This window comes from Aythya marila (assembly GCF_965140915.1).
Source record: "Aythya marila genome assembly, chromosome: 2".
Taxonomy (NCBI): Eukaryota; Metazoa; Chordata; class Aves; order Anseriformes; family Anatidae; genus Aythya; species Aythya marila.
This window is the reverse complement of record NC_139043.1, coordinates 43,488,625-43,613,385: the sequence shown is the minus strand read 5'-3', so window position 1 is coordinate 43,613,385 and position 124,761 is coordinate 43,488,625. Positions and strand designations below refer to the sequence as shown.

At 39.9% G+C, this 124,761-nt stretch overlaps 1 protein-coding gene across 2 annotated transcripts; it reads left to right on the top strand.

Moving 5' to 3' along the window:
• The first annotated feature begins 13,640 nt into the window (after positions 1-13,640).
• On the top strand, positions 13,641-123,194 carry OSBPL10 (oxysterol binding protein like 10). 2 transcript variants are annotated; one of them, XM_082754406.1, is made up of 12 exons: positions 13,641-14,021; positions 44,392-44,567; positions 47,261-47,340; positions 56,900-57,091; positions 75,681-75,891; positions 85,266-85,417; positions 101,732-101,878; positions 107,578-108,061; positions 116,149-116,335; positions 117,436-117,618; positions 119,154-119,307; positions 120,104-123,194. In XM_082754406.1, the coding sequence occupies exons 1-12, from the start codon at positions 13,693-13,695 to the stop codon at positions 120,146-120,148; spliced, it is 2,340 nt and encodes a 779-aa protein (XP_082610532.1). In that variant the 5' UTR covers positions 13,641-13,692; the 3' UTR covers positions 120,149-123,194. The 2 variants fall into 2 exon arrangements, with proteins under 2 accessions (XP_082610532.1, XP_082610531.1); XM_082754405.1 differs by having other exon boundaries at positions 85,263-85,417; positions 120,104-123,190.
• The last annotated feature ends 1,567 nt before the right edge of the window (positions 123,195-124,761 follow it).

Here is a 124,761-nt window from a genome sequence, read left to right as displayed (position 1 = left end):
AAACAAACACCACAAACTTCATACTTCATAACGCTTCCGTGTATTAATGTGGTTTTCAGACTTAAAAAATGTTCTGGAGTCTGAAGTATTCATCCCTACTGCTTGTGCAAATTGTTTGCCTTGGATAGGGTTGTGCAGCCATAAGTGATGGGAATACAAGATGCAATCACAGAATCACCCAGGTTGGAAGAGACCTCCAAGATCACCGAGTCCAACCTCTGACCTAACACCAACCAGTCCTCCACTAACCCACATCACTGAGCTCTACATCTAAATGTTTTTTAAAGATCTCCAGGGATGGTGACTTAACCACTTCCCTGGGCAGCCTGTTCCAATGCCCAACAACCCTTTTGGTAAAGTTCTTCCTAATATCCTACCTAAACCTGGCTCCCCCGGGTCATTTGGCTTGCCAGAGAGAAAGGCTGCCCCTCAGCCACAGGGACTGCCCTGCACTTCCCATCCTGTCCCCTGGGTTTATTTTAAATACTGTTTTTTAGGTAATTTCAGTCTATTCTTTATGGAAAAGAAGAGAAGCAAGGTGCGTCTTCAGGCCTAATTCCCATGTGCGCTTTGTGCTCTGAGTGAAGAATTTCTTCCTCACGTCACATCTGATCTAAATCTCCCCTCCATTTCTTCAAAGCCCTTATTCCTGGTTCCATGGCTACACTCCCTGATTGAGTCCCTCTCCAGCTTTCTTCTAGGCCACTTTTATGGCTAAGGTTAGGTGGCAAAAAAGCCGGACCTAGCAAATTGCAGCCTTATCTACCTTGTTCCACAGGACATAACAATCTGAGTTGTGTGGGATATACCAGTCAGAGCTTTTAGACTGTTTGCAGAGGCCTGCTTTGGCTTGACTGTTTCCAAGCAAAGCCTGCCATTCCTTATCCAGACACAGAAAGCTTTAAACCAATTGCCATTATCAGTAGGAAATACTTGGATGGAAAAAAAAAAACAACTATTTTTTTTTCCAACTATTTTTACATGCTAAATATTTGATACAAATTGCTTTCTCTAGTGGGAGCTTGTATAAGATCAGTGTGAAGGACTGAAACAGCTAAACACCAGGAAACTTCTCCAACCTCCTGAAGTTGAGAAAACAGCCTCTGTGTGCTCAAGCAAACAAACAAAAAACAAAAGCATATCAACGAGACTGTGTTCAACAGTGAATGCATGCCTAGCGATAGTTCCAGGCAAGTCAGCCATCTCCAAAGGAATGTATTTAATAAAACCTAATTGCTATATAAAAAAAAAAACGTAGTACAACAGGAGATCATGGAAAATCGAAGCAACACTATAAAGGACCAGTTGTATTCCATAACTATCATGGATTCAAAAGATAAAACAACATTTGTAGCTTAAAAGAACTGCATGGTGTAGGCAAAATAATGTATTGCTATTACTTTTACTCTCAAGCTCTCTCCTTCACAGTTTAGCAGTAAGTAGCTTTGAAACGTTAGGAATAAAACCCAGTAAATATCAATAGATAGCCATCAGTAAGTATCAGTAAATATTAGCAGATACTGCTTAGTAGGAGAGTTTTAATTTTGAATATGCACAAGGGATAAATCCACTTTTATTTCAATACATCCACTCGGAGGGTCAACAACATGTCACAAACTACCGTCTCTAAAAGCCTATCTGGCTTTTATGTAAAGGAGAGCCTCTCAACTGTTTGATAGCCTAATTTGTATTAATTTGGTTAAAGAGGAAAATTCTTACAATTATTAACGTGAAGAGACAATCCTCCCCCTAATTATCCCCTTCTGTAAACTTGTCTCCTTTGCTCTGATATTCTAGTTTATACCTAATTCATAATAATGGATACCAGGACAGTATAAAACCCGTTTAAATTGAAGAATGGATTAATGCAGTAGAAGACAATGCCTCTTATAATTTTCATTTATTTCCCAACTGCTGTTAAACATGGTGCATCTTCTAGAATAAACATTATCAATTCTCCTGGAGATACAGACTCTCATATTTGCTGCTGCTAGAGATGATGCACTGTCTTTCTTTTTCTGCGCACCCATAAACTCAATTGCATGACTAATTAATCTGCTGCAATAACAGTGAACTTAATAATGTAGTTTATGGCTTTGCTTTCAAGTTTGCAAGAGTATTTGTATAAAAGTTTTTAATTGTTTGGAGTCTTGGCCTTGAAGGCAGCAAAATGTGCATAACTCGTTTATGTTTTGACCATTCAAAATTCATCATCAGTAATCCAATTACAAGTCTTGTGAAGTGTGTAAATCGTCCAAATTATAATGAAATGGAAAATTGACTTTGTAGTCATTAATTAGTACATTAACTGGGCATACTCATCCACCTTTAAACCTTTGAGATTTTATTAGAGTATTGGAATAAATAAAAAGGTGATTTTGCCTTTTCTCAAAGAGGGAAGGGAAATAGATGACCTTTTGAGGATAAGCTATTGCAGATGTATCTGGAAGGTTTTGAGAACGTGTTCAGTGAAGAAAAACCCTTGGCATCAGCCACGTTCCCTGAGCACTACTTCCCTTTGAGGAAATGGAACAGGTTCCCTTTTAAACTATTTGCTGAGCTCTTTGTAACACATGCCTAACTGTGATTTTTCCTATAATGGTTGAATGTATTTGCTTTTTTTGTTCTTCCGTTTCCTCTGTGACTCCCAAAGTAACACACTCAGGCTCTCTTCCCATGCTATATTAGGCCAAGGAGAACTATCCTAGAGGCATGAAATATGAAGTGCTTGAACTTCTCCACCTCTGCCACGACTTCTACATTCTCTGAAATGTCTTCATACTGCCCTGAATTATTTTACTTTGCCTCTGAGTGCAGCCAATTAGTAAGACCACGGATGTTAGTTACTTTTAATTCAGAAGTTGGGCCTTTTTATCCTTTGATACTGCTAGAATTTATGGAAATATAACCTAACTGAGAAATTATGTCAGTGAGAAAAGCTTACCACTGTGAGATCTGGGTTATACTGTTTATCTTCCATTATCAGTGGTGTTTTATTAGAAACTGCAGTTCTGGCAACACATTAGGTTTTAGCTGAGTGCTGATGTACAAAGCAAAACATTTCCCATTTGCTTTCTAGCTGATAGTCCATTCATCTCCTGGTACAACTCCTGCGAGGAATTAATCAGACTTAATGAGGCTCTCATCACCTTCTTTTGATGTTGTGCACTCTGCTAACACAGGAAACCTTTGCAAAATGACACAATGTATTGGAGTTTTTTTGCTTCTCTTTATACGTACATTTTGTGACATGTTTTCCTAGATCATGTTGGCTCTCACAGACTGTAAGGATTCTTGTGTTCTGCTGGACTTCAGTTTTGAGCTTTGTATTCCTCATTACCCTGTGGATGTGAGCTGATAGCCGAGTTGTCCTTTCTACTGGCATTTTGAATTTTCAGTCATGTCTGCAGTATTTAGACTGCCATCAATCTGCCAGAAGACTTCTTCTGGACTGAGTAGATCTTGAACTAACTCTGCATATTGTGCCGAGTCTAAACCTGCCAGTCTTTTCTGAAGCCTTTTAATTTTGTCCTAGATTTCAGTATTCCTTTTTCTTCATGAGAAAACAGAATTGATTCTTCAGTTTTCACTGAGCCACAGACACTTCTAACGTAGCCTAGTTAAAATCATATTTCTGTGTTTCATTTTATGGTGCAGCATTTGCACTTCTTATGTTTCTATACTGCAGTTTTTCTGCCTCCTTTGACTTATATTAACAGGAGATGCCTAAATGTACTATCTATTTCAGCACCAGCCCCCATAAAAAGGCGACCTTCTCAATGTCATTTTTTTCTTCTGATGACACCTATTGCTTTTGCATTCACACTATAACACTGTTTGAACTTTCTTTCATTGTCTGCTGTATTTCTGGAGACTGAGAGCTGTAATTGAGCCTTTAGGATATGTATTTTAATTTTATTTCAAATGTTATGCAACATTAAGTAAACTCTGGGACACAAGATGCGTAGCACAGAGAGACTACGTTAAGTGCTTTGATTCCAGCTGGGCCTGAATTTTGTGATCTTCTCTATTATATTGCAGAAACTTCTCAGAGGCAGGGTTGTTCACAAAGGGTGCCACTAACAGTACACAGAATGCAGGGAAGTTCAGAAACCACTGAAACAGGAAGGTACATCCTTCCTGGTCAGTCCTTCCACGTGTGTATTCCTGGGAAGCCAAGAGCAGCATTAACGAGAGGAAAATAACTTCATTCTCTCAGGGAGAAATACCATTTGTAGTGTGCTATGGATTGTAAATGTGCTACCTTGGTCCTACGTTACAAATGGATTTTCATCCTTTTTATTGTTATTTTTGAAACTGATCCTTTATACTTGCTGTTTCTTTCTGCCTCCCCGGTTCAGGTTGAAGCAAACTGCCCTTGGCCAAGGAAAAAGAAGTCGATAACATGACTTGAACTGAAAAGGAGAATTTTCCTGGGAAAGAGGGTGATGTGAGATTATTTTTCCCACCTATCCTTCACTTTTATTTTGTTCTTTTGGCAAGACCAAAGCCTGAGGACCTGTACTGCACTTAAACAACTTCATAGGATTTCTACTTTTGAGAACTGTGCTAATTATACACTAAGGAAACATTAGGAAAAAAAAAAAAAGTGGAAAGAAATTGCTTTGCGTATTTCTTCCCTTATTTATTAATAAAGAAGGCCATTAGTACCTCTGAATAAATGAACACAGTTCCTATCCTCTGTGAAGAAAATTACTTGAGCAGAAGGAATGCATCAGAAGTGTTATGCATAAAATTTGGGTATGTAGGAGTGGCATTTTCCCTCACAACTACTGAACAGAAGACTAATAACCTCAAAACCTATGGCACCAGTTTACTTTTATACAGAGAAAGCTTTTTGTGTTGTCATTCCTTAACTCCTTCTCTTTTCTTGTATGATGGCTTGGGTCAGCTTGTTAGATCCACTTCCCTTTGTAGAATTTTCCTAAGATTCAGATTACCTCGAAACGCTTGGTTATTGCTGCCTGTGGTTGACAACCTCTGCCTTGTTTCTGGTGCGCTGCATCACCAAGCAACATCCTTTCTCCTTCTATATGAGAGTGAGAAAGCCCTGTGGTTAAGTCAGGGGACTAGTCTGCTATTTCTTCCACATTTCTAAATGTCCTGCCAGTGGAGTGCTAGGATTTTGACACGTGTGGTTTATGTGCAGTTTCTGAAGCCTGTGCCTAACCTAGCCTTTTTTGGCAAACTCCCCATTACACTCTTAGGCTGACACTGGAGCAGCTCCACCTCCGCTGGGAATTCTGAAGTAGACATTTTCTGCTGTTGCTATTAAAGTGTTGTCTAAACTTGGTTAGAACAGATCTAGCTGGCAAAAGAAGGCAGCAGCAACTGCCAAAGACCTTGCTGGTGCTCCAAACGTGGTGTGACAGTACTCACTGTTGGTAGCAGAGAAAAAAGAGCAAAAACTCTTTCAAACCGTTCATTTCTTGTCTTTGTTTCTGCCCACAAACCCCATTTTCCCCTGTCATAACAGAGTTCTATGCCCTTCTCTACTAAAACCAATATGAATTTGATTTCTGACATGAATGAATCTTGGATCAGGCTAAATTCATAATATGAGGGCTATGTTTTCCCATAATAAAACCCTATTCCACTTTATAAAGTGCACACTTTATTTATTTACGGTTTTTGGATAATAATTTATTCTGGCATCTTCTAAAAAGAAAAAGAGCTGCATGATCTTTTGAAGACTCTTCCTGGTCTATTAGATAGTTTAACTAAAAACTCAGATCTTTTCCATTTGCTTTTCATGAGGTGTTTTTAAAAATTATGTGGAGAACTGAGAGAACTATTGAATCTGACATCACATTAAGTGAAGCCTAATTTGGATAGGGCACTCAGTTCTTAAGAGTTCGTGGACTCTTCAGAGCTTTGTTCCATTGTTTGTTCAGATTTTTAACTCCCATGGCAGTTTGAAAAAACTTGTGAGAAGATTTTTTTTTTTAGAGATCCAGTGCCTGTCTTGTCATTTAGGGGCTGACCTCTCCTGACCGGGATTTTAAGATGCCACAGAATCAGTCCCTGTATTTTTCCCTAGTAGGACAGTAAGATTAGACATTTCTTTTTCAATTTCACATGAACAAGGTGTCAGAAAAAAATAAAACAAATTTGTCCGGTCTTTTGTGTTATGTTATAAAGAAGGAAGAAAATCCTCTGTGTGCAAGTCTTTGGTTTCCTCCTCTTTTTGTCATTTCAGGTTGTTAGTGCCTGGAATCTGTTTTATATCAGCTTTCATGACTTTAATGCTGTCACATTTTTTGCAAGCATAGCCCTATTTTTGGGCTGTAAGAGAGTCACTGTAGTACGGGGAAGCTTATGATTGACTGAAGCTGGCAGAGCTGAGGTTAGAACGTCTGGATTTGTGACACTGCAGCTAAGGAGTGCCCATCCTCAGCATCCTCTAGGAGAAATACCAAGGTCAGGAAAAGCTAAACTGAAAAAAACGGCAGCTTCCTGACCTTTCAGTTTGTGTGTTCTAAAAAAAATAACATTTGTTTCTACCTTTGAAATTGAGTCAAATGCTCTCATATCAAGCCACGTATGAATGTACATTCAGTTTTGCAGCGTAAGCTCTCAAAAGTCAAAGATCAAAGCTGACAGCTGGGTTTTAGAAACCAGAGAGACAGAATCATAATTCAGCTCTTTGCATATTTGAGGTTTTCTCCACTGGATACTCCTGTCAAGGCTGTGTGATATGAGAGCAAGCGTTACAAGCAAATTCACGGGAGGAGGGGGAGAAAAAAAGGCTCTCTCTTTCTTTCCAGCAACCAGAAGAGGACTGGATAAATGACCATGTCAGGCTTTTATAAACTTCAGTTTCTAGTAATCAGTGATGATAACAGTCAATTCTATGCTGTGGGCTCCTGCTAATGTTGCCTATCTGTTAAACCAGCGTTGAACCTGCAGACTGCAAAAGATCTAGCTCAGCACTTGCACTAATTAGGTAATATGCAGCATGAGCCTTTTTTAAAAAAAAAATAAAAAAAAAATCTTATTTTTTGTAATATGTAAAAAATGTTTGGTTTTCACAAGCTATTATCATGTGGCTGTTTTCAGATAAATTAAAATCACTCAGTGGTGAACACTGGCAAACAAACTGTTGTCCCTAGCTAGGGATAATTGCAGCCATCATATGTTCCGGAGTTAATCAAAATGTAACCCCAAAGACTATAAATCCCCAAACTGTAAAAAACAAAAACAAAAACAAAACCAGTTTTTACTGCCTTTTTACTGCCTTTTACATTCTTACTCAACTGGTTTTATTCGTGAGAGGTAAAATTTAGAACTAAATGGCTAAATATATTTCAGTAGCTTATTGAATTTATAAGAGATTTATTTTGATGGCAAAAAACTGTTAAAATGTAGGTATGGGAATTCGCTCGAATGTTCTTCCATTTTGTATTAACATTACTCATACAAAGTAGGCCTTAATCTTGACAATCTGCCCAACTTCTAAAACATTGTTATGAAAAAGGGACTGAAACTTATGCTTGTTTTAATACAAAGTTCAGCAGTTTCAGAAAGTGTTTCAAATACATTCTGTCTTTTGGCATGCCTGTGCATTTCCATCACGCGTATTGAACTGCCTACCAGTATTTCTTCTGCAGATTTGTAGGTTAAAAAGGAGACAATCATGTTGCATACAAAACTTGTATTTTTTTTTTCCCAATTAGGTTTCTGTAGAGGAAACTGCTTGCAGAATGGAGTCAGAAATTAGTAATATAAAGTTCTTTCTGTATAAGTAGTTTTAGAAAGTTTTAACTTAAATTTTCTCCCCTTTTCACTGTCAAAAAATCTGAACATTTGTGTTCTTCATCTCTAGTGCATAGTTTGTTCCTGTTTTTTTAATCTGTCATGCCATTGTGAGGTAGATTCTAACACGACCTAGACAACACTTTTAAGGATGTTGTGAGTAAAATACAGCTCTGCTGTGGGTGAATAAGAGGTTTAGAGACTGGTTCAATTCGAATGAGACTGTTCTTCAGCTATAAGATGCTGCATGCTATTATCAAATAATTATATTGTTGTTGGAATATGAGATCAAAGCACAAGCTGCACAAGCTAGCATTGTATTATCCGTCAGTACACACTCTGTAACATGACTGCTCTGTAGAAATACTTTTAAAATTCAAAAAATAGTTTTGCAAATTAGGCGTAGGATTACGGGTTTCATTTAGAAGGTCGATGGACAATAAGCTGGGTGATTTTACAATGATACAGCACCATGCCTTATGAGTAATAAGTGTTGAAGTCTGACAGATTCCACTGGAACCAAAAAAGGGTACAAAAAGAGCTTGAGTACTAGTCGGAGATGTGATAGAGGGAAGCAGCACTGAATAGACTCCATCTGATCTTAAATCTGAATTTGACCCTTAGTGGACCAGTGTATTTTTCAAATCTCTAAATGTTTAACTATACAGCTGAAAAAAGGGCAGATAGAAATGCCTGCACCGTGTTAACATTTCATAAATCAACATTTATCTGTAATTCCGCAGCAAACTGAAAAGGAGTTCATTTATCTAGAAGGTCATACTCAATAATCTCCGTGTTTTCTCCAGAACGTGGTGTATGAAAGAATCTATTTAAAGAACTGTATTTGTCACTACTTAGAACAACTGTTCAAACATTAGTTGGCACAGAATAAGGCTGTTCCCACTAGCTAAAACACACAGTAAATATAGTGTCAGTGATATTTACGCTCACCCTATTTCTCTGTGCCCTAGCTTCCTACTTGTTTCCAGTTGCAGTTCAAAGTGTTGACTCTATGCAGACAATCCCTTATATCATGGTTATAGCACAGGGCACTTCCTTCTGCATGTTTTATGACATCTGATACAAATATACATAATACCAATGGATATTCTCTCCACCTGACCACCCCAAACTTTGTATTCCAGCGGCTCACAGACAGTTCAATCAGGTTTTGCTTCAACTGGTCTAACCTGCAAATTACAGAGCGGTGCACCGTAGGTGAGTAAACAAGCTATCACAAGTCTAGCTGTGGCAGCACGAACCTCAGTCCAAATGAATTTGTGATGTGTTGTGGCAGAGTGAATTACACTGCACTCAGGTCTGTGTTTCCCAGACTAGATTGTTTCTGGCAGCCAAGGCAGTTTGGGTATTTTTGCCATATGCCATGTCCTTTCTGACTGTTTCCCTGTCACCAGCTTGAACCTCAGTGAGAACCGGGGGATGGTTCTGTAGGTGGAGGAGAAACTTGGATGAGAAGCTGCTGACAACAGGACGAAGTGTGGCAAAGAAGCATGTTTAGCACACGCTGCAGGCTTACGGGCACCAGGGAGGGAGGATAAAGTGCATACTGATGCAGTAAAGCTAATGGTAAAGTTGGCAGACTGCAAAGTTAATGCTAGCTTCTCTATGTTCTTGAAATCCTCAGGTCAGAAGCGTTTCACTCGTGGATGGCATGCTGGTTAAATCTCAGTGAAACCATTAGGTAAGGTAGAACACAATAATTGTATTACGACTCCGTCCTGTGCAATGAAAAGGGGCAGACTAGAGGGGTCGCTGCTTCTTGTAGACCTTCAAAAGTCGAGTTATGTGTGGGAATGGATCTGAGGAAGGACGAGAGAACATGCTGCTGCTGCACTCTGTTCCCACCTGCTGCATGCGTGCCAGCTGCACTCACTCTGGGGCAGTTGCTGTGGACAGCTGGGGAAGTTTAAGTGAGAGCAGCCTTGGCACAGCTGTGACTGCTATGAACTAAACTTTAGGGATTGTGTCTGAATGATTCCAGTGCTGACATGCATAGGCAGGGGTGATAGAGGTGCACAGTGGTATGGTTTTGCTGTAAATATTGCTTGCAATTTAGTGACATGTGGCTTGAGTCTCTAAAGCTCGTGGAAAATGATGCAATGTCTCAGGAGAACTCTGTAGGGCAATGAAGGAGGTGGTAAAACTGAGCCAACCTTGTGTCATTTCCATGGAATAGGCTCAATGCTTGAATGTAGACCAGGCAAAACTAGTTTCTGTAGACCCTCTCGTTACAGCAGAACATGTAGATCCCCTGCCCAAGCTGATTATGAGTGTTAGAAGTTGTGTGGAAACCTGGTGGGAAGGACAGGGAAGAGGTAGAAAAGGAATGTGGAAAGTAATTATAGAAAACTATTTGTTAGGGGAGCATTAAAAAGGTATAGAAACCCCAAACATGATGACCAGGAAACAGAAAGCAGCAAATGGGCTGTGAGATGGCCTTGTTCTGCAAGCTAAAACTCTGTGGCTTAGCAAAGGATCGCAGAATGGGGAAACTTCTCTGTTTCCCAATAAGGGAAAACAGAGATGAATGCGTTATCTTAGCAGATGTTTTACTTTCTAAAAGGTGGGATAAATAATGAGTAATGTTGCTTATTTGGGTACTTGAAAGAGGCAAAATTTTGGCTTGGCCACAGAGCGGAAGTAACATCCTAAAGGAGGATGGTACAGTAGTGGATGTGTTACCTTGGAAACAGTGAGAGCCTTCATTAGGCAGGTCGCTGTTAATAAATAGTTAATTAAGAATACTGGTAATGAAGCATACGTCATGCAGACAAAGTCAGCGCATGTTAGTGGGAAGTCTAGCTCTACTGGTACAGACAATTAGCTAGTAAAGAAAAACCAACGAAACAGAACAGGTTCAGTCATTTTGGAGAACATTAATGACTTTTAAAAAAATGAGGATAGGGGTTCACTGGTATCAAGATTGCCATGAAAGGTTGTCCAGCTCCATTAGATCACAACAGTATGGGAAGGAAAAAGAGACATGGAGGTTGGTTGTAATATAGTCCCGTGCTTAAATGCAATGCAAAAGCAGCGTAAAATGCCAACGTTTGAATCAAAAGGACCTTTGATTAACCAAAGGGAAGGAATCCTTAGTATCTGAATTATAGGTCAAACCAAAGCTCTGTCTAGTCCAGTGCCTTATTCCTTCCCCTAGTAGGTGCTTAGAGAAGGATCAAGAGCAGGGCAAGTGTTATTTCATCAATAGAGTAAACACTCCTCAAAACATCAGAAGTTTAGGGGCTTTCTGATCTTCAAATACCTCCAAAACACTTTGGTCAACATTGTTTAAACATACTTCAAAAACGGTTGTCAAATTGCTCTTTTAATTTTTCTAGACTTTCGGCATCCAAAACCATCTTGTAATGAGTTTCACAATTACAAACCATGTGAAAATGTATTTTCTTGTGCCTATTTTAAACCAGCTGCCCTGCAGTTCTTGTTTTGTGGGAAACGGTGAAAAATCATTCCTGTTAACCTGAATACCATTTTGCACACTGGTTGTATCTTTTCCAACTGAAAGCCCTGTTGAGTTAGTTCTCTTGCTGTACAAAAGCTGAGGTTTATACCTTTTCTCTCTTATTATGTCCTTTTTGAAGGAATATTATTAATGCAGAGCATACAGGCACTGGGTGTACTTTTTTTACATTTATATAGCCGCATGCTGATATTTCTGTTTTCCTAATGAGCTCATCACAGCTGTTTGCTTGATTACCCTTGAACATGGAGATGGGTTTTTCAGCGGACTGTTTAAAATGACTCCAAGATGTCTTTCCTGAGAGGCCTTAGCTAATTTATAGATCATCATTATGCATGTGTAGTAAAAGCTTTTTTTTCACCATGTCTGTACTTTGTTTTTTTGGAAACATTGAGTTTCAGTTGCCATTTTATGAGCAAATTAGTCACCACTTTGAGATCCTTCTGCTGTTTTTTTTTTTTTTTTTTTTTTTTTTTTTTTTTTGGAGTTGGCTCTTTTTTTAACTATAAATGAATGCAGGAAATTGTGATTTAGGAAGATGCTGAGTAAAGTACATCCCAACTCAGGGTAGCGTTTTCCCTCCTTTTGAAAAATGGCCATTTAGTCCTCTGTTTTGTTTTCCATCTGTTAACTAGTTGGTAATCTGTAAGAGGACCTTCTATGCTATCACATCACAGTAATGTGATAGCAACAGTGCAGAGTGGTTTGAGATTTTGCAGAAATCTCCTGAGGACACAATGTACTTAGAGCCTGGTGTCCCATCCGTTGCAAAAACTCCCTAATGGCCACACCATTGTTATTTGAGTTTTATTGTATAGAACGATAAAAAGAGGTTTCTCTATAACTTTATGAGGAAGCTTCTTTTCCTGACATAATTCTCGTAGGATAAATCCTATGGAAGGCAGAAAATGATCATTCTTTGTAATATAGAACATAAACACGATGTATTGAGGTGGCTAGTGGGAGACTGTGGTGGTGGCACTGTTATTTCACTAAAGCTTTTGTTCCACTGTTCTGGGCTGTGGCTGTAACTGATTATGAGGGAAAATGAAAGCATCTCATGCTTATCTCCAGAGCAGGGTGTGAATTTTCCAAAGGAGCACACCTTGTTCATTTCAGTGTCTCCTGAAAACTGTGGTCACCAAAGTAATGGAGCTGAGCCTCCTGAGAATGAAGATTTTCAGACTGTGGTCAGGGAGTTTCTGTCCGTAGTCCCTGGTAGTAGTCTTTCCTGACCAGGGAATTTTACACGTACATCTTAAGTAATAGCTCTGACCTGAAAAATTGCTCTCAAGTATTTTCTGTTTTAAAGAATAACTAAGTTCATAATCTTTGTCTGTGCTGCAGGAGATGTACATTAAACGTTCCACCAATGAATACTAAATCAAAATTCATATTTCCAGACGGTAGTGCCTCAGTATTTAGCTACAACATGAGAAGTTTAACTACCCAAAATTCAGGATCCAGTTGCCCAACATTGCAGCTACCCAACCACAACACATATGGTAGGATTTTCTGGGGAGAAAACTGGGAGAATCTTAAGTTAAGCTCTCTCGTCTGTGCTGGTTTATGTGGGGAACTGAGGCCTCTGTGAGGGGACACTGTGTGTGAATTTGGATGGTTTGAGTATCTTCAGAGGTGCAGAGCATAGGAGAGCACCTGATGTTTGGTACACTCCAAAAATCTCTAGTACATGGCAAAACTTTTCAACGGGTTAAAGCGGAGGAGTGAAGCTTGGTTCACATTTGGTGAGACTCGCTGAGTGCCTCTGCATTTCAGGTCTCCAGTTGTAAAATGTCAGCAAGAGTATCTACGCATCTGGCACGCTGTGGTGACAGATGTTTCCCCAGCACCGAGGCACTGGGCTGGTGCAGCATGGCCAGCTGCAGGCTCCATGTGAAGGCACGCAGCCCCACAGCGTGCACCTGCCTCCGCTCCGCTTCTCCGAGCGCCCTTCAACGACAGCGCCTCCATCCACAGGCGAGGTGACTTAACCTTCAACTTTTTATTTAGGTGAAGAGTGGGTGAGGACAGGACTAGGTCGAGCCACGACCCCTCGGCGAACCCCCCCTCAAGGCCGCCTCAGGCCGTGCGAGCGCGGCCATCTCCTGGCCGCCCCCCACCGCCCCCCGCACGAAGATGGCGGCCGGGGGGTGGGGTGGGGAAGGGGGGAGGCCGGGTCCGCGGCCTCCTGGCTCTTCGGTGCGGGGCCAAGCGCCGCCACCACCGCCCAACCGCCTGGGGCACCTCGCGGGGAGGCGGCGCGGCCGTTCCCCCTCGGCCGGCCCTGCCCTGCCCGGCCCTGCCCGGCCCCTTCTCCCTCGGGCGCCGCCCCTCTCCGCGCCGCCCGTGAGTCAGGGCTTTGGCGGGCGGCAGCCGCGGCCGCTCCGGGCTCGGAGGCTCCGCCGCGGGGCTCCATGGAGAAGGCGGCGGCGGTGGTGGGCGAAGGAGGAGGAGGTGGTGGAGGAGGAGGAGGCAGCAACAGCAGCAGCCGCAGCAGCAGCCGCCCCACCTCGGCGGGCTCCTCGCCCTCCTCCTCCTCCGCCAGCCGCGGGCTGCCCGGCCGGGCGGCGGCCGCGGGGAGGCTGGATGGAGCCGGGGGCACCGGCGGGGGAGGCAGCCCCGGCTCGGCAGCGGCCAGCCCGGGGGGAGCGCAGGCGCCCGGCGGCGGAGGGAGGAGACGGGAGCCGGTGCTGGAAGGGACGCTGAGCAAATACACCAACCTCCTGCAGGGCTGGCAGAGCAGGTAAAGCGCCCGCACCGGCCCGACGCCCCTAAGATGGCTCCCCCGTGCCCTCACGGCTCCTCCCTGCCCCTCAGGACGGGCTCCCGGGGGCTCCTCGGTGCCCTCCCAACCCCTCGGTGCTCCCCTTCCCTCCTTTGGCTTCTCCTCCTCGTCCCTGCAGAGCGCCCGGCCGTGAGGAGGGGCCGGGGGGCTGGGGGGGGGCTCGCTGCTTTTCGCCCCTGTCACGGCTCCCGCTGTATTTCTGCCCCACGAAGTTCCCTTTTGGGCAGTTTCCCGGCGTAACCAACGCTTGTGGCTGTTGTTACCGGTGTTTTTTTTTTTTTTTCTTGCTGCAGGGTGGGACGTTGAGGAAGCGGTTACCTGTGTGCTCCAGGTGCGCTCTCCTCTGTCGCGATGCCCTTCCCGTTGGACGGGCCCTCCTTTGCCGTGACCCCGCTGTCCTGCTTTTTGGTGGGTGAGGGCAGGCTGCTGGGCATCCCCGCAAGTCCTGGGGAAGGTCTGGTTGCAAATGTGGTGCCTCAGCACCACGCAGGGACACGGCCAGACCGGAGTTAGTGCTGTGCTGGGGTCTCGTGAGACCGAGAGAGAAGATTTCATATTAGTGCTTTACTTCTTTGTCTTACTGGATGGTTGAGGATGAGGATATAAATCTCAACTTTTTAACATAAGGCATCCCTGTAATGGTTCTGAGCAGAAACAGCTGCTCTAGAGAGAACATTTGCAGGACCAGCCCCAAGCCTTTAAGAAACGAGAAACTTAAAAACCCACTGTTGCTTGTATGAAGTGATTGCCAGCAGTAAGGACATAGGAACGGCACTGTCTGGGCTGTGCTGACAGTGATTTTAAAGCCTGTGTAAGTGACAGAATTAAATTGCCCAGATGCCGAGGATGCTATGATGCTGACTCGCGTGGTGCTAAACCAGGGTAGGAGCTCTGCAGCGAGACTTTGGGAAGTTTCAGGAGCTGATCTAACTCCGTACACTGGAGGCCCTCCACAGGTATGCGTACTACAAGTGATAACGAACGTGTCAGGTATGATATGGACAGGCACTTGCCTCCGTAAAACCAGGCTGCTTCAGTGTAGGCACAGAGAAGGCCCTCGACTGTCCCTTGGTTACTGCTGCGCTGTGGTGGATTCCTGCTGGACTTCCTGCCCTGCGGGTGGACTCCTCACTGTTCATTTATGCAGTCCTCCCGTTGTTCTGTTTGTTTTTTAAGCGCATTTTGATATTAAAATGCGTAACTGAAAATTAAAAGCCCCCTTCATTTTTTTTTCTCCTTAGTACCTCCGTTTCTTTTTGTAGAAACAGTAACTCTATCTAATCACGTGAGTGGTTTTAAAGGTCAGTTTCAGGTAGTCTGATGAAATTGCAAAATAAAGGCCTTTTCTTATAAATTTTTGTGGCTGGAACTGCCTGTCTGCTGTTTTCAGGCATTGTTTACTAATGATTAGGTCTCTGATAAAGCCGAGTTTAAAATAATGTGTGTAATCTATGTCTGTCTGAGAAACTTTTATCTGAAAACATTGTGGAAAAGGGAGAAATGGCATGTAAACAGTTCCACCATAGCACTTGGAAATTAATACTGTTTTGCTCTTAGCAGTCTTCTTATCATGCTGCTGTATAATGCTCTGTTGATTGCCAATTTTATTTTGTGTTACTCTGGCCATTTGAGCAAGTGGTTTATGATGATACAGAGCTCTTGTGCTAAGTAACTTTGCTGGCTTGTTAGGTTGTTGGTCCCTCTGTGTATCTGGTGCTTGGGATGGGGAGTCTGATACAAATTCTAAACAAAACAGTTGCAACTTGGGGGTTATAAAAGTTGGTTTTATTACAAGGTCCAATAAATGAGGAGCCATGCATGGGTTAGTGGGTGATTTTCTCTTTGCCCTTTCTGTGGATCAGGGCTCAGCCTGTAAGATTTGGTCACCGATTTCATGGCTGGCACGTGCAAAGCGATCAAGAGTGCGTGTGTTGCTGAGTGATTGTACAAATTAGTTCTGAGTTTACTTCATCTGGAAAAACACAAGATTGTTTAACCTCGTGATCAATACAGCCAGATGGCGTGGATAGAAACAAAATGGAAAAATAAAGTGGAAACTGTTCATGGATTTGGAATGTTCTTTGAAGGGCCTTAGCCATTAGCCTAAATAATTTAAATGTATTTAATGTTAGTTTCTGCCATGAGGTATTGAAGTAGAAAGGCTTTCCAAATTTATCCAGCACTTACTGTCCAGAGTAAACTTTAAAATGCTAAAGAAATTCTTAGCTTCTCATTTGAGTTGTAATAAATTAGTGTCGCTTTTTTATCAATTGTTTTTTACAGGAGTGTGCAAGATATTCTTATTTTGGATGGTGCGACCAAGTAAGAATGCTGAAGTATTACACTGCATTGATAAGCAGGAACTGAAGTAATTGAAGGCCTCAAATTCAGTCAATCTTGGGAGTTTCATTACTTTTTATTTTAAGAATTTTTGAGGGTTTGATGTCTACTACTAAATACATCTATTTGTTCTGTTGTAGCAGGTTCAGGAACAGCTTGATTTGGAAGTGAGTGAGGTGATTTTTCGCCCTAAAGCAAGCAGAAGGAAAAGATGTTTGTTTGTTTGTTTGTTTTGAGGCAGTTTGTTGCAAAGATATCGAGGGCATTTGAAGTGTCTCCACTAAAGTCTCTTTCTGTGGATTTTCACAGGTGTGAATGTGGGGAGCAAAACCGAACCTAAAACACAGACACTTTGATGTGAGAACATTTGTGTCTGTTCTGAGACACTGGGGCATTTCGGGTCAGGACAGGTCAGTTTGCTGCAGAACTGGTGTTGGCAGCAGGGTTTTGGGTTCCGTGACCGTGGGACCCTGTTTGAGGATCAGTGTCTGCTTGGGAGAGACGGGATGCATTTCCCTGAACAGGGCAAAGGCATTTTTGGTAGTAGGAGGGCTTTAAACTAGGAAGGAGGTGTGGGAGAAGGTAACCAGCAGCCTGGTGGAGGAGTGTTACACACGGCTGCTGAGCAAAGGGCATGGGGTGACGTGACAGGGAGGGATCACAGCGTGGGGATGAAGCAGAATCACCTCCAGCACTCGCAGGTTGGTTACCAAGGAAATGCCTACAAGGCAGCATTATGGAGAAATCCCCCAAACGCTCTGTAGGAACACGACACGCTGGGTTGCCTCTCCTAAGTGCTTGTACGTTAACACACAGCATGGGGAATAAACAAGATGAGTTAGAGACGTGTACATTGCAAGGCTGTGATCTTTTTGGGATCGCTGTGATACAGTGGGATGGCTCCCATGGCTGGAGGGTTGAAATGGAAGGAGACAAGCTCTTTAGGGAGGGCGTCTGGGGGAGGTGAGGAGCTGGTCGAGAGTTTATGGGTTAGGATTCAAGGGAAGACGGGGCTATGTGACATTATAGGGGGGGTCTGCTACAGGCCACGTAATGTGACCATGAAATGGTTGGATTCAAGATCCCCAGGGCAGCAAGCTCACAACCCTGGACTTCAGGAAAGCAGCCTTTGGTCCTTTCAAGGATCTGCTTGGTAGAGTACTGTGGGACAAAGTACTATGGGCCCAAGAAAGCTGGTTTAATGTTCAAGCATCGCCTCCTTCAAGCTCGAGAGCAATGCATCCCAACAAAGAGGAGGTCAGACAGAAACACCAGGAGGCCTGCATGGAAGAACAAGGAGCTCCTGGTCAAACTCAAACACGAAAGGAAAGCCTGTGGAGGGTCAGCTCAGAGGGCAGTGGTCTGTGGTGCCGAGTCTAGTTGGAGGCCAGTAACGAGCAGAGTACCCCAGGGGTCTGCAGTGGGTCCAGTTCTGTCCCAGTACAAGAGAGACCTGGATGTACTGGTGAGAGTCCAGCGGAGGGCTACCAAGGCGATCAAAGGACCAGAGCACCTCTCCTGTGAGGACAGGACTTCGTGCTGGTGAAGAGGAGGCTTGGGAGGTTCTTAGTGCGTAAATACCCAAAGGGAGGGTGCCACGGGGAGCCTGGCTCTTACCAGCGGTGCCCAGTGCCAGGACAAGAGAAAAGGGCCACAAACTGAACACAGGAGGTTCCCTCTGAACACCAGGAAGCCATTTCATACGGTGGGGGTGACAGGGTGGTGGCACAGGCTGCCCAGGGAGGCTGTGGGATCGCCCTCCTCGGAGAGCTTCAAAAATCCTTCCTACCTCAGCCATCCTGTGATTTGCTCTTTTTTTTTTGTATGAAATTATAACCAAATATATTCTCAGAATTGACGTCATGTTACAAACCATTTCTGTTGAGATTTACGTGTTCTGCATCTACGGGTGAGCGGCAGTCGGTGTTACAAATGGGAGTGGTGTGGTTTTAATGGGTGAGCATGTCTCTGTAGGATTGCTGTGTGTTATTTGGAACCTGTTTTGCATGAGTTAATTTGATACTCGTGAAATACTGGCTGCCTGTGGCGTCGTTATCCTGTAATTTACTAGATCAGTAGGGTGTTGTGTGAAATTCACGTGTGGTCTGCTGCCTGCGCCCTGCTTTCTTCTTGGAAGTGTTTTCGGTACTTTTGTAGGGTTTTGTCCTGCAAGTACGTGTAAGCCCCTGGATCATGCGCCTTTGGGTGGGGGCTTAAATTTGGATTTGTAACAACAACAAATGGAGCCCCAGCTGATGGATATTGCTTTTGCTTTTCTGAGTTGAACTGCTCTGTGTAGATGATTCTGTAGGCCAAGTGTTTAAAGCATTACTTTCGCCCATCCCCATTTCCTATCTCAGTTGAGGAACGCATTGTGTTACTGATCCACATGAAACACGCCCCATATGCATTATGTACCTGGCTACTACCACAACTTTTGGGGATTGGCTTCTTTGTAACTCAACAAAAGGTGTTCTTTGGTTAATTTGAGGTTTTGTTGTACTCACACTCTCTTCAGCAGACTCAGCAATGTTGTGGTGTGGTCTCTTTGCTTGTTTGGTGGCAGAGAACGGTTTCAATCCGATTGCCACCACAGAAAGGCCCTTCCTTATTTCCATTGTCCCAAATAGCAGCATGCTGCCAGAAGAACCAGCAGGCTTTGCTCCCTGTGGTATTTTAGGGGCTGACTTCTTGGCTCCCAGAGCTTAACACTTCTCTCTTTGCAGCTCTTATGGGAGGGAGTCATCTAAATATGGCAACAAAAGATGTCAACACTGTTTTATCCTATACTGCCTACAAAAATCTGCCTTTCCTTTGTCTTTAAATTTTTTTATTATTTTTATATATACTATAGAGAAAGAGATTGAAATGTCATCATTAATTCCCCCACCAAAGCGGATAGAAATTCATTAAAATCTTCCTCTCTTCCATTCTGAATTACCTAGCCCATCTTTTTGCAGAGTTTGGGGATTGACACATCTATTTGTGGTGTTTTGGGACAGCTAACACCTTTTGCAGTTTTAATTCCCTGGACAGAAGTGCAGAGCTGGACAGAAAAACAAATGGAAGTAAGGGAGGAAGAGTTTGACTCTCGCAATCTTTTTGTGTCTGCTTTGATAAGGTACTCACTATATAGCTGGTGCTGCAGCCCAGCCTTTATATTTGTTTCTTCTGTGTCACGAGGGAGGTGTATTTTAACAAAACAAGTTGAAAGTCAAAGATTAAAGAGTCTAGGACAGTGAAAGCTGGCCCAGATTCTTACACTGGTACCATTCAAGTTCTTCCAGGAGTGGACTGTGGCCTTTTTCCACTGTAAAAGGTGAGAAGGTGGTTACTGGAGAAACGTTACCGGTGTAGCTGCTGGGATGGAAGTCTGTCTTGAAGAAATAAACCTTTCTTTATATAACGTAAACGACATGAGCACTGTAACAATAGACAATATCTGGGAAGGAGAATATAATTTTGCGCTTATTTAACGTTTGTGAAGTTTGTCGTGTTGGAAATTTTTCTGTGTTCTTACGAGAATTGGATTAATGCCAACCTCTCTGCTGCGTATCTTTTTGAGTTAGTGTATTCCTGGCATATCTATACGTGGCTTTGTGTAGTGTTATAATACCTTTCAGGACTGACCTACAGAGTTTGGGAATGGGGAGACGTTATAAGGAGCAGGAGGTAAACCTCCTCTTTCTTCTGTTTGTAGGAAATCTGTTCCTTACATTTTGAGACCTTATTTTAGTTTAAGTATTGAGGAAACACTCAACATTTTCAAGGTGTTTTACTAGTACTGTGCTAAAATTCTATTTTAGATATTACTTGCAAAATAGATTTTACTATAAAATACCTTTTCCCTTCACATGTAGGTTCTGTTTGTAGTAGGAGGCAATGTGGAAAGGAAGAACAATTAAAAGCAATGTATTTTATTTCTGTTGAACAAATGAGCAGCATATTTGATGTGCTGAACACTCAGGAGCCACATATCTTCTGTTATTAAAAGTTAGTTGTATGTCACTAATTTCAAAGAAACATGAAATTTAAAATGTCAAAAATCAGTTCTATTTTAGATGAAGATGCTAATTACATTGAAATGTAAGCATTCCTTTTTTTTCTCTCTCCACTTTTTTTTCTGTTGAAACGTTTTGCCCTTTATTGCATTTATTGCCCGTTGAAGTATTTATCACTGCTTAGTTTATTTTGAATAGCTTTTGCTGTTGCCTGTAAACCAGGGATGTTAGCAGAGCGGAGAAGGCTGGTTGAACAGAGGAGTGAAATTACAGAGAGGCTTTTAACACGGTAAAAGACAGGCCAAGAAATCCATCATTCTGTCTCTTTGCCCTTCAGTGTTGCTTACAGGAAACACTTTGAAGACTACTTTGAACCTCAGGCTGAAATTTAAAAGGATGGTCTTGTGATGTGGGTTCTGTTTGACATTTCTCTTGTCCCCAGCCAGGTAACCCAAATCCTTTGCTCCTCAGCTGCTTGTGACACATGGGGTCAGTGCTCCTTATGCCTATGCGGAGGATAAATTCACAGAATCATCTAGGTTGGAAGAGACCTCCAAGATCACCTTGTCCAATTCATATAATGCATGATAATTTGCTCCATAAGATGCTTGATGACAGCATAGGACAAATCTGTTTAAAACTAACGAGGCTCAGGCATTTTTGCTCAGCCAGTGGGATTTGCAAGTGCTCTTCAGAGCTGAGCAGCAGTCATGGTACCAGAGGGAACGAAGTGACAGGCAAAATAGAGCGTGGTCTTCCCTTCACCCAGGTGTCACACTCAGCTTTCAGACAGTGAAAAGAAGTGGCAGTTGGCACTAACACTGAAGCACTTACCCTTATCTGGGTTTTGTTACTACCAGCTCATCTCACTGCCATCTTTTTCAAGGGAGATTTCTGTGTTTAGCAACGCAAAGATAAATGTGGTTAGAGGGAGCACGCACGCACTTGCTGGCTCTTAAAAATGCACCAGTTTGGGGATACAGATTGTATTCAAGTAGAAGTGGCAGTGAGTTGTTGAACTGAGTAATGTGCCTGGGGTCTTTTTCCAAGTACATAAGGGAAATATTCAAGAGATTTTTCCCATTATTTTATATTTTAAAACAATTGTTTAATAAGAAGAAAACATCTGGGCTTTAACTTCTCTTTGGCTAAGCAATAATAAAATTCTTACCTTGTTCTTTATGATATATTTAAAAGGCTGAACCTTTCAAGTGAAAAGGATGCTGAAAATCACCATGACTCTTGTCTCTTAATGTAAAATGCTATTTTAAAAATCAATTTTATAACAAATGATAAAAAAGTATTGAATCTGGGCCAACTAAAAATGTTGAATTTCTTTTTTTCAGCCTAATAAACTTCAACAACTTTCTTTACACAAGTCCTGTCGCTTTGCTTTAGCTCTTACAGGCTTTTGGGGTATACTACTGAGATACCTGAGTACAGTTTAGAACCCAGTCCAAGGAGGCAAAGCTTGCTTAGTATTTAACATGTAAAAATGTTGCAGTAGACATTGTCTAAATGCTACTGTACTTTGCTTTCCAAAATGGCATTTAATTAGTAGGTAAATTATAGTTGAGAAATATAGGTCCTTAACTACCCAGCTACATAGCACAAGCCATGGAATTTGTCTTGGTTCCTATTCCACCTAGACTTGTGTTTTGCACTGGTTATCTTTCTGAGAATTTTTCTTCCAGTGGTAGACAATTCTTCATCATTGGAACCATCTTTAACTACTCCCTGCTTAAAAAATTGCCCGTTTTTCTTAATATATGTCAGCCTTGATGTTTCACTGAATCCTTGTTGCACATACTGTGTATGAGACTGAAGATAACCTCTTATCAAATTTAATTTCCTTGTGCAGTCTTTGTGGACCGGCTAGGTTATCTTTTGTGTGTCTCTTGGTATCTAAACCAATGGAGTTTCCTTGCTCCAAGTCAGGCTTCCCTGCAATTTTAATCATTTATGATCATTATGATTATTATTGGATATGCCAGTGTTTTTCTTCAAGGATGGACACAACTTTGTGCGGTTAGCTGTGGCTTACCTTTTCCTCCTGATGTCCAGTAACATACTCTTTTTGGTAGTACTGTGCCAGAAGCACCAAAGTGAAAACTTAGCACTCTCTTTTTTTTTTTTTTTTTTTGCATAGGAAGGTGATGAAGGGATTGCCATGGGAGCTGTATTCCTGCAGTATGCTCTCTCCAGGGTTAGCACTTTTTTTCCCATATCCCTTGTGATAAGTCTTAGCCTCTCTTGTGGCTCGTGCATGCCTTATTTTTGTGGGAGAAAAATGGTAGTTAATTTCTTGTTTACAGAAGGCAATCATTTAAAAAATACAGCTGGTGAAACTGATTATTAGTTGGAAGAATTGCTTGAAAAAACAACAACTCTGTTTTTGAGTCAGTGCAGGTAAATCTAATATCTTGTAATCAAGGCTTTATTATCACTAGATGGAAGATCTTATTTTGACAGTATTGGAATGCGTGTTATTTGCTGAAGATAGCTTTTTTTTTTTTTTTTTTTTTTACATCAACCGCAATCTTTATGGATTTTTTTTCTTCATCTAGGTCATTACTAAACACTTGAAAGCCAAGAACTGATTGGCAAGGAACCCCATTAGAAAGACATTCACTCAAACATCCTCATTCAGCCTCATATTTTGAGGCTGGCTACATCCTTTAACTGTTTTCCAATGCATTTAATGTCTCATGTTCCTTTTTGTATTGTGCTTAGGTTCAGTGCTGCCTGCATTGCTTCAACACTGCTAATATTACGGAGCAAACTTGTGAGATCAAAACCATAGCAGGCTTTCTGAAGGAAATTTGGTTTTGGTAAATGCATAGTGGTGGGTGTTAGTTACCTTGCTGCAGATGTCTTTGCCTGTTAAAAAAGGGACTGTATCTGCTGTTGTGTTACCTTATTGAATGGCTCAAAGGCCTGAACTAACTAGGCTGTCTGTCCCATTTATCCTTCTAAAACTGTTTTGACAGTGTTGTTTCCTTCGGTTTGGGAACTTTCCCACTGTTTTTTGTGGACAGGAGCTGGATGCACCGAGTGTCTGTATCGATGAACCTTCATATTTGTGAATCATTCACGATATGCTTTGGGAAATCTAACATTTTTGCTGGCAGTATCTTTCTTATAAAATTGCAGCTCACAATTTGGAGTGCAGTTCTTCAGAATAAAAGCTGGCACTCCCCTGATACGTGTTACTAACTGCTGTATGCTTGGTGCTTGGTTTCAGGGCCCTCCTACAGGCTAAGTGCAGTTGCTACCGTGCATCTCTTAGTCCAGCACACACACTTGAAGCATTTCATAGCATTTCAAGGTGCCTCAAGGTATTTGACTGAACAGACCTCACAGGCTATCACTTGGATAGCTGTAGGTTGAATCCCTAAGTTAATACTTTTTTTTTTTGAATGGTTTTGAATAAGTTATTACTACCAGTTCGTATAGCAAGTATGTAGTTCTCCCTGACCTGGAGGGTGGCTTTGCTTCAGCTGCACGGCTTTTCAGAGATTACCTGTTGTGGTATTAAGAGCTGAGCCTTATAGTGTGCCTTTCATCAGGTTCCCAAGGAGTTTTTTAAAAGCAAATCAATGCTGTTAATTTGACTTGCTTGAGAAGGGAGTTGTGGCACAGGTAAGACTTGTAATGAGATGAATTGTCTAGAGTATTTTTAAATAGTATAGTTAAAAGTCAAAGGAATTATGTATATAGAAATTGGGGCTCTGTGTTGACAAAGCTTCAGTGTTTATTTTATCTATGCAATTATGACCCACGGTGCCACTTACAAACTCTATCAGTTGCTACATCTTTGAGATAGGAGGCTGCTTTTATGGAAAGGGACACGTGCACTGGGAAAACACCCGGTGGCACCAGGTGGCAGAGTGCTGCTTTTGGCCTTGGTAGGAGAGGGGTGCGTGCCTGTGTTTCTAGCTTGACAGCATGGAGAAAACCTTCCTCATAAGAAGAAACTAGTTTAAGCTAGTGAAGGCAAGGCCAGATATTCTGCTCCTTGTAATCCTGATGTCTGTAACAAAACGTGGGGAGAGGGGAAATGGCCAATGGTCTGTTGCTATTATTTGAAGCCATCAGGGAATTGAGGAGGAGGCGTGTCAGGTCTTATTCTGGTTTTTATACTGCTTTTATTCTGGTCGTAGGAGGAAGAAAATGAACTGGATCATGAATAAGTTACCTAAATGTAGGCAAGGTAGAGAAACAAAAAATGCATTATTCATTCCTGCAAGCATTTGGGTATTCTGCACTGGCACAAAAACCTCTCCTGAAGGTGTTGTTTTTTGGTGCCTTATCAGAGCAAGCTTTTTATAGAAGCTCCTGCTCTCAAAAAGAGGAAAAAGATCTCTCAGCTGGAAGGTTTCCCTTCCACACCATAAGGTGTACTTTTTTTTTTTTTCCCCTTCCTTTCAGTATGTTTTGTCTTACCTGGTTAGTAGGCTTTGATTTTTGACTGTTGGGTTACGTGTCAAACTTTTTATAATTTCATTATGTAAGTGTAAGGAAAGGGTAATTTGGCAATAGAATAGGGGAAGAAAGATGAGGTGTGGAGTGGTGGGAAAAATTTAGAAAAGGAGTAAAAGCTTCTGGAGGAAGATTGATATAGGGTAGGAGAGCCATGGAAGGGGAAGAAAGTGGAGAAAAGGAAATGGATATAGAACTGAAGGCAATACAAAGATAGACCTTTACCACCTTTTTTAAAAATTAAAAAGAAGGTCTAGAAACCATATAATGTGAATTCAGAATGAAGCCTAAGAAACCCGAGATAATTTGCTCTGATTTATTAATTTTAATATTTCCTTTAGGAATGGCACATGAGAAAGAGTAATTATTTTTTTTCTAAGTTGCAGAACATGTAGGACAGTGGGGATTTTTCTGGTTTTGCTTCTTTTCCACCACCGCCTTCTGTAGCAGAGCTCATTTCAGGCTAGTAGTGTGTGAACAGCAGCCAGAGGAAGCTCCTGACAGTGCCCACCTGGATATATATTAATGTGCCAGACTTACCTCTGCCCTTTGAAACACAACGTTGGGTATGTGGGAGTTGGAACATATGTGATGATGCTAACTGCTTTCCCGTTAAAGGTCGTAAGTATTGTTTCTTCATTTTTGATTTAAAAATGAGGATCTGGATTGTTGTGCCTATAACAGAGCGATGTTTTTAGAAATAGATGTAAAGCAGCAACGTAACACATAAAGGTCTTTAGAAGTTATTGTTACTTGCAGATCAAATACGCTATCTCCAGGGGGATCGTGGCTAATACGCTGAATATCTCACAACATATTGGTGAAACCACCCTTGGGTGGACTGTGTGGATCCTATGCATATGTTTCTGTGAAACAGTGTTGACAAGATGCTGGGTTGTGAAGGTGGCTGCTTATCAACTGTCAGGATAAAGACCCAAACAGAAACTTTAACTTCTCATTTTAGTCCTTGAATTGATGGTCCTAAGAGTAAAGGCAAAGCCAGTGCAAGCTCTCGGCCTAGAAAGCTGCAAAGTTCCAGCTCTCCTAAGATGATGCAGTTTGGGAGAAACGTCTGGTTTCTGCAAAGCTTTGTCTGAACTAGTTGGGATGGAGAAGAGATGGAAACGAGCCAGCATGCTGAGAACTTGAAAGCAAGTTCTTTATATGCCTTACTTTAATTCCATATGATGTGTAAAGAAAATGCTGCGTGATCTTGGATATGGTAATTATTTCAAACTGGGGATTTGTAGGCTACAGATTGGGCAGGAAAAAAGAAAAAAAGCTCAAAAGCTAAGAAGAACAAGCGGATGGGAAGAGGAAAGACTGAAAAACTTAAAAATTCCCAAAGCAAGACCTTCTTAAATTGCCTCTAACATTTTTTTTGTTGTTGTTTTATATGAGTATATATATTTAATAAATAAATAACTATATATATATATACATATATATATGCAACTTACAGGAATGGATTTAGTGTATCCTAGTTGAGTTTTCAGCCTCTGGTGTATGAGCATGAAATACATACCACTGCATCAACAGGTTCTGTCAGTGATACAATATTTTAAATGAACCCTGCTGTTGGGAGAAATGCCAGCATTCATGAGGTTCAGTTCAGGGAACCTAGATGATAAATTGTTGTTGTGAAAGTGAAAAATAACACCTGCTATAAACAGTACAGTGATCACACAGACCGAATTTGGTGGAATAAAATACCTGTTTTTAACTTTGACAAAAATTACTGACCAAACAGATGGGTTCGGGAAGCGTTTGCTCAAAAGTATCGGATAGCCCGTGTAATCTTTTGGAAAATGTTGCAATAAATTGTGCCTGGACCAGCGCTGGAGAACAGACCCTTGGTGAGTTGTGTGAGTGCTGTGTGCAACGAGGGAGGGATGAAGAAGTGGTAGGAGGACTGCTGCCTCCTGGCATCGTGTGCGTGCCTTTCTGCACCTGGAAATTACCTCTGAAATTTTGGTGTTTATTGCTTCCGTAGGTGGTGATTAGCTCTCATTATGTGTTCCGGGGTTTGTTTTTAACTGTCTTTCAAACTGTTTCTCCCGTGTAAATTACGTGAGTAATGTGGGTAGGTCCGCAAGCCAAAAATAGCTGGATGAGCATGAGAGAGTTATCAGAAAAAACGAGGGAGCCACATCCTTGTAAACGCCAGTGTTACATGGGCATTGTAACTCTGATCTAGACAAAGACAAGCACATTTCAGATTAAAAAAAAAGTGTTTAAAACTGTTTTAATTGCCTGTTTTGTTGGCAATATTAAAGTTATTAATAATTTTAACACACAGTAATAGATTAAATTAAGTCAGCTTGTATCCTTCTCAGTATTGCAATATGTTGCTCAGTAAAAATAAGCCAAGTTGTAGCACAACTGTTATTAAAAAAAACACACAAAAAACAACCTTTATCACACTATTTTATAGGGTGATTAATCGAATATTGTGTTCTTTATCTGAGAATAGCCTAAGTTCCTTATAGAGTTGTACAAGACTCAAATGTGGCACTTAATCCACTGAGGTTTGAGGAAGAGGTGCTTGATCCCTAATTAACACATTTTTCCTCATTAAAAACATTGCCAGGTGTAAAATACAGGTTTTCCTTCTTTCTTCTTTTTTTTTTTTTTTTTTTTCCCCCTGTAACACTGAGATCCACAAATGGCTCTCATTGATTATAAGATGCTGTGGTCTTCAAATTGAAACATTAATTTTCAGTTTACAGGAAGTTTAGTACATCTGGAGGTCTCTTCCTCCTTGATGTTTTTACTCCGTACCAGGGAATAACACCGAAAGTTGCTGTCTCCTGGCAGTGATTCCTGCCGAGGACAAGGCGTTGCAAAACAAGGGTGAACTATGAAAGTCTGGCAGAGGAGTCAGTGAACTGCGGTACAACCTCCATAAAAGTTTGCTGACTCAAGGCAGCTAATTGAAGATGTGTGCTGTGCTATCCAGCGATGGGACGTGGTTAGGCTTTGAACCCTGCCGGGCTGCGTTACTGTGACACGGTACAGTCGGTATCTTTCTCTTGACAGGCTCTTTTTTCTTGAAAAGATGGCTTCAACAAAATATTGGAAATATGTCAACTTGAAATCTAGTCCATCTAAAAATAAACTAGGAATAGGCTTGGAGGTACTTGGAAGTTTCTTCTGCTGTTGAAAAAATAAAATATTGTTCAGATGAATTGCTTACACTTGGCAGTCTTTAAAACAAAGTGTACTGAGAAGAAAATCACAAGAAAAGCACAAGCAAAGACGGGAATAGCAGAAACTTTTAATTCCTCAGTTCTTCTCTTGGTTAAATAACTTGCTCTCAGGGCTGCTAGTTCCAAACCCCTCTGGCTTCCCTAGTTTTATGTTTTGATAGTAAAAATGTAATGAAAATAGCACGTTACTGCTATTCTTACCTTTCTTTTTTTAGTTAAGGTGCTAAGTGAGGCTTGGAGCCGTAAGGAGCTAAGGGACCAGCAACTCTCTGGAAGCAAAGCTCTAAGAGGTGAACCCATTGTGGCAGGCAGCTGGGGGTTTCGACAGCCTCCTTCAGCTGCCCTGTCCTTCCCAGGGGTTGAAGGCTCAAATCACAAGCTTCATTCTGTGACTTTCTGCTCATCAGGTGCTTTTTCAACCTTTACAGCCTCGCGTGTGCCTGGGAGCTCAGACAGGTGTCAGTTGTTGAGCTAAATAGAAGTAATTCACAGCCCCCAGGCCCAGCGGTGAAGGAATAGGGTGCAGGTTTGGCATAGCTTAATCAATTCAGTGCGGCACTTCAAATGTTATCAGCCAAAAGAAAGCCAGAAATGCAGCCTGGCTCTTCGCAATGCTTTGGGCTAGCAGCTGGCAGATGGCTCAAACCCAGAGCCGAGCGTTCCCCTTAGCACACCGTGCTCCTGTCAGTGTAGGAGGGCTGTTGGCACTGTCCCCACCATGTGTCCCCTCTCGTCGAGGGATCAGATGGCAGCCGCAGTTGGTGGGGGCTCAGGTGGGCGCTTCCTGGGCACAGAGCTTCTGCTGGGAGTTCCTGAGGCGAGGGATGAGCCACAGGAAATATTCAGACCTTCTGAGCAAGCTCTAGCAGCTTACAGCTGTTTGCCTGATGGTTTAGGTTCTGATCTTTTCTCTATGCTGGCTTTTTAATGGAAGAATTAAAGCCTTGAGGAAAAGGGCTGAGCGGATGCCAAGTACAGCCTTGCTCTTTCTTGCGTTGAACGAAGAGGTTGGCAGCTCAACGCGAAGATTTTCTGTGGGACCGGATAAATGGTATGAATCCACCTCCCCTCCTTCCTCTCCCAATTCTTCCCTCTTTATCTGATCCCGCATTTGATGTGGTGAGGAGTGTAGGGGAGCAGGAGCTCCAGCAGATGAACCGCAGAGAACAAAAAACATCTGCAAGTGAAGAGAACAGCCATGAAAACGTCGCATTTTCTAAAAATTAGAAATGGTTCAGGGATGAGGCTAATGACACGAAGGCTTTTTGGATTTTGTTCCCCTTCAGCTGAAAAATTGATTTTTCATGAGTGACATTTGAACAGATTGAACGCAAGGGATGTGGGATAGGTATCTCAACCAAGGGAGTTGGAAAGCTTAATGGAACTGTCAGGAGTAATAGAGAAAGCAGCTGGTACAGGAAAAATACAGTGCAGTTTCTCACAGATTGCTTATCTGAGATGGTGTCAGGACATCGAGAACAGATGTCTGAGAGGCTGAAAATACCTACTCTACTCATATGTTGAGTTTTGATTTCCATTACTCCCCTCAGCTGGATTTAATTACTGGAATACTGAATTGCACACTTTTTAAAAGGAAACTACGAGAATTGGGAAACTTAGCTCTGGAATCTGAAAGCTATTGGAGCCCTGCTTTTGCAGTTTGTTTATGACCATCTACTTGTTCCGGTGTATTTACATTTAGGAGATGGTATTTTTCTCCCCTTTCTGCACACATTTGCCACCAGCGGATTCAGAGGTTGAGTTAGGTTGTGGCATGTTTATATTGCTCAAGGAAAAAACAAACACCTTATGTCTTTCTTTCTCTTCCAGGAAAAGAAGTTCTGTTTCTTGAAACTCCTGCTCTTGACTTTCTTCCTGATGTTTGTTTTCTGCATTGTTCCCTGCTACGTCACAGTTTCATGGGCTGCATAGGAGGCAAGCTTGCTATTGCCATTCACACAGCAAGCACGGGTTACTAGAGCAGTCTAGGAATCCCTTAAGATTATTTGCTAGGCTGTTATTAAGGACTTTTTCTCCAAGTGTATTTAGTTGTTTGATTTCTTGATGACATTTTATCATGCAGTCTGCTTGTCTCTGCTGGGAATGAAATGAAAAGCAGAGAGGGAGCCATGTCCAATGCTGCAGTGCAGGGACTGGTGTGAACACGGAGAAGGGTGGTGCAGGCAGCTTGTAAGGTACCAAAGAGCACTGCAGAACAGGAATGACCTTCAAATATCAAATTGCTGTTAGAAAAGCAGGCCTTGCAGTTTGTGTCCTCTAAATTGAGGAGCAATCCTTCTTTACAGTGGTTTCTTGTGAGAAATAATAAGTGTGCAACGTAATGGTTTTTAGAAGTGGCTGTCAAATGCATCTCTTTTTATAGTTCCAGTTTTCAACTGGGACATGTGCTCCATTAGGGAATCTTCCCTTTCTTTTCTTTGCTTGAGCATTTCTGATGATAATATGGCTGTTTCAGATACGAGGAGTTATTTTGTTGAGTAGAGGGGGAATAATAGTATATGTTCTGAAGCTCCCCAATGATATCTTTTCTGTTTGAGCTGCAGACAAGGGAAACTAGCAGCTAAGGAGCAACATCTGCCAAGGGTGTTTGCAAATAGTTGATAACATTTGGGAAGAAGCTAGAAGAAAACTACAAAGAAGCGGCTCAATCGAGAAGTACTTACCACAGCATTAATTTTTGTCATAATTAGGGATGAAATAAAAAGCTGGGAGGATGAGTTTTTTGAGCAGTGCTTGAAGGAAAGAAAATAAATCCTAAGTCTTTGCTTAGAGCTTTAGTGTAATAGAGTAGTTTTGCTTGCTCTGGATTTTTAAGGTTGAAGATTTCTGGTAATTGAAGGAAAACCAACTGCTTATAACCGCTAGCTGGGGAAGTGGTTAAGCTGTAGTGACTTGATTTTCCTTCTTCCAAATCTCCCTGTACTGTTTCTGTATTACAACTATGGAGGTTTTGGAGATGTTCAGAATGTAGCCTAAATGTTCAAGCACGAAAAACAAGACTTGGGCTTCTGGCTGGTGCAGCTAGCATACTGCAAGTGCACTGGAAATCTGCAGAGTTAAAGTTGCTTCCCATCACGTGGAGGGAAAAAAACACAACCCTGCTCTTTTGGTATAATATCTAATACTGGTTTTACCAAAAAGAGCATAAACCTGACCCGAGGAAATGTATTAAAAACTGAAGTTGTAGTAGAAGCAACTCTAAGTGATCATTTGTGTGTCTCATTAGGTTAATTTACTGTTCCACGGTGTGATCTGCTACAGGCAGGTAATTCAGCTCGATACCATTGATAAGCCATGAAATTGTCAGCATGTTTAAAAGAAAGTGGATTTACTGTTAAGTTTTCATTATTGACAATACAGCGTTGAAATGTCTTCCTATTTTTTTTTTCTTCAATGACTTTTAAGAAAAGCACTTTTATGTTGCCAGGAGTAGAGTTATAAAATAATAAGTGATGAATGTGAAAAGGTTTAAAAAAAAATAAATTGTGTATAGTCTCCAAAGGAATTCAGCAATAGATATGCAGAATACAAAGGTGGTGGTAAAAAAAAAAAATAAATTGGAGTTTCTCATTTTTTCATTCCTCTTCTGCCCCTTGCTGCACTCCACTGTTGCAACTGCTGTAAAGTTTCTGTTGTCTCCAACAATCCGGATAAGATTTGTAGAGTTAGGAGTTTCACCCTGAAACCCAAATGGTTTGCCAGAATCCATGCATTGACTAAGGCGTATACAAGGAGGTAGAACTTGAAGTGCTGGTTTAAGCATTTAATTCTCTCAAGCACTCCAATCCTTTCAAAAGCTGAAAAAGAAAAACAACATTTTTTAAGAAATACAACTGAAAACAAAAGAAAAAACTCAACACAAAAATACAAAAAGGCAGGGCAGGAATGGGAGAGTTGGAGTTGACAAATCAAATGGAACCACTCTGACCCATCGATTATCTTTGCAGGTTTTGGCTATTTGCTTCTGGAGCATATATTGCCAACATGTAAGGTAAGGAGGGTATCTGATATCAGGAGCAGGTTCTCATCTCCTGTTTCCACAAGTTACAAGACGAGGCTCTTAAATACTCTAATTCCTGTGACTGTAGTCAGCAACCAATTGCCAAGTCTTGGGAATTGTGATTTCTACATGATTTCTTTTGAAAGTGAGGGTGCATGCTGCTGGGTGCTCGGGGGAAAAAGGAAGCGTGTGGCTTTTTTTGTCAAATTAAGGTTAATGGAAAACAGATCTCTGATCTTTACAATAGTTTTGGTGAAACATGCAAGCTATAAGCTGTGTTATTCTCTAGCTAACAACTCTTATTATTGTTTAGGGTCTCACGGAATGTGCTGCTGCTGTTGGCCAGTGATGGGAGCAAAGAAATTTAGGTGACAGACTGGTAGCTCTGACGTAACCCTGAATAGAGGAAGGCTTCTTCATCAGAGCTAGGTTTTTAAGGTGCTAAGCAGCAATTCTTCTTGAGGAGGAAGTGTGAGAAACTCCCAGGATTTTTCACTCATGCTTTCGAAGTTCAGCTCACTTCACTTCACCCAATTACGTTGATGTAACAACCATCTGAGATTTTGGGGGTGGATTGTTGTTTATTTCTGCTGTATTGTTGTGGAGTGTGGTATAAACGAGCAAGATGTATTTGTTTAAAAATAAGTAATTCAGATCTTAAAGGGCTAACACTGGATGTTTAACACTTTTCATTTAATTTACTGGTCCTAGAGGAATTGTATGTGTTAAGAAACACTGGAGCTACCTTTTTTCTTCCCTTCAGCGAGGCAGTGTTGGAATGGAGCTTTCACACAGAACATGAACAATGCTAAAAGGATGTCGGTGCTGATTTCTGAAGTCTTCATGCATGGAAATGCATCAAATGTAAATGAGACGAAGTGTAATTTTTAGAAGGGTTTTGGCTTCCAGTAGAATGTCATGTTCTTTGCGGTCTCATACCAGTTAGCTTGCACTGACTGAGATAGCTCTGACTTTCCTCCAAATAACAGCGTTGGAAAAGCAGATGGGTATGAGATGCACTGGCATTCCCCGTCAGTCCATCGATTTCGGTTTCACTGAGCTCAGGGCTGAGGAAGGGGTGGTTTGCTGCTGCCTGGAGGTGATGATCTCCGGCAGTGAAGTGGAAGGGAGCAAGCAATGGGAAGCCATAACAGCTTCTCCTGCCACAGCATGCATTAGTGGCACCTGTGATTTGGAGCCTGCAGCTATTCAGTGACAGAGGTGACTCGTAGTATTGTCAAGCGGTGCCTGTCGGAAACCTATCAAAATTTGTAATACAATTTGGAAATTCCTTTATGGAGTCCTTTAGCTTCCTGTCTACCTTTTGAGTATTCCCCTGCTTGCTCTACATGCCTGAATTTTTGTGTTTATTTATCTGTTGTCTTCTGGTGATGTCTTCCACATTATTCTTTCAGAAAAACTGGAGAAAGATGGAACTAAATCTTCAGGCTGATGTGACAGGAAGATAGCATCCTAGGTGTCTCTCATACATCACAAATAAACTAAAGGGATGCTTTTTCCACTTGCAGGTCACCTTTAAGCTGAGCAGGAGTGACATAAGCAGATCTTTACACAGCGTGCCTGAGGGTGTTGAACGTACAGAATACACACGATTTGCATTTTCACTTGTAGGTTTACTTTTTCTGTATATTTAGGTTTTTAGATTAGCAGATGGTAAGACAGATTTCGAGGAGATAGTGTAAGATATAAATGAATGAGGGAAAAACAGTACCGTGTTTATTCCTGTAACTGAAAAATAAACCCCCAAACTTCAGACCATACACCATCACTTATGATTCTTAGTAGTGCTGGAAATGGGATAGACTAAACGAGAAAAACAAAAGCACCAGAATTGTTTTGTGTAGTTCTACTCATGCTGATAATTACAGCAAAACAGGATGTCATTAAAACAGCCCTCAGATGCTATGGCTTCATGAGTTTAAAAAAAAAAAAAAAAAGTAATAGTGTTTTTTCTTGACTGTAGTGTTAATAGGATTCTTCAGTACTCTTTTTACTTAGTTTTAGGTAAATCTACTGAACACCTTTTGACACATCCCATGGCCAAACTGTTCTACTTGTCCATTCCTTCATTTCTTGCCTTCCTCTCCTCTGTAAATTACCCCTTGTTGGCAGCACAGCGGTCATGATAAAACTGAGGTTCTAGCTCCACAAACCATGACACGAGTGACTGCTTTAATTTTCAGCAATTTCTATTGAAAATTTCTAGGTTGGTGTCATCTTTTATTATTTTTTTTTTTTCGAATCCCCTCTAACATTTTGTATGTTGTTTAAAAGTGAGGGAAGAACTAAGTAAGACTTAAGAGAATTCTGTTATTCAGATACTTTTCAATAATTCCTATATATAAAATAGTGCAGACTTTACAGCATACAATTTATAATTCAGTTGCATGATTTAAGATACCTTTACTGTGAGTTCAGAGTTTTTACACTCTCTTAAAGCAACCTCCATTTCCAGCAAGCTGCAAAAATGGGTTGGAAAGACCTCCACTGACCAATTTGCTTGCATTGATATTTACTCCACATTCTTTATATGCAGGTCAACTTACAACTGTGCTGGCCCTGCTGTCCACAGGAGCATATTCACCTGGGAGGAGCCGACCCCTTAGGGTTCACCTGCATTGAGAATTTCGCTGGCGTTTAACTCCGAGACCTTGGAGCCCAAATGACTTCTGGGCTGAGACAACGGATGCCTTTTCTTTGTGTAATTGGCTCAAGCCAAGACTGAATGTTATTCCTAATTTCCGTTCTCTCGCTGTTAAATCGAGCAAAAAGCAGCACTTAAAGTAGCCCAAACTATTCTACAGCTGCTCTAATTGAAGCCTGAATCTTCTTGTTATTTGAGCTACTTCTACTTGCAGTCCATTTTGTGGTCTTGATTACCTGAATAATTTCCCCAAATTTCTACCTGGAGGTGTTTGGGCTATCAATTGCCTCAGCCAGCAATTGTCTCTTCCTCAGCTTCAGCGTTCGTGCTGGTGTTTGGGGTCATTCGCTGTGCCTTAGTTATTTGATTTGTTAATAGTTAATATAAATAGAAGTTGAGGATGGGGTGAGTGGAAAGTATTGTGCAGGAGGCACCTGTGATGAAGACTTTCTGCTTCCTTCCTTCGTACTTTTTCTGTCCTAGGAGTAGCATCTGTCTCTCTGAATGTAGTTCAGTGACAGGCTTTAGTTGCCAAGGATGAAGAAGGAGTGGGGTGTGTGGGTATTTCAAGTTGATAGATGGTATTTTCTGTTCAGCAGCCTTTTTCTGCTGTGCATATGTTTGGCATTGCCAAAATTTAGTAGCCACAAATAGTGGAGAATTTGGATTATGGACGACAGTGAGTATTTTGAGATAAAATTGTGATTTAGACCCGGTTGTCAGACACACATTCAGTGGGATGTGGTTTTCTTTAAACTTTGCTGCATGGCAGGACTTAGAGTTGCTTTCCAACCTGCATGTTTCTGTGATTGTGCTGACACAAACCCAGCAATTCCAGACCCCCTTGGTGTGTGTGTTGTGGGGACAAGACAGATGAATTTCCTACTCTGCCACTGTGTACAGGAGAACCAGGCTGTCAGATGGATACATTTGATCGATTTATGGATGTTATAAAAGATCGTGCGTTGTATTTCTTTGCATCCTCTTGGGATGGCTAGGTAAAACCTAAATGTAAAACCCACTTTAGATGGATTTTGGGAAAACAGAGAAAGCGGAGAGCTTGATTTCTGGTGGCTACCAGTACTGCATAAAGACTTGAAGCAGGGGAGCTGTTGTCCATATGTAGGATGTGGAGTTTGTGTGTAACTCATTCTCTCTTGTACAGGGTTTCTGTGTGTTTTAGCCTTGTGTCTTTTAAAGCTTAACTTCCTTTCCTTCCAGTCAGGTTAATCAGAGTGACACGGAGGTACTCTGTTCTTGTTTTACTTTATCATGGTTGTTTTCCTTATAAATGAAGAACGCACTTTCCTAGCTGCAAACTCTATTTTTAATCTGTGATCAGAATCGAGCTGGGTGATAATATTGTAATTAAGATCGTCCTGGCCCATTTATTCCCCCAATTATGTCACTGTTAGTCTTTTCTCTCTGATCTGGGATACAGAATCGGAGCCTGCTTAATTATTAAATAGTAGTAAATTTAGAAGAAATAAAAAAGGAAGGTGGGAAGGGTTGCTAAATGACACGAAATAGCATGGGGCAGCCAGCCAGTTTGGTGGGGTGTGAGCTCTAAGTGCTGTTTATGGTGCCAGCCTCAGCTGTATACCTTTTGTTTGTGTGCTTGCCACTAACTTGCTGTCCTTCAACATGCCAGTGTTGTGCAGAAGCACAGATTCATACAATTAATGCACTTTCCCACAAATCCGCATGAATTCTGAATCTGATTAGTGAAACTAGATGCATGATGTTTAAGCCTATTATTTTCCCTAAAACGCAACCCCTCAGTAACTCCACTGGAAATTCAGAAAACTAGTATTAATATATTTATACCTACTGCTATCTCTTCTTACTTAAATAAAATTTGGGCACCGTACTTGCCCACACGTTTGCTGACGGTGTAGGATTTCAGACTGCTGAACCGGGGGAGGTAATTGGCAGGAGAAAACCAACCTTGAGGAACCGATGAGCTGCCTAGTAGCAACTCCAGCTCCTGCAGATGGCAAGGGACATTTTGGTTCATCAAGTGGGCTTACCTGGTGGTTTAGAAATTGAGTAGGACTTGACAAAGCAATAAGGACTTATTTAAGACAGAACAACCTCTCCTTCCATCGGCTGTGGATAATGCTTCCTCTATTTCTCATCTCCGCTTTAGATGTAAAACACTTCTAAAAGTATCGAGCAAATTGCAGTTGAGCTTGATTAGTATGCAATTACAGTAATGCAGAGAAATGACTTTTAAAAATTGAGTTTTATTCAAATGTTCAAAATATTCAGACGTTCAAAGTCAGTAAGCTTTTTAATGAACACTGCAATTTTTACATTTTCTGTTAGGAAACTATAAATGGAATAACCTCAGTGAATAAAGGATGCTCAACAGTTACTGAAACGTAAGTGAGCTCTCCCAACCGCTGGACTTTGAGTGATATCTTCAGAGGTGATTTTTAATAGTAAATCCCTTGAGTATGAAAAGTGTATGCCAGGCGTTATATTCATTGGCATCAATAATTCAATCAGTCTTAGGGCATAAAAGGGTGAAAAAAAAAGAGTTAAGTAGTTGCATAAATGTCTCCAAGATGGCCCGATGAGGTACAGCTTCCTAAAAATGAAATATTTCTATATGACATTTCTTTCAGTCATTAGAACCATAAACTTTGCCTTTCTTTGACACAGTCATTTACTTTCTATCGTATAATTCTTATTACATATATTTTTTTAACAGCCATATTTTTTAGACAAGTAACAATGCTAGAGGAGGTGATGTTGCATGTCAGGGTTTTAAATCACTTAAGCACATAAAAACTTTGTGCTGCTTCAAATCAAGTTATTTCATCTGAACAATCTGCAAAATAAAAAGTAGGTTGTAAAGTCTGTATTATGAGACTTCAGGAGAAGGTGTGTCTGGGGAAGAGCTAAAGTAGAACTTAGAGAGAAAAGTTCATTCCTCTGAAACCAGCTATCCTGCTGTAGATACCAAGGGTGCTTCTCCATCCAGAAGTAGCTGCTGGGTTAGGTCACTTCATTATGAAGAAACATGCCAGTGTTTGGAGATTATGGAAGGTTTTGTCTTTAGTTAAAGGGTTTGTCTATGGTACTGTGCGGTAGCTGTATGAGTTTTAAACAGATTACCCCTGGGATTAGACACAGTCTTGCTATGAAGCATAGATTCCAGTGCAGACTAGATTATGATCCCAGGGAAGTAATTAATCCAAGGTGGCTTTCCAAAGGCGGGCTGAGGCTTTATCAGACTGAGAAACATCCATAAATAAAGCTCTGACTGGGATTGCAGTTGTCCAATTGCAAAAGTCTTTTATATATTTAAAAACAAGCAGACAAACCCCAAATCTTTATCATGGTAGAAATTCAAACTAAAAGTTATACAAAATCTGGACCTGAAAACTGATTTAGCTGGGGAGGATGGGTGTTGGGAGAATTCAAATCACTAGAAATACACTGCACAATGGAAAGAACAAGTAGCATTACCTTGAAAACTTCCTGCGATTACGGAGTGTTGAAAATATATTTCCAGATAGTTTGTTAGTTACTGGCATGTGCTCAGAATAAGAGGAGAAAAGAATGCTGCTATTTTAAGGGATGTTTTTCTGCTAGGAGCATACCTCTGCATGCTGCAGTCATGTATCTGAAAGCTCCAGTGGGCAGTGCACCATGTTACGGACGTACACCTGAACGTTGAAATCCCTAAAATGTTGGAACTTTTAACTTTTTTTAAGGTGTGCATTTCCATATGAGAATACTGAAATGCCTCATTTAACTGGAAATGTGAAACTGGTATTTCCTAAAACCAGTGAGGTGAGTAAATTTTATGGGAAACGTCCGTATCATGAGCTCCTGATAGTTTGGGGTATTTTTGGATTACCTCAAACTGGGACAGTTTTGGGAATGTAAGAATTTTCTCAGCAAAAACTGTACAGCTCTTGTCCTCTGACAGTCTTGATGGGAGACCATTTTTGTTTCCTAATACACCACAAGCATTTTATCAGTATTAAACCACAGTTACTGCTTTTTGTTAATTTTTTTTTGAATGGGGAACTGAAAGGTAAACTTCCCTCTGTTCACTATATAGATATTTAAAAACAACAACAACAAAAATAGCAGTAAATGCAAAAATCTAGTTGAAGTAGTTAATTTGTACAGTGTTTGAGTCTTTTTTTTTTTTTCCCCTCCAGGAATTTAGAAAGCAACGTAGCTGTGTTTCTTAATGCATCGTCCTTGTTCTGCTTGACCTTGTTTTTATTTTTATTTCTTTTCTAAAGAAATGGCTGTCAAGGTGAATGGACAAAAGGGGTAGGAATGCAATTTAGGAGGGTTAAAATTAAGACAGGTAGTTACAGAATTCATAAGACCTGGCTTTTAATCTGAGAGCAATGGTTTTGAAATATGGTAAGTAAAATAGAAATAAAGCATCAAGCATCATCATCAGGAGTAACTTAAAAAAAAAATCTAGCAGTGTCAGGCTTGTACTTGCTAGAACAGCAATAAAATTCCCATTTGCTGAGTGTGGCTGAATATTTGGTCTGGTAATTGATATCTGTTGGTAAAGCATCTGCATCTGGTTGATGTACTCAGCTGTGAGGCATTTGTGGATAATGAGAAGTTAAATGTGTGAAAATACCCTGTCATATCTAGGGGACGGTAATGCAAGCTACCTCCTCCATTCGTTTATTACGTGGTGTACCTCTAGATGGTGGGCATGCTTCCATCAATCAGTTGAATTTAAGGTAATTCAGGAGCAAAATGCAGAAATGCCGTCAATCCGTTTTGCGATGTTGCATGCTGGGGATGAGGGGGACATCTCAGGGTTAATCCCGTGATAGGAGATTAACAGCAGATTGGGTTTCTCTGCTGCTAACATGGCCGGGAGGAGAACAGAAGGGCTGCAGCGAGGGCTGTGGCAGGCACCCTGCAGGAACGGGATTGGGGGAATAGCCGCGGAGCATCCCAGGAGCTTGAGGGGAACTGGTGAGCTGGAGGCTGGGCCAGAGGAGCAGGGAGCTGCCATTTTCTGAACGGGTTTGAGGTTAAAGCAAGAAATCCGTTCTTCAAGACTTCTCTTCTGTGAAATGGTCTGCCTTTGCTTGCTTACGGGTTTATATATCTGCTTTGAGCAGTGCTTAAGTAGCGTTGATTTGTTGGAGCAATAAATCGATAGTGCTCCAGCTCATCTCTAGGTGGCCTCTTGTAATGAATCTCAATAATAAAAATCAGTGATTTTTGTCTGGTTTCGGTATCAGAACAAAACTAAGTGATATTTGGGCAGTGTGTGCCAGTAGCAGTTATTTCCTGGTCTCTCTGTGGCTCGTTGTTCCTATGTCAGCTCTCAGATAACTCAGCTCTGCTCCCCCCTGCCTGCCTGTTCCCTTAACAGTGCAGTAAAGTTTTTGTCAATGTTAATCTGGAAGTTAATTACAGAAATCCAGTGTCCTGGGTAAATGTGTGCTCCGTGAGCAAGCTCAGTGAAGTAATAGAGGATAAGGTGGCAAGATTAATCGGTTCTGGAGACGTTCCTGCTGTTATTTCCCTGGTGTGCGGGACAAACGGCTTCGGGAACTCCAGTTAAAAGATAGCCCCGTTCTTTTCACACAGTTCAATCAGGCTCCTAAAATGGGGCATGCACCACTCTTTCTTTGCCGCCCCGCTTTATATATAGCTTTTCCACCTTCAGCTAATGAAAGAACCTGCTCTCCAGTTCTCCTGTGTTTTTGTGATGGTCTTAACTGGATCATCATTTGTTCTCTGACAGGAGAAAATGTTTTTGGAAGCTCTTTCTGTTTCTTTTATCTTTTTCAGATTTTTTTTTCTTCCTGTGGAAGTCTCACACTGCTTGATTCAAACGTTTAATTCCTCATTCCTTCTCTTGGCTCCTTTCTATCCTGTTAAAGTTTTTCAAAGTGCATCACCCCCCTGCTTCTCTTTGAGTCTGTAGTTGCCTGTGCAGTTTCCTATCTTTTTTTTTTTTTTTTTTTTCTTTTGAGATACGGCTGCCCGAAAGGTGAAGAGGGGCGTTGTGCATCCACCCATAACTCTTGCAAAGCAAACACTTGTTTCCTTGTGACATGAGCAAGGTCACGGTCAGGATGGATGACTCTGAAGAAAGAGTTCCTGAGCTGTTGGCCTCTCGAAAATCACAGGAAAGCTATTTTGTTGACACAGCCAGTTTTTGTTGAGCAGTTAGGACTTCTGTTTCTGTAGCTGGTTCTGTTTTTCTCTTCTGGCTTTCAGAGTTGGCAGGCGTAGAACCTGATTCATCTGGGACAACGCAGTAGGCAGGGTGGGTACTTGGAGAGGGCAGCGTGGAGGCTTGTGAAAACTGGTTCCTTTTTCCCCCCTTTAGGAGTATTGCTGGGGTTGTATTGCAAATGTGCTGCATACTTACAGGCAGCTGAGACATCGTTGCAGGCACTAAAAAATTGAAGGTAGAAGGCCAATGGTAATGTCCTGTTTTTTTTTCTGAGACTATACGTAAAATAGGCTATGGTTGGCTAGGAGGTCAAATTAACGCTTCTGCTGTAGCTGTGATGACAAGGGTGTGGCAGGATGCCATCTCTGCATATGAGGAATTGCAAAAGTCACCAGTGTAGGATGTCACTATACGGGTAAAGGTGTATTCTGTGCCTGCATGGCTGCTTTCCTTCTCAGGGGAAGCTTTATGGCAATGCAAAGCACGTTTTTGTGGAGCTTATGTTCATTTTGGGAGTGCTTTGCTGGTCTAGTGCGAAAAGATTTCTGAGCTGAAGTGCTCGTAGTGTGGATGTAGCTTAATAGACTCTATTCTAATAGACTCAAAGGATCTTTTTTCCTTGGATTTGATAGGAAAGATGTTTAATTTTTCAATTTTTTAATTTTATTTTTTCCTTTTCTGTTGTTGCTTTTCCTAATTGTGGAGCTGTACTGCAGTAAGCAGAACGATGACTTACAGCATAGGAATTGATAAAACATGGCCTGATAACAAGGCTGAAAGAAGTGGAACAATAAAGGACAACACAATTATCGTGAGGGTTTCCACAGGCTCAGAGTGGACGTGACGATGTATGAAGCCTGGGGTTGTTTGCTACACCCAAAGGAACTGAAAACTGGAAACTTGTCAGTTGGATGGAAAGAAACACTTGCTCTAGGGTCAAGCAAAGGCATTTTCAGGGGCATAGCATCCCTTCTGTCTATTCCTAAAACAGGCAAGGTAAAACTGAGGGTAAGTGAAAAGAAAATGTATTATGAAATGTACAGTCAGACTTTTTGATTGTGTTTTCCAATTCTGCTGTTTTCCCCCACAGTTAAGTGCATCATCTCTCCCTACAGAGCGATCAGAAGAGGGAAAAATGCTTTGTAAGTGGGAAAGCAGTATTGTAAAATCACTTAAAAGCCAACCAAAACATGAAGATTGTGGACTGATGTAATAAAAGGCAGTAAGATAATCTCCTGAAATTTTGGCAATTCCTGTTTAGGGCCTCCTTGTGTTTAAAGCTGCTGTTGAAAACATGGTGCTGGTTGGCACTCAGCTTGCTATTAGCTGTGGTCCTTTTTTTATGTTGTGAAGGTAAACTCTGGAAAGAGAAGGCGAAAAGATGTTTCATGGTTACAAAAGAGAGGGTTGCCATTCGTTAAGTAAGGGAAGGGATGCAGAGGGCACTTATGGGAGATTTGTGAGATGGAGTCAGGGCAGAAGTGAGGGTTAATGGTGCAGTAGCTTAAAATTATTTGGGACGGGTTGTTAATGTGTGAATAATTTATGGTGAAAGTGATCTTTGTTCTGTTGTGGAGGCAGTAGAGAGTTCTGAGTAAAGGTTGGTAAAGGAAGATTGCCCAGCCAAAATGTCTGAAGCTCTGTAAGTCTTGGGCAACGATTGCTTGCATCAGGCCCAGGCTCATTTAAGGTGAAAAAAGAGAAGCAGCAAAGAACACCAAGAACCTCAGTAGGTTGTGAAGAGAGTCCTGGAAATATTCTGTGAGGGAAACCTTAGAGGTGTTCTTCATATGGGGATATTGAAAAAGGGCTGAGAGGAAATGACGCTTTCAAGATAACGTAGTGACCTGGGCAGCTCTGGGGTATGCGGCATTACAGAAGTCTGATCAGTCACGGTTTCTGTACACAAATTCACATGAACTGTCCCATCTACAGGATCAATAGTATGTAATGTGTCCCGAATGCCCACGTTAGGGATATTAGTCAATTCATTAGGGCTGTTCTTTTTAGCAGGAACGAAGGGGGTAGGTCATCTTTGTGTCATATTCACTCTAGTGTGTGGAGAACCACAAATGATGCTGCGATCCCAGCAGCTGGCTTACTGTGGAGTTGCTTTTGTTTGTCAAAATGGGGTGAGGGAAGCCTGGAGCAGGGTGAGGCTGCTTGTTTGCTCCTCAGCGAGAGGAGACCATTGCCCCTTCCTAACAGAGCAGGGTTGGAGCAAAACGTCAGCGCCTTACAAACGGTGTTCGTCTTAGTTTAAAGATGACTCAGGACTCTGATATTTGTGTACAGTTGTTTCTAAATGTATTCTCTTTATATTATATGAAGCATTTGCTTTCATTGTTTCAATCTCCCAAGGTTTTGCTTGGAACCCTACAAAAAATGTTCCAAGAACAACCAGTTTAAAAATTAGATGATCTTCCAGCTCAGTATCTTCCACGTATGCTTTATTTGCTTAGTCCATCGCTTGTCTCTGTCAGTACAGAACAACGAACTGCAAAAGTTTTTAGGCACTTTCTACTCCTGAACTTCCTGTGCTCTCCATCCATCAGTGCTTCCCTTTCTCCTCAACGTACTGTGATTCTGAATGGCTACTCTTATTTTTTATTTTTTTAGATCTTCTGTTTATTATTTTATTCCTATTATTATTTTTTAAAAAATAAATGCTTATTAAAGTATAAATTTTATTCTTTATTCTTTATTTATCTTTGTGGCTACTGCTTTTTAACTGGCTGAATGTTTCCTGCTCCTAAATACGTGATCAGCAATGATTTTTTTTTTCTTTGTTAGAACTTGTTAGCAGAGTGGCCACGTGGAATTTAGCCTTCTGTTTCTCTTTCCTCCTAGTTGTTTTCTTGTAGGTGGTCATTTGTGCTTCCTACCTGGTGTTGAATGGGATCTGAATGTTCATTTCCCTTCGTCAGTTTTCCAAATTACAATGATGACATCTGCATGTGAAGTATGGTCACAGAAGTGAAAATACCGTGCCTTTAATTGTGCTCATCCTTCTGCAAAGGCAGCGTTGCCTTTTCAAAAGCTTGGTTGTGGAAAATTAGCATATATATCAAGGTTATAAATGCAATAAAGAAAACATCAAAAAAGAAACTGTCTCATACATCTTCTGTGCAATCTCTTCAGTGAACACCTCCCTTCCTTATTTTTATGTCTTGTGTGTGAACCTCGCCATTAATCTGAAAGAAACACGCGTTCCTTTCAGAAACATGCCCTTAAAAAAAAAAAAAAAGCAACTAATCAAAATAGCAGTACCTTATTAAATTGAGTTATTACCAAAAATGACTTTAACCTAATTTGTTTGTTTGTGATCTTGATTTAAGATTGATTTGTGCTCATCTAAGTAAATGCATGAAAAGCCCTGTAACAGAAATATTACATGGTTGCAATTTCTTTGAACAGGTACTTTGTGCTGGACTTTGAGACGGGGATTCTGCAGTATTTTGTGAATGAACAAAGTAAAAACCAGAAGCCTCGAGGAACTTTGTCTTTAGCTGGAGCTATAATATCACCCAGTGACGAAGTGCCGCACATGCTGGTGGTCTACTCTGCTAACGGAGAGATATTTAAGTTGAGAGGTACAGTGCTGCTTAAAGTACCAGCTGAGTTGTTCTCCCTTTTCTTGCTTGTGTCTCTTCTCTCATTTCTCTCTTACTTCCCTATACTGTCATAAAGTAGGGGCTTTATGGCTGTCGTGGTTTAACCTGACCGGCAGCTAAACACCACGCAGCCGTTCGCTCACCCTCCCCCCTCCCTCTCTGGGACGGGGGAGAGAAATGGAAAGTGAAGCCCGTGAGTTGAGATAAAGACAGTTTAATAAGACAGGAAAAAAAATAACAAAAATAATAATAACAATAATAATAATGATGATACAATGGTGATAATACGAAAGTAATAATAGTATGTACAAACAAGTGATGCACAATGCAATTGCTCACCACCTGCTGACCGATGCCCAGCCTAACCCCGAGCAGTCCGGCCCCCTCCCCCCGGCTAGCCACCCCTATATATTGTTTAGCATGACGTCAGATGGTATGGAATACCCCTTTGGCTACTTTGGGTCACCTGTCCTGGGTCTGTCCCCTCCCAGCTCTTACTGCACCCCCCAGCCTGCCTGTTGGCAGGACAGAGCAAAGGCTGAGATGTCCTTGGCTTAGTATAAGCACTGCTCTGCAACAATTAAAGCATCGGGGTGTTATCAGCACTCTTCTCATTCTAAGCCAAAACACAGCATTCCACCAGCTACTAGGAAGAAAATTAATTCTGTGCTAACTGAAACCAGGACATCTATCCACCCCTTATTCCATACCATTTATGTCATGCTCAGGTTACACTCTTTTCCATACATTCTAATTAGTCACCTATAGTAATCATGGTAGTGATAACATACAGTATAATATACTATTTAACATGGTGCAATTCAGTTCATGGGCTATTCTCACCCAGTATTAAATCTCCTTGAGGTACACACCGGACCTCTCCGTTCTTTTGCATCACCCACCAAGTATATCCAGGTCCCTGAGCGAAAACAATTCCACGAATAGGTTTGCCTTTTCCTGAGGCAGGAGTAGCCCAGACTGTTTTACCCAGCATATTTTTTACATGCACTACAGGAACTTTATCCCCATCTACAGTACGTAACAGGTTTGATTGGGCAGGTCCAGCTCGGTTGGTAGATCCCCTAGTATTGACTAACCAGGTGGCCTTTGCCAAATGCGTATCCCAGTTTTTGAACGTCCCAGCGCCCATTGCTTTCAAGGTAGTCTTTAACAGGCCATTGTATCGTTCAACTTTCCCGGAGGCTGGTGCATGATAGGGGATGTGATACACCCATTCAATACCATGTTCTTTGGCCCAAGTGTCTATAAGGTTGTTTCGGAAGTGAGTCCCATTGTCTGATTCTACAATGGCTATGTTGTTCCATACGACACTATAAAACAGAATGTAACAGTAATCTGGAATTAAGTACATGTGAATTTACAACATACAAGCTTTCAGGGCTGGAAGATACCTCAAGATACATTCAATAAGCTCTTAGCATGCTGATTGTACAGTGTGTCTGCTTTGCTCCTGAAGGAAGGAGGAGCTGTTTTCATTGCTGTCCACGTCATAGCATTTCAGTTCTACATTGTTCTCTTGTGCCACCATCCTCCTGATCAAGTGCAGTGATGAATCTGCTGTTGGGTTCGAGAAGGGAAGATACCAGTGGAAAGCTGTTAAGATACTCTGTTCTTGGAGTAATTTAACATACCTTTGATAGGTATTATACCTATCATACCTTTAATAGGTATTAAATTTTGCCTTCCTTTGTTCCCAAATACTGTAAAGACTATAGGGTGTGTAAAAGTTATGTTTGAAGAAAAAAAAAAATATTAAAAAAAAAAAATTCTCAAGCATTTTTCAGTATGGTTGATTGATTTAGATACATTCATATTAAACTAGTTCATAGACAAATTAAAAAAAAAAAAAAAAAGGTGGTGTGTAATACAGCGTTACAAAAGTTCAAAATTGCATTAGTTTATTCTGACCAGTTTCAGTTGGCTAAGCAGGACTCCCTGTGGTAGAGCTATAGAAATGTGAATGAAGAGATGTTATTGTTTTATATGCAAAACCAAAACACAAAAGCAAGCAAGGAGACTGTCTGTAAATATATTTTGGGATTTGCACAGTTAGAAATCATAAACGCTTTTTGTTTGTTGTCATGCTTTTCCACCCACTTGAGATTGTTAAACACTTACAATTTGCTGTTTTTAATTTAGTCAGATATATGAAGTTGATTAAATTCAATAAATATTTTTTATGATGAGTCAAAAACTATCAAGATATTTAATAGCAGAGGAAGTAGAAGAAAATACTGAAATTATCCACTTCTGTACTGATATTGTTAATTAGGACTACTGCATTAGTGCTTTTTTTTTTTTTTTTCTTTAAAAAAAGACACTTCTGAGTATATTTAGTAAAGTTATAAAGGAACCACTTGATACAGAGTGCAGAAAATATTATCACTGCTTTTTAAACCTGTTTCTCAAAGATGTTTTGGGGGATGTGGTTTTCATTCTTGTACCTTTCAGTGGCATGTGAGTGACATACAGGTTTAAAGAGAGATTTACTTGAACTGTGTTAGAAAAGAAGGACTGAAGTATCTGGGGAACTGGTAGCTTGTCTGGTAGCTGATTGACAGCTTGAGTTTTCACAGATCTAAATGCATTTAAAAAAAAAAAAAAGCATCAGTTCACTTGTGAACACCTGCATTCTCTTGGTTTTGTTCTAGCTGCTGATGCAAAGGAGAAACAATACTGGATCACTCAGCTTCGATCCTGTGCCAAACATCACAAGGAAGGTAATTCTAAGGTAAATAATTCAGAGGGAGAAGTAAGTACTGTGTTTGAGGTGGTGTAGGTGTAGAACAGCGTAATCTGGGTGATAGAGTGGCTGCCATACTCTGTGAGTTCGTGGTTCGAGATTCATGAATAAAAGCAGCAAGTTGTAATTCCTTGTTAGCTAGAACAGACTTCTTCAAGTCAATTGAGCTTTCTCAATAAATAAACATTGTCCAATTCATGGGAAATTTATGAAGTTCGTTAGGTGACTATGAAGTCGATAGGTGGTTATTGAAAGGTTGGGTCAGCTGTTCCATAATAAATACCTGTGTAGTGCCCTATTAGTACTTAAAGCGCTCGCTGATACTAGTTTTATTCAATTCTGTAAGATTTAATGGCTCTTACTATAGAAACTTCAGGTAGGTATTAGCAATAGTCAGTTTTACAATATCTTTACCAAATCTGAAAGAGGCCATCAAATGAAGATTAATATTATCTCTTTACAAGTGATGTCTGAATTCTTGTTGTCAAACAGACAAGTATATTTGACAAGTACTTTAAAAATAGCAGAATGATGAGTGGAGGGTGTTCCCTGCCTCCAAGTAGAAATGACATGAGTCTGTTCAAATTAGAATGCACTTTGAAGGTGGAAGGGATGACAATACACATTGAGGAACAGGTCGTTACTGTATTTATGTTGTGTGTATTTTTAGCGTTAATACTAAAAATCACTTAAAAAAAACCAAACACCTCCTCTTCTCATCTTCAGTCTTTTAAACACTTCTAATGACATCTTTACAATAAGGAAGAAAGATAAATTGTTTGCTATATAAATAAAGAAATAAATGCATATAACTGCAGGTAGAAAGGACTCCTGCTTGCTCTGCCCCCAAGATCTAGAGAATATTGATTATATGTTAACTGAACAACTGGATGGTGTTTTTAAGAGAACAACATTCACTGAAGTGTCTGAAGTAAAATAAAAGCTTTTTCTTCTTCTTCTTGAGTGATGATAACTTGTCAGGAAGCAATTCTGATTACATAAAAGCCTTTTCTGAGGAGAATAAATAACTTCAATGCTTTAGTAGACTTTCCATTCTTAAAATGGGTAGTTAAATATTACTTTTATATAACTGTAGCCCAGTACTATTCACAATGTATTTTGTTTATATTTACACTGTGCAATGCCATCAATGTTCCCTAATAACAATATCGTTCAATAATTTTCATAATCTATTTGCAAAACTTATGTATTCTTTTACTGAAGTTCCTCTGAACTCCTGCAGGTGCAAGCAGCCATGTAGTGAAATCTGAATCTGACTTTTATCCCCTTCTTGTGTAGTTATATGTTCTGGTTTTTATTTCACAAATTAGCTTTTATAGTACACTAATAACGGTGGCATTCTGTAAATAGAAATGCTGTAATGTTTATACTTCAAATAAACTTGTTTGTGATTTCTTTGTATGCTTATATCTGAGTCAAATAAAGCAAAATACTGTTCAGGGAGAGTTTTCAAGAAAAAAAGTTTACACCATTCCTGTTTTTTTAATTTCTTACAATGTTATTGTACGACTTTCAGTCTTTAAAACTTCTGTCGGGGACTGGAATGGTAGAGGACATTAAGCAGAGCAGTGAAAAAAAAAAGCTGTATGAAAATGTTGCTTGCATACTAATGTCTAAATATGGTCCAAAGGTGAGCTATACAACTGACAAGCATATATAAGACAGGCTAAGTCTCTCACTTTATTTTAATTAAATTTTACATCTTAATGATTAAAAAAAAAAAAGTAGTAAAAGGATAATGTGCTCTGGCAAATAATACCCATGCTGTAGGATAGTTTTAATGTTCTCAGTATTCCTATACAAATTTCATTTTGCTTAATTACAGAGCTCTCAACCTCTATAGAGTGCCAAATCATGCCGTACTGGAAGAAGTCATCTGTGTCTGGATAAGAATTGCTGTTTCTTGTTTGTGTGTGTTTTTAAGACTATGTTAAGTCAATTTGATTGTCTGAGTCTTAATTAAAAATGTTAGTCAAATTGGAATTCAGAGAGAGAGAATGAATTCAAGAAGTAGTAGCCCTATACATGATTTTTCCAGTAACTCTCAAGAATAATCTTATATCCATGCGTTTTCAAAAGCTCACTTGTTTTTCTGTTTCATATCCCTCCTTCTTCACTGTTTTATGATGGTGGCTGTAAAAAACACTTCTAAATACACAGAGAGAGCTTTTTATACCAGCTCTTAATTTCAATATACATGAATGTATTAGTTGCTGGATTGGCATGTAACCCTTGTATTTCTCAGTGTGTATCAGGAACATAGTAGGGAACAGAAATCTTTATCTTGTGACGTAGCTTGTGTCTTAAATTGTGATGAGGTGGAAACTTTCAGCTTCAGTTTGTGCTAGAATAAAGAGGCAGATGACTCCTTGTTCCAGCTTCTGGCTTGGAGCTGGCCAGTGAGCTGCTAAAACTGGATGGTACGATTTCACGTCTCACTTCAACCCATCTGCTGATTCCCTGCAGCTATACAAGGCAGTCCAATTCCCTTCCGTCTGCTGCCACCTCTGGTGCAGGCTATGTTGTGTTTCTGGCCTGTAGCAGCTTGGGCATCAAACAGCAAGAGCCCCATCCTGCTAAAAAGTACTTGGTTCCCCAACTGGCTCACTGAGGAATCTGCTGAGTGTTGATCTAAGGGAAGCTGGAGATGTGACTCTGCTTCCAGCAGCACCACAGAGTAAAGCCCTCCTGGATGGAGAATGGCAAGAATGGATCTGGCCAGAAACTATCTTTACTCTGGTTTAGTTTCAGGCTTTATGTTTAAAACTGAGCCAACATGGTTACTGCTCCTCTCTATGAGGGACTGTCAAGGGTCTGCTGACAGTTATAACTTTGGAGAGGCAGTTTGGTGAGCTAAAGGAGTAGAGAAATTTCTATATCATAGGATCATTTAGGTTGGAAAAGACCTTTAAGATCATCTAGTCCAACCTTTAAGCTAACACTGCCAAGTCCACCATTAGACCATGTCACTAAGCTCTGTATCTACATGTTTTTTGGAGACCTCAAGGGATGGTGACTCAACTGCTTCCCTGGGCAGCCTGTTCCAATACTTCACAACCCTTGCAGTGAAGAAGATTTTCCTAATATCCAACCTAAACCTCCCCTGGCACAACTTACAGCTGTTTCCTCTTGTCACTTGGTGCTTGAGAGAAGATGCTGATCCCCACCTTGCTTTATCTCCTTTAAGGTAATTGTAGAGAGTGATAAGGTTTCATCTGAGCCTCCTTTTGTAAGGCTAAACAACACCAGCTCCCTCAGCTACTCCTCATAAGACTTGTTCTCTAGACCCTTCACCAGCTTTGCTGCCTTTCTTTGTGTCTGTGTTTCTGTCTCTCTTCTGATTTAACGCCCTGAACTCATTGTCAATAGGCTCAAATGGGCCTCAGAGCCAGTGTGGAGAGATGGTGGAGAATGAAGGCCGCAACTGCAGTAGCATATTCTCAGTAATTGTGAAACAGCACCCGTAGTAATACCTGGAAGTCAGCACTTTTCTCAAATCATTGAGGCAGATGAGTACTTTTTTCTCCACAGCTGAAAAAAATGGCCCTCATGGATCTTTGGAGACCCCTCTTCAGTTTCTTGAGTTTCTTCTTGCCTTTAGTAATGCACGGACATGGAGTTGTCTTTCACTTTCCAAATAGATTATTCACTGAGTTTTTTTTTTTTAACGTGCACAAGATAACTTTCCAGAAAGCCAGACTAGTGAAAGTTTCAAGCTTTGATTCTTAACATTGAACATTTTGCCTTTTTTGAGAAAGTTTACTCTTCCTTCAGTGTGCTTTTCCACTTCCTCCCCTATTTCTTGACCTGTAGAAGCCAAATAAAGTATGGTACTTCTGATTAAAACATGCTTTGGAAATCCTCACAGTGGTGAGGCTGAGAAGGGCGTATTGCTTGGCTGGGGATGTGTGTTTGACACTTTTTTTTTTTTTTCCTCTCTTTGGAAGCTGCATGAAGATAGTTGCTCACATCTCTGGTTTCAAAATCTTTCTACAAAAAAGGGGAGAAAAGCGAAGTGAGTTTAGGGTTGAACATGAATACGCTCAAATGATTCTTGACAAGACTTTTATGAGCATTTGTAGTCTCTTGCTTAAAAGGAGACAAATGTATCGCCTTACCTAAAGAAGATAAAGCACACTAATAATCTGTCAGAGAAGCTAGTGCTGTAGATGGAGCTTTACACAAATGGGCAAAGCATATCATAAGCTGGTCCCTTTGCAACGCTCCAGTTTGCATGTTATGTAGATTCAGTTGTTTGAGCTTTAATATTTCTGAATGATCTAAATGTAAATGAAACAGATCTGTGCATATTTATCTTCCTCAGTATTTGCTTGCTTAGGATGCATTGGAAAAGATGTAGATAGGAATTAAACTACCGAATGGTGGTGTCTCAGCTGTAATTACTTTCTGACAGAGAGTGACTTCTCGTTGCTCTAAAGCTGTATGCAGGGATCGGTGCTGTGCTATATAGATATGCAGAGGAGTAAAGGAATGTCATTTCAGTATTTATTATTCCTGTATAAACTATCTGTGGCACAGTGCCTGTGAAGGAGATGACGATTATCATCCATAAACAGATATGACAAATCACTTCAGAAATTAGTTTATTGGTCTCTGGAACATTGCATTTACTTCTGAAAATAAACAAAACTGTTTGCTTCTGGTAAATGGCGAAAAACACTTCAGCTTCTCTGTGAACAGAAAGAACAGTCTCCAGGGAAAATGAGTCACGAAACATTAGTAGAGTTTGGGCTTACTGTACTACAGTTGCGTTATTTTAATTGTTGGGATTTTGGGTATCCAAATGAAAGCACTCCATATGTCATTTGTTTTTAAATCTTGGAGATGGACAATGAATTAAAAAAAAAAAAGATCTTAAACCAAGTCTGTTAGCCAGGCATATTTTAGATAGTTTTAGTTCATAAAGCAAGGACGAATTCAAGTTACAAATTACTCTTTTATTGTCTCCTTTATTTTTCTTTTATTGGCTTCATTTTATTAGCAGGCAAGCTGTTGGAGCTATGGTAAAGTGTAGCCTTAGGAAAGAGTATTTCTAATCCCTCTTGGACGCTTCAGCTTCTGGGCTTCTTGACTCATTATTGGCACCATGAATTACTAATTGTTGAAGAGCGAATGTCTTCCTTTCATTAGTCTTTTCATTATTTTCTTTTTCTATGTGCAAACCAGAAAGCAGTAGGACCAAAGGAGACCAGATAGGACAATAGAGGTCCAGATCAATCATACCAGCAGTGCTAGGGGGAAGAGCAGGAAATTAGGAGTAAAGCTCTGTCAGTTACTGTCTTTGCTTTGATTTTCTGGGAGAGTGACTTTGGGAAAACGGCTGTTGTAGTATGGTGTGTAATTAGATTGCTTTTAACTATGGAAAACATCATGTTAGCTTTAACATTTTTAACAAAAAAAAAAAAAAAAGATTTTATTTTTATTTTTACACAGCTATGTGTCTGAATGCAGAAGAGATGCTTTCCATTCCCAGTTTTTAATTTGGAGTTCTGCAAAAGAAGAGTCAAGTATTTGGCCGGAGTAGAGGTGTTGACAACGTGTTGTAAAATTTGAAAGTACGTAAAGGGCTGAGTATGTCAGTCCAGGAGAGGTCTCTTCTGGAAGTGACGGGAGGAATCTGGCAGAAGGAATTAGCTGCCAACCCTACATCCTTGGGATGAACAGCCACAGCTCTGCTGCTGGTCCAGTTGTCTGTGCCAGGCCTGGTGCTTCCAGCACTGAGGAGTGGAGCCCCACTTCAAAAGGCTTTTTGAGTGGTTGTAGAAACTGTCTCCTGCAAGCATTTGTCCACATTTTGTATGCTACTAGTTTTTGCATCTCCATGTGCTTCCTCCTCACTAGCATCAATTCCTTGCAGTTTTGTGTCATTTCAGTCAGGGTTTGGGTTTTGCGCTGATCTCACTATCTTGGGGACTTGCCTAGGGCTAGCTTTATGGGTAGCCAGAGGTCCTAGTGTAGAGTTCATCTGAGTTTTGTATTTCATGGACATCCTCTAAAGAATAATGCCAAATCAGATGCAAGAGGATTTGTGTAGTGGGCTGGTGGAGTTTTATGGCACGCTGCTTGGAAAAGCAGCCTTACTAACTGGAAGTAAGGGGTAAAGGGACAGGAAATGAAGGGGTGAGGAAAACTTACAGACCTGTAGGAGCCATTCAAACCAACGTATTTGGCTCTGATATTTTGCACAAGCTGTGGCTGGTTCTAGATGGCTAACCTTTCTGACTCGGTGTGCTGCATAGGACTGATAACTACCTTGAGCTGGGGAGAGGTCTCTAGGACAGGCTCACTGGCAGAGGTGAGCTCTTTCCATAGATCCCATCACACTGTTGTAGGGCAAGGCATTCAGCTGGCAGTGCAACATGTTCAGCCCTTGCTGGGTCATGAAACGTAGAGATTTTATACGTAGAGATTTGGGGTTACCTGTTGTTGCTGTAGCAGGACAGCCTTCCTCAGTACCACTCGCTGCTGAAACTCTAGATGGGCTGGTCTTCCTGATTCTCTCTTCTGCTCCACTGCTTCCCAAACTCCATGCCCTAAATGAATGTCCACCACCAACAGCTGCTGCAAGCTGCCGCATGCCTTTACAAAATGTAATGAAAAGCTGCCATAACAGCACTCTGGTCCCACAGACTGTTCGGTCTCCTTCAGGTCACAGCTTAAGAGTGTAGTTGCTGTAGACCATTGACTTGGTATGCACTACAACAAGTCTTGCAGTAAAAACCTTAACCCAGATTGAGAGAGTTTTAAAGTGATGTGTGTATCTGCTTCTTGGAAATGTGTTCATTACTTATTTGTGATACAAAGATAATTAAAAAAATGCAGCTAGCTGGTGGCTTTTGTCCTAATAGTGCAGTATCAAATGTGTGACTCCCAAAGGTGTAAGTATGGTTTTGTGCCATTTGTCAGTGTGTCAACATAGTGTGTTAGGTGACACTGGCAGAGAAAATGGGAGGTGTGAGCTACAGTCGGGCAGGCTGGGAGCATTTTGAGTCTGTTGTGATCTGTAGGTGAGCTGCAAGCAGCTCTTTGCAGTTTGAAACAATGTCTTGAAGCAAATAACATTGAATTGCAAAATAACATAACTGTTACAGATATTAACTTCAAATACACATACAGGTCAATTCATGAATGTCTCTCAAAACGTGCAGGTTCCATGAGATAGCTCTGACAGCTATTTTTTTTCTAAAAGCCATTTTTCTCCTAGCATTCCTTCCTGATTCTGTGTTTAAAGAGAAACAGTGCATGGGTTTTTCTGTATTTGTTTTATATTACTTTTATTATTTGCAGATCTGTAACTTATTTTTTCCCCAAAAGAAAATCACAGTGGAATAAAACTCAACTTCTCCGAGCATGTTGTTTTCCTTAAAGTGAAACTAATGGATGGGCTTGCTGTTTCAAATTGCTGCTGTTTATCTATGTTTTATGATCAGTTCAGCTACGTGAAGGTAGCAGTCATGGTTTTTTAATATTGTGATTGCATGACACTAGAACCTCAGCGATCCTCAGAAGATTTCATTCTAAAAATAACTTTTATTAAACTGGAGGATAAGTGTGTCTTATGCTGAAAAATGAAATTATTCTATTCTTTCTCTGCACCCAAAATGTAATTTAGGAGTATTCTCATGCTAGTCAATTTAGAAAAGAAAAACCAGTAAATATATTCTGCTATCATACTAGGGGTAACCTTTTTCTGTGAAACTTATTTAAAAAGGAAATTGAGTCACATCCAGTTTCCCTCAACCTCTTCTCCCAAACCTTTTCCTCTGTTATTTTAAACTGTAGTTCAGTCTAAACAACGCTATTTCACATGGAAGATGAATTAAAAAAAACAGCAAACTTCTGTGCCCTTAACAAATTCTACCCCCATGCCATATAGGTATCTTTTGCCTTAGAGTCAAATCCAGTCTCAATGCAGTTGTAAATTATCAGACAGAACGGATTGTTTTATAAATGCCTGGTTCTGTGGATGCCTGTTATTGTAATCTTAATAGTTATGGTAGCAAAGAATGCAAAAAGAGAGTCAGATCATCACTCTTGGAAGTGTTTGTAAATGTAAATCCAGGCCACTGGAATAATGCCTTTTGCTACGAGGACTCAGTATGTCTGCAGTAGCAGCCCTTCACATACTGACACTTTGATATCTCCCCCCACCCCCCTCTTTTTTTTTCTTTTCTTTTTTTTTTTTTTAACACTTCCAATACCTCAAAAAGCCTAATGTCTAATTTGGGGGTGGGTGGCAGGGGGCAACATACAACATATTTCACTTCTCCATCTTGTTAGTGCTAGATACTCTGCCTAATTGTCTACAGGCAGCGTACTGGTGTAACATAATGCGTGACTTCAATTCCAGTGCTAGCTGGAGCTTGTCCACCTTGCATTTAAATTTTTAAAAAAATGAAATAACTACAAAATTGCAAAGCTCGAGAGTGACTTGTAAGGGATAGGCAGAGAGGTTGTACTCAAATAATGCTTTTGTGCTTTTGCCATTAGACTTAAGAATAGTCCCCCACGTTCACAGTAACTCTCAGAAATATTGAAAGCTGCCATCATTACTTGTGCAGAGTTTGTAGGAGGGATGAAATGGTTTTTCACCCGCAGCGCTGTGTATTTACCTCACTTTCTTAAAGTGCCTACTAAATGTCACTCTCTGAATTGGTTTGTGTTTTATGAGGTAGGAATTATTCTGTTTCAATTTTAAACTTGCAGGTGCAATTGGCAGTTTAAATAGAAGAGAAAAGCCTTTTTATATTGCTTTTATATGTGATATGTCACAGGGTTCTAATGCGTGTTGGAGCTTGGCTGCGGAAAACAAACTGAGGTAGTAACACCGATAAATGATTGAAGAGCTTTCTTCATTCCTATCTAATGTTCAGACTAAATTTATAGATTGTGTGAAAATAGTATTTAAGTTGCAGACACTGCTGGAGATTTATTTTTAGCCTTTTTTTGTATTTACTGTACATCCCAAGATTACTCCAAAACCTGTTTGCAGTTTAAGCCACGCTTTGGTTCAGCCTGTAATGTTAAATTGGTGTGTGGATTGGCCTTTCCAAAACTGCAGCTCTGTTCATGATGAAAAGACAGCAACATTTTTTTTTTTTTTTTCTTGCTTTTCACACTAAACCATTTGACAAATTATAGGTCAGTGAGTTCATTGAAGATATTCGTGGTAGTATTGTTTTAATCTGTCCTAAAAATCAGTCATATCTTTCCTAAAAAGTATGGTTGTAGGAATTTTAACAGCGTGTTAAGATTCAGGAGTTTGTGGAGATTTTTGAGGACGCCAGTTTCAGACAATTCAAGAAACAAAGGCAGTTGCCTCATGTCTCTGAGAAGATCCCAGCTGAGCAATGTAGATGCTTCAGAAGGAATCAATCAGTCCTGAGCACTTAGATCTCCAGGTTGAGGTTTGTGAGGAAAGCAGAACAATGCAAACCTGTAGCCTGATCTGCAGATTATTTTTGTGTGAACGTTGCTAATACCAACATTCTGTTGCTTCTTCTAGAGCGTTTCATCCTCACGAAGTAGAAGCTCATCTCTGCTGCCACCTGGGACAGCTAATTCTGCATCTCCTAGTGGCCAGAAATATATGAATCAAAGCGGGCCAACTGTTGTTACCATCACCCATCACAAATCACCTGCAGCTGCCAGAAGAGCCAAGAGCCAGCGTTCCGGTCAACTCCATGAAGTCAGAGAGGTAAGAGATACAAATCTGCTGTAACTTTTTATTTTGCTTTAGAATAAGCAATGCAGTGTGACAAGTCAATAGTTCTCTTTGTTTCCTAATCTGTTTGACTGCTTTGTTTTGATCCCTTTGCTGAGCAAAAGGCTCTCTTCAGTTCTGGTTCAGCTTGAGGTCTGGTGTGTGCAGGCTTTTTATGCTGATGTTCAGATGGCTGTGTGCAAATGCATTGAAAGATGAAGTAGGTTGGCCAAGGCTCCCAGGCTTCGCAATGGTGCTTCAATGCTGGAGAAACATCTCTTTGAAGCTGCATGCAGCAAAACCAAGTGCCGGGTCCTGCACCTGGGGCGCAATAACCCCAAGCAGAGCTACAGGCTGGGAGAGGAATGGTTGGAGAGCTGCCAGGCAGAGAAGGACCTGGGAGTGATGGTGGATAGTCGGCTGAATATGAGCCAGCAGTGTGCTCAGGTGGCCAAGAAGGCCAACGGCATCCTGGCTTGTATCAGGAACAGTGTGGCCAGCAGGGCTAGGGAGGTGATCGTCCCCCTGTACTCAGCTCTGGTGAGGCTGCACCTCGAGTACTGTGTTCAGTTTTGGGCCCCTCGCTACAAGAAGGACATCGAGGTGCTTGAGCGGGTCCAGAGAAGGGCGACGAAGCTGGTGAGGGGCCTGGAGAACAAGTCCTACGAGGAGCGGCTGAGGGAGCTGGGCTTGTTCAGCCTGGAGAAGAGGAGGCTCAGGGGTGACCTTATCGCTCTCTATGGGTACCTCAAGGGAGGCTGTAGCGAGGTGGGGGTTGGCCTGTTCTCCCACGTGCCTGGTGACAGGACGAGGGGGAATGGGCTTAAGTTGAGCCAGGGGAGTTTTAGGCTAGATGTTAGGAAGAACTTCTTTACTGAAAGGGTTGTGAGGCACTGGAACAGGCTGCCCAGGGAAGTGGTGGAGTCACCATCCCTGGAAGTCTTCAAAAGACGTTTAGACGTAGAGCTTAGGGATATGGTTTAGTGGAGGGCTGTTAGCGTTAGGTTGGAGGTTGGACTCGATGACCTTGAGGTCTCTTCCAACCTAGAAAATTCTGTGATTCTGTGATTCTGTGATTCTGTGAAAACCTTTCCAATCGGAAAGAAGACTGTAGAGGATTTAAATGTAGAAAGAAAAAAAAACGAACAACTTGAATGAGTCTGATGAATGAGTGTGAAAGAAGGCACAGCTCCTCCCACTCAGCTGTTTGTTTCTATATGGCTGTGGTCTTGACTTCGTTGTCAATTTTCTATTGTTGGCCCTGTAACGGAAGAATGCTTTGTTTGTGTTAAACACATGAAAAGCAAAGAAGAAAGTATATTTCTTTCAATGTATGGTTTACCAGAGTTTAAAAAGTGCAACTCTTATCTTGATTTAGGTCTGTCTTCTGGAAAACAAAAATAGTACATGAGTTTTAAGCTTAAATGGTAGGACACACTTTCACAGAGTTCACTTTCATCTTTCTTTCATCTCTTGTAATTTTTGTTTTGTCTGAACTTCTTGCTATTCTCTAATAGTGTCTTTTTAATCCCCCTCCCACCCTTTTCACCAAAGAAACTGTTGGCAGCCTAACTGCTTTAAAGCATTCTTTTAACACATTGGTTTAAAATGTCTGCCTCAATCCTTTAATTTACAGCCTGAAGAATGTCCTTTTAAGTCCTTGGATGTTTTATAAATCGAGAACTTTTAATAAGAATTTGAATAAATTATCTTAGTATGTCCTCACATTGAGGATTCAGATTACACATCCTGATGAAGAATGGCTGTTTTTTATTCTAGTAACATTAAAAGTGAGAACTTCCCTTGTATTCTGTATCGTATTAACAATGCTCATTCCCTGCTCTGGAGAGCGCGCTGATTGTCACCCGCGTTAACTATATTACAGAAAACACACGTCTGTTTGTTTTTCATGAGCATATCTTGCCTTTGCCTGCCAGGCATCTCCCCCAAGTTGTTTCTACCTTACTAAATGTATTTGCTCGCATAGGTTGAATCCAGCGAGTGCCTTACTTCTATTAATAAAATAAACAGTGGGAGTTGGAGCAGCTTGGTTGAATGAAGCTGGTTGAGGCTGAAAGGAATTGAAAACAGAATTAGTATGTGGTTCATAATAAGTTGAAAAGAGACAAAATCAACAAATGCGAAGAACTGCATTTGGGAAGGCAGAAACAAATACTGGTCTACAGTAAACCACAGAATAAGCAGATAGGTGTAATCTTTACAGAAGAGGCCTGGTGGTTGCTGACTCATTTGTTTGCAGACTATTGCAATGTGAAGTCATTGCTAAAAGGTAAATATGACAGGATTTTAATCTGTAATCATAGCAGATGATAATTTTCCTATATTTAATGTGAGTCACACCTCAGCTGGAGCACTGCCTCTGTGAGAACAGGTTAGAGGGCAACAATATACATTTCAGATAAAAAAAACATGTGGTGATGTTTGTAAGCTAAAATAAATTAGTATTTTTCAGAGAAAGAAAATGAAACTAAGTTAAACATAAGATTTTATTAGGAGGTATGTGAAGTTTACCTTCTGTGCACTGAATGTTGTATTCTTTATTTATTTTTTCCTGCTTTTTAAAGAAGAATGTGTTGAGTCAAAAATCAGTCTCTCTGCCTTCTTTCCCAGTCTGTAAGAAATGGCTGTGACTGATTCTCTTTCTGTCTTGTGAAAAGATAAGAATCTCTTTGTCTGATTCCTTAGTCTGGAAATATTTCATTTCAATGACACATTCTTTGTATTTCCTTCTCACCTGTTTTCAAGAGCAGATGTGACAGACTTGGGTTTATTTTGCCTGCTTTTTCAGGGCATGTTCTTGTTCCTTATGACTTGATGGTGACTGTTAGGCTTAGCCTCCTTTGTTAAATTCATGAATAAAGAGATGGAGCCAGAGGCGTTCACAAAACTGCACTTAAATCCCTATTAGTCCTTTTTTTATCAGAGGAGAAATAAGAACTAAAAGCCCCAAAACAAAACCCCCTTTTCAACACCCAAATCTTTGAATTTTATTTGGAATTTGGTATAATTTGCATGAAGGGACAGGACTGCAAAAGGTTTATATATCTTTGTCAGTGCTCTTCTTACAGAATGAAGCAATGAAGCTTTGACATCCAAATAAGCATTTTTTTTAATGTACTACAAGTAGGACTATGTCAACAAATCTTAGATCTTATACGTGCAGTAAATGAATCAATGGAAAGAGCAGATGTACTTCTGGTAAATGGGAAGAAGCTTTTTTGTTGGTGGTGGTTTTTTTTTGAGTAATGTTTTAAACAATGTTATGGTAATACTACAACTTCATATATGAGACCTGTGAAAAACAGGAATGCTGCAAAAGGGTAATTCTTCACGTGGGTCATGTGGTCTTCATTACCTTGTGTAACATCCCTGGGAAGTGCTGAAATTGAAATTGCTGCTCAGTTCTGGACCAACTTGTCTTGATTTGACTATGTTATTTGCAAACAGTGAAGTGCATCTTTGCGTTTCAAATTGGACAAATGTACTCCTATATTAGACGTATTGCAGTGATATTTACTAATACTTGATTTTCTTTTCCCATTTATGTTCATAGTAAGAATTAACAATAGGTTATTTGCTGCTGTTGTTGGTTACAATTGACTTGACTTTTTTTTTTTTAAGACAGTGTAGAAAACTGTAGTGTAAACAAGCATCATAGCAAAGCGTCTAATTAGAGCTGAACTGATGTGCAAAATTTCATAGGAGTTGTAAAAGTGGCCTTATAGGTCCCCAAAATGACACATGCAGCGTTTCTGTTCTGAAATTAGAATTTTTCAACATGAAAAATTTGAGCCTTTTTTCAGAATTGTGGTGAGTTTAAATTAAGCATGGGTATGGAGCTTTTGGCTGCTATAAAAGCTTTAATATTCAGAATACTTCTTCATAGCATTGAGTTGAAAAGGAGCTAAGGAACATTATTTTTTATTATGATTTTTTTTTTTAGATTTAAAATAATGTTCTCTTAAATGAGATTTTTGCTTCTATTAACTCAATGTTAATAGTTCACTCCGTACTGATTTATGAAATGCTTTATCAAAAATATAACTTGCCATATGTTAATTTGGAAGAACGGATGCACTAAGTGTTGCGCTTTATGCAGAATTATTCGAGATCCTACCTCTTTATTTGGGCCATAATTTATCAGTAAAAGAGCGCTTCCAACTGATTTTTAGTAAGTGATTTTATGGTAAACTAATTGTGTGTGGTCTTGAAATTACATTCTGTTTTTTAAATTATGCATATTATTTTCCTCATGGCAATTTGTGGTGGAGGATTTATACTTGCAGAATTCTTTACTGTAGGCAGTCCAAGTTAGCTCAGAAAGCCAAGTGGCTGCATCACACCTCGTACTACATTCTAGCTGCCATTGAAGTAGGTAATAGCAGCACACTTCATCTTGGAATGGTGTTTATTTTGGCTGAGAGGGATTAGAGTATAACCTCTGCCAGTGTTACCACTGTTGTTAAAGAACCAAGAATTGCAGCTTGTGAACATTTTGTAGCAACGTATGTTATTTACAGAAATTTAGAGAAGTTAATTAGGATTAACCAAGAAAAATCTAGAGAAATATTTTTTTCCATCATTTATAAAAGTTGGAAGAGACATTTCTGACCCCTCTGAAATGCGGTATAAGCTACAACTTGTGGTACTCTCCAGTGGACTAGCCATTGGCATACGTTCTGAACATCTGGTGCAGTGAGATCTAGATTTCACGGGGCCTGCACCAGTGTGACATCCATTTTATGTGCCAACAGGCAGTTCCAGAATTTGGAAAGGACAGCTTTTTGGCACAACGACAGTCCTGCTGCTTCTTGCAAGTCCTTTGCTGCATATTTAAAATTGTTATCTTTTGATTCCTGCAGGAATTATGCAACTAACTGATAAGTTTTTTGTTTCCTCTAGAAACGTGTGTTCCTTATAATGTATGAAAATACCACTGCAAGCTTGCTGAAATTTCCTTCTAGCTGTTCAACAGCGTTGGTGTGATTAGTTGTTATCCTTGTAGACAGAAGGTTAATTTAGACCATACAGGAACAGATGAAATTAATTGATATCTACTGTGGCAGTTTCTTTGGGGGCTATTTCATTTGTCTATAGAAGTAGTGTCATCTCCTAAAGCTGTTTGTTCTACCTTAAGTTAGTATTGCAAAGATCAATAAAAACATGTCTCCTTAAGGGATAAATGGGTTTCTTAAATCTGCGATCAGGCTAGTACCTTCCTAAGGAGCAAATGTGGATGTCCTTATAAAAATTACAGTACTATAAACCAATAATTATTAAATTGCATAGAGTAAAGGTGAATACTTTTTGTGTTAACATGAATAACACAAAAGTACATTTGTGGTCATTAAGAATGCACACAGGTTGCACCTTTCTAAACCGCACCTTGTTCTGTGAGTTTGATTTTGTATTCAAGCAAAGGTTGAGTCATCCTGGATACCAGATACACAGTCAGGGAGAATTAAGGTTGCTATGGGAATCACAGAACAAATGTTCTTCTAAATTACACCATTTGTCCATGTGAGTTATTTCAAGAGTGAACCTGGTTTGTTGTTTCTGGGTGTTTTTTTTGTTGTTGTTCCAAATTTGAAAAATATTAATGATGTACACCGGGCCTCTTTTTATTAACGTTTTCTCAGACTGTAGTTTAGTAGTAATTGAAAATGTGCAAAGATGATCATTTTCAATAACTTAATAAATGGCACTTTCTAAGTTCAGGATAATACATGTATGATAGCTACATAAATAGCAGCATTCATTTTCTTAAGCAATTGCAGAGAAACTAGGATTACCATTTGTGGTTATTAGAGCATTTCATTAAATGTTAACTAAATGGTAAGCTTCCAAAGGAGCTTGAGAAATAAAACTTGAAGGAAATTCAATCTCCAACTTCTGCATGCCTTCAAAACTCTCAATTAATTTTGTAAATAAAAACAGAATTCACCTGTTCTGTGTGAAATAGAGCAGAGCATATATTTGCCTACATTTTGAAAAGCTACCAGGCGGTTCTCTTGCTCAGATAATGCATTAGTTTCAATTTCAGGTTGTCAGTTTGAAAATGAAGCTTTGAAGAAAACATGCTTCTGCAAACCTTATTTTTCAGATTAGAGGATCACGTTTCATGGCTGCTTGTTTAGTGGCCTTACTTTCGGTGCAGGTTTCTGGCTGGCTGGTGCAGTGATGATCTTCACAGCAAACCCTTAACACAACAAGGTGCACTTAACTTCTGCAGCTGTGTTTATAATGGGTAGGACTGCTTCCAAAATACATGGGCTATTTCGTTAACCCACATTCAAGCACTGTTTTTATTAAATTAAATAGAAGACATTTTTGATTGTTGTTAATGGTAACACATGACAGCGTAATATTAAAGTGGCTACCCAAGTTTCAAATATTAAGTATAGAAAGCACTTAAGTAATTGCTGTCCAAGAGAAAGAAACTATAGAAATGGCTTGTATTTTATGTGTACTATTCCGTTTACGTTATTATATACATTTATAGAGGGACTTATTATAATCTTCAAATCCTTGTACAACACCCAGAGTGCTGTATGCTACACTTAGAAATACTAAAAACATTTTGATTTTACAACAAATAGAAAATAGTAAACACTATAGGTTCATGCGTTACTTAACAAAGACCTGATCAGCAGCTTTTGCAACACGTCCTTATAATTTCCCTCACTAACGCTTGGCTTTGAGGTTTTGAATGGTTTTAAAGCCTTGTGTATGTTACACTGAGGCTTTTAAGGAGCTGCTTGCCTGCTTCTTGGTTGCAATCCTGATTTCTGACAATTTTAAAATATAGTTCATATCCCTCATGGCTAATAACAGTTAATCCAGCGGGGTAAATTAAACTTTGTCTGCCTGAATTTGATACACGCTCCTTTGTAGCTTTGTGTTTCAGCTACTAGATGTATACATGTAACTGACAGAGGATATATAATATAAAAATGGTTTGCATACTTGTCTCTGGCTGAGGAAACGTTGTCTTACATCCTTGTACCTATTGCTCAGTGTGTTCTGATGATGATGTCTACTCTCTTCTGGGCTGAGTGCTTGCAGTTTTTCCTCGCAGAGATCCCCAGTTATCCAATTGCAGTTTTATTGGTAAGTCTATGCTGGCAGACACAAAGCACGTGAATTTGTGTAAAAGTTGCTGTATAAATGCGATTTGCCCATACTACAGTACATCACAAACTGCCTCAAAAGCATGGCAATGTGCGTTGAATCACCTCAGTGCTGTGAAGTTATTGATGTCAACTTCAAACCAGCTGACAGCCTGCTTTGGGATGGTGGGAAAAGTCAAAGGGTGGATTTGCAGCTCTTTGTATTAGTAATTTAGGTGGATTTGCAGCATCACAAGCCAAAGGAGTATGCTTTATCCCAAGGCTTCCCCTATGGCCCAGGAACAGCACGAGCAGATAGCGTTGATAGTAACGGTTCACTTGCTTTTCAGAAAACATGAGCTGAACTGATTGTAAGATGGGGAATTAATACCTACTTTGATTAAAACTGAAGGTCATTCCACTGTATACTGTGCGTGTGAGAGTTGTTTAAAGCATACTTCATGGTAGTTATAAGCAAATCTAGTTATTTTCTGGCACAGTGGCTCCCCAGATTATGAAAGTGAGGTGGGATGTGACAGAAATAAAATTTTATTTTACACCTACTACAAGCTAGGTAGCTAACTGGGAGCGGAGTGAAAGGAAGGTAAATTAAGGATAGATGAGAAAGGGAAGAGCTTGGCGCTCTTAATCCCAGGGTCATGAGCTTGGTCCCCACGTTGGGCACCAACGGGATGCAGTCCTTCCTGAACTGATCCAACATGGGCTTCCCATAGACTGCTGAAGGACGGTAGTTCTTCAAGAATTGCTCCAACATGGGTCTATACCGTGGAGTCTGTCTGTCAGGAGCAAGCTGCTCCACCACGGGTACCCCACGGGCTGCAGCTCCGGCCTGGGGCCTGCTCCTGTGGGGGCTCTCCATGGGCCGCAGCCTCCTCCAGGCCACATCCACCTGCTCCATGGGGGCTCCTCCACCCACGGGGGGCTGCAGCGTGGAGATCTGCTCCATGTGGGACCCATGGGCTGCAGGGGGACAGCCTGCTCCACCAGGGGCCTCTCCCTGCACAGGCCAGCTGGCTTTGGTCTGATATGGGGTGGCTCCGGGACTCTTCTCACAGAAGCCACCCCCCTAAAGTCCCCATGCTATCAAACTCTTGCCAAATAAGCCCAACACAGACACACTGGAAATCTCCATCAGAAGTTTGGAGAATTGCTTATATGGCACACTGGGCTACTCTGTATGGCCATAGGTGAGTTTATATATTCTGTGGTAGAATAAGATACATTTTTTTTTTATTTTTATTTTTTAAATCCAGTGATACATTTGGTAGTGATGTATTCTGAAACAAAGTTTCCCACAGAAATCGATGTGTTGAAATGTAAAATTTATAATCCAGTGAAATGTGACCTTTTATCTCCTGAAGACTAATCTTACTCAAAGTACAAAAAAATTACTTTTATCAATAATACGCTATACAGTGGTGAACTAATAGCATTTTTCTGTGGTTGCTGATGTTGACTTAATGACTAGCAGCAACCTTTTAGGTATTCTTTTGAATGCTTAATACTCACAAATGTACCTTAATTGTCAATAATCAAAATATGCTTTCCAGTTCTGTGCTGTAGCTATTAACTGAACTGAAGTAATCCTTCTGAAATGTAAGAAAAGCTGCTGTTCAGAAGAGCTCATGGAGTAATGTACTTGTGAGTAACATTTTAATCGCTAAAACTAATGACTTTACTTGCAGATATTGAAGTAATCCTTATATTAAAATTAAACAATCTAATTTTCTACAAGAAGCTTTTCAGAAGCTGTGTTCTCAGTGCTGCATTCTGTGGTTTAAAATACAACAATGTGCTTCCTGCTTGGCTGGATGGCAGCCAGTTGCTGTCCAAGATTTACTTGAAATTGCAGGCTCTTTCCTTTTGCTTTTCAATTTTTGGTTCTTGATCCCTGGGAGCAACTCAGAGGGAAAATATCCCATCAACCTTGGCAGCCACTGTGTGCTTCTACTCTTCTCTGTGCCTTTACCACAAGATCCCTACACCCTGCTCCCCTTGAGTCATCTTTAATAGCAAACAGTAAGTCTAAATAAGTGACTATTAAGAAGCAAATACTCAAGGAAAGAGCTTGAGAGATGTGGGGGGGAAACATAGCAGTTACTAGTTGTGCTTTGGTACAAACCTTTTGCAGGCAGCAAATGGCATGCATTACCTGCACATGCATGGAGTATCCCTAGGGAGCTCTAGTACAACAGGCAAATAAGAAAACCAGCTCAATCTCCTGCAAAAAATAGGCACCGATTCCCAGACTGCTCCCTCCAGTGGCAAAATGACCAGTGTTAGACTGATACTCAGCCTGCGGAGGGGGAGAGAAGCACAGCCTGCTCACCCTGATTTGTGGAGATAGACTCTGTCAATGAGCAGTGCTTGTCTGCATCAGGCTTTTTTCCTTGGATTTTATTACAGAAGCTGGATCTTAAATCTTAGTTTAGTAAATAAATAAATAAAAACCTTCTCATTTGAAGACTTGCTGATTGGCTCTGTGAAACAGCCTGAAGATAGCTGACCATCAGAGGAATTGTTTTCTTCCAGTGTTTCAGTGCTGTTACAGATTTCATACGCTCTTTGGTGTTAGATCTGTTAAGAATATCCTGGCTTTTGTTCTGAACAGAGATGTTTTTGTGAGACAGGTGGCTAGGTCAGCTTCTTTTCTTGCTGATCTGCTGCCTGTTTTAAAGTACTGAAGGAAAGGAAGTGGTTCCTCATGCATTCCTGAATTGCACAAGTTTGAGAATTTCTCAGGACAGTGGATTACTTTTGTTACTAATATTTAAAGCTTCCAGATACATCTCCAAAAAAAGACCCTTTGTCCCACCTTTCCTCTCTCCCTCCATATCCAACAGCCATCACGGGCTAAAAAAAAAAAAAAGGCAAAAACAAACTATGAAGATCTGCAAAATACAGTCTGATTATTGTAGCTGTGCAACTAACAGCAAGGGAGCTTGAAAGTGTGGCTAGTGATAGTGACCAGTGGAACAGCATCAGCATCAATGGAAACAGCAGACTGGAAGCAGTAGCTAAGGAAAAGAAACAGCCAAGCCAAGCTCTGCTTTTAGAATCAGTCCTAATGACATTTGTTCCTCTGTTTCCTCACAAGGAACCACCCTGTGGAGTGCACTATGAGAAGACTGAGCAAAAAAGACGAAATAAAACCCCAAAGGAAATTATGTTTTGTCAGCTGAGACAATGAAGATATGTAGCAACTGGCTTTTCAGTTGTTCCCTTAACAGAGATTATGTGGATTTCTGGTTAGGGAAAAGAGAACAGAATAGCACATGGTGGTAGGGAGGCTTTTTTCCTTTTTTTTTTTTTTTTCTTTTTCTTTCTCCTTCTCCAAGGGAAGAAATAGAATTGTGAAAGAAGAGGCAAGAATTGAAAAGAAAATGTGCCCTGGTGCTTAGCTGCCACCCTGATTGTCAGAGGTAGAGTTCTGTTTGTTCTGTCACTTTTTGTGGCTCTGTCTGCAAATTGCATGCCAAGTGAAAATTAACTTGCTCCTTTGAAGCTTCATTGGTAGGATGTGTGTGTCTAAGCCTTAATAACTATTACATAACAGAGTCATTCCAATTTCACTGTTCATTGTTTGCATCTTTAAAATAATTGAGGTCAAGCCGGTTGCTACCCTGAGGTGACAATAATAGAGAATTACGTGCTTTTTCTTTGTAACGGGAGGGAAGGAGTAATCAAGAAAGGACAATTGATATGGACGTCATTATCTGGTTCCATCTTTCCAAGAGGCTTTCAGAGTATCTCACTTAGTATTCCAGGATCCTTTCATAAAATAGTTTTTCTCATTAGCATAGTGATGTTCACAGAGGCTACTGTGGGTCTTCATCCAGACTGAAGCTTTTTGGATAGACTTCCCTTCAGCTCACAGCTCAAGGAGGCCGTTTTTGGTTAAAACTTCAGGTTTTACTGTAAGCAAAGTATGCAAATCTCTTATTTCTAGTTTAAGCACATTTGTGGTCAGCTGGTCTTGTACGTGTTTCCACACTAGACATTTTCAGAGCTAAAATGCAAAATACTCCTTATAAGAGATCAGTGTTATAGATTGCAGTGCCTTTAGCAACAACTGCTGTGTAAATCTCTTTCACTTTAGTTATATATTAAGCTCTAATTTGCCTTCCTAGTTTGCGTGCTATTGATGGAATCCTATTAAAATATTTATGGGTGTGACTTTACTGAAGAAAAGGGGGAAGCCTATAAATCCCTATCAGGAAATCTCTTTTGCCAAGCAGTAAGATGCATATATTGAGTGACCTTGAGGGAGTCAGAACACTTTACAGAAATTAAGCCCAAGCAAAAATTATCTTGCTTTGCTGTGGTTAGGTATTAATGCTTAACTCAAAATAAAAATGCATTAAATTGGGGGGGAAAAAACCCACATTTTACTGCAGCTGTAGAAGTTATCTTAATTTAAGAGACTTTTCAATAGGAGAGGTAGACCTTCTGAGCTGGTGATTGACAGCACTGAATTCTGTAGATGTGGTTGGAAGCAAGCTAAAAAAAGCAAGTGATTTTTATTAGTCATTTTTTTGCATGTATGTTTATGCTCTTTCCCTTTTCAGAATAAATAGTTGAAAGTAGGAAAGATTCAAGGAAATCCTGTGTGGGAATTGTGAAATTGTGCTGTATTGTTGGATGATATGTGAGATTAATGGCTTGTACAGTTACTGTGGTGACATTGGAGTTCCATGTGTTTGTCTTACTTGTCCCAAGTATGTATCAAATGAATCTATTATGCTTTGGTATGTATATATTAGGTGTCTGTTTTAGCCTTTAATTTTTATATGATGCCAGTTCATATTGTTGTTGGCGATATCTGGATCAAGATTGTTGATATCTAGGTCAAGCAAGAAATCTTTCTCAAGGTCAGAATCAATGACTGTTAGGCTTTCATGGCAACCCAATGAATTGGGTTTGCAATGATTTAGAAGGTTTTCATTTTTTCTCTGTGGACTTGGTTCTCTTTCTTTACACGTCTGCTTCCTTTTTTTAAGAAAAGCAGCGTTTTATATTAAACAAAAGAGGAAAAAAAAAAAGAAAAACACAACTCTGTGATATTTGCTTTTTTAAAAATGAGAACCAAGGTCTGCACTCCTATCACTTATGACCTAATTAAGGATGGTTTCAAAAGCTGGCTTCTACTTGTGTCCTTTCCTGATGGCTTTCATAATGTTTTTCTTGTGTTATGATTCTCTAAAAGCAAGAAACTAATATACCAGAAAGTGTTTGTGTGTGTGTGAGAGAGAGAGAGAGAAAGGGAGAGCAAGAAATCATGTTTTCATATAACAGAAAGAAAACAATGAAGAAGCATTTTGGCGCCTTCCTTGCCTTTGAAGGCAGTAAACCTCTCAAAAATGCAACTTGACTTAGGGTTGGTAAGAAAGTGATTTGCGTTGAATTCCTGCATTACTATTTAAATGTCCAAAGCTTTTCCCACAACATTTTTTTTTTTTTTTAACAGATGCTCTCTTTTTCATATTAGCATTGTGTTTATTTTCCGAGTTTTCTTTATGATTGTTTTCAACTTGCCTACTGTCAGCAATGGAAAGGTTTTAAAAATAAAAATTACTGCATTAAATCTTCCAGAGGAAATGCCCAGAGGTGACTAGGCAGCCAACGTGCTGCTAGTGGTGGTATTACTGACAGCCCACGCAGAGAACAGTAAGTTGAGAAAGAGTGGTATTAACTGATAGAGCTAAATGTGTCCTTGATGAATGATTTCTAGCATGTCACAACTTGACAACATAGAATTTCTGTGGGTTCTTAGTGCTGCTAAAAGAATATTTTCCTTCTCTGGAGTGTTTTGGATTTTTTTTTGCTGTACACATGGGTAGGAGTATTGTAATACCTACTATAAAATGATTCAATATGTGTGAAGATCAATTGCAAAAAGGAAAATTGCACATGCTAAAATATAAATTGCTTGTGTCAGATGAATTATTCAGTCCTGGGAAGGTCTGAATAATCTTCCTCAAGTTATATATTCCAAAGAGAGGTAGGATGGTCTCTAGTATTTAAATCTTCATAAATGAGAACAGGATTGATGACACTGTTTTCTTGCTATGCTCTGTATGGCCTGTGTGAGGAAGGGGGAGAATGTTTGCTTACCCTTTGATGTAATATGGCTGATGTCATTCTTCTTTGGCTTCAGGGAGCTTGAAATCACTGTGTCTTAGGATGCCCCTGAGAATCCTGTGAATTGGGCAGTTTGGTAAATGATGTAAAGTTGTTTTTTGCTTTAGGTTGTTGTGATGTGCTGCTAGTTTGGTGAAGTCCTGTAAGGTCAGTAATTGTAGAAATAAAGATGTTCCGATTATCGTAATACCCATCTGGGCCAGACAAACAGACTTAGGTCTGTTAGTCCTGGAGATAACGAGCATTTCCAATGTAGATGAAACCATGTCAGAGGCAGTCATATGCTCTTCATTTGTGTGTGGCTGTTCAGTTTTCATCCTTTTGAAGTTCCAGTTTATCTTTGTTCTAGGATAGGAGGACAAAAATCTTTAAAAGAGTTTATTATTAGGCTTCATAATTGGGATTTTCTCTCTCTGTAGTTTCAGAAACAAATTGAAACCTTAAATCAAAATTGCTGTTCAGGTTTCTAATATGATTTCTCTGTTTGGGAAAGATTAATATATCGTCTAGTACGTTAACAAAATATTGAATTACTGTAATTTTTCTTCTAGCACAGAAATAACACCTCAATTTTTCTTGATTATTTCTTAAATTAATTTTTAGTTGCTAATTTTAGCTAATTTACAGTATGAAAGACTCTTCATTCTTCTTAATGTGTCTGAAATGTTCTGGATTCGCAAAAAAATACGTCTCAAAGCCTATACTGTCCGGGCGACCCTGAGAACAGAGTCATTTCTAGTTACTGATTTGTTTGGGATCTCGTTACGTAATGATATGGTGCCATATAACGTTGGCAGCGTGTTCACAAGAGGAAGATCCAGGAGGTGGAATACCAGCTGCAATGAGTAGTTGGCAGTCGCTGTGACTGAGTAAGTAGGGAAAGCAACCACACGAATCACACAGGGTGTAGGATGGTTTGGGGAGGGGAGGAAGCAGGCAGCAAAAGCAGCTGGGAAGGGGCTGTTTTGGAGCAAGCAGTAGAGGGTGGATGACCTACTGAGGCAAATGTCAGAGGTAATTGCTGTTGTTTGGTTTTCTGTGAAGGTGTTGTCAAGTGGCAGCTTTCTTCGTGGGTGGTGTTACCCAGAGGAATGCTGACAGTATCGGAGAATTTCTGGCTGGCTAAAAGGTCTGCATCTCCTTCCAGCTTCAGGAATAACTGTTAATAGGAAACATACAATGTGGTCTACTTGTGCTCTCCTACTGCAAGCTGAAGATGGCTAAAAGAGTAAGCCATGCACATGAGCAGTAAATGCTTGTCAACTTCTAATGCTTTGAATCCTACAGAGGAGCTGCTGTTCTTGGTGTCTTCTGCTGCTTCAGGCACCTTGAACAGTTGCTTTTACCACAGCTCTAATGTTGCATAGAAACATTGCCAGCAGGTAGCATGGAAAGGATGAATTAAAAAGGCCTCTTTCAAGCTAACTTTAGGTCAGGTAGAGAATATTAAGACCCACAACGATACTTCATTTTTGATAAAGGGAGAGTAAACAATTGTTTTTATTTACTTTTTATTGTAAACTGGGAAGAATTTAACTCTAGGCTGTAGAGCTTGGGGCTAGGTGCTAACTGCAAACATTCAGTCACTTTTTCCAAACATTTCCTAAGCTCTGCGATCAGTTTATCTTACGTTCTTCTCTTAGATGTATAAGAATATATTTGCCCTTTAAGCAAGGAAGGGGAAAATGGAAATGTTATTTTGGATTTTTATTTTCCTGTGGAAGCAGATCCTTGGAAATGTATGCTATTTCTAACAAAGAAAATAGAAAGTATGAAAAGTGATTGCACAGAGATGAAAACAAAATATTTCAGTTGCTTCAAAGTATCAGAAAGGGTTTCAACTTCACAGTCTTGTTCAGGATGGGAAAGGGAGGGAAGCAATTTTCCATTCAATTTTATTGCACAGTCTTCAGGGAGAATGTGATCCATCGACTCCCAGCCATACCTTCAATTTGTTTTCCTGAGCTCTTTTTATAGGGGAGTGTGGCTCACTTACGTGAGTGTGTGTGTCTGTGCTGGTCTGGTTTTTGTTTTGGCTTTGAAGGGACCCTCTGTGCTCTGGAGCTCAGGTACGTGGTGTGTGACTTCTCAAAACTGGAGCACAACCTGAGGTTCGGGCAGTTCCTAAAGGTGCTTATCCTGGCTGCCTTTGTCGTACTCTGTCTAATTCTCTTTTCTGACAAATGGAATTAAAATTGACTGTGCACATCTTACTGTAAAAATCTGCATAAGATTGATTCTTTTTTTGGCAATAACCTGAGAGCACAGCTCCTTCCAGTCTTTCTGGATTTTGCAGTTACTTCACAAATAAAACTCACCAAACCTATAACACTTCGGCTTCTTCTAAAGCTTTGGCCGCTGTTTTTAAATGCTAACTGTTAAGATCTCAGCATTTTAATTTTCAGCAGGGAATTAAACTAAGTTTCTTATGTAGCTTCCTTCAACAGCCTTTCACTTAATTCTGTTATAATTTGTTTGCAAGGATGAGTATTTAATCTTTGAGTTGAGTTTCCATTCTTCCTTTTCAAGTGTACTCAATATGAACTTATTAATTGGTATACTTAGCGCAGTGTAGGGAGGCTATGGGAAGCAAACCATGCTTCAAAAAGACAATAATAATAATGAAAAATCATGATGTTCATCATACACTTTTCACATTACAGTAGGTTGGACAAATGGAGCTTGAATTTGTTGTTTACAGTGTTTAGACTTTTTTTGAAAGCTTTTGAGAAACTCGAGTGTAAACCTGTAAGTTTTTTTTTTTTTTCTTTTTCAGTGAAATTATTCTTTTTAGGAAGACGTTATGTTTAAAATAGTTTTCTTAAGAAGGAGCATCTCAAGATCCTGAATTTTCCAGACTGCATCTAGCTCACTGTTATCGCACATTTTAGCAAAATAAACCGCCTTTTATCACTCTGTGACTTTATAATGCGATACCTTTCATATACGTAACCAGGTTATAAATTTATTTTGACCTTATAGTGTCCCACCAGCCTCCTCGTGTGCTCTGAGCTGGCTGGGTTATTGGTTGCCTGTATTAGAGAAGAGATGATGACTGTTGTGTTACGTGCAGCATAGGTGCCCCAATCCAAAGTGCCTTCCTTGAAATGCTTTCTTCAGGGATTTAATCTAGAAATTGTTGCATTAGAGAAAAATCCACTCTGTTACATGAACCTTGTAATAATTAAGCCAACATATTTTGGGGGTCAGTGAGCTGGTACAGGAACTCTGCAGTTAATGTGATGGATCGCGTGGTGACTGCCAGCAGCATTGACGTTCTGTGATCACGGCCACGTATGAGATTCATTTGAATCGCTGAAGGAGTTGGACTTTGATTTATCTCTCGCCATGATTAGAGCTTGAACTTTAGCTGTGAGATTGAATTTGCATGCTTCATAAACCTATTAAAATTGATCTTTTTTTTTTTTTTTCAAAGCATGTAATCTTCAAATAGCAGTTTCTTAGATTATGTAAAAACATCAGATTTAGCAAAAGAGAAGGGGAGGAAGAGAAGTAATAAGAAGACAATCATGGAATAACCTTCATGTTTAGCTTAAAAGTCCCACTCTAGAAACACACATAAAAATTTCTGCCCTCCAGCCCTTTCTTCACATTGGTTGGAGTTTGGGTGGAATAGCTGGCACATGATATCATCTTTCTGTATTTTCTAGGAAGCTGTTTTTTAGGGTGCTGCAAGCTTTTGAGAATGTAAAAGGACTTTTCTCTTGTATCAGTCTGGCAAGAGGATTGGTAGGTTATTTCTACTATTTCATCCGCCTTTTAGGATCGTGAGCCTGCGGTTATACTGAAAATAGAAAGATTGGAAAATGAGATTTTTAAGAGAGTTCAACACATGGCAACCGTTATTCAGCATGGACTCCCACGGGTAATTGAACCTTGGGTTTATATTGATAGATCTTGCACCTGCAGCAGAAAAAGATACTAAGCAACTCTGTTCTTGTTAACTGAGTTTTCTGTCTGGTAGTATATATCCTTTCTGCTATATCTTGCCAAAGGGTGTGGAAGGGAAGAAGTGTGATGCTGCATTATTGAAGAAAGATTGCAATGTCTTAAGCGAAGTCATTACTTAGATGGTGTGGATCTTCTCTGTAATTGAGTGAGAGCTTGATATTTGGGAGTTGGATGTAAGTACTTTACATCGTTTGGCAATAAGAGATTTGCAATCTTATGTTTAAAATCAGCTTTATGTGTGCCCATAACTTGTCTTTGTTAGGGTATCTGATCAGTAGACAAACTTGTGGGGATAAAACACCACCACTTCGAGATGTCCGGAAGGCTGACGCAATCCTCAAATTATTTTTGAGATGAGATACATAACTCTGGCTCTTTAGACATAAGCTGTATATATACATAAGTCAGTACGTTAAAGAAAAGGTCCAGAATGAATTTGAGTTTTGTCTCAAATGTGTATGATTGTAGTTACAGGCATGATTATTTCAAAGATACTCCCAAGTGTGGTGTGGTACATGAAGGTGTTTTCTTATCTTAAGGAACGGTAAGTATGAGAGAGTCCCATCGTATGCATGTATAATTTATGAAAAGCTGTAAAAACAGATTTTTTAAACATCTTTTTCTTTTAGTTATAGGAAGGATTTTTGGAAGCTTGCCAGTTTATTTAAAGAACAGCCTGCTCATGCAATGTTTTTATCTGCTCTACAAGCGTGCATTTTATCTTTGTCTGGTTGGTTCAAATCTAGAAACAGATTAACTTTCTTCCCGACAGCTGGTATTCATATCTGATAGTAAATAAGTATTCTAAGTTGCATCCTATGGCAATGCCTGTAAACTTCCAAGTCACCTTATTTTTTCAAAATAATTCCTTACCAATGCTTGAGAAATGAAAAATGTTTGTTCTTAAACTGTGGCTAGATGTTTCATGTAGGAAAGGAAGAAGATGAATGCTGTATTTTCTGTGGGTGTCTCAGGTCATGGACCTAGGAAAGAAAATTCAAGTCTAAATTGGTAACAGAGAAGGAAGTAGAATTTTCGTATGTTTCCTTAAATACTTCCAGAAAGTATGAGTTGCTATTACACCTACCAGGAACCTACTACTTTAAGAGACTATTTTCTCTAACATAGTCTTGACATTTTCACAGGTCTTTGGTAGTCTTAAGCCCTTTGTTTTTGTAGGTAAATTTATGGTATATTTGCATCATAACATGAACATTCATTTGTTGTTCTTTACATTTAGTTACTACATCAACCTGTAGGAATTTAACAGCTACGTTGTGATATTTCCTATGGCATCAGATGTTTTTGCACCTTTACAGATGATGAGTCAAGTTGAGGGACAACAGAAGAATCTCGTACAAGCCATCGAAGCTCTCCCAAGTTCTGGACCCCTTTCTGCCTTGGATCAGGACTTGCTGCTTTTAAAAGCTACCTCTGCTGCCACCCTGAGCTGCCTTGGAGAATGCCTGACTCTATTACAGCAAAGCATGCATCAAGTGGGCCAGCACCATAACAGGTCACTGTCATCAGGTGAGCACAAGCGCTCTTGGGTATTTTTTTTACATGCCTTAGGGTTTTTTGTTATGCTACTGAAGAAGGCAAAATGAACCCTTCCTCAAAGAGCAGTTGGATTGAGCAGCTTGTAAGCTTCTGCAGCATCAAGTATTAGCATTTTTCTCTTAGCCTAAAAAAAAGCTGCAAAATGTTGAAATTGGAAAAGAGGGAAAAAAGATGTTGTCCTAAATCTTCATAGGGAAATTAGGTTTTGAAGACAGCAAGACAGGGAGGGGGAAAAAAGTGGCATGGAGAACAGATAGATAAGCCTCTGCTCTTAAAGACAGTGCAGAACCTGCTTGGTATTTTTATGTAGAGATTGAAATCACAATACAGTTGTGTTTGATAAAAATGCAGTGTTACAGTGAAAAATCATATTTCTAGTTTTTTACATAAAAAGATTAATCCTGCTGAGGTAGATTTATTCCAATTAGTGGTTTTATAAGTGGTTTTATTTAAGTCTGGGAAGAGATCTCCATGTTTCTATTAAAAAAAAATATATATATATATATAAAAATAAAATGCTGTCAAATTTTTATGAACCTAAAAAGTCAAAACTGTGTCATTCTGCATTGCAGGCATGAACCTCCCAAGTCCTCATGCAGCTCAATTTTTTTAATTCACACAGTTGTAGGACTCTATCAATAATATAGGAAGTCAGACCTTTCTGAAAGGATGGTCATTGTTTTCTCAGGGGTATACTGCCTAGTGTAAGCACAGGAGCAGGACATGATATAAATGGAGGAGGAGGAGCAGCAGCAAAAATGGGGTGGCTTTTCTGGAAATGGGGTGGCTTTTTATGTTTTTTTTGTAGGTAAATCAACAACATAATCCAACGTCAAGTAGGCCCTTAAAGAACAAAACATGAAGAAAAACACACAAAAGTACTGAAAATCAAAAAGACAAAACATTCTTATTTGCAGAAAGTTTATTACAGGGCAGGATATGCCCTCAGGGCTGCTGAGACAACTGAGTAAGAAGAATCCTTCTGATGAATTCCCACTGTGGGGAAAATAGAAATGTGAAAGGGTCAGTTGAGAAGTAGGGAAATGACATTAAAAGGGCCCTTAGGAAGACAAAACAAAACAACTACCAACCAACCAACAAACAAACCCACTACTACCACTAACAAAAACAAACAAACAAAAAAAACCAACAACAACAACCAAAAGACAGTTAAAAACTTTGATGCCTATACTATGGCATATTGTGACTTCCCTAATCCAGATTCTGATATATTTCAGAGAGTAAAGTAAATGAACAACAACAACACAATTCTGTATTCTGGTTTTAACTTAAAAAATGCAGAAAACTTGCACATATCTTAATAGTAATGATAAAGTGCCTTTAATTGAATTCTTTGATATAATGTCATTTCAAAAGAGAATGGGTTGGATCAAAGATGAAAAGCATCCTTCAAAGAAAAGTCACTTTCCAGTTTCAAAGTCCCTGGGGGTTGTTTTTCATGTCCGTGTGATCTAAGTGAACTGTCAGAGATAGATGACTTGAGTCGTACATGCCCTTGAATCTCTGTCCAAGTAATCTTCTGTTAAATCAGTGCTGTGTTTTGACTTGATAATGATTTTTGCAGATCTGTGCACAATAGCAGGGAAAAACAAATATAACACTAGTACTCGCTTAAAGGGGTTCCCTTTTTTAATCCCTTCTCCCTCCCCTAAAAATGTTGAAAGCTGCTATTATAAAGGACTTAACAAAATTTAATAAGTATTCTTATTTGTTTGTTTTCCCTTTAGACTTTAAAGTTGTACGAGAATTCTTTCAGGAACTGAAATTCTGTAGCACTTGTTCATATCAGCATCTTCAGTGTAACTGTGAGAACCCGAATGCAAACAGTTAATCCTTCAGTGTGTAGGTGTGCTTATTTGGTATGTAATTTAGAGAGAGGGAGACAGAGGGAGAGAGGGGGGAACTAAAAGCTGCTGAAATATTTAGACTATTCTCCCTCAAAAATCTGTGAAATTACTACTTTTTCTTCCTTTTCTTTTCCCCAGGACTTGTTATGCAACACAGTTGCCTGAAAGAACCTGGCATGAAAGTCTTGATTACTGATTTTCCTACCCAGTTAATCTTGCTCAGGCGTACTTTGGTGGACTTAACGTTTCTGCTGAGTCGGTAGAGTTTCAGAGTCATCAAAGCTGAATAAACTCGTACCTAATCAGACTAATGCCTTTAAGTAATCTAGCAAACTCTAACTCTGAGAGATGATATATTTCATTTTGATTCTGTGTCCTCCAGGTGAATTTTTTTTAATTGCATATCCAGAAGGAGCAACCAAACGGTGACCTTTATTATCACCTCCTGATACGGTCAGGTGAAAATGGCTTGTTAGGTTAAAAGCCATATGTTCATCTGATAGAAAGTCTAAAACATCTTTCCAGGATGATGTGATGGCCTTGTTCAATATATTGCCAAACGTTTCCATCCAAGTGCCATCATTACCTGCTACATAGCATCCAAAGATTCTAGTTGAATAAATCCTGTGGAAAGGCAATGGGGACAAGATCCTCAGGCTGTTGCACAGACAGACAAGGTAGGAATTCTAGCCTACAGTTCATGAAGGTGGTCCAACAAAGCAGAGCAGCACTCCCTTGTAGAGTGTGAGAAATAAGCAATGACTTAACTTTCTTAAATTAAACTTACCTTTGACTTCACCTTCCTTCAGAATGAAATGCTCATGCTATTATGTCCTAAATACAAAGAACTGCCAGAAGAGTAGATAGTATCTACTTTCTCTGTACCTTTACCCTGCTTCTGTTCTTGAAGTCATTATGGCCAGTTGTGCATGGATTGTTAACTTTCTCTCTGTGCACCGTAGGCCTTGCCATCTGAATGCTTCTACAGCAAGGACTTAAAGTAGCTGAGAGTTTCTCACATAATACTTAGAGAATGCACTCGCAAAGATAGTTATTAAATAGCTACTATTTTAAACAGATTTGTAGACTGTAACTTTTTAAAAATTAAAAAAAATGCTACTTTTGAGGTAACTTTTTTATTGTTTTGTTTTCCAGTCGTGTGATTAGATAGATCTGATCCAGTATCTAGGATTGTGTGGGTCTTGACTTTAAATATTTTATGACATGTTTTGGCGTGAAATAGTTTAAGAAAGATGTGATTTTGAGCTCTTCGTGTTTCTTTCAAGTTGTCAGTCTTATACCTCAAGTCTGCAAGCAGTTATGAAGATTAAACTGAAATCTTCAATCTTTTTTTGAAGGGTAGTCAACACATGTTTCATTCCCACAGTAAAGATTCAAGGAAAGGTTTTTTGTGATTCTCTTTTTGTTAGTGCTCGATTTTGGACGTGCATCAACAAGAACAGCCAGTGAAGCAAAAATTCTGTCTGTGTTTCTACTTTGGGGTAAAACAATGTCATATTCATATCTAGCTGTCTCCATTAAAAGTATATGCATTGATCTCTGGCTAAATGCTTTGTAATTTTTTTTCTTTAATTGTAAATGTGCTGGAGAAGGGTATTATTAGATGAAAGTATTGGTTACATACAGTGTAAGGTGAAAATGAGGGATTGCACCTATTCTTAGGAGTTTCATTGGGGTTTGGGATTTTTTTTTTTTTTTTTTTTTTTGTAGGAGGAAGAAGCATTTCAAGGATTTTCCAATTGGCCAAGGATGTCACCTAGTAGTGTAGTGTATAGCATTTGCTAATCAGCATTAGCAAATGCTCATGTGCCTTGTGAGAAGGTCAGGTTTATTTGGCATGCAGAAAGGAAGCAGGTGGCTTTTTAAATAAAAATGCAGCAGAGAAACGTTGTCTCTATGTAAACTTCAAAACTTTTGGTGTTACTTTTCTCCTTGTGTATCCTTTGGCAGAAGAATGTCTCTAAAGCTTGTTGACTGCTATGGTTAACATCCTTCCTCCTGTCCCAAACTGAGAATGCAGCAAACTTAAGTAATTTGTTTTAAAGCTGATTTATCACCTTATGCTGTGTTTTAGGTCTGCTTTTTATTTTAATACCTTGGCAAATAGAATCCTGTCTTGCAGTCAGCAGCCTGTGCAGATAAATCCCTTATTTAAATCGTTTCACATCAGACACTCATTTATTGAATAAACGATGTCCCAGACAGGAATTCCCTCATATATTTTTAATTTTCACTTACCACTTTTCTGAAGTGCGTCATAGAATATATTTTTTTTCCTTTGAGGAGTTATTTTTAGTTTACCTTTAAAAGACAACAACAACAAAAACACACGATCGTCCTCACCATGTATTTTCTGATGTTCATTTGGGTGTGTAAATGCTGCTTAAAAATTTTTTTTTCTTCCATGGCAAGAAATGGATTGAAGATGATTCTGGAGTCTGGGAGGGGGAAGTATTTGAACTTTATTTAACCGGGTTCTCTGGTGCCTCCTTTTGAGCAAATAAATGTACAGGAAAGAAAATCTAGATGCTTTTAATTTGGAGACAAATGACAAACAGGGATTCTTCTGTAGTACAGATGGCAAGAGGAGAGAAAATTGTGCAGGGGAATCCTCTTCCTTGCTCAATTCCTGCCACCACCAACTCCCCCCTGAATGCCTGGGGGGCAGGAAAGGATGAGGAAAGATGGGAGAAAAAAGTAGTTATTACCTGTGTAAATTACTGAGTTCCACGTAGTCAGGTTCCCCTTAAATATATCAGCTCTAGATTTGCTTCTGTTGAGACCAACCAAAACAGTTTGCTGTTTTGTGTATACTAATACGTGATTCCTTATATGGTCTTCTTTTTTTTTTGAAAGATAGCATTATTTTCTAGTCCTTGCGCAGCATTTGCAAATACAACATTGTTCTTCTAATCCGAAAAACAGATGTGCAGCTTGCTGTTGCTCGTTGAGCGTCCTGTAGGATTCAGTAAAACTGTTGTGTCTGTCCCTGGCCATGGAAGGAATACACATCTAATTTTGGTCTCTCCTGGAGGGCTAGTGTTGAATTGTTAAGGGAATATTTGTTACAGTGTAGTTACAGTATGTTGTAAGAGTTGTAGCAATCAATGTTAGGTTACGATTGTGCTGGGTTAAAAATGGTTTTTTTTTTTTTTTTTTTTTTTTTTTTTTTTAGTCTGTAAGCCAAGACCAGAGAACTTAAAAATAGAAAAGTTTTGTTGTAGAATTGAGGTAGGTGTTAAGCATGTTTCATGCATCAGTTATAGGAAAACGTAGTGTGAAGGTACACTGCATACCTAGGAAACTGGAATCAAAGAAAGAAAATGATCCATGATGCTTAACTGGAAAAATCTACTCCAAACCTCCTCTTTGGGGATAATTTCCCTCCCTTCTGCTGTGTGCAACTGTGAAGGGGAAACCCATTTCTCCTGAGGGCACTCGGGGAGGATGCTCTCTGTCGTGCCATCTGAAATGGATGGTTTTTGTGAGCTGTAGCATTGCCATAGGCAAAGGAGAGCAGGCTGTGGCTGTGTGCTGTGCTTGTGTAGATATGTTCCCTGTCTTGTTGGGGTTTATCTGCTGCCTGTTCATTGTAGTGGAAATTGGTGTCGAGGGGCTGGAAGAAAGCTCTTTTTGGGGTACTTTCTATGAGAACTGCAGGTTTGTGTATACATATACACTGAACTTCCAGGGAAATTAGGCTGTTTTTCTCCCCTGGAAGCATATAACCAGCACCATGCAGGTGGCAGAGATCTGGTTGATTTTACTAATAGTGTATTTGGTACATCCTTTCCAATTTCTGCAAGGTTTACTACAGAAACAGATGTTTTGTTTTAATTGGTGTGGTGCCTTTTATAGTTGTAAAGCAAATAATAAAGTAGCATTTGTGAATGTCTTCCTGGAGAACTTCTTTAGAATGATGAAATGCATCAAATAAGAATTGAATTTACCTTTCTGTCTGCTGTCTTAGGCAAGGACTGAGAACAGAACAACAATCTTTCTTAAAAACAGTCAGTGACAGCAGTTTCTTCCCGTTCTTAATGAACATTGAAGATTAAACTTTTTCTCATACTATTTTGTTTATTTGTTTCATGAAGTCTTTAGAAGAATGGTAATGAACTCGTGATAGAAAATCTAGTACACCATAAGGCAGTGAAGATGGCAGTTCTGCTGGGGTGGATCATGTTGTTCACAGATATCTGCTTAGTCTGGGGAAAGGAGGATAAATTCCAATAAAATAATTTGATTCAATAAATAGATAACAACTACTTATACTGTTTGTGGCAAATGTAATTTCTACTAGCACACATGAGACTGTTTCTGGCGTACAACTGATATGTGAGTAGAGTAGGAGTTATGTTTTTGTGTCCTCTTTCTCTGTATAGGGGTTTTATTCTGATCTTAACTTGATTTGAAGATTATTTCTAATGAATTCTCTCTTCACACTTTGCTTTTGTCTGGGAAGTAGGGGACTATATTGAGTATATGGCAACTCCCTTGGGATGAAACAAGAATGCTGCCGCCTCAGAGCAGATTTGCAGATTAAAGATTGTCAGATACTCCCTGATGGCACTTAAGAACTGGGCTTGGAATTTTTTCAACTTGCTCAGAGAGCTGACTTTTAATTTAGGTTTCTGTGGTATATGGCTGCTTTTTACTGCATACGTCTGCTCTGCAGAGTAGTCTGGTTCCAGGCAGGCAGACTCGAACACAATGATTTTTCTTACGTGAAGAGGTGTTTGAGAAGCAGATGTGCTTTATCCTTTGGACCTTACATCTTAGCATCCTTTTGGTGTTGGCTAGTTCCTAAGGTATAGTTAAGATCTGCTTAAAAAAACTGATTAAGCTGACAAGGTATACTCTTCTGCAAGAGATAGCGCTGCCCCTGGGACAGATAGAAAAACACGCTTGCATACTTCTAACAGATTCTAGTTCTGTGAGAGGGTTTAAAACGTGGGGAGAAAGATGAAGGAGTAAATCGCCTTTTTACTAGGTGTGTTTGTACTGAAGAGCAAAACTGATAGAGTGTTTTTAAAAAAATATGTAAATGATGGCTAAGTAAATGTTCACGCTTGCAAATTTCCCCTGAAGCAAGGTGTTTATTCAAATGGCTTTCACTTGTGGCTATTTACAGAAATGAATTTATTAAAAAAATATATTAATTAAAAGTAAAGGCCAAACAGATTGTGTATGAAGAGAGAAAACAGATAGCCCAAGAAAATGAGTGGATGATGTATTTTCAAAGAGTTGCATAAAGAGCAGTCAGTCCAATTTTTTTTAGTTTTTCTGTAATGGGAAAATAACGATAATAATTCACTTTTCAGCTGTTTGACAGGGAGAAACAGAAAAATAGACCAAGATTACTTACTGCAAAGTAATGAAGAATGAGAAGCATAGGTATGCTCCATAAAACTCTTTGCTGAAGTGAAACAAGTTTATTTTCTTGATTTTATTTTATTTTTCTGTTCCCTCTCTGAAATCTGTATGAATTAACACCAGAAAGACAGAAATAAAAGAAACAAGTTTAGCAATGTACAGCCTTGTGAATTCCCTCCAAGGAACAAACTTCTTTATTTGAAGTTTTCTAACTTAGTTTTATCCCTAAATGCTGAAGGTATGCTTCCTTCTTCCCATGCAGAGTGATGGTCCATTTTGGATCTGCCAGAAGTATCTTCAGATTATCCTCTGAATCAGACCTTGTTTTGAGGGATCTGTGGTTATCCTTTTTTTTTTTTTTTTTTTTTTTTTCAATTTTTATAGTTGTTCAAGACCTAAAGAGAAACTATGAGTAGTCACAGAACTCTTCATGTCTTGCCACGTATGCTGTTACCATGTGTAGATTTAATTCTGTTTTTGGAATGGGATAAGATGTTGGCTTCATGATCTGTAAGAGCAATGTGTAGGGCAAGTCAAACAAAGAGACTATTTTTTCTCTCGTGGTTTGCACAACTCAGTCTGGACTTAAAAACATCTACTGCCATAGTCCTCAAAGTTACTATAACCCAAAAGCCTTTGCAGTATATAAAATAAAGGCCTAATATGAGAGACACAAAGATGTTCTTTTGTCAGTGGGAAATTTAAGTCATTATGTGCAATAAATATTATAAAAAAGATGTTTTTCTCCATTTTCTCCAGTCTTTGAAAATCATTTTACATTATTTGCTTAAAGTTTATTCACAAGTTGGTGCCACACAATCACGCTAAGCAAGTAGACCTGAAGCTTTATCATGCCATCAAAATTTAGTGCCATTTTAGCTGAGAGGAATGTCCTGTAATTATTTTATCTTTGGAATTTAGTAAGATTTCAGCTATAGGATTTGTGACCTATTTTTAATAATACAAATGTTAAGAGAATATAACAGTACACAGCATCATCTCACCGGATCAAACCATTTATCTTAATTAGAGGCGACCTCTAGGATCTTACAATTAACCACTGGTGATAAAGAAGGAGAAATTGCATGTTCTTTAATGTAAATAGTGTTCATTGGGATCATCTCAAAACGTTGGCAGTGATGAGAGAAAGAGATTCTCCTGGTGGCACTAATTGTGTTTTCATACACATATCATGGTAATGACTGAAAAGCTGCAATTTTCTTATCCATATCTCTGTATTTTATAACAGCATGTAATTAATAGCTGAAATTTAAGCCCTATGCTGAGGGCTACTGATTTGAAGGGTGATACTGTGTTTAGAGCAGTGAGGGAGGAACTGAGCCTTCCTAGCTGATCGTTTTTTTTCTGTGTTATCTTCCCTAAATACTGGCCTGTCCTGGGAATCAGGTGTCCCCAGCAATAGAGGTTTTTCTGATATCTAGTTCTGTTTGATTCATATTTAGTGTGTATCTTCCTAATGAGAACTCTTCTGAATTATGATCTTAGTAGAGATTAAACATTTGAGCACTTAATCTAGGAAGAGCTTTAGTTCTAGTAAACTCACTTAGCAGCTGTACTTTATTTCTGAAACTCTGGTTTCAGGCAGAATAAATGGGAGGAGTGGACAGGATATTACCTGAACTAGTCCTTGGACTGGAGTCTGATGCAAAAACTAAATGGTTAGGCACTTTTCTTCTGGTACCAATCTATGTTTATAAGATATGGTAAATATCTTCACTGTATTAGGTGCAGGAATATTGACTTGGATAGCTTCTTAACTATTCTAACACTGGGTAGAGTATACTTGCTTGTTTTAATCAACAGGGTGTGTCAGTTTGTATAACCTTTATGTATAATTCTGTCTGGTAGGAATAATGTAAAATCTTCCTTCGTTGACTTAAAAAAAAAAAAAAAAAAAAAAAATTGGCATAGGAGGTGCTGGAGTATTTTTGTTACTGAAGTAAAGCTGAACATAGGAACAGAAAACAGGTTCATTAATATGAACAAATGATGAGAGGAATGGAAAAAAAATCTTTAATCTGCTTCTTGTAAGTTAACATCTGTTTTCTGCTTCAGAAGGTATCCTGGGATGGCCTGGGCCCAAGTCACATTCCACAGAGCAACTGAAAAATGGTGCCCTCAGCTCCTTATCATCTGCTAGTGCCAACATTACGTGGGCAATAGTACCATCTGCAAGCCAAGATGGACAGTCACTACAGCCAAATACTGAGGTAAGCAGGCCATTTCTGTTGTATCTGAGACTTGACATAGATTAGATGCAAACCACGTGGGACAGTGGATGCTTGTATTAATAACTCACTGTGCTTTCTCTTTATGGTACCCTATTTGCTTGAAATAGTTGTTTAAATGCTGGCTTGTGCAAAAGCGCACGCTGAAAACTAGAAAATGTTTACATATTGCTCTGTGCTTTTGCTTCTCTGAGGTACTTTGGAGACAGACAGTGGACTGTGGCAAGCATGTAATCTCCTTCTCAGTTGTAAAACCCATTAACAGTCTGTCAGCATACATACCTATCTTCTTGGTGGTAGGAAGAGCTGCTTGTTTTTTATGCTGGTTTGAGACAGATAGGAGACATTATGACCACAAGATTTGCTTGCTACTTGTTCTTCCATGTTGCTGAGTGCTCTTGTACGCCTCTGGGCACAGCTGATTATTCTCTGAGTGGAAGAGCTCTGTATTGCTTTCTGCCACCTTTTTCTGTTAAGTGATTATGGGCAAAACTTGCCCACGTCATCCTGCACCAGCCTGTTGATTTGTGCTTTTGTGGCATTTACTTGGTAAAGGGCAGTTCTGAAGCATCGACTCTTTGAGGAGGCTCATAGCTACGTATCAGGCATCTGATGCACTGACAGTCTCTCACCATGCCAAACGTCTCCAGCTTCTGCTGTCTGCTTCTGGATACCAGTGCTGCCCACCAGGAAAACACTGCACACTGAGACTTCACAGACTGTTGGGCACCTGGAGCACATGAGACCTGGAGAACTGGAAAGACGTTTTTGAGAGAGCTGAAGAAACCCTTTACGACAAGTGAATGCTCTTTGGCAATTGGAATGGCTTAAATTAAAATATATTGCCTTTAACAAAATGTGTAATGGCTGGGGAGATCAATAAAGCTGTATGGTTTTGCAGTTCTTTCGTAGTATCTTGAGTTGACTATAGTTCAAAAGATCCTGGGCTAAACTAGATTTCTTATAATATTACTTGTTACTTTGGTATTCTTCCAGGTTTGTCCTTAGACAGTGATTTCAAATTCTGTTACAATGTCCAGTCCTCTCAATGTTTAAATTAGTTATATTTGTTTCTTACTAGGAGGTTGTGTCATTTCTTTTTCATATAAGTCAACTGCAATTCTTCATGTCTTCTTAAGACAAGTGACATATAAGAATATTGTTTTGAAAGTTACTTCTTTACTCACTGATAAATCTAATGAAACAAATTGCAGCTTCTTTTTTTTTTTTTTTAGAGGATCATTTTGCAGTTGAGCTGAGCCATTTATGACTTGTTTTCAATTACTGTCTATCTATATTTTCAGTCTCAGCTCCTCCCCTTCTTCTGCTGATGGGAGATACTGAGTTACGCATGCTTTGCTCGTGGAACTCATAATTTATTGAGAAGGGAGTACCCTTGGAGAGATGAATATTAAAAGCAAGGGAGCATAACACTGTTTTTAGTACAGAATACTCAGTACTTTGTGGGACATCTTCCTGAAATCAGCAGCTTGCATTTGGACCCTCTGGGGCATTAGCCCTTAAAAAAAGGAAAGATTTTTAGGTTATATAAAGCTCACCTGAGGATTGTGTTTTTGGCATAAGCAGTAGGTAGCATCTGGATTTGCACATGTAGTTTTTGTTATAGTAGTACAATTTGTCAAGCAGAAATCTGGGTTTGCACCAGAAAATGGCTTGAATGGGGATTCATTACTGAAAGCTCTGTCCAAAGCTGTATCCCTTCCACAGTGTCTTTGTGTGCTTCATGCCACCCAAGACCGATACTGTTGACTCAGAAATTGAAGTGTTCTTTCAAAAGTACCTGATAGATTTTCAATTTTGATCAAGTCACCAGTGTGCTATTGGAAGACTGAAGCACAAAACCGGAGTTGTGGAAGAGGTGAACAGTTGCATCTAACGTAAGTTAGGGCTTTTGTTGTTTTCATGTTCAGCTTCAGATCTAGCAATTTATCATGCCCTGTTATGGTTATAACTCTTTGGATTGCTGGGGTCAGATGTTTGGGAGAAGAGATCAAGTTTTTCTAGAACGCTGCAGGTTTTCTACCCAGCTGTATAACCTGAGCAAAGTGTCAAACGGGGCTGGAGCTTCCTGGTGCTGTGACTAGAGAATGGAGGATTGGAGAAGAACAGCCTTTGTAGAAGAGAAAAATCTTTTGAGCAATTGTTATCTTGCTAAGGATGCTACCTGACCCAGGCAGTCACCCACGAGGTGGTGTCTGACTTTTTTTTAAATATAATTTTCCAAGCTATCAAAAGTGTTCTACTTAACGCTTTTTTAAAAATTCCACATGTCCATTTCAGCATATTTTCAAATATGTTCTGTCCTGTCGTGTCTGAGTAAGAGTGGCACTGAGTACCCGGTTTACATTCAAAAGTATAAAAAGCAGTGATTGTGCTACTTACTTAGTATGTGAGATTATATATAAAAGCAACTGCAAATCACCATATTCCACTTATTTCCTGGTCCAGATGCATCCTTGTTAGTAATGGCAGTGACATCAGCAGGGAATGAGATAATGCATCTAGATGTCATTGTTAAGAAACTCGTGATGTTGAAGACCCTGACTTTTTTTTTGTTTATCTGGTAGTTGCTTTTAGGTGTGGAAAGAAAAAAAGAGGAATCCACAAGTGTCATTCAAACAATGCCCAGTTCTCTCAATGATTTTCTTCAAAAAGAAAGGAAAAAGCCACCACCAACAAAAAAAAAACCAACACCCCACACCAAAAACAAACAAACACGAAAGAACAACAATTTAATCCCTGGCTGGTCCTCATCTCTGTATAAGTTGATAGTGTGTAAATGAGGCTAGCTTTCAAAGTATCCCTGTCAGAAGTGATCCTTAATTTTAAAGAAGTCATGGCAAGAGAGTGCTGGTTTGTCTTTCAGTGCTGTCAAAACTAATTCTGGTTTCTTAAAACTAATTCTGGTTTCTTCTTTGACCATGCCTTGACTTTTTTTAAAGAAAGGATTTTATATTTTTACGCTATTTCCTCTGTCCCTTAGAAGCTAAACCCCAAAGAAATGGGAGAGAGCTTTTTGGCTGACATTCAGCGTAATGTATTAGATGCACCAACTAAACAAATTGTGAATTGACCTGCAGTCTGAAATAGAAAACACCATTAAGCTGCTGCCCTTGATGAACAACCGACTTGTCTACTTCTCTTCTAGAACGTTACTTACAAGGAAATGATCATTTTAGGTATGTGGATCAGCAGTGATCTTAAGAGGAAAAAAAAGATATTTTCTGATGGGGGGACTATCGGGAATCTTCCCTGATCTAGGAGGCTGCTGCTGGCAGCAGTTTCCTGGCAACATGGCCAAGTTGCTGAATGTATTTAGTGATAGTTATGTTAATTCTCAGCACAGCATGTAGAGGCTTTGTAGCACTGCATTAAGAAACATCATTAAAAAACCAATGACTTGTTTTTTTTCTGCATTTTTTAATATGTTTATGAAGAAAGCATGGATCTTTAGAATATCCCTCTAGAAAAAAAACAAGGCACACCTGATGCAATTTCACTTTAATACATAAGCATTCTTTAGGGGTATAAGTTCTTTAGAGGTATAAGTTCAAGAGTTGAAGTTTGATACCATATATAACCGAAGGAAAACATTTCTTTTTAGTTGGTCACACAATTAGGGTTTCAGGTTGGAATTTCTCCCCTGGTGAAATAATGTAGTAGCTAAAGAGTCTTATTTTTTTAAACAATGCGTTGGTGTTTACTTGCTTTTGTTATTAAGGGTGTTTCTTGTGCCTAAGTATAGGGATATAATTTGAGATATTGCTTAAACTAACTGAAAAAATAAAAGATCTTGTAGCAGAAATGATTTTCATGTGTATTTCCTCTTTTATCATCTCCTTTGTTGTTACTGTTGGTGTTACTGGTTTTTCTTCCCAAATGAGAATTGCATTTTAGGGTTGTGATATGGGACGGCATGAGGTTAAATCCTGACATCTTAACTGGAGGAAGTAACCACTGATCGTAAAGTGCAGATATCTTTCATTTTTCATACTTTCATACTTTCATACTTCAAATCTTTAAGTTTTTATTTAATTCACACTTCTGGATGTTTTTGGTCAGTCTACCTGAAACATCAGGCACAAGTAGGAATAAGGGCTGATCTGAACGGAGCTATTCTATGTCGGGTGTGAGATGACTTAAAATACATTTAGCGCATACCCTAATGAACGTGGTTGAACTTTTTGGTTTAAGCTATAATTTCAAGGTATTGTATAGGATTTTTCCTGTAAAGCAGAACAGGCCAACTAGGCCTGTGGACGAGATTCAGAATGGTGATGTGAACTTGATCCCTATTCAGTCTGCAGCAAACAATGACCTGCTTGCTTCATGTAATGGTTGACAATTCTACAATTTCTTTCTAAAAGCCTTGACATTGATTAGTTTTGAAATACTGAGTCTCATAATAAATTCAATTGTAATAACTTTGTGCTTTAGCAGAATAAAGTTGTGAATCACTTCCATGTGAGCACTGCTCTTCCAGTTCAACTAATTGTCATTTTGGGTGTCAGAATTCCCCTCCTGAGCAAACAAAATATGACTGCAGGCCCAAATACTTCCCCTGGCAGCCAAACACAAATGGGAAACAGGCTGTTCGTATGGGAGACCGGAGAGGGAAGGAGTAATTTTCTTTAGATCTATCAGTTTGGTTAAGAATTATTACAAAAATCATGCCGTAGCTACATCTGCAATTTAGCTCTCTTGATGTGATTTTTATGCCTTAACTTGCCGTGCCAGCTGATTCCTACCATCCTGGGGATCTGGTATCTCTGCAGTCTCTCTGCCTTCCTGTCACAAACTTTCTCTTGCTTGTGTGCGTGAGAACTGCACACATGTTCCATACCGAGGTGTCTTTTTAATAGGATTGAAGTTTTAGCTCTCTAGGATCGAGGCTTAGCTCTGATTATCTAACCAGGTTTTAATTGTGATAGTGACTGTCAGTCCGGCACAAGTGCAGTCAACTCCAGATCATCAAGGGTGTTTCTGTCCCCTGTATGATCTGAACTTTAATATTTTCAGCTGTAGGAAGGAACTGTGCTATTCTCAGCTGAGGCACTGAACTGTTTTGTTCTTCGTTTTAAAAGACTGTTTTTGTCTAATCTCTTCATGTAATAGGTTCTTTCTGGCTAAAGTTGTTTTCTATCTTTAAATTAGTATGGATCCTAATACAATGATATTTCATCCTCTGCAGAGCCCTTTAGCCTTTGGAGCCATTTCAGACTGTGTGCTAAGAAATAATTTCAAGTGTTTCTGTAATTTTAGAAACTAAGCGAGATACAAGAAGTGATCTCTAATTCAATATTATCTTTTCTGTAGGTATCTGACTCTTGGCAGACCTGTCCAAGACGCTGTTTCCTACTGTAATTTTTTCCTAGTGTTTCCTAGTTCCTTTTTGTCCTTGACATAAATGTAATTAATGTTGGGAGATCAGCTTAGCAATGAGCATACAGTGTTAGCCACAAGTAATGGAAAGTAACGCAGTAATGGAAAGAAAACAGATCAGGGTGGGAAAGTAATATTTGCAGTATCACAAAGTCCCTTTTCGTTGTTTGATACTGACATTACAGGATTTCTGAGCATGTTCTGCTTTTTGCTTTCTGCGTGATTAAGTACTTTTTGGGCTGAAGAGCACGGTAAACGGCCTGTAATGACTTGAATAGATAAATTTAACCTCTGGGCAAAGATGTTACCAGTTAATCCATTCACTATCAGACCATCTGAAAAATGAACTCTGAGATAATCAATTGAAAATTTCCAGGGAAGATATATTTAGGGATTAAATGTACAATTATACTAAAAGTAGAATTAAATGACCGTAAGCCTGCTACAGCAGCACTGATAGACAATGACTAAGATAATCTAACTAATCTTGATTTTTTTTTTTTATTGGTTAGGCTTCTGGAATAGTTACTGTGTCAGCAAACAATCTCTAGCAAAACCTTTTATGTAAATGGTAGGTGCAAATTAATCTCCTGCAGAAGCCCTTGCATTTCTGTTGAATCAGTCCAACACCCAAAATGCATGTACTCCATCTAATATCTGTAAGATATGTTTAAGAGTAATATTCTACTTAAAATAAAAAGAAACTAATACAAAATTTACATCTAATTTGATTAAACATGAGGCTCTGATTCATTTGGCATTCCACAATAACCAGTGAATTTCAATGAAAATTAATCATTGGAATATAAAGAATTCAGGTTTCCTTGCAGTAAAGTTTAAAAACTGAGTTAAAATGGATTGATTGCTTATTCTGCTCATTATAAAACTTGTGCCCTCTGCAAAACTAGCTCCAAAGCCAATATTAATTTTATTTCAAGAAGGTGCACTAATTGATTTGTCGTGTGCTAATTGATTTGCTTTGTGCTGTCAGTTTTATTTCTTAGCATGTTTATAGAGGCGTGCTTGGCCACACTGTCTATTAGTAAGCTTACCCAGCTCATTAAGGCTATCAGTAACTTAATTAGACTTCAGTAAGTTGGGTTGAACTCTTTTACAAAGACTATTTGTCTCAGGTTGGAATTGCTTTATGTTGCTAAGTGAAGCATCATCCAAACTGGCCTCAGCTGTTTCATCTATAGCCTCTCTGCATGGCCTGTTGCAGTATTTGACCATCCTTGTGGTAATTTTTTCTTTCCAATATCTATCTGGAATTTCCTGTGCTTGTCTGTTTCCTGTCGTCCTATTGCTGTGCACCTCTGAGAAGAGTCATGCTCTGTCTTGGGACCTCCCGGCATTTTCTAAGTTTATAAATTGATGTAGTGTGAAAACATTCTAGAAAGAATATGAATCCTCCTTTGACTTGTGACTTTTTTTTTTTTTAATTTTTATGGTATTGTTTATAGGACATAAGCTGTAAAGGCAGTGATTTCCAACTATCAGATATGAGACCTGCATTCTGATAACCAGTGACTGCTTGCTCTGGAGTCTGAACAAGTACCTGAGCCTTTCTCTGGTCAAAGCAGAACATTAAAGCGCTAGGGATTCTGTTGATGTGAATGAAGGCTCATTTAAGTGTGATGCCTTTCCTTACTAGCGTGCTGCACGGGATGGTGGGTGACTAACACTACCTGCTGAGTACCTCACCAAAAAAGTGTTTGTCTTTCCCTTCTTTGTTGGGGATGAGAGGCACGTTGCTCCCAGTTCTTCAGGTTTCTCCCCAAGGATCTCAGTCTAGAGAGGATACCTTCTAATACAGAAGGAAGTCTACAGAGTAAAATCTTCTGCCATGCTTTCCGTGTTCCTTCCTTACCAGCCTGCACCTCAGTGCAGTCTTTTGTCCCTAGTTCCCCAAAATTATAGGTGTATGTGACTTTCAGACCCCTCACAGTCTCTTAAAGTTTTGTCTGGCTGGTGTTGGGAGTCTGTCCTGCCACACTGTAGTCTGCAAGCCTGTAAATAGTAAGTAATTTATTTTGAGGAGTGTTCGATGCTGTATTTATAGTCATCATGCTTCTAAAAATCTGATTCTCAAACCAAATCTGAGTATCTTTTGGGAAGTTTTGCTTCACTAATGACTTCCTAGCATTAGAAATAGGTTTTGCTGGAATTCTTTATTTTGTGATGCTGTACTATTTTTCTTGTGTTTTTAGATTAGCATAAAATTCACAATCGAGGTTTACACTAGCCTTCACATTTCTTTGCCTCTATTTAGGACAAGTCAGTGGGGCTTTTCTCTTTGAACATTTTTCTTTCTTTGTTCTTCATGTTGCTGTTACTTTTTTCCTCTTTTTTTGATGATACCAGTGATGAAAAATATTTATTTGCAGTTCTTACAGAATTTATGCAATACTATAAAGTCCTCTGGTGTTCTAGGATTCACATTAAACAGTGTTGTAATTCAGTAGCTCTCATTTAATGAGAGATGCTCACAAGATGCATGGACTGGTACCGATACTTAATCTTTTCTGTGGAGTCTGTGTTTAGAAATGAGCTGCTTTTCAGTACTGACTGCTTTTGGTTTATGGAAGTGAAGCTAAGCAAGAGGAATTTTCCATATGAAGAAGATATGAACATATAGGGGAAAAAAGGTGTCCAACAAACATGATTTAGTGCATGACAGGATTACAGTGCTGTAGGTAACCCAACTGAGGATCTCTGTGTTTAAAAAGATGTTGACTGATGATGATTACTTTATTCTAAAGAAAATGTAATCACTTCCATAGTTTGTTTCTAGTATATTTTTCTGAAGACTTACACGGGCTATAATGCAACATGGATGTAGATTCCTTGTGTTTCACGTGACACGCATTTTTTCATAACAACAAACCAAAGCTTTTTATTCTTAAATCTCTTTGTTATCTGCTCCTCTCTACTGTTATATCATTATATTTACCACCCAAATATGGTCACAGGTCAGAGTTGAAGCAGTTCTCCAGAGCAGAGGTTTTCTGAGTTTGTTCTTTTTGTATAAAAGCTCCCAAAGATTTGTATCTCTGCTCCCAGAGATTCTGAAAAAATAACAGGTGTGTGTTAGTGAAGCTGTCATAATAGTGAATATCCAGATAATGTTCTTGTCTTCAGATGCCTGGCAGATTGCTTTTGCTGGGAAGGAAAAGATTACAGACCTTTTTGTCACCTAAGATACAGGTTTTGTGATTATTCCCACTGCTTGCATCATCTGTATGTCAGCTTGTCTACATTTACTAGGTATTAGTATCAAGATGCATTTCTGCACAATGGACTTCGCCTACTTCTTTCGTAGTGAAGGATCTCCTGAAATGAGCAAGGTATTACTGGAGTCAGTAAATGACTGAATGACTGCTCTTAGTTGATGCATCTAAAATCCTGTGTGACAGAGAGGTTGTCCACATTGCCACACTGCCATCCTTGCGCTTGTCCTTAGCCAGAGAGATATTCAGAACATCCAATGTTTGTAGCCTATTCTAATGAAAACAAACAAAACCAAAAGAAAACAACTTACAAAATACATTAAAAAAAATCCATACACAAAAAACTGAGATATTTTAATTGATAGTCCTGTTTTGAAGAATGCTATTTTTTCTGGATATCTGAATTACCATTCGCAAATAACAGCTTTGGTAAGAAATTAGTTTCTGGGCCCTTTGTAGGCATTATTAACTGATGCAAACTTTTTCTGCCAAATATTCTGTGGTTTTACTTACCAGTGATGAGCTATATATCCAGGATTATACAAATTTTCAGCCCTCTCATGCTCCAAAACCAAATGCAGCAGTTACCTATCCAGACAGGTACATGTGGATTATTTTTCTTGGTATCTGTAGTTTAGGTAAGTAGAAAATATGCCTATTATGTCATTTTTCCTTCATGCAGTTGGAAGGAGGAGAAATCAGCTGTCTTGCTGATGGGATCTGTATGTAGATGACTCGCAAAGCAAAAAGAAAGATATTTTTTCTTGCCATACTGTTAGGTATAAGTTATAACATGCTTACTTTTTAGTAGTAAAATCCTCATTTGGTTATCATTCTCTGGTATTTGTATTCATATTTTAGACAATGTCTTAACCCTAATTTCCATTCATTGGTATTAAATCTAGGAAAAGTGGTTAAAGTGGTTTGTCTCCCCCCTCCTGAGGTGGTAGACTTCTTGTATATTAATAGTGTGGAAAAATTTTCCCAGCAATTAAAGCCAAAGCTGGTGATAAATGTAGCAGATGGGACAGCTCCTATGAAATACTCAGAATAGATGGAGAAAATCAGCTGAGCCTCACCTAATTTTGCTGCTTTTCAGGGAACTTTGTGAGGATGAAATTAAAGTGTATGAGCTGCAGTAAGTTCTGCTTTCTAAAGTCCCCATTTAAGATCCGCTTGTACGTATGATATGGAGGCTGAGGCTGAAGCAATGAATAACCTGAGTTCACCCTAGCCCTGCTTTTCCAGCCCTCTTCTTTCCCCTCCTGTGCATTTAGGTTGTGTAACGGCGTGGTGGTAACTGTTGCGACAAGTCTTTTCTGTTTTGTTTTATTCGGAGTGTTCTTGAAGGGGAGAAAAGCCTATTTAAGGAGATGCAGGAGCTTGCTGGATATATTTAAAAAAAAGAAAAAAAAAAGTGTTGGTACCTTATGGATAAGCTTAAACGTGTTAATCTGTGAATTACGATGCATTTGGAAGTTAGAGAAGTGCTTAGATGATAGTGATTTCTGTCTTTATCGTGTGTTTGAACTAAATGCATTGTTTGTTTCAATATTTAGGTTAACGTCAACTGAAATTTTCTATTTGATACCTGTTCATTTCAGTGTTTTATATGGGAATTACTCTTTTCACAGCACATTAATATGCTAGTCTGTATATAAAATAGTTTAATAAATGCAACTTACTGGACAAGCTAAATCGAACTCAAATCACTGCCAGTAATGGATGGGGTGCAGTAAGCTCACGTTTTTCTATCAGGTGCATGCCACAGCTGGTAGAAAATGCAATTAAATATTTCAAAGGTGTACGTGCTGGAAAAAGACGTGTGACACATGCAGTTTTGTACAGTTGTGTCAATTCTGATACAGCGACAAGCTCTGCAAGAAGCCGACAGCTCATTATTTATTATCACTTTTGGGGGATTGTTAATGTATTTACTGTACAAAGAGAACTCTAATTCTGGGGTTGAGATGAGCGAACGTTGTCTGGAGCCAATTTGTCACATTAGTGTAAATATTCTAAAACTCTCTGGCCTTACACTGAGTTATATTTAATCTTACACCCACAGAAAACCTGTTTGCAATCTCGCAAGTTACACAAATGCAAATGTAAATGATGCTTGTAAACCTATATCATTATGAAGGGAGTCTGGAAATTAAAATGAAGCCTTTGACTTTTATGTGCACCAGTAGAACTAATTGTAATCGGATGACTCTACAGAAAATACAGCATTACTTGCCTAGTCTGAGAATGCTAATTCTGTTTAATGTTGATTCTGAACAAGCCCTGCAACTGATTTATTCCACCTTTCTCTCAGTGCAGAAGTGTTTTGTACGGTGTTACTCTGTAGTATCATTTGGCAATTCTTTTGAATATAGAAAGACTTAAGGGCTAATTCTGTTGCAATATAATGAAATTGTGCCTTTTTATGCAAATGTTTTAAGCTTATGAGAGTTATCCTCTTGCTCCTGACTACGGTTCTTGTACTATTGAAAGCTTTTCTATGTCTTAATAAAAATTCTTAAAATACTTTGGTCCAGTTACACACAGAATTGCCTTATGAGTCTTGTGCAAGTCCTCAGTGTGTCCGTGTCAGGATGCGTATGGTCTCTGCTTATTATGATTGTGGAGTGCTTACTACTATGATGGAGTTCTGAGTTCTGCCACATCTTCTTTGCCTTATTCCTTACTCTAAGATCAGCCTTCAGGAATCTCAAGCCTCTGAGAAGGTACCAAGGAAGGAAGATGCACCCTTGGTGAGAAGGACCAGGAGCACTTAAACTGAAAGGACATAAATCTGGGGGGCCTCACAGGGCACATCTATATGAGCGTGGAGGGAGCTGGGCAATGTAATTGCAGGGTCACTGTCTGTTATCTTTGAAGGGTCGTGGTGATTGGGAGGAGTTCATGAAGATTGGAAGAAAGTAAATGTCCCGCTTTCTTTGAGAAGGGCAAGAAGGAACATGTGGGGAACTGCAGGTTGGACAGTCTCACCTCAGTCCCTGGGAAGATGGTGGAATAACTAACCCTGGAAGCCATTTCCAAACAGAAAAACATGACCAGGAGTAGGCAGGATGGATTTACAAATTTGCATGCTCTATCAATATGGTAACCTACAACAAGGTGACTGGCTTGGAGGATGTGGGGAGAGCAGAGAGGACTGACAGCCTTCTGGGCTGCGTTAGGAGGAGTGTCGCCAGCAGGTCAAAGAAGTGACCCCTTTCCCTCTGCTCAGCACCGACGAGGCCACATCTGCAGCGCTGTGTCCAGTTTTGGGCTCCCCACTACAAGAAAGACATGGCTTTTCTGGAGCAAGTCCAGTGCTGGGCCACTACGGTGGTTAAGGGACTGGAGCATTCACGTCATGAGGAGCTGAGATAGCTGGGACTGCTCAGCCTGGAGAAGAGAAGGGTCAGGGGATCTCATCAACAGCTGTAAGTACCTGATGGGCTCGTGTGAAGAGCAGGGAGCTGGACTCTCCTCCAGTGATGTGACAAGAGGCAACGGGCATGAGAAAGACAGCGTGAACATCAGAAAACACTTCTTTAATGTCATTCAAACAGTGGCACAGGTTGCTCAGAGGTGTGGAGTCTCTCCATCTCTACTCAAAACCCAACTGGACACAGTCCTGGGCAACCATCTCTAGCTGGTTTGGACTAGTAGGCATCTCTTCTAACCTAAATGATGCAATGATTCTGCATTTTTTTGTTTTCTACAACCTCCTCCCTCACTCCCCAAATACACTAGATAAGATCTATGCCATGCTCTGTTGCATGGTATGACGTGTGAAGCATGTTGGAAATTGAGCCCCGAGCCTTAGCACTGAACTAATTATCTAAAATCGATTTGCAGCACAACAGATAACATTTGAAAAAATTGAAATGTGTGGAAGAGGCTTTGGAAGAAGAGAGGGAGTTTTGCCCTTTGATAGAAACAAACTCTTAACTCCGTGATTCTACCCCAGGGTCGTGCAAATGTCTTTTTCCTGAGGAATTTTTAAAAATGCAGCGTTTCCTTCAGCAGCTGTTACTTTCCCGTACAGATTTCATCTTAACAAAGAATCATCATGTCGTCTGATGAAGACCGCTGACAAGAACATCAGTTTCTTATCCCAGCAGATGACCTTTCTAAATTAATTGAGCCCAGTTCTAATGAAGCGACTTGTTTATAACGGATCACTTCGAGAGCGTGTTTTCATGTCTTCTGCTTTTAAACTCTGAAGCAGGAAGCTTAAAACCTTAAGAGGTATTTCTAGAAGTGGCCTGCTGTTTTCATTCAGGTTTTTCTGAAGAACTGTGGTACTTCAGCCCACTGTTGATTAAAATGAGTTTAAATGTAGGCTGCCCTTTGGTGCTTGCTCGTCAAAGGTTCAGTATTTGATTCCTAGGGTTGGCCCCCAAGCCCAGCTCTGTTGTTTGTTCCCAGCCTGGGCTGCACGGCTCAATAGCTTTTACTTTAGGCACTGACCGCACGGGAATGGAGCAGCTCACTGCTTTCCTAGTTCAGCTTTGCAATTTTATGTTACAAGGGGGAAAAAAATCAGTCGTATGTGTAATAATTCAGAAAAGCTGCCATTAAAGGATAATCAGTGTAATCTTCTGCATTCTGCTGGGTGCTTACGTGTAGGTTTATATTGAAGTGCATACTATTTTCTGTTCAAAGAAGAAGAAATAAAAGCCTGGTTGCACTTTCGTGGCATTTTAAAGATTCAGAAGCTTTGTATTTTGTGGCTGCATGTCCTAACACCCTATGTTGTGCTTATGTGGTGGTGTGTGTTTTTGTTGTTGGTTTGTTTGCTTGAAGAAAGTTTGCATTTGTTGAAAACCAAATTTCTGTTTTCTGTACCTTAGAACAGCAAATGAAAAGAAGAAAATATGTGAAGGATATTGCTTACTGAAGGTGACTGCCATTCAGTTACGGTGACGACAATTTTAACCTGCCACTTAAATTCTTATTTCCTTGGAAAATGAGGAAGGCTGCAGACAACTGATGTCATTCTGCACGCACTGGAGCTCACCAGTGTGTTGAAAGCTCTCGTGGTAATGAGTAGAGCAATGGGATTTTCAGTGCCCTTGCACATCTTAAAATAGCTAAGATAATTAAAACTACAGTCTTTATTGCAGAATGGTCATTAAACACGCTTGATCCCAATGTTACGTTGTACTGATTACCCTCCCTGATGAGCAGCAAGTCATTTAAAACAATGCAAAAACCTCTTTCCTGAACAGCCAGACTGCTTCTAGAGCTGCTCCCTCCTGCTGTGTTCGTTTTGTCCAGGAGCAACCAGGGGCAGTTGTTTTGTCAGGAGCACTTTGAAAGGCACAGAAAGGTAATACCTGCTTTAGCAGGCAGGAAGGAACGGTTTCTGTCCCTGGCTGAATGTGCAGTCTTCAGAAGCAAAAGAAAATTCTCTGTATTTTTCGTTCTGTAACCTAGTTGATGTGTAGATTGTTGATTTTCTGATGCTGTTAATATTAGAAGTTACAGAGCTGTTACATGTTAACTTTAAAGCTTGTTACCTGTTAGCACTTTGTCTCTGTCTCTCTGTCTCTCTTTCTCCATCATTCTGCCCCCAGTCCACCCCTGGAGCGCAGCCCACCGGGATATCCTCTGGGAAACAGCAGCAAGGTTTTCCCCGTTGGAGCTGTTTGCAGCTAAGCTCCCTGAGCTCAATGCCATGTGACTAGAAACGCAAGGAGCAGATTGACATCCGGCACACACTCTCAAACTCGTTGGATATCAAGGATAAAAAAAAAAAAAAAAAAAAGGGGGTGGGAGTGAGGAAGGGAGGTTCCCTTGCTTTTCCCTCGCACTATTAATTCCTGCTGGAGCTTGTTTGCCGCGAGCTCGGTTCATGGCAGTAGCAGAAGAAGCAGTGCTTATTCAGCTCGGTGCTCTCAATGAGGTCAAGCTGGATCAAAGGGAAACCTCCTGTGGAAACGCCTGCTGTAAGTTCTGCTTTTTCCACAGTCCCTCCAGATGAATTACAGCCCCGACAACGGGGCCGGGCTCTGCTATTTTGTGTCTCCCCGACTGATGATTTTGGATGAGGTTGTCAGGCTTTCTGTTGATTGAACCTGTCAATAAGGCATCAGCTTCTGTGTGTTTTGGGAGGAAAGTGCTTACCGTTCTGTTCTTTTATTTGCTGAGGGAGTGGGAAGAGGAAAGTGGGGTTTTGTCCTTTTGAAAAGCACCAAGCTGTGGAGGTTACAGCTCTCCAGATTCTGTTTTATGTAAGCTACATATTCTACTTTCTAAAAAAAAAGTAATTGCAAAGTGTCTTTTAAATGGCCTTGGATTTCACCAAATAGATATGCTTTTGTGAATAGCCACCTGAACATGTATTTAATTAAAAAAAAAAAAAAAGTTTTTTTGTTTTCAAAAGGAAATAAAAATGTAATTAAAATCTTGGAAATGTACAGTAAATAAATTTCTGAAGCACTCTCATTACACAAGCTGTTGTTCACCTGAGGGATCTCTAATGTGATTGTTCAGAAATACTTTCTCTGAGACCTCATTTTGACTATCAGCTATTTTTAATGAAACTTTTCAGTTGCCAAGACTTTTAGTGAGCTGAAAACCTTCCCCTTTAACGCAGCAAGCTGGCTGTTTCTGCAGGAATGTGTTGCTTAGCACGAAGGAATTCCCACTTCTGCAGGTAGTTACAGCACGGACTCCTTGGGGAATAACGAAATTCTGGGCTGTACGTGTTTCAGATGAATAACCCAACTTTTTTTTTATTTTAAAGACAAAGTTACCTGAAGATACATCTGGAAGGCTTGCAGAGCGGTTTCAGTGGATTGAACAAAAAAAAACCCCACCACCTGTTTGGGCTGTTACTGTTAATATATTGGAAACTCTGAAGGGAAATAAAGTGTCACAAATCATTAGCCCTTTCTCTTGTCAAGTTCCTCTTGAAGGGAGACATCATGATGCCTCTCTCTTGATCTTCAGCTGTGGGCAGCATCGCTATTGTGCTGTGATATTGTGCATAACGTTGCAAATGGCATAAAGACCCATGGCATTGCTTTACCCCCAGTAATCTAATTGTCTCATTTCTTTATTTTACTTATTTATTTATTTATTTTTTCTCTCCAAAAGTTGTGTACTTTATAGTCTCTGTCTTCTTCTGTTGATGGTCTTTGCTGTAGTGGTCAATGAGCGCTGATTAATGTTTTATTTGAGGCTTACCTAAGTATCTAACTTCAGAACTTGGATAGAGGAAAGGAGGGGAAAAAAAGTGAAATCAGGTCGTGCAATACCTGGGTGAGAATTATGAATATTTCCAGAGAGGTTTATGAAAAACTCTTGAAGACTCATTTTCAATTGTATGCCTCTATTTAATAAAAAGAAAAGCTGTTACTTTAATGTGCTATGACTTCTTTATTTTATTTTTTGGCTGACATCGCTGCAATATGTATATGGGAAGACAATGTGTAAATTAGCATCCGATGATACTTGCCACAGTTGTTCTGAGGATAAGATCAAAATACTCTGTACATCACTGGCTTTTTTTTTTTTAATTTTGTACTTTTATTTATTTATTTTTTTTAACAGAGGCTGTCTTTTGTTCCCTTGAGCCAGCTCCATTTTATACATATATAGTGGGGAAAAAACATATTGCATCTTTTAGTCCAGATGGTGATGTTTCTTTTCGTTTCAGCATTCAGCTTCTGAGTTGATCCTAGTTGAAGATGAAATGACAGATACTGAAGATAATGAAGAGGAGGATTTAGGAGTCATGGAAGATCAGCGTAGTGTAATTCTCCATCTCATCTCTCAGCTTAAACTTGGCATGGACCTTACCAGGGTATGGACACTATCTCTTTTTATAATATTTGTGTGTGTGTGTGTGTGTCTGTGTGTTTTCCCATATAGGTAAGGTAGTTCATCTGTTTATAAGGGTGTGGTTTCAGAGAGCTATGGATTCCTCTTGTCTGCTAGGCAGGATTTCACATGAAGTGGCCACAGCAGACACTGTAACAAAAACAACCAAACAAGATTTAGAAACTTTTCTCTTTTTTCTTTTTTATTTTTTCCAAGTCTTTCAAATCAACCATGTGTTGTATACGCATCCCATGTGTACACTAAATCAGGGGGCACCAAGTGTGTGAGGAACCATAATGTCAGTTTTATGGATGAAGGAGATTTGTGTTCAAGTTACCACTTGGTGGAATGAATTCAATTTAATTACTTGGTAGCTTAAAAAAAAAAAAAAAAAAAAAAAAAGGTAAAGAAGCTAGTCTTCAATGTGTCACAGTCCTTGTTTGTGCTAAGCAGGTCATCAGCATCCTTCTGGTCTTGGAACCAGTATTGTTATGAGCTTATCCATACAGATATGAACAGAGAGATTTTAGTGACTGAGAAGTTTCCTATAAGCCCTTGGCTTTTTGAAAATCATGCAGATGTTCTGGAAGCAGGAAATGCATCTTTCTGAATAGTTATATATTCAAGTGGCATTAATAAATAATCAAGATATGGAGTACCCATTCCTTCCACAAAGGTTTTCTACTTATAAAACAAAAAAAAAGTCTTTAAACTACTTCCCTACTTCCTACAAATAAGAGCTTATTCTGCCTTGTTCCTTCCACAAATTAGAAAACAAATAAACAACGGAGTTTGGGATGACCAGAGAATTACACTTGCGTGCGAAATTGCTAAATAGCAGGTTCTTCTCACGGGTGTGTTAATATTTGGAGGAGTTACATCAGCTTTCACCTTGATCTCATATATTAATCAAAATCTATTTTTACTATTACTTTTGTAAAAAGGCCTTCTGACCATAGTCTTCTCTGCTTCCTCTGGAACAATCGACAGTATTTAAAAATACTTACATTTCTAAGACCAAGCAATGCCATGTTCCAGTGCTAAGTATAGCTTTTGAATAGCTACACGGAAATTAATGTTTTGTTCTGAATAGGACAAACATTCCGTCATTTAATTTGTGAATAATTTATACCTGTCACTTGTTAGTATGTCTGGCATTGTGTACAGTTCATTTTTGGTGTTTTTCTCATGTTCCTCAATCATTAGTAGCTTTTGCTATTTTCTGTTTTGGTTCGCTAAGGCTGTCTGAGTCCATAATATTTAAAGTGGACTAAGATTCCTTATCTGCTATTCTTGTGTGTCTTTGAAACACTTTGTCTTCAGTAACGAACAAGATTTTTTTTTCATGATTTCCAGTGTCGTGTTTTTGTCACAGCAGAGGAGACAAAAACCCCAAAGACATACAATTAATGTAAATAAAAATAATTCCTGTAAATAATAGAAATGTAGACATTTACATGAAAAATGAGGAGGTAAATATCTATCATAACATTTCCTATACAGTTTTTGAGGATAGTGGTGAGTATTTTCAGCTCTGTACCATGGTGAAACATTAGTATGCATGGATGTGTCTATATAATACCCACAACCTGAAAAGAGGAACAGGCATATGGCAGTTAGATCTCTCTCTAGTGTGTGTGATGCACGAATACACATATGATGAGTATTAATGAGACATGCCACATTTGCACATCAGTTTTCTGACCATTTTAAGGATTAAAATAAAAAATTACAAGACAGCTGGCTGCTTTTTTTTTGTTTTGTTTTGTTTTTATTAACTTTGCTTACTGACACGAGGCCCCTAGGGCCGCAGACGGGTGACGATACAGCTCGGTTTGTTGGCTGTACTGCTTAGTTTTCATAATTCCTATGAATGTCAGATTTCAGATAGCCTTGGTACTAGTCAGCTTTTGCTGGAAGTGCTTGTGACACTTCAGTTGCTAACATCAGAGGATGTTTTTATACGTTTGTGTTTTCCTCTGCCTTCTTCCCCAGGCTTGTTTCTTTAGTTGCTTCTAGGAGCTCAGGATTGTAAGGTGATACACAACTGAACAAACAGCTCTCCTGAGCCTTTGCTGCCTTTTGGTTCTGGATGCATGATCATTATCTCTTGTATCATATCAGAGGAAACAGCATCTTTTCCTTTTCCTAAGGGGTACTTGCTTATGTTAGTGTTGGCCTTGCCTGCGGTGACATGTATTTCCTACAGTGCTAACAGCCATATTTAGTGCTGTAGAGGTGCTTCACTTTTGAAATGTGTCGTGCTGGCATGCCTTTTAATGAAGAATTAAACAGTAAAAAACAAACAAACAACAACACAGTGAAGTATCAAATCTGCACGGGGATTTGCTAGAACAGGTTAGTCTTAGCGGTGGCTCTATGGACTTCAAGAGCTGCTGGCAAGAGCTGTCTTGGGGAGCAGGTCCTGGTGGCAGGACATTGTACAAAACTGATATGTTGGACTTTACACATCACTTAAAAGTGATATTGCTGGAAAACAAACAAACAAGAAAAAAAAAACAAAAACAAAAACAACACAACCAAACAAAGAAAACACCATGCCTCTAAATTGTTTAATGCATTTTAAAAAATGAGAAGTAGTACTGGAAATCACTGCCAGCCTAATAAATGCGTTGGCAAATGGCATCTAAAGGATTGAAATGAATGCTAACAGTTTGTACGGATGGATGGTCGCCCCCCCCTGCATTCCCTTACCTTCCCTACGTGGTTACAACTCTACTAAAAATAAAGGGCTGCCAGTAGTTCTGCAGCATAGCAACCTGGTGTAAGTTAACCCTGCAGTTTGTTCACAATGTCCTCTGTTTGAAAATTACAAGGTAAATATATCTTGTAGTTCCTAATTGAGTGGGACGAAAATACCTTATTTTAGTCCTGCGATGACACAGATGACAGTAGAAGGATTTTGTCCCTCTAAGGTAGTGAAAATCTCAGCGTGGTGTATGATGGTCAGGTTTCAGAAGAAAAAGTGGGTAACAGTGCTGACACATGTCATTTGCCTCTCAGTAAATAGTTGACAAGAAGATAAATATCTTTGTTTTCAGGAAGAACCTCCAGAAAAAGGGAAGAATGCCTGTTAAACTACTTCTTTTTCACTGTGAAGCCTGAGAGACAGTAAGGATGGAGATTATTCTAACATTTTAGCGTGCAGTCAGGAGATTCATTGCTTCAGACTTTGGCAATTTGGTATTTGTTCTGGAGAGATCTCTGTCCATTTAGTTGTCATGCTAGCTTATCCTCAGAGAATAATATCAGACAGTTTTGACCTTTATGTAATAACAACAACAAAAACCCAACCAAATGATGCAGTCCAAACCAATATAAAGAATTTAGATCCTAATTGATTTTTCTAGACTGCCTTCTCTTTGGAGGCAGAAAAGTTGAAAACCTCATTCTTTTGGAAGCTAGAGTCGCTAGCACAAGTGCATGGCAGTCCAGTGCTCGCAAGAAAAATGCTGTACACCTTCCAAACTTGTTTGTTTCTGTTTTAGTTATTTCTGCAGAAATCAAGATGGGACAAGTTACAAAAACAAAACAAAGGGTCATTTTTTGATGATGCTTGTCTGTGGCACTGTTGCATGTTGGAAATATCAGACTATGAGATTATTTAGTGAGAGGCAATGTTTTCTAGAGATTTTTTGTTATACTGAAGCCGTGTAAGCTTTGAAAGTCAATTTTTTTTTTTTTTATATGCACTTCTGCCTCCTTTTGAGGAAACAATCCAATTACTCTGTTTTGCAAAGCTTCTTTTCTTGCTACAGGTAAGGGTGTAGTTTCCATTTTAGTTGGGCTTTTAGAGCAAGATCATTGGAGCTGGAGTTCAAATTTCAAATCGATTGCTGAAACTGAATAATAAAAAATGACCAGTGGTTCGTAAAGTCACTTTAGTGGCTGTGTTGGCAGAGCTGTGTTAAGTAAGTAGCTGCAAAGTAGCTAGTGCTTGCAGGAGTGGTTATGAGGGCTACATTTCCACAGTCAAGCCAACAAGATGAAACCACAGCAGTGGTAATGTTGTATCATGTAAAATTTGCATCATCTCAAGTATGGTCCATAGCTTTCCTTCTCCTCCACTTGTACTAATAAGGGTCACTCTCAGAGGCAGCTGCTTGGACATGAAGAGGGACGCAGTGCTTCGTATTTGGCTAAGTTTTCTTGCCCTTTCAAGTCTGTGCAGTGAGCTCATGGTAGTCACTGCCAGAATTTCTAGAGACAAGCCACAGGTGTTGGCTGTGTTGCTGCCAGCTTCCCCTTTGACAAGCTGCTCTTTGACGGTGCAATTCATACCAAAATGAGATTCTGTGTTGAGGCTCAGTGATGCTGAACTGCAGTTTTAAAGATGATATCGGACGACAGGTATTTGGTCGGAATGAGAATTTTGCAAGTAAGAAGGAATTGTTTCAAAAGCTAAAAATACCATAAGAAAATCTCCCGTCTTTCCACTTTTCCTTCCAAATTTTTGACTTTTACCTTCAAAAAACAATCTCCTCAGCCCCTCTCCCCCACTGCCACACCAGCACAGGGACTGCAGCCTGGATTTAGCACTCAGGAGTTTGCCACGCATAGTGTAAAATAAAGGTGTTGGCATCTTCTGGGGCCTTAGTACTTCAGTAATCGAGACTGGGTAGAGTCCTCGAGGCTTTCAGAGTCAGAGGAATATTACAGAGGGGAATATTACTTCACTTGATTTATGTCTAAGCTTGTAAAACTATTAGCCTATACATGACTGTAGTATTTATACATGTGTAGGAGGAGAGTGAATGTTACCAAATGGAGCAGTGATCTTTTTCTGTGTGTGTGCCTTACTGTGATGATATTAAGACTGAACCATTGTAACGAGATAATTTTTTTCACATTTATAAGTTTTCTTTGGAAATGATTACGTCAGGAATAAAAGTTTGTCAGCTTCTGTTTCATTATCCGTGGGATTCAAAGGTCTGAACTGTGCTTTGGTCCCACTTTGAATTATAACAGAGGGCGAGAGTAGGGAGCAAAGGGATTTGTTTGAAGAGTGGATCATTGTCTGTTCTAAGTAAGCCTCTCCTCTGGGAAAGGGAACAAGTAAATGAAGTGAAGAATTAAGGAGGAAAAGGAAGGGAGCTAAAAGAGGAAAGCAGAATTGCTGTAATAAAGGACAGCAGTTCTGCATCTGGCATCACTGAGCAACTTGATTCCAGGTGTGTGTGTGTCAGAAATCCCTTGCTGGTCACACAGGAGTGACCTCCCATCTCCCCTGCACCAGGTATGGAGGGTGGGGGGAGTGGAGGTGGCCAAGGAACGGAGAGAAATAAATGACTCTAGGTCACGTAGCCCTTGCCTTGTAAACCAGGAAAAATAAGAACAACGGTTTGTGTGGTAAACTGAGAGGAGAGGAAAAGGAAAATTTTTGTGTGATGGGAACAGGACCTCCCTGTTGCTCGAGCTACTGTTGAGAATCATAATGAAATAGGAAGCAGCCTGCACCACTGTCCAGGCTGCTGCTTTTTCCTTCACTCGTTATTTACACTAGAAAGAAAAGGAAATTGCTGTGGCAGAGAGGAGGAAAACATGCTATCCTGAAACATGGCTAGGCCAGAATTGCAGCTGTCTTAACTGTTCTCTCCCCTACGCCTCGCTGTAGTGTGATCACGGGGAAATCATATCTGCCTTTGTCTGCTTTGCATACAGGTAGTGCTTCCAACATTTATTTTGGAGAAAAGATCCCTGCTGGAGATGTATGCAAATTTCATGGCCCATCCAGACCTGTTTTTGTCAATTGCAGCTGGAGCCACTCCTGAGGAAAGAATTATCTGCTTTGTGGAGTATTATCTCACAGCTTTTCACGAAGGCCGAAAGGGAGCGGTTGCCAAGAAGCCCTATAACCCTATAATTGGTGAAACGTTTCATTGCTCGTGGGATGTGCCTAAAGATAAAGTGAAACCAGTCAGAACTAACGGTGCCTCTGCGCTTTCTAAGGACCCAGCCAAGGAGTTTGGCCAGGAGCAGTCCACGTGCTACAAGCTGAGGTTTGTGGCTGAACAAGTGTCCCATCATCCGCCGGTATCTTGCTTTTACTGTGAGTGCAAGGAGAAGAAAATGTGTGTGAACGCTCACGTATGGACCAAAAGCAAGTTTATGGGCATGTCGATAGGTGTTTCTATGGTAGGTGAAGGTAAGAAATGTGCTTTTATTTTCTTTAGCTAATGTCGTGGGTCTCCAAACAACAAGCTTATTTGGATGGGGCTGTGAATTATACCTGAAGCACGGTCATATGTTAAACTGCACTAGCAAATATCTGCTGACGCTGTGCTCTGTAAAAACATTTTTCATCGTCTTGCTCACTCTTAAAGTAATATCTAATTTGGTAGTGGAGAGTTAGTTGCACAACTGGAGCAAAGAAATAGGAAAAAATACGTTTGTACTTAAGCCTAGCATTTTTTTTTTCGTAGTTTCTGTAAAGAATCATGGTTTCAGTAGTGCTTGCTAAGTTGGCGTGGTGTCTCAAGCTTTACAGCAGGTCATATCGGTGAGGTATAAGTCATTACTTACTGTATCATACATGCACGGTCTGCTTTGTGATAATTCAATGCTCAGCAAGAATTCAGAAAAACAAGGAAATGTGACAATTTAATTACTGGATGGTCTGAACTGATAAACCCACCTGGATCGGTGTTGTTACTACCTGCTAATCTATTGATTTAATGTTTCAAATGACTTAGTCCCTTTTGCCGTTTGAAGATAATTTCCTGTGTGTGGCTTTTGTATTTTGTCTTAACTAGTTTTTAGACTGTGCTGTTAATAAGCAATCAGAGAAGCAGCAGAACAACTTAGAGCAATTACTTCTTTTCGCCATTGTTATGTTAAATACAATCAACGTTGAAGACAGTAGAGAAGTAGAGCGGGAACAAAACAATTATGGTGACTAAAAAAACCCACCTGATCTCTGAAAACACACAGCTATGCTTTGCTGTTTCTGCTGGAAGTAAAGAACAAATTCAAGCAGTAGAAATGGCTACAGAAGCTTCGTTCCTCATGTCAGTAGGTTCCCTTCTTCGCACCCGCAAGTGGAAGAGCCTTGAAACTTCTTCACTGCTGGACCTGATGTTGTTATAGTTGAAGGCTGTGTAACAGTGCTGCTGCTTCCTTCTTTCTGTGATTGAGCTTTTCTGCTTTTTAGACAGGGTTAAGGGAGATGGGAAGGGAGTGTGAGAAGGGAGATGGGTCCTTCTGTCCCTCTCCTTATTGTGCTGCTTCCAGCCTGAGTCACTGGTCTCACTTGCCACATTTCCCCAGTACATAACTATTTCTGATACTGGTTTTCTCAGTGAAGGGAGCTGTTTAGTGGAATCAAAATCAAACAGAAAACCACTTATGATTATGTAGGAGCTGGGAAATTCTTCTTGTTGCTGCTAGCACACTCAGTTCCCTGGCATGGGGGATGTCTACTGTGGGGATTATTTAAGACTTCAAAGTCCTGATGTGTCCCAGTTTTGAGAGAGAAGGGTCTAGGAATTAACTGCTTCCCTACTCCAGGGATTGTTTAATTTGTGTTTGTGAGAACAAATTCCCTTCCTACCCTCCCTTACCCACCTCCCCCCTTTCTTTTTTTTTCCATAACCCTGCAGAGATCCCAGCAGCAGAGGCTGGCTTTGGGGAGCATCTGTAATGGGGAACCTTTCATTGTAAGGTTTCCTGCTGTCTTTATGGTTGGCACTCGGGGAGGAAGTTTGGTGTTACCAGTTTATAGCTGTCACTCATCTTTTTTTTTTTTGGTCCATGTAAGCAATCCAGAAGCGTGCAGATTCACTGTGACAGCATTTCTGCGAAGTGATGGAGAAACTCTAGAACAGCCCGAGTATTTCTGTTGCGTGCTGAAGACTGGTAGCAAGAGGGAGAAAGTTGTACCACTGAATCTTTTCTACAATCTGAAAGCAGCCTAAACCTGACAGCCTTGGTTGAAAAGGCTTGCTTCTCGGTGTGGTTTCTTCACTCGAGACTGTACTTTGTTCAAATGTATATTTTTTTTCTTTTCTTTTAGTTCAAGGGAAGTCTTCCTAACAAAGCTGGTGTGTAGATTTGTCAAGCTGTGCGAAAATGAGAAGCTGCTACAGCCATTTTTTATCACGTCTTACATAAGTATAAAGTCTGCATTAGGCTGAGCTTAGCGTGAGTGCTGGGGAATACATTGCAGAACCAATAAAAAGTAGCAGCTGGGCTCACAGCGTGGAAAAACTATGTCATTTTGTGTCTCTGGTAATGCAGAGCCTGGTAATTTGTTGATGTGAAACATGATTTGGAGGATTTTCTTGTTATTTAAGGATGATTTACATGTAGCAGCATCTCAAATGGAGTTAGTCCAGCGAAGAGTAGATGGAGGCACGTGATTTAGTCAGAAGGTACAGAAAGAAGTAGTTAGGAGGTAGTTCAGATAGAGTTAGCTACCAGAAGCTTTCTCACAATGAGGTTGGCGGGGAAGGTTGTATAACCTTACTGGTACAAGCTGTTAAAACCAGGCTAAGCAAGTTTCTCAGGAATGATTGAAGTATGACTGATCCCGCTTTTGATAGCAGACAAACTGACATCTCGTGAATCATGGAAATCCTGGCTTTTGTTTGTGCATTTCTGGTTTTGCCACTGTGTACTGGATGACCTAATTAACCATGTTCTGTTGTTGATATTTTTTTCTGTTTTCCTCTTTTTCATTATGAACATTCAGCTGCTTTTCCTGGCTCTTGCAGGACATGTTCAGTGACATTGGCAAGTGTCTAAAATAACCTGTGGAGTTTGCTTCCATACGCGTGGATGCCTCTGACTATTTGCTCGGTCAGTAAGGGTTTTAGATTCTGCAAAGGCAGTTTCCCTGATATCTCTAGTATGCCTATGACCTTCCTGAGGCTGCATTTAAATCACGCTGGTGTTGACACGGTAGTTTCATTACCCCGTGTATTCCTTCAGTACTATTTGATATATGTGGAAAAAAATCCTTCACAACAGAGCAGTAGAGAGACAAACTTACGCTGTATTCATGTATCAGGTAATTTAGTGCTAGGAGCAACCACCTTGTTCTAGTTCAGATATTTAACAGAAGGATTTTGTGTGACCTCTACCTTTGTTGTGACCTTAGCATGAATGCAAACAGCCGTGCTCTGTTTTGAAACTTTACTCCCTCCTGATTTTTTTTCGTGTGGCCTGCAAGCAATTGAACAAAGCTTTTCTTATTAATTTGGGCTATTTACACAAATAGGGTAGTACTGAATTTGGGGACCTATATTGTGTAAGGAGTATGTTAACATTTCTGTGATGTTTTTTGAAAGTATTCTTTTAACTAGTCTTAATGTCCTTAGATGTGTAGAGCGTGTTGCTTTTTATCCCTCGGTGTGAGAAGCAGCAGTGGATACGCCGAAACAGGACGTCATGGAATTGCCAAGGCTTCTGTAAGGATTTAAATAACAGGTAGACATGAGGGCAGTATGGATCCGTCATACAAATGGTGCAGCTCAGGATCCTAATTGCACGATACTTTGTGTGTGCTGCCTCTCGAAGTGGCTAAGATTTTTTTTCCCTATGATTTTTTATTTGTTAATTCAAAGTAAATATCAGCTGCAGAGATGCAGAGCGCGTAGGCAGGCACTGCTGGAAATCCGTGTGAGAAGCAGCCTTCTCTGGTAGCCCTTCATCTTCGCTTCCCAGAGCTCTGCATCTGTTTTGTTAGAGAAATGTCTCAACTTTTCCTTCGCTCTATGACAAAAAACGTTCTTCAGAGCAGCCAGAGCTGAGTTTCCTCGGGAGAAAGCAGGGTAGGAGAGAGAGTGTTTTGCATATAAGAATTCACGTTGCATGCACAGTCCCTAATTCTGGTTAATGTTAATTACGTACTAATGAGAGAGCGAGGGAGGGGAAGAGGGTGTAATGAATAGAATTGTATTAGGATTTAAATTAACAAGAGATGGAAGAATCAAAGTAAATATTTAATGTGTTTTACATGGTCCAAAGGATCTTTAAACACATACTGATTGTAAGATAAGGGTTTTCTAGCAGAAGAGGATGTGCTGAGCACACCTCAGCGTGGGCTCCTGTTCTGCTGATGGTTTTTGTTCCAAAATTTGATTCACTGGTTAATTTTACAGAGAACATAAAATATTTTTAAGTGGTTTGCTCTGTACCATCAAGTGGCTAGTTGTGGCTTGTAATTTTACTCCTGCTATTTTAAATGCTTTAAAAACTCAGAAACACCTCAAAATTTATTTTAAAAACTGAAATCAACCTTGAAAAGGTTTGATAGGTAGGGAAAAGGTTCAGTGCTCTTTCCAGGGTAAATCTAAATGAAATCAACAAGTGTTTTTTTCTTACTTTTTTTTTTTCTCTTCAAGTATATGCATGCATATGTACGTATTTATACATGTACAGGTCTATAATTTCTGTTCCTGAGGCTTAAGTGACTTTTTAATTTACCAGCCCTGAAGATCGACTGCTCCATGCAACTAGAACTACCAAAATATTGCCCTAGTACTAATTTCTTTATTTTTTTGAGCTCAGTGGTTTCAGAATATTTTTGTACGACATGGTACTCATTACTTAATTTAGCAAATGTCTGTAGTTTTTGGAAACTGAGCAGTGCAGAGCAGCTGGCTACAACGTTTATGAGATGATGAGGGCCTGGTACTGGTGTCTTGTGTTTCTCTGTGAACTGGTGTGGCTGGTGATGAGCTGCATCTGTGTGCGCTTCATCCCCCTGCGTAACTTAGCCTTGTTCTGCTCTGTTATGAATAATGCAGCATGAAGAGCCTGTTAAATCAGGAAACTGCCCCGGGCCATTTATGACCCACATACCATTTGTTGTTCAGATTGATCTCCAAACAATCAATGGGAAGCATTAAATTTCACATGCCTCTTCTGCAGTTATCGATCCAGAGCCTCCTCTGGGTATTCCATCAATGTGCGGTACTGGAAAATCAATTCACAAAGCTCCAGCAGCAGTGAGGGACATGCAGTTGTCAAAGGGGCAAAATTAGATGCTGCGAACAGCGCTTCCCTTCGTAGAGGCTGGGGAGGCGTGGAAAGGAGCATGGCCATGAATACATCCTCCTAAAAGCAGGAGGAAATGGTGTTGAGGACATTTCAAGGGGGCATTTCAAATTTCAGCACTTGTTTACCAAATATTCGCCCATCTCTACAGGATTCTTTCTACTAATAGGCTAGATTGCTAAATCCACTTTTCTTCCCAGAGTACTTATCTGGTGCATCCTCCTTGTGTCATAGCTGCCCAGAAATGCTTAAGTTTGTTTGAAGGAATCTGTGGTTTCCAAAAGAGCTAATGAAGAGGAAATGGTAGTGAAAATGGGAGAATCTTCTGCAACTTTTCATATCTATTTACTTAGAGTGATTTTTTTAAACATGAAATGAACAATCCCCTACAGTCACATCTGTCAGTCACAATGAAATTATACTTAAAAGTGGATGCTAGGAGCACACCCCACTTTTAAAACTAACTGTTAGGTTTTCATTTCCATGCTTTTTCATGTCTCAAGATCTAAATTTGGTGGGTTAAAGCGTGAAATCCAATTGTGGTATAGATGTCCCTGTGTCATTTTGGCTTCCTCTTCGGAAGGAGAGCACAGGGCTTGGTTCAGACCTGGTGGTGCAGCTCCAGTCTTCGTGGTGCTTTTCAGGTACAGGAGGTTTTGCACGTGGACTCTGCAAACAGTGGAGTGGACTTGGGGTCACCTGGTAGTGCTGAAAGGGCTGTCAAGCTGTGGGTATCTTAAATCTTTCCTTTATTCTTTTTTAGATCGCAATTATTGAGCTGGAGTCGTATTTGGAGTGAGGCAGCGCTTCGTTAAAGATGTGTTTATTCAGGTGTTTCAGGAATTCAAAAAGCGCACTACCAAGTGCTCAACAAAAATACTGCTAAGAGAGCTGGCTCAGTTTTTAATACCTAACCTGTTGTGGTTGTCAAATATTTACAGTGAAGGTCACCGCTGCTATTTGCTGTTCACTTTTCATTAGAGCTCCACGTCCCTCCCACTCCTGTATGCAGAAATAAAGCTATCGATCCCATCAGAGAGACAAAAACCAGCTCAAACCATGGCAGCTCCCTCACATCAGAGGAGGGTGGCTGGGCCCTGAGAAGCAGGAGGCTCTGCAGAAGCTCACGTGAAGTTGTGGCTCCTAAAACCCAGTGAGGAGCACCCTGCTTGACCGTGGTACTGGTATTAGACCTTCACGCTGGAAGCCAGTGCTTTCAGGTGGTTTTTTTTTTGGACTGCGTGAGGGTTGTGTCTGTGCTTAGACCATTAAGGCTGCTTTGATGTGATGCGACCTGATGGCAGCACCACAGGCCGTGCCATTTCCCACAGCTGGTTCCTGCTACGGCTGCTGCCTGTGGCTGTAACGAAGAAGGCAGAGAATAAACGGAGGAGAAAGGGAAAAAAAAAAATAAAAAGGGCATCTGCAAACTCGATTTCTACAGAACCTGGCTCCTAGCCTCTCAACTCCTGGGCATGCCCTTGGTGTCCCAGCACCTCGCTGCTGTCCCCTGCTCCTGTTACAATCCTCTGGGTAGAAACTGGTCAGCTGCAGACTGTCAGGTTTCCTTTCTGCATGTTGGCAGCCACTAGCTTGCCATTTTTTAATATCATCATCTTGGTGAGAAGCTTCTTTATTGTTCTCTATTAATTTAATGTCGTTGTAGCAGCCATTTAGTGAGCTCTGCAATGAGCACAGCCTTCTTTTTGAGTAAAAGTTCTTCCTGGTGAGTGTCCTGGATGAATTTTGTAGCTCAACCTTCCTGCCATGAGCTTGGTTTACCTGCAGGTGTGGAACTGAAGGAACTTCAGGCGAAACACGTGGATCTCTGTTCTAGAGAAAAAAATCCAGCAGAGCTGGATTTTGTTCTAGCAGTCGGAGCCAGTATTTAAAATGATGACTCTCTTGAGTGCCGCGCTGCTAAATTCTGAGTGTTATTTAGACTCGTGGTGCCGTACAGCGTGAAGGGCATATTTTTATGTTGACATTACTAGTAGCTTGCTCCTATTCGGTGCTTTTTCATCATTACGTTCCAGATCAATTTGCAAGATGTGTTGTTACTGCCTTCAACGCACAGACAGGCTCATAAATACAGCTGGTAACGCGTTGCCGTTCTCCCCTCTCTGCCCCAGGGTGAGGGTAAATTGGCTTAAGCTCATCTCGTTGCTAAACAGATGCTGTTACTGTGTGTGTGTCAAGACGATTTTCCTGATTTTGTGAATGTTTCTGGGGTCTGAGTACTTCCCGGGATGGGTTATTTTCAATCCCTGTTGCGAAAAAAAAGTTTTCAAAGTATAATCTTTGCCTTTAGACAGTTATTAAATGGGGTATAAAGGAGTATAAAACTCTAATAAAAATATAATACAGCTGGCATTGGCCAATTCTGCATGCAGGGTTTTTGTTGCTGTTTACCTGATCTTATGTCTTATATCCCCTTCTTTGCCATCCTAAAAACCAAACTACAGCTATGGTGGGGATAGAGCTGTGTCAAGAACCTTAGGGGAAGCTAAGATCTTCTGATCAGACTTGGAACTTTCTTTGTAGGTCCAAATAATATGGGAATTTTCTGCTGCCAGCAATTTTCTGTGCATCGCAGAGAGTTTGGTCTCAGTGGCAGCAGAGAAGTGGCCCCTCATTGATAATGCAAGACTTTAGCAAAGGCTACATGGGAAACCAGGCATTTTGGGGAAAAGGAGCAAGCTTATAGGAAATTTCCAGGTGGCTTCCTTAAGCCCAGCTCCCAGTCGCACCCAGCCTGACCTCTTTTTGTTCCTACCAGCAAACAGTGGGCCAGCAGCTAGCAGAGAGCAGCTGGTGGTATCTGACTGAATGGGGAGCCAAAGGGCCCTTTGGCCATGCCTAAATGAGCACCCAGAGCTCCTTTGGTTGGTGGGGGGGCCTTTTCGTTTTGCTTCCTTCAAGAGAATGTGATTTGTTTTCAGGTTCAGCAGTTTATTGCTTGGCACTGAGACCGAATAAGTAATCCAGCCAGATTTTCTGATAGGCCATTTGGCACCAGGAAGAACCAGAGGCACACGTTAGTGTTAGGTGATTTGAAAATGCTCGTTTGAAGAAACTTCTTTCAGAGAGCAGGTTTTTCTTAGCAAACAGTACCCTCCTTCCAGGCAAGTTGCACAGTGTGGAAGTATGTTGTGATGGCAGTATTTGATCAGCGACTGTCAGGCCTTATCAACGAGCTTTAATCATTTCACTTTCAACCTCCTCCTTGCCTAGGTGTCCTTCACTTGCTGGAGCACGAAGAAGAGTATGTTTTCACACTCCCCAGTGCCTACGCTCGCTCGATACTCACCATCCCATGGGTGGAGCTTGGAGGGAAAGTCAACATCAACTGTGCCAGGACAGGCTATTCCGCTACGGTCACGTTCCACACCAAACCCTTCTATGGGGGGAAAGTCCACAGGTAAGGGAATTACTCTTGTTCCTGTTGACCTGATACTGGATTTCAAAGGAAAAACTTACTTTGACATCTATTTGGTTCCTCTTCTGGACTGCTTTGTAGAAAGATATCTCTTTCTTTTCCTGTTAATGCCTGAGGAGGCTTACAGCTTTAGAGTACAGTTCATCGTAGTTACACATTTCGTGTCATTTAACCAAATTAGATAAATGTCTCTTGTTGAACTAAAGTCAATGCGTTCTTCCAGGCTTTTCCACCTGTAAAAATTGCTGTCAGGTATTTAAATGGTTTGCCCTCTGTTATAACCTAAATACCTATGCACAGTGCAGGAGCAGCAAAAATATACATTAAAAAAAAAAAGTAATATTTGTGCTACACCAGCTGCTGCTTTTGTGCAAGTGGTGTTAGAAGAGCTGATGGGTTGTTTTGATGGGAATTTTTCTGAAAGGTGCAGATTAATAATTGGTGCCCATTGAAATAAGTGAAATTTGGGGAAGGTTTTGCTGTATTAGTTTAATCATTTAAAAACTTAACTGAGTTTACTTGATATGGATTACTAAAAGCATGTGTGCATTTTCATACAGACACACACACAAGAAACTCCTCCCTCTGTTTTGGTTTTCTAGTCCTACCTGTCTATTTTGGTCACTCTTAAACGAGTTCCTGAGTCGCTGAGGTGACTTTAATACTGCCTCACAGCAGCTGTGAGACTGTGCAGATCTAAAGAAAATAAAGATACTTGAAGTCTTTTAGAGGTATCTGACAACATTAGGTTCAGGTGTGAAAAATGAACTTCAACATCTTGTACTGATAATTTCACATGAAGGCCAGTTGGTTTTGGTTGTTTTTCAGGCTGATGAGATAAGTAGGTCTGGATTTTAAGCCGGGGTACTGCTGTGCTTTGGGAGAATGTGGTCCCAAAGTTAGTGCTGTGTTAGCAGAGCTTTTGTAGGTTGAATCTTTTGGGGGACAGTGTCTTTATGTTTGAAAAACTATATTGTAGGTATAAAAAAATGCATGTAGCCTGCAGTGCTAGAGCTTTCAAATGCTGATAATAAATGGTGCCAGTTATATCTTTTGTGGCCTTATTCTTTTCCTTGTATTAGGGTTACAGCCGAAGTGAAACATAATCCCACTAATACCATTGTGTGCAAGGCACAGGGAGAATGGAATGGTACGCTGGAATTTACGTACAGCAACGGAGAAACCAAAGTGATTGACACCAACAAATTACCCGTTATCAGGAAAAAGATAAGGCCAATAGCAAAACAAGGCCCACTGGAATCAAGGTAAAGGCAGAGGCATTACAGTACTGTGCTGCTTAACGTCGGATGAAAACAGTGGTGAAACAAACCACAGTTATAAATGGCGTGGTTCAAAAAAACCCTGCTTTCATACAGCATGTTAATCTAGGCAGAAAGAGCTGCAGCTGCATGTTGGTTCTTTGGTTTATAAATTACATTGCCGTGATGTATACATAAATTTTCTAGAGGAAAAAAACTGCTCGTGTGCATTTTAATGAGTATTTGGGAACTGGGTGATGTGGTCTTCTACATGCTTCTTTGATTGTAAATGGTAGTCAAATTAGTCAATTTGTTACAGATAATTTTGCATCTTATAGTTCATGCTGGAACTTCAGATTTTATGGATTTCATGTATATACGTAATATATAAGCACACAATATATATGTATATAAATGTAAAGTGTGATGTGACACATGAATACACATCCATACGTGTTTTTAGGCTGTGAGAACTCGTCATGTGCCTAATTCTGACTAGGTACCTTAGAAAAAACCTTTATTCGCCGTCAATAACCGTTTACATTTATCTTCAGAAGAATCAATATTTTTATTGAATTTAGGAACGTTTTATTGGAGGATTTAAAAAACATGAGTAAAATTTAACTTTATAATCTGTAAATATATTTTTATTGTACAAAGGTGCATCTTGAGCCTTTGTGCAGGGTCAGATGTTATTTTCTACTTTCTGGACACGCTTGTTTATCACAAACTCATTTCTCAGTGTAGGTTAATAACAGAGTTGGAGTAAATCAGGAAACCAGCAAGTCTGCAATATATTTGTTGTGTTTCTGACACTAGATAGCAAATTATAATGACCCAGTGTTTCTGCAGGATATGCAGCTCATCAGATTGTAAACAAACTCATCTAAATACCCCTGGAAATATGTGAAAGTTGCAGTCATTTTCTTACTATTTTTCTGGGCAAAGTTGTTGCTAAGCTCATATAGTGTGAGGAGGCATTGCATCTGAATACTGTCAGTCAGGTGAAAAACAAATTGGGTTATGTACTGATAATTATCCTCAACTGGAAATACAGTGTAGACCTTGTGCATGCTGAGTCATGTACATCAAGTCTTCTGTTAATAACCTGGTGGGAACAGTCAGTGAGTGTCCCAGTGTAATGTGCTCTTAGCCTTTGTCTAATGTTCCCTTAAAATTGAAAAGTAAATGCAGAATAGATGTTTGTCATTTGGGGTAGGTCATCAGTAAATAATGTGAACAGGAAATGAAAAAGAAAATCCATCAGCTTTGAGAAAAACAGTCAGGTCATAAAGAGTCAAGAACATGAACAAAAGCTGTGGAGAAAGTTGACTTGCATGGTAGGTTCCTGGGAACTGAGCGTGTCTGAAGATCTGGCCCACAAATGAATATTCTCCTGAAAGTGGTGGTTCACAAGCTACACAACTTGCAGAAACAGCTTGGAGAACGTGCCATCAGTCTGACCCTTGCTTTGCTCCTGGCACCAGACTATGGCAAAAGTGTTCTTACTCTGTTGCTTTTGCTCCTTCCCACTCACACAGGCACCTTTGGCAATATGTCACCAATTCTCTGAAAGAAGGTAATATTGATGCAGCAACAGAACACAAGCACCACCTTGAAGAGAGGCAGCGAGCAGAGGAGAGGCAACGTATGGCTCTTACAATGCCCTGGAAACCAAAATATTTTGCCAAAGAGGTACTTGTATCAGCTTTTCCTTAAGGGCCCAACAGCATCTTTGTGCATGTGGTGGGGTGCTAGTACAAATGAACATGTTTATGTTTTTCTTACCATGGGCTAATGTTGTTATATATCCCTGATTTTTTATTTTATTTTTTATTTTTAATTTTTAGTAGAGTATGGCTTTTAGAGAAGAGCAGTGGATTATTCCATGCTTGTTTTATAGACTCGTTCACCTTCCTTCAGTCCTTTGAGTTAGATTTAATTTAGCAATGAATTTTGGAGACCTAATGTTAGGCACCTAAAGCTGTGTTTATTACCTTGAAACCCACGCGTTGCTTTGCAAATGCTCTGTAGTCACGTCTCCTACTAATCTTGTTCTTAGCGTATTTAGGTGAATGTGATCTAAGGATAATTGTCCAATGTAAGCAAGCATGGACAGTCTAAACAGTCTTGGGTTTTATCTGCTTGAAATGAGATAGATTTTACTAAGTTCATCTTTGTTCTTTCTTAGAGGAAAGGAGAAGCAAGTTAGACTTTGAGAGAATTATTACATGACCTGTTAAGTCAGCCAGCACGTGCATCTGTGTAAACCTGGAGTTCATCTATTGTATCTTCCCATTGCTTCTGTTCCTCTTTGGAACTTTTTTCCCTTCTGCCCAAATTACCTGTAAATTCATTAAACGCAGAATTTTCAGGTGACAGGGAAGGAGCTTTTTGTGTGTTGATTGGTGGTATTTTAGCTTTTATGTGGAGATGTGCAGGTTCAGTATGTATAAATCTTGTTTGTAAACTCTCCCTAATTTTCTTACAGGGCGATGGTTGGCTATACTTGAATCCTCTCTGGAAGACCCTTTGACAAGATACAGGAGATGTCTTATAACTTTACCTTAAAGGCATTAAAAGGAAACAGTATATAACTTGTCAGATGTCATTCAAAAGGTTCTGTTCTCAGAAGACACCAATGAGAAGCTATATACTGTGAACAGTGCATCTCAGAAAAACCACAAGCTCAAGTTTATTCAGGAGCCATTTTGCGTGTATGGATACACAAACAGCTGTGCGCATGTACATCTATACACATATACACACACAGTATGCATGTGTGTTTGTGTGTGTATTACTTACACTACACGTCAACAAAGTAGAAACACTAACAGTGATTTAAAGACCTTATCCTCTACGTGTTCGGGCATAGGACTCGAGCTGGAATCAGCGAGGGTTCCCCGAGTTGTGTGCTTGCAGGATCAGGCCCTACGCTAGAATTTAAAAAAAAACACACACTTTTTTATTAGTACCGGTTAAGGTTTTCTATTTTTCACTTTTGCCAAAAAAGTTTTGCACTTAAAACGTGACGTCACTTAATGGCAGTCCTTCGGTCTAAACAGGCATTGAATAACTCACCTCGACACGCGAATGACACATTGGCAGCGCACTCTGGGGGGTGCTGGTTTAGGAGCATGTTTCCTGTCACTTACGAGTATGAATTTTCTGCCGCCAAGTAGCAATACCTTCTCAAGAACTTCTGTTGGTCACACTAACCCGCTGTGTCCTCACTTTTTTGTTTGTTCCTACTGCCACACGTTTAATCGGTCTCCGGTCACTTGTGAGCCAGCTGCTTTTGGTCTTGCCGTGCGATGTTCTTTGGCTGTTGCCATGCCAGTGCTTTTGGGTTACGCGTTTTTGCCTCTAGCTTTCCACCCTGACATTGTCTGGGTCTGAGGCACCCCAGTTCGCAGCCTTGCCTTTCAAATTAAACCACTGCTGATGCATTTTTGCTCACGTGCCAGGCTGTGAGTTGAGGCAGGTGAGGCGGGGTAGGAGTCCTGCTCTGATGTGCTGCTTTGGTGGGTCTGCGCCTCCCCCAGCATTGCTGCTGTGAAATGAGAGAGCCCTTAATTCCTCCTCGTTCAGGCTTCGAGCAGACCCGTGTTTTCATTTCTTTTGCTTTTGGCCCAGGTGATCGCTTTTGGATGGTTCCTCATGAGTAGAAGACAAGTAGCTTTTTCAGAGAAATGATTTTCTGATGTTGAAGTAACGATTTAGTAAATCACTACTGAAATAAGAACTTTATTAATGAAACAAATGAAATGGGATGTAACTTGTTTCATAAAATAAAGGAGTAAACAATCCTGTAGCTTGATCTTGCTTTGTCAGATAACCACTGTGACACTAAGAAGGTGGATTCTAGAAACGTGCTAAAGCTTCGCTGCTTTTTAGTTTGTATTTGTTACAAGTGAAGATGTTTTTGAGAGAAGTGACAGCAAAAGGCAAGTGTAAAATGTGCTGACTTCTGCTCAGTGCTTCTTTTACAGCTCCCTGTAAAGAAACCACTATATTTCTAACATACAGTAGCATGGATGCTTACTTTTCGGTAGTACTGATTAATTTTGTGCCTTTTGTCTGCTTTCTTAATACAAGAGCTGTTGCTTTATAGATACTACACTAATATATTTAGGTCAAAGTACTGCTTTTATCTGTTCTTGTGTCTTGCATTTTATAATGCTTTATTTTTTTTGCTAGATATTAAAATCTCTTAAGCAACCCAAAAGGCTAAACAGAGGTGTGTACACAAGACTACATGGCATTAGTTGTTCATTTGGACATATTTAACAGATCTTTGCATTTAGAACTTCAGATCCCTTTTTAACGAGGTCTGTGCCCCCCTTTCCTCCTAAATGCTATTTTGTCTGCTTGTATATACTTTTTTTTTTTGCACATTAGAAAGATTCATGTTCTAAATTATTTAAATCCTATTTTTTAAAAAAATGCGGATTGTATGAGCTTGGTTTTGTACCTGACACTTTTTTTAAAATGGAAAAATCTTATTTTTAGGTATAGTTGATGTTTTTCTGTAACAACACCAAAACGATGCCGTTGTAGTTATCATGAACTACTACCAAGTACCATCAGGAAAAGGCGTACCTTGTCACCTGCAAGAATCACTTTACAATGGATCCACTGGTTTAGAGGTTAGTCTGATAAGTAACTAGAAGTACCGATAGACTTTGTAATGTCATCTCCAAGAACACTCTAAGTGCAGAATGAAACACATGCAACACCTCCTGCCAGATCTCTGACTTCATACACCAAAGAACAAGCCACACACTCACTAACAACAGCCATTGAAAACCTCTTGCGAGGCATGCAGGACTGCGCTCCTGAAAGAGTAGACCTCTTTCAGCCTTGGCGGTGTGACTGTCCAAGCTACAGAGATGTTGTAGCGTTCTTTTAAGACAAATTTTGAATAATTTTATGTTTGTAATTTATTGACGATTTTTCCTGGCTGCATGGTTGGTTGTTTCTGCATGCCGAGAACATTCCACTAGTGCTCTGATAAATGTCTCGTTTTGATGGTGTGAAGAATCCTCTGATGCCATTACCACTGTTGCTTTTCCCAAGTAACTTGGGAGAGGTGAGCATAAAAACAGTCCTTTCGTTAAAGATCCTATCAGCAAGAGATTCCAGAACGAGATCCAGAAGAAGTGTCGCTTTATTTTTCTGATAGTTACGTGTTCCGTATATTTTACAAGTCTGAAAAGTAAATATTCCTAAGACTTATTCTATAGGTTGTTCCGATAGCTGTCTTAGACTTGCAAGTGATTATTTTCCTTTTCAAGTAGCCAATGTATACACTTGGAATTGTAATGTAAGACCTTACATGTACTACATTTTTTTTTTGTGCACACCTGTAGAAAGCCTATGCAATCTTTTTTTTTTTTTCTTCTTAAATTAGAAATGTTCAGACAGAAAATTTATACCTTTTATCATTTAAAAGATGCTCTGGCAGTCTCTTCTGATTTGCCTTCCTTTCATAATTTGTGAATTTAAGATTACAATGCTCATGAATAAAATATTTGTTTCATTTAATAGTGGGATGCCCTTGCTCTTTCCATTGAAAAAGAAGTTAACTGCTATCATGTATGCTCAGGTCTGGGAGCATAGTACAATGCTCAGGGCATGTTTTATTTATTTATTGTTGTTGTTTTTATTTTTAGCTCCCTGTTAATACTGTCAGACACCTTAGAGGCTTTAAGTTGGACAGCACGGTGGCGGGATAACAGGGCTGGGTGGCTTTTGGAAAGCCTGGGGAAGATGTTCCTTACTTTGTCACATGAAGGAAACAGGGTAGGATGTTCCCTCGATTCTGAAAATAACTTCATTTAAACTAATTCTCAATTAGGTACCTTTTAAAATACAAGTCTAAATGACTGCCTTATTGGACACTTGCATGGGGAAAAACATGCTTCACTCTTCCTGGTCTGCATTTTTCAAGCGTTGGGTAACACAGGTCTGGTTTATTTTAAACATTCACCCACATCGTTGGAAAGTATCATGCCAGAACGCTTTGCTTTAACGCAAAACAGCAAACATTGGCTGTCAGTGAAACAAGAAAAGCTGCGTTCCTTGCCTCTCACGGCATTGCTGCGGGGCCGCGGCTCGGAGCAGTGTACACATTTGGTTTAAGTACATTTTGGTTTAAGTTTTAATCACAACCAAATAGGATTTTACTCATGGTGGGATGATTTTACTCACAGTGGGATACGTACAGAGGGTTGTGTCAAAGCAGTGAAATATTTTTTCGAGTGTGTTGACATACAACTGCTGGCTCCCCGTTTTGGAATTACTTCCGCAAGTCAAAATAATTTCTTCTGGGCTAGCCACTAGTACTGGTGCCCTTGTTGCTTTCAGGAGTAATGACTAAGAGCTACAGAACTTCAGCAGTACTTGCTATTAGCGACTGCAGGCTTAGTTTTTTAACAACTGAAGGTCTGAGCCTGGCTTAAATTTTTTTTTTCTTCAGTGTTTTACTATATTGTCGCAATTATGCTCCAAAATCTGCAACCTTTGACTCAGTAGAACACCAGAAGGATGGCCTATAACTAAGGAAACAGCCAAGAATGGAAGGTAGGTTGGGCAATGATGCCAGATGCTTGTGAATTTTCCTTTGCTGGTACAAGGATGGTTCAGCTCTTGTAGCGTGATGAGCTACAGGTTACTGCAGCTGAGTACTTCTAGGATGCAAGTGGCGAAGCAGGCACTGATGCTGCGTGCAGGTGAGGCACCAAGGAAGGTCATACCATGCCTGCTGTTTTTTTTTTTTTTTTTGTCATTTATTTTTAAGTGGCTGCATTAATGATGCCAAAGCAACTTTTCATTTAAATGCAGACCAGTAGCAAAAAAACTTGAAATCAAATTAGATTTCAGACCATTCAGGTAAGTAACAGTCAGATTTGGGCCCAGGCTGGCTAGGACTCCTGTAGTTACCTTCTTATTGCTTTAAAACAATGCTATAAAATAAGTATTATTTCTGCTCTATTAAAGAAAATACCGGCAGCTAAAATAGGAAATGTATTTTGACAGAACTGTAAAAACCTTTAAGGAGGGAAAGGTACTGGTACTTTTATTTTATTGCCAAATGAGACTGAACAGCAGCATCTATTCAGCTGACTTTAGGATGTTCTTTCAAGT

Excerpts from the sequence above, each read along its gene's own strand:
- OSBPL10 (XM_082754405.1), top strand. The coding sequence starts at position 13,693 with ATGGAGAAGGCGGCGGCGGTGGTGGGCGAAGGAGGAGGAGGTGGTGGA. Across the intron at positions 85,418-101,731 it reads CACTACAGCCAAATACTGAG|CATTCAGCTTCTGAGTTGAT; the intron begins GTAAGCAGGCCA and ends TTTTCGTTTCAG. Across the intron at positions 117,619-119,153 it reads CAAGGCCCACTGGAATCAAG|GCACCTTTGGCAATATGTCA; the intron begins GTAAAGGCAGAG and ends CCACTCACACAG.